At 34.7% G+C, this 144,179-nt stretch overlaps 4 protein-coding genes across 4 annotated transcripts; 2 read left to right on the plus strand and 2 right to left on the minus strand.

Moving 5' to 3' along the window:
• Positions 1-31,327: 31,327 nt before the first annotated feature.
• On the minus strand, positions 31,328-119,616 carry LOC148761577 (uncharacterized). Its single transcript, XM_088808645.1, has 9 exons — positions 119,531-119,616; positions 50,646-52,212; positions 38,212-38,613; positions 37,675-37,750; positions 36,808-36,951; positions 36,551-36,679; positions 35,921-35,998; positions 35,145-35,492; positions 31,328-31,485 (listed from the first exon to the last, which is right to left on the minus strand). The coding sequence occupies exons 2-9, from the start codon at positions 52,158-52,160 to the stop codon at positions 31,328-31,330; spliced, it is 2,850 nt and encodes a 949-aa protein (XP_088664771.1). The 5' UTR covers positions 52,161-52,212; positions 119,531-119,616.
• LOC148761578 (uncharacterized) lies at positions 105,976-106,890 on the minus strand. The gene is made up of 2 exons (XM_088808646.1): positions 106,492-106,890; positions 105,976-106,374 (listed from the first exon to the last, which is right to left on the minus strand). The coding sequence occupies exons 1-2, from the start codon at positions 106,888-106,890 to the stop codon at positions 105,976-105,978; spliced, it is 798 nt and encodes a 265-aa protein (XP_088664772.1).
• Positions 119,617-125,549: 5,933 nt separating the features above from the next.
• On the plus strand, positions 125,550-126,015 carry LOC148761579 (zinc finger BED domain-containing protein RICESLEEPER 2-like). Its single transcript, XM_088808647.1, has 2 exons — positions 125,550-125,608; positions 125,715-126,015. Exons 1-2 carry the CDS (start codon positions 125,550-125,552, stop codon positions 126,013-126,015), a joined length of 360 nt encoding a protein of 119 aa, XP_088664773.1.
• Positions 126,016-126,430: 415 nt separating this feature from the next.
• LOC148761580 (zinc finger BED domain-containing protein DAYSLEEPER-like) lies at positions 126,431-127,144 on the plus strand. Its single transcript, XM_088808648.1, has 2 exons — positions 126,431-126,932; positions 127,032-127,144. The coding sequence occupies exons 1-2, from the start codon at positions 126,431-126,433 to the stop codon at positions 127,142-127,144; spliced, it is 615 nt and encodes a 204-aa protein (XP_088664774.1).
• The last annotated feature ends 17,035 nt before the right edge of the window (positions 127,145-144,179 follow it).

A 144,179-nucleotide genomic window follows, 5' to 3' on the forward strand; every position in this document is an offset into this window, starting at 1 on the left:
CTCCTCCTAACCGGCAGCAAATACCCAAGCTTTAACTCTCACTGCACACACCTTTTTTTTGTATTGTTTTTGGTATTCATTGATATATTTTTTGGTTTTCCTTTGCTGCTAGGCTCTAAGGTTTTTTGTTGTCTGTTTTTTTTGGTTTCAATTTTGTTGCTCGGATCCCTCTCCCTTGGATGCTACAGTGCCCCCTCTCCTTTATACCCGATTCCCGGGTTCTGGAAGGGGCACGCTACATTGCCTTGTCCCTGGGCACCCGGGGGCAAGTTCCACTATCCTGCCAGACGCGAATTTTTCGCGTCTGGCAGGTGAGAGAGGTGCCTGGCAGGGTGCGCAGTCGTACCTCTCTCCTTTCTTTTTTCATCATTTTTTTATATATATTTTTAATTTTTTCTTGTTTATAATTTAGTGTCTACAGCTGCCCCTCTTTGAGCTTTTCGAAAATTCGAAATAGTGCAAAGACGTAGACACTGTATTTGACTAAATTCTTTAATTCTCTTACCAAATTTTTATTATATATATATATTTATTATTATTATTATTATATTTATATATATATATATTTTAAATAAATTCCTCAAAACTGAGGCCACAAGACTTTTAAAATGAACTCCTCAAAACTGAGGCAATGAGAATTTTTAAAAGTGAGCTCCTCAAAGCTGAGGCAACGAGACTTTAAAAATGAACTCCTCAAAACTGAGGCGACGAGACTTTAAAAATGAACTCCTCAAAAATGAGGCAACGAGACTTTAAAAATGAACCCCTCAAAACTGAGGCACCGAAACTTTAAAATGAACTCCCCAAAACTGAGGCAACGAAACTTTTTTCATTTTTTTGAAATGGTGAAAAATAACCAATTCCTCATCTGAAATTTATATGATTTTAAAGATGAATTTCCCTCTTTTTCAATTGTTTTAAAATTTTGAACATGTCAATTCATCTTCATCAGTTTCCCTTTTTGGTGTTTTTAGAGCCTTTTCTTTGATCAATGGGAGATGAATCGATCACATTTCCGATCTCTCGTCTTCCTCAATTCATTGCTCATAACTGTTTTTCTTCTTCTATCATATGCATGGTCCAATCACTCTTCACATTTTTACTGTGCTCCATTCTATTGCTAATTCCATTCCTTTCTTTCTCTTCTTAGACTCCATTTCATTCCCTGTCAATTACGATCCTTTTTTCAAAATATTGCAAACATTTCTTGCTTTATCATGCTCTTTATTAAGTATCATTCTAATTTTATGACAAATGCAATGCAATGTACTCATATCTCCTCTTTTGGCAGAATGGAAATGAGGGCATTGTTGGGAGCGAAAGGCTATTTTTCATTAGAAAAAAGTGAAGTTTCTACAATCAAGTATAATGACAAGGAACAAGGGAAAATGGATTAATACAAAAGGGATACAGTCATTTCTTAATGACTGTTTCGATAGATATTAACAGTAGTCTCAAAATTTTATCCCGAAATAGGCACATTTCTTTTTCGCGTCTGGCAGGTGAGAGAGGTGCCTGGCAGGGTGCGCAGTCGTACCTCTCTCCTTTCTTTTTTCATCATTTTTTTTTATATATATTTTTAATTTTTTCTTGTTTATAATTTAGTGTCTACAGCTGCCCCTCTTTGAGCTTTTCGAAAATTCGAAATAGTGCAAAGACGTAGACACTGTATTTGACTAAATTCTTTAATTCTCTTACCAAATTTTTATTATATATATATTTATTATTATTATTATTATATTTATATATATATATATATATTTTAAATAAATTCCTCAAAACTGAGGCCACAAGACTTTTAAAATGAACTCCTCAAAACTGAGGCAATGAGAATTTTTAAAAGTGAGCTCCTCAAAGCTGAGGCAACGAGACTTTAAAAATGAACTCCTCAAAACTGAGGCGACGAGACTTTAAAAATGAACTCCTCAAAAATGAGGCAACGAGACTTTAAAAATGAACCCCTCAAAACTGAGGCACCGAAACTTTAAAATGAACTCCCCAAAACTGAGGCAACGAAACTTTTTTCATTTTTTTGAAATGGTGAAAAATAACCAATTCCTCATCTGAAATTTATATGATTTTAAAGATGAATTTCCCTCTTTTTCAATTGTTTTAAAATTTTGAACATGTCAATTCATCTTCATCAGTTTCCCTTTTTGGTGTTTTTAGAGCCTTTTCTTTGATCAATGGGAGATGAATCGATCACATTTCCGATCTCTCGTCTTCCTCAATTCATTGCTCATAACTGTTTTCTTCTTCTATCATATGCATGGTCCAATCACTCTTCACATTTTTACTGTGCTCCATTCTATTGCTAATTCCATTCATTTCTTTCTCTTCTTAGACTCCATTTCATTCCCTGTCAATTACGATCCTTTTTTCAAAATATTGCAAACATTTCTTGCTTTATCATGCTCTTTATTAAGTATCATTCTAATTTTATGACAAATGCAATGCAATGTACTCATATCTCCTCTTTTGGCAGAATGGAAATGAGGGCATTGTTGGGAGCGAAAGGCTATTTTTCATTAGAAAAAAGTGAAGTTTCTACAATCAAGTATAATGACAAGGAACAAGGGAAAATTGATTAATACAAAAGGGATACAGTCATTTCTTAATGACTGTTTCGATAGATATTAACAGTAGTCTCAAAATTTTATCCCGAAATAGGCACATTTGTCAGCTCCCTTGTCTTTTGCATGAACATCTCGGATCATGATCTTCACCCTTTCTGTGTTAAGCTTTTGTATTATTTGGACCTTTTTCATGTCTAGACCGCCCTTTCGGGTTTTCACCCTAAACACATCTCCCAAATTTAAGCTGCCTTTTCAGGTTTTCAGCTTGAAAATTTTCTTTTTTTTTTTTTATGCAAAATATTTCTTGACAGCATCGGCATTCACCGGGTTGGAAAACTCCCTTCCATCCATCTCCGCCAAAATTAGTGCTCCTCCTGAAAAAGCTTTCTTCACCACAAATGGTCCTTCCCAATTCGGTGTCCATTTCCCGCGAGGATCATGCTGGTTCGGGAGAATTCTTTTCAATACTAATTCTCCTTCTCGGAACTGTCGAGAGTGTGCCTTTCTGTCATATGCCCTCATCATTCTCTTTTGATATAACTGCCCATGGCAAAGTGCCGTCAACCTTTTTTCTTCTATGAGATTCAATTGCTCATAACGAGCATTAACCCATTCGGCTTCTTCCAACTGTACTTCTTTAAGGACCCGAAGGGAAGGAATTTCCACTTCAATTGGCAAAACTGCTTCCATCCCATACACCAAAGAGAACGGTGTAGCTCCCGTGGAAGTTCGGACTGTTGTGCGATAAGCATGCAAAGCAAAAGGTAACTTCTCATGCCAAGCTTCGTATATATCTGTCATCTTTTCAATTATCCTTTTGATGTTCTTGTTGGCTGCTTCCACTGCTCCATTCATCTTTGGGCGATAAGGTGTTGAATTGTGATGCTTGATCTTGAACTTGGCACAAACCTCTTTCATCATCGAACCATTGAGGTTACTAGCGTTATCCGTGATGATCCTTTCTGGGAGACCATAGCGGCATATTATTTCCTTTTGGATGAACTTACATACCACTTTCTGGGTCACATTGGCATAAGATGCTGCTTCTACCCACTTAGTGAAGTAGTCAATTGCCATCAGAATAAACCGATGCCCATTTGATGCCTTCGGGGTTATCAACCCAGTCACATCCATGCCCCACATTGAGAATGGCCATGGTGATGCCAATACATGCAGTGAATTAGCAGGGGTGTGGATTCTGTCCGCATATATCTGACACTTGTGACACTTTCGAGCGAAGTCTATACAATCCTTTTCCAACGTGAGCCAGTAATACCCTGCCCTCATGACCTGTCTCGCCAACTTATGTCCACTTGCATGTGTTCCACAAACTCCTTCGTGAACTTCCTCGACTATTCTCTAAGCTTCGATTGAATCCACGCATCTCAAAAGCGTTTGATCCCTACTTCTCTTGTATAAGATGTTCCCATCCAAGAAGAAATTCATTGCCAACCTTCTAATGGTTTTCTTACCATTTTCTGAGCTTTGATCCGGGTACTGCTGAAATTTGAGATAATGCACAATATCATGGTACCACGGTTTCCCATCTATTTCCTCTTCTACACTAGAGCAGTGTGCGGGGCACTCTCAAAGATTAATCATGATGGATTGGATCTTGACATTGGTACCAACTTTGAACATTGCCGCCAGCGTGGCTAATGCATCGGCCATTTGGTTCTCCTCTCGGGGCAAATGATTGAAGCAAATTTTATCAAAATTTTCAATTAGCTTTGATACATACTTGTGATACCGAACTAACTTTGAGTCATGTGTCTCCCATTCTCCTCGCAACTGATAAATAACCAAAGCAGAATCCCCATACACTTCCAAAATGTGAATTTTTCTCTCGATTGCTGCTTGAAGGCCCATGACACAAGCTTCATATTCAGCTACATTATTGGTGCAATAGAAGTTGAGTTTAGCTATAACGGGATAATGATCTCCTTCTGGTGACACTAACACGACTCCTATGCCATGCCCCAAGGCATTCGAAGCTCCGTCGAAAAACATCTTCCAATTCTCTTTCTTTGATTCCTCCCCACTTGTTTGACATATTGACATCAAGTCCTCATCTGGAAACTCAAACTCCATTGGTTCATAATCCTCTTTCACCCTTTCTGCAAGAAAATCTGCGATTGCACTTCCTTTGATAGCTTTTTGGGACACATATACAATATCATATTCAGACAATAACACTTGCCATCTTGCCACTCTACCTGATAAGGAAGGTTTCTCGAAGATGTATTTAATCGGATCCAACTTCGCAATGAGCCAAATGGTATGATATAGCATGTACTGCCTGAGTCGATGCGCCGTCCATGCTAAAGCACAACACATTTTTTCCAACGAGGAATACTTGGACTCGTATTCAGTGAACTTTTTACTCAAGTAGTAAACTGCCCTTTCTTTCTTACCAGTTTCATCATGTTGTCATAACACACATCCCATGGATCCTTCATTTACCGTTAAGTATAAGAGGAGGGGTCTCCCAACCATAGGTGGTATCAATATTGGCGGACTCAACAAATATTCTTTAACCTTGTTAAAAGCAACTTGGCACTCCTCATTCCACACCCCCGGATCATGTTTGCGAAGGAGTTTGAAGATCGGGTCACATTTGAGTGTGAGTTGTGATATAAATCGGGCTATATAATTTAATCTCCCCAAAAATCCTCTAACTTCTTTTTGCGTCTTGGGAGGGGGCAAATCACGGATTGCTTGAACCTTATCTGGGTCAACTTCTATTCCTCTTTCACTGACGATGAAACCCAATAGCTTTCCTGAAGTGACTCCAAAAGTGCACTTTGTCGGATTTAATCTGAGCTGAAATTTCCGTAACCTCTTAAATAATCTTTCAAGATTAGTCGCATGGTCCTCTGTTTTGCGAGCTTTTACAATCATATCATCCACATACACCTCAACCTCTTTGTGCATCATATCATGGAAGAGAGTCACCATAGCTCGTTGATAAGTTGCCCCGGCATTCTTCAAACCAAATGGCATTACCTTATAACAAAAGGTCCCCCACATAGTTATGAAGGTAGTTTTCTCTCTATCCTCTGGTGCCATCTTAATTTGGTTATACCCTGAAAAGCCATCCATAAAGGAAAACATGGAATGGCGAGCAGTATTGTCAACAAGGGTGTCAATGTGGGGAAGAGGAAAATTATCTTTTGGGCTAGCTCTATTCAAGTCTCGATAATCCACACGCATTCTCACCTTCCCGTCTTTCTTAGGAACTGGGACAATATTTGCAACCCATTCAGGGTACTTAGCTACTTCCAAGAATCCTGCATCGAACTGCTTTTTCACCTCTTCTTTAATTTTCAACAACATTTCAGGTTTCATTCTTCTCAACTTTTGCTTAATCGGTTTGCATTCAGGTTTCAAAGGCAGTTTATGGGCTACAATGTCTGTATTGAGTCCTGGCATATCTTGATAAGACCATGCGAACACATCTACATATTCATGAAGTAGCTTTATTAGTTTTTCTTTTTCCATTGACACCAATGTCATACCAATTCTAACTTCTTTCTTATTTTCTTCATTTCCCAAATTAATCGTTTCAAGTGTCTCTTGATGTGGGACAATTTGTCTCCCCTCCTGTTCTACTAGTCTTAACAAGTCCGGAGTTAAATCATAATCCTCCACGTTTTCTGTATTGTCAAGTTCACTGACACTTGTACCTTTTTCAAAATCAACTTCAAAACCACTGTCATTATCATCTTCGCATTCATTATTTGGAATCCTGGAAGGTAAAGGGAATTGAAATATGTAGAGCTATTATATAGGTAAATAGTTAAAATAAAGGGATGAAATGACACTAATGGAAATGATTAATTATGAGAAGAGATATGAGAAATGCACTACGCATGTCAATTTCTTAAAATGATAAATGATAAAAAGCCCGATACATAAAATTCCAATGCTTTTGGGCATAAGCATGGATGTTTAGTTTGCATTACTTTGAAATTGAATCACAAGTGACTGGTAAACTCATGGTGGTCCAGTTGCTCAGCTTTAGATTCGGTGGCCCAAGGTATGTAGTAGGAATCTCATCCACATTTCCTGACTGTTCTTCACCTTCCTCCGTTGCACATATTGATAAATCAGAAAAGGTTCTTCCTAAAGCTGACATTGATTCTCGGTTCCCAACGGTGAGTGATTCAGGAAAGATGCAACCTCCAGATCGGAATGTCTCGTAAAGATGAGGATATGTCATTCCTTGGATTTCCAACTCATGCCCCTTAAAGCGAGCCATCCTTTCCTTTCTTATTTCGGCTATCATTTCTTCTCTTTCCTTCTTAGTTGGCTTGTACCCCAAGCCAAACCTTTCTTCATTTTTGGTAGTACATATGGGACTTCTAATGCCTTGTAGTTCTTTTTCCAATCCTGCCCCCGCTCGGTATCCTTTTCCTAATATCTGACTGACAACCATCTTGGTGGTTTTGGAAAGCCTCGGAATAGGCGGTGTGGTTCCTTCTCCCACATACGTGGTGTTAACGAACTCGAAGGATCGAAAGGAACATTCAGGCACTTCTGTTGCTTCCACGTAAGGCGCATCTGCTGGCTTGCTTATGAGTAAGTCCTCTTCCCCGTTAACACAGACAATCTTCCCTTTCACGATGAACTTGACCTTCTGATGAAGAGATGAAGGTATGGCCCCAGCCATGTGTATCCAAGGTCTTCCCAACAAATAATTGTATGAAGGAGCAATATCCATAACCTGGAATTCAATGGCAAAGGTACATGGGCCAATTTCTACCGGTATCTCAATGTCCCCTACTACTTCTCTCCTTGTTCCATCGAAAGCTCTCACGATCATCTGACTCTTTCGCATGTAGGACATGTTGATGGGTAAACGGGCCAAGGTCCTCATGGGCATCACATTTAAGGACGATCTGTTGTCAAGTAGTACCTTTGCGACGGTACAACCTTTACACTTGGTAGTAATATGCAAGGCTTTGTAATTTCATCTACCTCCAGAAGGGATTTCTTCATCGCTAAAGGATATTATGTTACCCACCGAAATGTTCCCAACGATGTTGTCCAAATTTTCAACTGAGATATCATGATCCACATATGCTTGGTTCAGAATCTTCATCAGAAAGTTCCTATGTGGTTCTGAGCTGAGGAGCAAAGATAGTAGTGAAATACGAGCAGGCAACCGGTTCAATTGCTCGACTACATTGTACTCACTATGTTTGATGAACTTGAGGAACTCGGCAGCTTCTTTTTCTGTCACCGATCTTTTTGAGTCATCTGTCGATTTCGAAGGTTGTTCTTTTTCTTCTCTAGGACTTTGCTCTTTTTCCCTTCCCTTCTCATTCTTGAGATTCTCATATGCTTCCGGTGAATAGTAGCGTCTGCTACGGGTAATCCCTCCAACACCAGTTATATTCGCAGCATCATCTTGAGATTCAGCTATCCATTTCTTCGCTTCTGAAACTTGTACACTGCAGTTGTAATTCCATGGGACAACTTTGTTGTCTTTGTAGGGGAAGGGTTTAGGGACTTCGATGATCATCTTGGCATGGTTTTTGTCCTCCACAAACTCTCCTTTTGGTTCGTAGAAAATGGTTAAAGGTTTTATCTTCATTGGGTGAGTGGATTCCTTGGATATTATGTTTACTGTTGACTCTGAAGCTTCCGTATAAAACTCGATCTTTGATTCGTCCATCATTCTTTGCACTTCCTTCCGGAAAGAACTACAATCCTGGATTGAATGTCCCACACATCCTTTGTGATACAAGCAACATAGTCTTTGGATATCTCGTGAGTCATTCACATTAGGACATTCAGGCCACACCTCGAGCATATCGGCTTTTACCAAGGCTTCAAATACTTTCTCCATGGAGGTTTCCACTTCCCGAATGTTCCTTTTGACATACACCTCCCTTTCGATTGCATTTACCCCTGCCCCAGCATGATTTGGCAGGGGGTTGTTGTTAACATTCTGTTCTGGCTTTTTTTCAAAGTTCAGGATTCCTGCCTTGATCAACCCTTGCACCTTATGCTTGAATGCCGTGCAATTCTCGATCGAGTGACTTTCTATTCCATAATGATAATCACAGTGGGCGGAAGTGTCATACCATCTCGGGAACGGAGGTTTTAATGGCTCTATGTATAAGGGTGCTACTAGATGGTTTGCAACTAACTGAGTGAAAAGTTCAGCATAAGGGATCGGGATTGGGTCAAATTGCACTTTCTCTTGCTTGTTTCGCCATCCTCTTGATTCACCGGTAGTATGGTTGTTTGAAGGTGTTGTTTGTTGTGTGGTTGAAGCTGTAGCAAGTGTGGAAGTAGGTGGGTGAATATTTGTGGGGTAAAGTGTCCGCTGGATGGGATTATATGGGTACGAGTTAGGGAAGGCATTTGGCATAGGCGGGTATGGGTATGGGCTTTGTGAAGTGTTGTTCACAGCTGGGTAATAGGGGTATGGTAGGTATGGCTGGTAAGGGTTGTATATTCCTCCTTGGTGTTGTCCTGAAGTGATGGCTTGGGCTTCTCCCTCTTTCCTCTTGAAAGTTCCCCCTTTCCTTGTGTTTGCCATATCACCTCATTCTATCTTCCCTTGCTTAATGGCAGTTTCTATCATTTCTCCTGAAATCACCATATCAGCGAAGTTCTTTGTGGCACTACCAACCAATCGTTCATAGTAAGGGGCTCGCAAGGTGTTAACAAACATTACAGTGGTTTCTTTCTCAGTCAATGGTGGCTGAACTTGAGAGGCCACATTCCTCCATCTTTGAGCGTATTCTTTGAAGCTTTCAGTGGTTTTCTTCTCCATGTTTTGTAAAGAAAGGCGATCCGGAGCCATATCTGTAACGTGCTTGTACTGAGCTACAAACGCCCGAGCAAGGTCTTTCCAAGTGTGGATTCGATTGCGGTCCAGTTGGACGTACCATTTTGCTGCAGCACCAGTAAGGCTATCTTGGAAACAATGTATCAAGAGTTTGTCATCATGAGCATTTGCGGCCATCCTTCTACAATACATGGTGATATGTGTGACCGGACACTTGGTTCCATCATACTTCTCAAAGTCTGAAACTTTGAATTTTGGGGGTATAACTACATCTGGAACCAGACAAAGCTCAATTGCATCCATAGAACAATACATTCCCATTCCTTCTACCATGCGCAGTCTTTCCTCAAAAAGGTCAAATTTTTTATGGGTATCGGGATTATCTTTCGATTCAACGGATCCACATTTGAGCTTCTCTTGTTCCTTTGGATCATCCAGATCAGGTACAAAGATGGGATCTGAAGGACTTGCCCCTCCAATTGGCCTTTGTTGAGCATAAGTCGGTGGTGGTCCTATTGGCATCCCAAAAAATGGATATTGACCCACGGATGGCATGGGAATAGAAGCATTCCTTGCAGGTGGAGGTGTAAATCCTGGTGGATACATGGGGTCTGTATTGGTTTCTGTCTGTTGAATGTCTTCTGGTGTACCAGAACTCCCTGCCGCTTTCTTTCCTTTTATCTGTAGATATTAACTCCAAAATTTTTTATAACTGACCCATGATTTCTTCTTGCTTCTTCTCAATCTTATCCATCCTCTCTGAATGCTCGTCCCCCATGATCTTAGAACGGGCTCTTGTATTGTATCTGTGGAGAATTTGTTTTTCTGGAATTTTGTTCTATTAGTTCAAGGAATAAGTTAGAATTTTATGTTGAGTGCATTATTATTTATTACTTTTATCTGAATCATGCATTATGATGCAAATGAAATGTATTTGAATAGGAAAAATATTGGCCATCCAACATTTACCATAAGAAAATCCGCATCCATAAAACTTAAATATCCAATTACATCATTGTCTAAAACCATACATAACTATCAAAAAGAAAAACCGACTTTGTCATATTGGTCCCTAACCATCTTGAGGTGATTGATCAACCGCTCACTCAATTCATCCTTGGGAAGGATCTCTCCCCTGAGTTCTTCGGTCTTGTCTGCCATTACTCGAGCTCTAAATGCCACTTCTCTCATCTGTTTCAGTATCCATTGCATTTCAGCTTCTTTCCTTTGAAGGCTTTGTGTGCATGAATTGTTTCTTTCCCTCATTTGGAAATATTCTTGCCTTATTGCTTCATATTGTGCCTTATAGCCCTCCATGGCAGTTTCCAACATGTCGCAGTCATTTTTCAACTCTTGGATGGTTTGTCCTTGACTTCGTACCTCGTGCTGCAAAGCATTGTTGGCACTTTGGAGTTCTTGTATTCTGGCTAACAGAGAAGAATTTGCCACGCTCACTTCCTCAAACTTGCTTTGCCACTCATGCCGCTCTTTCAAAGCCACCCGTACCTTTCTTGCAGTCTCTTTCTTCACTTCTTCTAGCTCATCCTCATGTCTTCGCTTCATATTCATCATCTCCTTTTCAAGTCTTTTTCTCGTTAACTCACTCTCCAGTAGGACGTCTTGAGGTTCTGGGTTTACGGGATGTTTGGATGGATTCTTCGGGGGATGTATGACATTTTTCACCCTTTGGTCATGCCAAGTATGATATCCTGTGGTGACTTCATCGGTAACCCTTCCCTGATCTACTCGGCAAGTTTTCTTCCAGTCTTGAGCAATTTCCTCAATTCTCTTTAGCGTTTCTGGCTCTCCATATGTAAACTCTAACTGGTCGAGCTGGTGAGTCATGGGCACGAATTGCTCAGATCCGAACTGTCTCCGCACCATTATTGGGGCATAGCTGATGGCTCCCCAAGGTCCCATCAGTGGTACCCACGGCTTATCCCCACATTTATACATTACTTGCATTCGTGGCATCCATGGAGCTCTCCAAGTCACTTCAATGCTCATTAACCTCCGGAGCCTTGCGACCCACTCTTCTTTCCTTTTGTAGTAGGGTCATTCACTTTCGCATAACTCAAGGATAAGACAACTCGCAGACAGATAAAGCTTTCGAAATTTGCTCTCTTTGCATTCGAAGTGGCTTTTGATCCATATGGTTAGGAGTTGAGCACATCCGATGAATCGTCCTTTACCTTTGCGTTGACAGAAATTCAAGGATCTGAAGGTTTCAGCTAAGATGGATGGGGCCGGGTTGATGCTCCTTGTCACCTGATCAAAGAAGTCTATGACTGACACCTCCACATGACCTAGAACCTTCGGGAAGACCACTAAGCCGTAAATTGCCATCGCAAAAGCCAAGAGACCTTGTTCATCCTCCATGTGTTTTTAATATATCCGTTCAAGAAACTCCACGGAAGGCATTCTGTGTCTCATTTCTTCTTCAAATGCTGATCCACTTCTACCGTAGTCATTCCTAACAACTTGGCCAACTTTCGTCGGTGTCCCGTCTTCTGGGCCCTCCAATAGATCTTGTCAGGTTGCATATGGTCTATCCAGAGCAGAGAGGAGTACTCTTCTATGGTAGGGGTCATGTCCACCTTGTTAAAGACAAAGCAACGATATGAGGGATCCCAAAACTGGACAATGGCTCGGAGCATCTGGTCATCGATTGGTACATATAGGAGCCATGCAATGTGTCCATACTTGTTCTGAAAGTTGTCTCGGTGAGCACGTCTCCATTGTTTCCAAATTCCTACCATTTTTGTAAAGTCATTCTGCTGAAGATCCAAGTGAACTCTCTCGGGTAAAATTGAGATATGTCCTTGGGTCAAACAGTCTCCTTTTTCTTGTTGAATCTGCCTCATCTGTAACTCTATCTCATAGTCATTTCTGTATATGTTGAGCGGGCCTGCTGATGACGATGCCATGGATATAACTGGGATCTCTTAGGTTGAATGTTGTGTAGCCAATATTTCTCCTATATGCAATTACGATGTATGTAAATGAACATGTAACATGCGCATGACAAGCAAAATAAACTTAAGTTAGTATGGTAAAAAGAAATAATGGAATGTTAAAAATAATGAGAGAATAACAAGCGATATCATGGGTATTATTGTCTAGTCCACGATACTTTATTATCTCGGGGCATAATTTAAAATAGAGGGAGTGGAAGAAATTCCTTCATGTGTACCTACTTATAAGGTATATTCTCACGGGTATGGCCCTTTCTAAGGTTAAGCTGCTCTCGGTACTCTATATGTTGAGCGGGGTTTATAAACAGAGCTAAGGTTCCCAAATCGTTCCTCACTGTCGTCCACACGGACTAGTAAGGCACCCCGGTCCTCACCCATTACAGGCTTCAAACGGACTAGGTTCGATTTGAGTGGGAGTCTTCACTAGCCCGTGCGGAGGTTATCACCTCACGAGAGCATAGCTACTAAACCCCCTCCTAAAAAGGACATAACCCGGGTGGAGGGTTTATGCATGAATGTAAAATGTGCTGTGTGTGTGAAGGAAATCATGAGTTCAAAGTAACAATCTCACATCCCTTTACCCTAAATCCCCACAAGTATTAAAAGCAATAAAGTAATAAATGCGAAATAAACTAATGTACCAAACAAAATATGCAGTACAAATCATTAATATTAAGGAAACAGTGGATTATTTAAAGCCTTGGATAACCTATTATTTTTTTAATGGCTCGACTCTCGGCGTCCCCAGTGGAGTCGCCAGCTGTCGTAACGTGCGGGTCCGGGAACCCGACCGCTAGACGTGAATGTGAAAACTCACTAAAAATTAAACTAGGAGTCGCCACCAATCTTTTTTACTAGGTGCGATTGGCCACCTATTGACTCGATTCTAATCGATGAAAACTTAAATTAATTTTAAGCCCACCGAAAAGAACCTTAAACTGGTCTACAATTTCCTGGATCTAGGTTCGGGAGTACGGTTACGCCCGGGGAAGGATTAGCACCCCTCAGACGCCCGTTCTATGAACGGTACCATTTTTAGATTATCCTATTGAGCTTTAATTTTTAATTTCACTAGATTTCCTTAATTATTATTTTTTATTTTATCTCCTATTTAACCTAAAATGGAATGCAAATGGGTGGCGAGATGAAATGCATGGCGTGAGATAAAAATGCCGGACAAATAACCTTTTATCGAGGATATTTTCCGAATCCGCCCATCATACTGGTGGGACTCGGGATATTCTCTCACCTAGGGAATTATCCGAGAAACTCGCCTTCGCAAATTCGACGAATAATTCCCGTCATCGGGGTCATCGTACGCTTTCTTTTTTAAAATAATATTTTTGTGCATAATGAACCTAATTCGGGCAAAAGCCTTTTATTAAAGATGGTTATCGAGCCCTCCCATCATACTGGTGGGGACTCGAGGACATCTTTTTCACCTAAGGAACTTTTTGAGAGATACCCGCCTTCGCAGGATCCCCGAAAAATCCCATCATCGGGGCTTAAACTCGAAAACAGAAATATTTATATGCAATGATATATATGATGCAATACATATATGCTATGCTAATGCAATTATTTATATTTTTTGTTATTATTAATTATTTTTATTATATATTTTATTATCATGTTTCCTATTCTTATTTCTTATCATTATTATTTTTTTTATCTTTATCTTTACGTTTTTTTGTTCTAAGTTCTTATGTTTTCCATTTATACTTAGACAAATTGCTTATAATTCTATATTATTTTAGTGAACAAAAATTATATATTTTTTTATTATACTATTTTTTTATTCTATATATATATTTATATTTTTTATAATCATATATTTTTCATAAGCACTCTTTTATTCCTACCTGATGCCTAAGATCTCACTTCATATATATATATTATTATTATTATTATTATTTTTTTATCTTTATCTTCACATTTTTTTATAGTTTATGCCACTTAATACTCAATGCTTAATTTTAAATTAGTTATTTCTTATTGTTATTTATTTATTTATTTATTTAATGTCATGTATATTGTATTTTCACAAATTAATTATTTATTATATGTTTGAATTGTTATTACTTTATCATTATTTTATTACTTATTATTTATTTTTATCAAGTAATTTTATCAAGTAATTTTTTTTGTATAATCAAGCTCTTTATCTATTAAGGATTTCAGAATCTTGAAATCGAGGCCCTCCCATCGTACTGGTGGAGCCTTGATTTGGATTCCGAGCCTAGGGAACATAAACTCGGGATTACTACTTCTCGTATCTCGATCGATTATCCCATCATCGGCATATTATACTTATAGTTAATATTATAGTATTTTGTATTTATTTTATTATTTATTATATTTTTTTGAAGAGTTAATTAATTTTTTTTTTAAGATTGATTCCCATATCTATTTTATTATAATTATTTTGATACTTAACATAATATATTTGTTTATATTTATTTATATTTATTTTTTTATCTCTATTCACTAAATATATATTTTAATGTACATAAATATTTCCCATGCTCTTTTCTATATTTTATTTAAGAATACCTCACTAATAGCCTAATAATTTCCAATTTCACTTACTTATTCTATATGTAACTCTTTAGCTTACTATTTATTTCATTCATTTATATATATTTCATTTAGCAATCTACTTTTTGTTTTGCATATTTACTTCCCTCACCCTTATTAAACATTCTCCTACATTTAAATTTTTTATTAGCTATATGTATATATTTTTATTTTTATATTGTATTTTTATATATAGATTTATGTCTCTCTATGTGTATTATCTTCTTTGACCTAAAAATAGTATCTAAAAAATTTTAGAACCTTATGCTAAAGTAAACCAATCCTAATCCTAAAAAAAAAAAAACATTCTCCAGAAATTTCTAGGGCACTGTATTAAAATATTTTCGGATTAATCTTATGAGGCTTAAATTAAATATTATAGATTAAATCCAAACAAATCAAACCATAATAACTTAAGCAATTAAATCATTATGAATCAATTAGGCAAAGGAATGAAATTTTCCTTACCTGATCACGCTAAATTAGTTCAAGACAATTAGGCTAACCACAACTGGCACTAAACACACCATTTGGCTCTGCACAGCACCCTCTGGAGCACCAAACGACGCCGTTCGGCTTAGGGGAGATGGACTTCCTTCTCTTATTTTTCTCTCCTCACTTTTCACCTTTCTTTCTTCTCTCTATGCCGGCGGTACTTTCCCCTTTTTCTCTAAAAATGCCGCCTTTCTCTTCTCTTCTCAAATCATCCCCACCGGCAGCGACCCCAGCTCCCTCCCACACTGTCGCTCGGCCTGTTTCCTTCCTCTCTCTACTGCCGCAGCAAATAGTCCAAGCTTTATCCCTCCTAACCGACAGCAAATAAACCAAGCTTACCCACTCTCACCGACGGCAAATACCCAAGCTTTTACTCCTCCTAACCGGCGGCAAATACCCAAGCTTTAACTCTCACTGCACACACCTTTTTTTTGTATTGTTTTTGGTAGTCATTGATATATTTTTTGGTTTTCCTTTGCTGCTAGGCTCTGAGGTTTTTTGTTGTCTGTTTTTTTTTGTTTCAATTTTGTTGCTCGGATCCCTCTCCCTTGGATGCTACAGTGCCCCCTCTCCTTTATACCCGATTCTCGGGTTCTGGAGGGGGCACGCTCCATTGCCTTGTCCCTGGGCACCAGGGGGCAAGTTCCACTATCCTGCCAGACGCGAATTTTTCGCGTCTGGCAGGTGAGAGAGGTGCCTGGCAGGGTGCGTCCGCACCCTGCCAGTCGTACCTCTCTCCTTTCTTTTTTCATCATTTTTTTTATATATATTTTTAATTTTTTCTTGTTTAGAATTTAGTGTCTACACTAATGTAATCACATTACATTACACTCTACAATGTCTTTAAGAACATTTTTACCCATCATCTTATTAACAATTATTACTATTATTATACATCATTTTTTGGGCAAAAATATGAAGCAGGATGCCTAATCAATCACGCAAATATTATTAAATGAAATATTTTGTGCTTTATTCAATGGTTTACAATGAAATTCAAATTATTAAGGAGTACAATGAATTTGATGATCCAACAAATGGGCTAAGTATTGTAATTGGAATTTGATGATGCAACTATGCAATGGCATTTTCGAAAATAATGGAGACTGTAGTCAACTATAGAAAAAATATCTAATTTTTTCTAACACTTTCTCCTCACTTCCAGCAACTTCTTATTCTTCTTCCCGTCCTTCTTCCTCAATAAACGTTTTCCATATTGCATGGAAGCCATCCCTTGAAACATCCATAACTTTCTTAGAGTAACTTCAATTCTCATGCTTTTGTATACTTTTTCAAACCTCCATAACTAGCTTAAGGTCAATTCTTCCATATGGACATCTTGTGTATCTTACTTTTCATTCAAACTCTGTCAAACTCAAGTTGAAATAGTATTATTCAATGCAAATATTAATGGCAACTTCGAAACAATCCCTAACAACTGACGTCTGAAGGGCCACTATCTTTAGGTATGACACCGATAACATTATCAGAGTTTATAGTCCGCATTGGATAGCAGTTTCGTCTGTGCCCGAGTTATCTACAAATTGCACATGCCTTGGGTCAACGTCGTTGACCCGTCAACTGAGCAGATGATGTTTCCCCGTTTGTCGGTAGAGATGTAAACGGAGTCTGGTAATTTTGTCCATTATGACCATAGCTCTTACATTGTGAACATCTACGACGTCCGTTACCTTCCCCAGTTGATGAAATCCTTTTCCTCCTAGGTTTTCTCGCTTGACTTCGCTAACTTGGTGGCAAAACGATAATTTGTTGCACTTTATCGGGGATGTCCCACTCACTGGGATGCCCAACCGGGCGAATGGGAACCGCATATCCCTCCGCCTACAATCGAGTCTTGTAATAGTCCGAGCAGAATTCAATGGTTGCATGTTTGCACTTACAGCCAAGGCAATGAAATCACAGATGGTGAACAATGTAAAAATTCAATTCACCATGCACAATATAACAAAACATGATTGCTTATACCTTATTGCTATCATGGCATGCGTGCAGGGGAGTAGATCAAACTGAAACTCACCGCATGAACATCCTTGGTGGAGAGGTTTACGACTCTATCCTTACTCTCGCCTATAACTTGAAACTCCACCCGATCGATTGCTTGTACGAAAAAGTGACATGCTTCATTGAACCGTCTGTTCAATAGATCAGTAGCCCAAGGGCTAAGGGGCGTGGTCAAATTCAATGCCTTATTGTGGTGGTCATGGAACCAACGTTGAAACATGCATCAAATGCACTCGATTAAGACCGTTATTGGCATTTTCCTTGCATGCCTCAAGCAGGAGTTAATACACTTCGCAGTGTTGGATGTCATTAGCTTGTATCGCCTTACTGGTGACCGTGCAAATGCCCATCTCTCAGGGCCTAATCTCATAAGGCTGTCATAAGTAGGTTTGCAAAGTTGTTTCAACTGATTCATATGTCTGTCAAAATCGGTGACTTTATAGCAGTTGGCGACCATGGTGAAAATCGCTGCAACATCTTTGCGCTTGAACCTGTTTTTAACATTTTTCCCTAAGTGGTAATTGCATAGACCGTGATGAGCGTCTTTGTACACTTTCTCAACTGCATTCTTAATGTCAAGATGCTAATCATAAATGAACATTGCATTTTCAAGACAACCAATCGCGCGACGTAATTGGTTAAGAAACCACGACCAAGACTCTTCATCTTCGACGTGGCCAATGCCAAATGCAAGTGGATATATCTGCTCATTCGCATCTTTGCATATCCCCACAAACAGAATACCCTTGAATCTGCCTTTCAGATGTGTGGCATCGATAGTGACTACAAGCCGCATTACAGTACTGAACCCCCGAATACATGATCCGAACGCCCAAAAATAATATTTGAATCGTTGTTCCCCATCAGTAGTGACACACGTCACAGTACTGGGATTTTCACATTCTAACATATGGATATACGAGGGGAGGAGTTGAAATGACTCTTCCGACGGATCAAACACAAGACTCTCCGCATACTTCTTCGCTTGCCAGGCCTTACCATATAGGCATTGCAATCCCCACTTGCGATTAATCTCTTCCATTATTTCCTTTGGTCTCAATGGGGTTACACAATTTCCTTGCACCCTACTGGAGATAAGCTCACCAATTACCCTTGCGCTGGCAGTTCGGTACCCATATTACAAACCATCTACAGTACATGTGTGTACCTTATGCAACGTCCAAACTTGCCAATATTCTCCCTTAGGTAACTTCGTTGCACGTAAAGCAAACTTGCATGTCTTATCCTTACAACCAACCTCAAAACGAGCGTGACATGACTTTTGAACTCTAAACTCAAAATGCTCTTTTAGTGCCAACATGCTCAAAGCTCGTTTCAATTCAACCTTCGATAGAAACATTTTTTCGTGATATAATTGGTCGTCCATTGATCTAGATTCCTCACTCGTAACTATTTGGAAGGATATCATATCTAGCTCGAGAATAATCCATTGACAAGATACCCTTGTATTTAACCTATTTTCATCAGTGTCATCAAGCGAACGAATGTCGTTCTCAAGTGCGATGGCGTTCTCGTAAATAAGGTCACCCTCAACGTCTTCTAATTCAACAGTTCTACAATGGTCGTCCAACTCAACCTCTTCTAACACAATAGTTGTGGTATGACCTCTATTGCCATATGAATAATTGCAATCAGGAATGTCAGTTTGCTCAACCCTGTCATCCTCTGAACGGTCTTTATGTCCACCAACGTAATCATCTTCACAATCATAACGCAACTCATGGTTCTGATCTGCCGTGTCATCCTCTTCAACATCATTTTCAATTTGATCAGATGCATCGTCATCATTCACAACCATCACAGTGTCGTTTGCTAATGACAATGGACCCAATGCATTTCTGAGCGACAATTGTGTTTGTTGCAAAGTACCGAGTATTTCGTTCGATGCACATTCCGATCGAAATTGTGTGGTATGTCAGAATAATTAACATTTTGTTCTCATTGATTACTATGTTGGATACTGTGCTCGTGTGGAATATTGATTGCATTTCCTGCCTTAATTGTCACAAACACAACAACTGCCCTCTTATCTCGCAGAATACTCGCTACATCTTCATTATCCCTGATAACTGCACACGAAACCCCTACGACATGGCTGGGCGATGCATGTAGCTCGATTTCATTATTATGTGAGTTGACCCCAACAATCTCTTCAACCAGCTTTACTAGTCCCGAAAATGACAAATCACTCCCAACACCCCTCATTCATGTCTCACCACCCTTGTAAGTGTCATCGACCCAATGACCACCGTATATAATCATAAGCTTCATATTTGGTAGGTCGCTGAAATTTAACAAAAAATAAGTGTCACAATTAGTTAATTTATCAAAAACAACCCCTCAATGCATGATACCACTTATGCAATACCTAAGCCACATTTGGCCGGTCGCAGAAATTTAACAGAAATCAAGTGTCGCAATGTCTAATACACATTAATGCAATGCCTAATAACTAGTGAACAAACGCCCCTAAACATGAGGCAAATTGCACAAGTCACGCGCCACCACTCTTACAATAGATAACAATAGGTCACGTAATATATAAAAATCAGTAACGTAATCCTAAAAATCTACTGAACAAAAGCCTCTAAACAACACATGAATTGCACAAGTCACGTGCCACCACTCGCGCTACAACAAGTAACGCAATATATAAAAATCAGTCATACAAGCCTAAAAAACTACTGAACAAGAGCCTCAAAGCAACATATGATTTGCACAAGTCAATCACGCACCGTTAGGCTCTCAACACCTAAGAATAAGTCACCCAATGTATAATAAGTCTCTAAACAAGAGGTGAATTACACTAGTCACGCATCACTAGTCTCGCAATACCTAATATCCACTCACATTATGCCAACTTAAACAGTCACATACTGGCCCAACGTCATGCAATACATAACAACACGTCACCATAGGTACTCTATTCCATATACATACAAACTACTCACGCAATGTCTTAACAGGAGATATGAATAGCACAATTCATGCACCGCGTATAACCCACTCTCCCAATACTTAATAATAGGTCACCTAATGCCTAACATCCACGAAGTTATTCAGCATAATATAACTTAAACGAAGAAAATAACTCAACAAAATGTGTACTCAATGAAAATAAAAATTGCTATAAATTTTATTCAACTTTTATTAAAAAGACCCCCCGAAAATACAAGGAGATGATACAAAAAAAAATAAACCGTAGTTCATTTCTTCATAAGTTTATCTACTTTAAACTCTATCTCGACGAGAATCTTTTCGTTGCTCAAGATGGCAACCTCCAGGTCAAAAGTCCTTTGCATCAGGTTGTCGATGAGGACTTGAATCTCTTGCTAGAATATGTGCAACTGGTCCCTCACACTCAAGAATATGTGCAACTGGTCCCTCACACTTAAAGGCACCTCCTCTTCTTCGGAGGCTGCCTCTTTCCCCTTCTCGACTCTTAGATCTTTGGAGGTCATTTTTCAATTATCTGAGATTGATTAAGATAATTGAATTTGATTCAAATGGTTAATGATTCCCTTTATTTATAGGCATGAAAGCTGACTCTTCGTTTTCTACAGCCATATCAGTGCAATGAAAGGGGGCTGAATTGGTTATTAAGTACCTGTTCGGCCTACCTTTTCATCTTATCTACCTCTTAAAAGCAAAAGCTAGTCCAAACATCATTTTCCAAGAAATTCTTAATAAAAAACAGCTTAAAGGTTTTCTCTCTTTTTCACTAATCAACAAGGATTTTAATGTTACCTATTTTTTTTTTTTTTTAATTTAGGCATAATGATCGACCAATCAAAATCTAATACTATTACTACTATACAAGTCTGAAATTATATATAAACTTCAAAAATTACATTAAAGCTTATTAGGTTATTGAAGATAATCAGTAGAGAATCACCTTCAGCATTAGGTAGCTAAAGTCACACAATGCCTACAAATAGGTCACACAATACTCAACAAATATTCAGTCACATAATATTAAGTCACGTAACGCTTGTCACGCAACGCTAACAAATATTCAGTGTTGTAATGCCTATAAAGAACTCACGCAATGCTCAACAAATATTCAGTCAGGTAATATTCAGTCACGTATTAACTGTCACGCAACACTCAACATATATTCAGTCACGTAATGCCTATAAAAAACTCACGCAATGCTTAACAAATATTCAGGCACCTAATGCCAAATAAACAGGTTACAATTCCTAATATCCAGTCATACACCCTAATATCCAGTGACTCAATATCTAAAAAATATTCACGCATCACCTATAAACTGATTGATTTCGCTACCCCCATCCAGATTTAAGTTTTCAAACTCATATAATTTACCCATCAACTTTTTTGTTCTATGAATAACCCTAAATAAATGCAAGAACCCATAACAAATACCTTGATATCATCTCTGCACTTTGGGATTGTGAGAAAGTTAGCTGCCGATATAGACCTCGATGGTGTTGGAGAGCTGGACGGAGAGATAGCTAAATCTAAATCGAGATTTAATTTTGAAATTTTAAACTGAATGACATGAGAGCAGAAAGAAATAAACTAAAACGCGCCTTCATTTGAATTAATTGGATTAAAAGATATTTTTATCAAATCGTGTAAAAAATTAATTAAAAATAACTAAAATTATAAAAATGATTATTTTTGAAGTCACTTTATTTTGAAAGTTATTTTTCATAATTTTTTCATTTAATAATACCCTCGACTTTTAGGTGCTATCAGGCAACATTTTGTTCCACTTGAAAGATTTGACTTTGAGGCTTTTGTAGCTATTTTCCATATTAATAAAATGTAAAGCAAACAAGACGTTTCTTACACGTTTGATGTGCAATTTGACTACGACGGCTATGCCTTATGCATTAAATCCGATTAGCCTTTGTTTTGGCTAATTTCATTGTTTCTATTATATCCATGTACCCTTCAATAACTTGATCTAAAACTAAATATTTAATTGAAACTTTTTTTAAAAAAAATTAGGAAAATGAGATTTTTTTATTAAAATAGTTAGAGATCATTAAATAAATATTATTATTAATTGATTGGGAACAAAGAACTAGTTGACAATAAATATCATCGTGAAAATTAAAAAGTGATAAAAAAATAAAATTTATTAACCACATAATTAAGAAATTGTGAGAATATGTCATATTATTAATGATTTTACTTTTACATAATTTCAATGAAAAATGAGATAAATTATTGATAATTAACAAGAATATGAGAAATGAGATAAAATAAATATTTATTAGACATGAGAAGATAGATAAATATTGTATTGATTATCTTAATTTTTATATATTTTTAATATAAATTAATTATATTATTATAAAATTATGATATCTATTAAAATTTGATACCTAAAGCAAGGGCTTTGCTCGCCTTACCCTACAGCTGGCCCTAATTATATCCCTTCCATTTAAAATTAGATGTTTTGTTTTTAACCATGGTAATTTCGTGGTTGAACTATGAATGTACAACGGCATATATTGAACTAAAATGGCTACAAGGAACTGAAACTAGCTACAAGAAGTAAAAGCAAATAAAAATAGACCCAACCCCAATCTTGGGATCAGGACGGAACTAAACAATTTTTATGGGGCCAAAGACAAAAAAAAAAAATAAAGGTTAAATTTTTTTTAAATTAATATATTAAACTTAATCATTAACAATAAAAGGATTTAAAATAAATAATAATTTTATATAATATTTAAAGCAAAAGAAACAAAAAAACTTATAATATTCTTTTCAGAAAGTTTTTGTTCGATGATGACAATGTCTAAATAATTAAATTATTTGTAAGAAATCCATCATCCATTTTATTTTGAAATCTTGTCTTTCTCAATATAAATAATTAAAAAATTAATGCAATCAATATCAAATATTTTTATTTTATTTTTATTTAAACTTAAAATCCTAAATATTAAACTATAATACGTAAAATATAAATAGTTAAAAATATACGACATACAGAATTGATAATTTCTTTTCATATAATCAGGATTGTTTAAAAATTAAATACTAAAGAAAATTTCTTTTCAACAAAACATAAAATGTAAAACACATTAAAAAGATCTACTCAAAATTATTTCTTCTTTTATAATTAAGATTAATAAAAAAAAGATATATTAGTGAAATTTTAAGCAACAAATACAACTTTAGAAGTTATTTTTGAAAATTACATAATAATTTTTTAATTTTTAAAGACTTAAATCATTGAAAATAAAAACTACATAATAAAAAAAAAACACGATAAGTAGAAGATAGAACCTACATAACAAAAAAAATATGATTGACAGTTCGTAGAATTTTCAAAAAGAAAATCTATAGAAATTTAAAACATATAAGTAAATAAAATAAAAATAAATAAATAAATAAATAATAATAATAATATAAATAAAAAAATTAAAAAAGTTTTATCTCTTTATAATTTTACAATGTAAAGACAAAAAAGAAAAGAAGGAAAAACAAGAAAAAGAGGGAAAAAAATGTGGAGAAACTTAAAGAGTTAAGGACAAATTTAAAAGTTAAGAGTAAATTAATTGAATGGAGTTTGTAAAATTATTTTATTATTTATATTTATATTAACTATTTAATAAAAAATTATTTTAAAAAATTGCCTATGGAAGTCGGTCTACGCTGATTTCAAACTCGTAGTAGTAGACTAGGAGCCTTTGTGAGTACTGATGCCCGGTATCAAATCAAAGGAACATGGTTGCGCGTCGGCTGGCTGATGAAACAAATAATCAGTCTAAGATTCCTTTTGGAAGTTGAAAAACTAGGATCCAACACTCCTTTCACTCCCTCTGTCTAAAACTCCTTTTGGAAGTTTGAGAAACTAGAATCCAACACTCCTTTCATTCCCTTTTCTATTTTTATTTCTATTCTCTTTCGAGTCAATAATTGCTCCTTGTCACTAGGTAGTAAGCACTCGTTCCAAGGAGAACAGAAAAGTTTCCCGAGACCCAAACAAAGAGGACATTCTATGATAGAGCAATACTGGAATCTGATTTTGACACGAAATGTTAAGCCATTATATGAAGAGGAAACCAAAAAAAATAAAGCAACCTTAATAGTCATTCTTTTGAGCACAATTAGAATCAAGTTCACCTAAGGGGTCAAATAAAAGGACAGCTACAATGCCATTTCTATTTCTGAAGACACCCCCACAGCCTACTAGGCCAGGTTTATTCCTAACAGAACCAGTGATATTACGACTGACGTCCATCTCCCTTGCAAAACTAAATCATAGTTAGGATTGAAGACGGTATTACCCCGTTAAAACCTCACCCTTCAAAAATCCAGCACCGTAGCTCCCATGAAACTTGGCATAATGATAACATTTGAACACTGTCCTCATCAAAAAAAATCAAATTAAGTTTTTATTCGAATATATGATTAATTGATTAATGTATAATTTTAGAAAATTTAAATTTTATTTTTCTTAATTATAAAAAAAGAATAAACAAAACTACAACCCGCACACAATAAGTTTTCATTGTCAACTAATGTACCCCTTACTTTTAAAAGCTAGAATTTTAAAATCTAGGAGATCTTGACCTAGAATTTACCCTTGTTGTCAAGTACCCAAATCATCAACGGGTCTTGCTTTTTGCCGTATTATTAGGCAATGATCTTTAGACATTCCAAAAAGTTCCAATTATATAGAGATGAAGCCAAAGCCCTTGCTTTAGCCTTAATTTTTCATAATTTCAATTTTTCATAGACTTCATAATTTTATAATAATATAATTAATTATATTAAAAATATGTAAAAATTAAAATAATTAATAAAATATCTACATATTCTCCTCCCTTTTAAATTAAGTGTTTAACAAATATAAATTTTCCCTTGCTTCCCTAATCTCTATTAATTATCGACTATTTATTTTATTTTTTATTAAAAATATATAAAAATTAAAATAATTAATAAAATAATATATTATCTTACTTTCTTAATCTCAATTTTTTATTCCTTTATAATTCTTTACAATTTTTTATTCTTTTATAATTTTCACATTGTTATTAATTCTTAACTATTTTTTGTATTTTCAATCAATATATTTAATAAAATTTTACACCTTAAAAAATTATAACAATAGAAAAAAACTTCATTTGAATATTTAATTTTAAACTTTTAAAATTATTGGGTCATCCTGTTCCAAACTTGTTTAATAAGATTATATAATAAGTTTGAAAAAAAAAAACGGCACAGATCAATAATTATTAATTGATTGGAATTAACGTTAGATATTTTTTGTTTGTATATGTGATCTTAGAAGCGGTAGACACCAATTTCACCTAAAATATTAAAATGATAAAAGAATTGAAAATAAAAAAGCCAGATGGGCGGGACATAGCCAAACGCGAAAAATCCGTATCTAGCAGCTCGACAAGGTGCTGGGGGGCCCCAGGTGGCCCCAGCTCTTGACAAGGTGCTAGTGGACGTGCACCCTTCCCAAATCGAGGAGACAGGTGTCCAATAGCCATGGCCAAAGAATCCTAACTTTACTATCCTAGCAACCGGCACAAGACCAAAATCCAAAAATACCACAATCTAAAAGAAAAAGCCCTAAAAACCAAAAAAGAAAATGGCAAAAGAGGAGGGTTTCTTTTCTGTTCATCGTGGGGTTTAGGGACTTAGGGAATTGACGGTTTCTTTGGGGACTAAAGGAGAGAAAAGAGAAGGGGGATTTTGAGAACCAAGAAAGGAAGTGTTTTTTCCTCTAGGCCGGCGGTGGTGACAGTAGAAGGGGTAAAGGAATGAGCCGAAGGTTTAGAGAGACGTGAGAGGGAGCCGCCAATTAGAGAGAGAAAAGCAGAAGGGGAAAGGAAGGGAAAAGAGGCAAAAAAAAAAAATGGTTGCTAAAACGGTGCCGTTTCATACTGTCGAAATGTGAAGGCCGCGTAAAAACGGCGTCGTTTGGAGATAGCCAAAGCCTAGTAACGCCCTATCTTTTGTTTGTTGGGTCTGGATTGAGTTTATTGGGCTTATCCATTTATTTACTTAAAAATTTGTTGCTTGGAATAGATTATTAATTCAAGTAGGATAAAAAAATATTATGCAAAATTTACATGGGTTTTAGAGTAGGAATATGAAAGCAAAATAATAATAAATAGAAAGTTGTCAAGAAAAAGATAGATAAATATTTAGTTATAAAAGAATAGGTTTAATTAGGTAAAATATACATATAGGGAGAAAATGAATGTCTAAACCTAAATAGTAATAACAATAAATTTTCAAAAAAGAAAATATATAGGAAATAAGTAAATATTCAGCAGTAAAAAAATAGATCCAAGTAAGTAAAATAATTTATAGTTATAAAATAATTAATGTAGCTAAAGTAGAGAAAAAGTAGGAAATGTAAATATATATATAGTCATTAGGAAAATAAGCTAGGTAGGAAGTATAAATAACAAAATGTGTAGTTAAGTAAGCAAGAAAAACAAAAATATGTTTGGTAAAAAAAAATAGGTTATGTTAATAAGTAAAAATAGGATAAAAAAAAAGAAAAAGTATTTATTTATAAAAAATAGATTAGTGTGTGTATATATATAATGATGGTAACAATAGAATGGAATATTTGGTTAAAAGTGGATATAGGTAAAAGTGAACATTTTATAGAAAAATAGACAAATACTTGAATTCAAAAAAATACTTGGGTAGAGAGAATAATAATAATGATAAAAAATTATTTAGGATATAAACACATACAAAAAATGAAATATTAAAATAGAGTTTCAAAGAGGAAAATTGAAAAAGATATAATTGAAATTCATGCGTATACCAAATAATAGCATTGTATCATTTAAATATCATAGCATATAGACGTATCATGTGTGAGTCTAAGTCTCAATGATAAGACTTTTCGAGGGAACTTGCAAAGGTGAGTTCTTTTGAAGAATTCTCTAAGTAAAAGGACACCTTTGAGTCCCACTAGTATGATGGAAGAGTTCAAAAAATATCATTAATAAAAATTTTTTTACTCATATTAAGGTCTGTATTCATGAAAATAATGTTTTACTTGCAAATGACTACTTTAATAATGAGATTTACTTGTTAAACTTGTGAAAACGAGTTTCAAACTATTTTTCTAGGCGAGAGGGTATTCTTGGATTCACTAATATAATAGACAGATTCGAGAAATATCCTCAATAAAAAATTTTCATTTAGTATTTATCTAGGTTTTATGTCATTCATTTCATAATTGTATTATTTGCATATCACCCTCATAAAACTGAATAAAGTATTTTAATTTATTAATAAAATAAAAAAATAAAATAAACAAATAATAATTAGAGAAACATAAATGTAGACATTTGTTTTAATTTCTTAATTTTTAATTTTGATATTTATTTTAATTTGACTATTATTGTCATAGCTTTCTTTGTCACTTGCTGTCATTTTTAATTTAATTTTATTTTATTTCATAATTGCATTTATTTGTTTTGTGGGCTGATATTATGCCTAAGAATTTCCCAAAGTCTTCCATAATTTTGGACTTCGTTGAGAATTACATTAAGGGTTTCCCAGAAGGCACTAAAGTCAGAATTTCAGATCAAACAAACTAAACAAGATTAAAAAACAATAATGAAGGATTAAACACCGCACTCCAAAATGTTCTGAAGACAAGAAAAACAAAAATAAATAAAATAAAAAATTAGAAAGGCCAATTGGCAGAAGCCAAAAATTATACAATGCAAGAGCTTTGCCCAGTACATGAAATCGAACCTGACAGAGGTAAAGACTGGTTGCCTGAGATGATATTTTCAACTTCTATATAAAAAAATTATATTTTCAAAGAAAAAGGGGAGAAAAAATCTTAAAAAATTTCCTTAGCAGCGACCGTCAAAAAACCCTAGCCAAAGAAAACCTTGTAGAAAACCTGAGCCGAATTTCAAAATAGAAAAATCTTAGAAATTTCTCAAAAATCAAACCCTAGCCTGAGCCGAAAAACCCTAAAAATAACTACAAAAACCTATTATTTGCTTTCTACCAGCCAGCAATATACACAATCACTTAAAGAAAAAAAAAGAAAAAAACGAAACAAAAAGAAAAGAGAACCACGAAACAGAAGGGGGGAAATTAAAAAAGGAAAGGAATGTGTTTGAATATTTTTGGGTTTCATGGTTTTCGTTGAGAGAAGGGAAGGTGAACGGCGGTGAAAGAAAGGGAAGAGTGAACGGCAGTGGAAGAAAAGGTAGGGTGAAGGTTTAGAGAGAAAGCGAAGTAGGGGCTGTGAGTGTAGAGAAAAGGGAGAACCGGCGGCTAAACCCCTTTCCATTCTACTTCTCTCACTCCTTTAATGTGTTCCATTACTTTAATGTCTTACTTCTCTCACTCCTTGAAGGAAGATTTTAATGTGTTATATTACTTTGGGAACCAACAAATGTTTACTCCCAGAGCTTAGGCATTACCCAAACCTTGCAGTTGTGCAGGCAAACATAAGTGAAGGGTCATCAACTGAATTTGCATTAAACAAAATTTGTTAGTCGTTTCTGTTTTTCTTTTGGAGACTAGAATGTCAATGAGACCTATGTTGCCCCGATAATGTGTTTCATGGATCATCAATTTATGCTCAGCTAGTCCATCATAAATTTCGGCTCAGCTAATTCAATTGCGACGTAATCAAATTTGACAAAATTCATGCAGGTATGAGCCACTATCCTATCTACTTGGCAAGGAATACTTTCATCATTCCTATGGCCCAATATACGCTCTTTCAGCTGATGTTGTTGCAAGCTTGGTTGCTCTGAGAAACAATAGGTACTCTTAATGATTTCAGATCTACTCCCAATATTATCTGTTACACCATTTCTGTCTATTTTTATTATTTCTTGTTCCATCCTTGCCTGTATTTGGATTGAAGACTTTCACTTGCAGACAATGTATGTTTGTTTCCTAAACACCCAAGTCCAACCCTTATTTTGAACTGAGCATGCTTAGCTTGAAATGTTCCTCAAATGTTTGAACCCTTGTTTTGAATTATTTTGTCATGTCTGGCCTTGTTTCTCAAGACATCTAATATAAACTGAACATTATGTATACTAATCCAGCTTTATATCTTTTTGCCTCCTCCTTTTGTTGTGATTAAGGAGGTTGGAGATTTCTTTTAATGGAAATTGTAATTGTTTGAAAATAAAAGTGGGATTGTATGAGGAATGCATATTCTGGAGCACACTTTGCAAGAGGTTCTTATCCTTGACAGCTCCTTTTGGAACATTAGATGAAGTAATGTTACTAATGATACTTTAGCTTCAGATCTCTAATTTATTATGTTGTTTTGCCACTTTGTATGAGTTGCAGTTTTCGGATGTTTAGTAATGAGGATGTTACGATTGGTGCATGGATGCTTGCAATGAATGTAAACCATGAGGATAACCGAGCATTGTGTGAGCCAGACTGTACGCCATCATCTATTGCTGTCTGGGATATCCCCAAATGTTCAGGTTGGTGTCCATTTGAAGCTTACAAACTTGTGCACCAATAATCATTCTAAGCTCCAAGAGTTATTTATTTTTATGGACTTTAGAACAGAAAAAAAAAAAAAAAGAGAAAAAAGACGGTTGGTGTAGAAGCTGTTCTCTTTAAAATTTGCTTCTTGATCCTTGGTGCGGTACATGATTCCTGAAGATTTGCTTACTGAAATACAGAAGGGTTATATATTTCCCACACTTGTTTTACTGTGTTTCTATCAGTCATATGCTGTGTTCTAACGTTACTCTGGCAATGCAGGATTGCGTAATCCAGAGACGAAACTATTGGAACTCCATCAGAAGGATGCCTGCTCGAATAGTCCAACTTTGCCATCCGATGATGATTAGCTTTCTTAGCCTTGAACTTACACGGTTTTTGTCCAACTTGAAAGTGTTTCAGGGAATTGCTGGCTCTGCCAAATTCATCTTGCTGCCACCAGACATATCTAATCTTCTCTCTCCTTGTTCAATAATCCCAAGCCATTTTTGTCGTCCATAATTTTTTTTTTGTGTGTAACATATAAATCTTTTTTAACTGAAGATGTAATTTGCCAAGAGATTTTTACATTACCATTCCTTAATTTTTTACCATTATTAAAAATTGAAACCAAAACTCACTAACCTGCTTTCATTGCCTATTGTAAAATGTACTCTGCTACAAATATATCGGTCCTCAGATTTTGCTATGATTTGCTAAATCCAATTATCATCCAAAGATGAATTATACATTCTTGTAATAAGATGATAATTCACGAGACTTAAACAAAAGGAAGAGTTACAAAAAGAGAGTTTGGAATTTAACACATTTATAATATTAAGTACGAAGGGATTGGATGGTGACGATTAAGTGTAATGGAAAGTATGGATCAAAAGATTAATGCAAGGGCTTTAAAGCTAAGAAAACAGATGGTTTAACAATGAACTATGAAAATTAAATGAACATGTGTAGAAGAGATAGTAACGAAAGTCATAGTAAGAGTTCATGAAATTTATGACAACCACATAGAATACTAGTAATCTAAAGAAGCAAAAGGAGGTACAAATACAGCATCACAACAACAATAAAAGCATCTCAAAGTGTGCTATTGCTGAGAAAAAACCAATACACGATCATAACAACAATAAAAGCATATCCAAATTGAGTTGTACATAAAATGACTAGATCTTCCCTGTCCAAGCAGCGTTACCTAAAAGCACGATCTTTCTTTGCGCTGCAATTGTGTATCTTGGAGCACTGTTGGCAGCATTTTCTTCAACTCGGAAGATAATTTTATCACCAGGCTTGAGGCTTTTAGCACGAACATGCTTATGCTAATCTCCTTGGAAAACAGGTTTAGGATAATCTTTACCTTCTCTTCTAATATAATATCCGAAATTCTCTCATAGGTTACCGGATACATCATGAACCGGATAGAACGTCGTCCATCCTCCTTCGTAATGTGGCAGATGCTCCATGAAGTCAGTAGGAATTGCCATTTGCATCTTAACATCAACCCCTGTGAGATATTTCCCAAAGTATTCCACAGCTGACAAGAACACTATAGAACAAACTCACTTTAGCTGGATAAGAATGATTTACTTCAGTTGGACTTAACGCCCTCTTACCCTCCTACCTATTTATAATTTGTAGCGAAAATCTTGTTGATGATTGTGGTTTTTGATAGTCGAAGATGGAGATGGTATCATCAGCCTTAAACGAGGTTTGATATGAAAGCATGCAACCCTGCGTCCAACTCTTTGACAAATGTGTTATTTTCATCGTAAGTCACAACTGCTACAAGCAGGGGCGGAGCCTCCTTATGGAATGGGGGGGGCATGTTTAAAATTTTTTTTACATACTAAACAAATTTTTTTAAATTTTTTATAAATTTTTTAATGACCCTTTTCAAAATAATTTTTTATTTAATAATTAATAAAAATAAAAAATAATAAAATAATTTCATATGCTTGACTTGGTTTTAATTTTTTTAATTTATATTATTATATTATATTTATTTATTTATTTATATTCTATTTATTCATGTATTCTAAATCTTTATAGATTTTCTTGCACAAATTTATACGAACCATTAATCATATTTTTTCTTTCTTTTTTATTATTTTATATGTCGATTTTGTCTTCTACTTGTCATGTTCATCTTTTTTTTATTACGTGAATTTTATTTTTTATGATTTTAATATTTAAAAATTAATTATTAGTTAATTTTCAAATATAAGTTGCAGTGTTACACTGTTGCTTAGAGTTTTATCAATATATTACATTAGTTATTCAGAATAATCAATGTATTTTAGCATGTATGTTGTAAACTTTAAGTAATAATGATATATATACATATTGATATAATGAAATAATTGTATTTCTTTCAATAAAATTTTATTTATTATATTTATTTTTAATGGCTCTCAAATAATTTTTTATTTAATAATTAATTTTATTTTTCAAACTGTTTGATAAAATTAGAATCATTATAGTTAGCATATTTCTAGTTAAGCCCAATAAATAAATTCTAAACTAATATGTTAAGCCTATCAAATTTACAAAAAAAACGAAAGTAAATTTATTAATCCAAACTCACTAAGTTTTAATATAATTCTAAGCTTATCATAACATATTATATTTTAACAGTCCAACTTAATAGCCTCTTATAATATATTATATCTTAATAGTTCAATCCAATAATCCAATATATTAATTAGCAATTTAAGAGGTAAATAGAAAATAAGAGGAGAGTTAAGACATACAAAGTAAAGAGGCAATTCATTTAAGTTTAATTTTTTTTTCTTCCTCTCTTGCCCTAAAGAGTGAAAAAGATTCTTTTTATAGTACATTCAGTCATATATATATATAAATAATACCATCATTACTACTAATGTGCAATTTTTTATATGTTCAATGTCTTTTAAATATTATTTAATTTTTTAAGTGAGTGATAATTGAATTATATATAAGTTCTTCTTAATTGATTAATGCCTCCTTTTATTTAGCCTCCTTTTGAAAATCCTTTAGCTCCGCCCTGGTTACAAGTTACTAGCAACTGTATATACCATTTATAAGTAGAATTGAGATTTTTTTTCATTGTTGAATAAAATATTGTTAAAAAGAGAATCTCGAAGGTGAAGAATCGCATTTCTAGAAAGGCTTTTGACCTTTTGCATTTAAATATTGAAGAAGTTTCATTTTGCTTTATTGTTGGCCATAATCTTAAGACATTTCAAAGAAGTTCCAAATATATGCTATACTTTATTAGAAATGAGCTAAATTCAACAGCTAAGTGTCCATAAAAATATTTAACATCTTCTATCTCTATTTTATTACGTTATTTAAAATTAATAAAAAGATAAATAATACTTGCACTTGAATTAATTATAAGAGAATAGCTCTTACAACAATTATTTATTCTCAACAATAAGAGAAAAAAATTCATTGAAAAATTTCTCATTATGTTTGTACCATGTTAGGCTTTGAAAGGGTGAAACCAAAGCATACGACTTAACCCTTCCTCTTTGAATTCTTCATTGTTAATAGAAAAGCAAATAAATTCATAACAATGTGCCAAAACAAGATCATTATAACTTGAAAACTAAATTTAAAATCTTATACTAATTGGATTAAACTTGGTTCCGCGAAAGGTGTGAAAGATACATTGAGATAGAGAGGGCCCCCATATTGACCATATAATTTGTTATTGGTCATGCTCATGCTCATGTTCATGCATGTGACATTATACATAATATATATATATATAAATATATATATATATATATATATATATTTATATATGACCCCATATTAGTCATGCTTTCCAAAGTCCATAAGAGCGGCGGCAAAAATAACACAACCCAATCCATAAAATGCTTAAAAACAAGATCTTCCAAGATCCATTTGATGGACGTTAAAGCTATGAACCTCGGTGGAAATTCAACCTTAAATGCACATTTGAGTATTTGATTTATTAGTTATTACATGATTTATTATCTAAAAAATAAAATTCGAATTCCCTTTTTATAATTAACAAAAAAAAAAAAAAAAACCCAACCCTAAATGCTTAACATTAACATTTACATCAATGGTAACACTTGCAGAAATTACTATCATTGCATTACTTAATTCTCAACAAGTGATTAAGGACACTCGTTAATGGAATCTCTAAAGTAGTACTTGAAAAAAATAATCATAATTACATACCTACACCTTTTTTACCATATCAATGTAAATCCAATTATCACCAAAAAGAAATGAGTTAGGAAGCAAATCATAAGCCACCAAAACAAATTTGTCTCACATTTTTAGGTTTCATTGTCTATTTCAAAATTTAAGGGACTTGCATTAAATTTCAATTAAACTAAAAGAGGTCTAGGTATTTTACCTTTTTTATTAAATTTTTTAATCTTAACTTTTTTCAATTTTTTTTAAAATTTTTAAATTTTTAATTTTTATAAACTTTTATTTCAAATTAATTAAAGGCTTATGGGCACGAAAAGGTCCATTTGGTCAATGGCCCTTGCCTTTGGGTTTCCAATGCCCAAAGAATGTCTATCAATATATAAGGTTAAATAAAAAATAAAAATAAATAGAAATTGAAAAGGGAGTCCGGACTAAAAAAAGGTGTCCTCTTAATTTTGTTATGCATGTATATAATATTGATGTATAATTAAGGAGATTATTATTTACTTATCAAGTAAGACTTATGTGTTTTTTAAAATGTATTATCTTATAAATTTAATGAATTATTAATTTATTACATTATTCTCAAATCGATATTAATCAAAAATATTATTTAATTGAAATTATTAATTTATCGAGTACTAATTTATAAAAGTTATACTGTTTTTATATTTGTTTTCAAGTGTTCTTAGTCAACTAGTCCAATATTATAAAATTTTTCCAAATGGAAGCTTATTGTTCAAGGAAACCAATGTAGCATTACAATTCAAAGCAGCTTTGCCCATTTTGGCCTATGATTTTATATAAAAAATTCTTTTGGAACACTCTCTAATGTGGGTATTAGTAAAACATTTCTATATCGGATTATAAAAGTTAAAAAAAAGAGAACAAATTATTAATTATTTATTGACTGGAAGCAAAACAGAGGTACAAACATATACATAATTAATAACACAAGAACAACAACAACAAGAAGGCAACCTGAACATACACATAAAAGTAACTAGAATTCTGGCCCCCAGATAACTTTACCAAAAAGTTTGTGTAGTGGCTTTTGTGCAGCAATTGTATAACGTGGAACACGGGTAGTATCTCGTTCCATTCTAAAGATGATTCCATCACCCGCCATGAGTCCCTTAGTAAGGACAAACTTACGCCAATCTCCCTGGAAAACCGGCTTGGGATGGCTTTCTTTACCTCTGATGTAATATCCGAAATTCTCCCACACCCTGCCAGATACATCCACCACTGGAAAATAGTGTGTATACCCTCCTCTATGAGGTGGTAGATGCTTGACAAAGTCACTCGGAATTGCCATCTGTTTTTTAGCATCCACCTCGCCGAGTACCTCGCTAAAGGATGCCGTAGCTGAGAACAACACTAGTAAGAGATGCAGCTAGCTTACTTAGCTGAATACAACAGATTGCTCTTGCTTCTCTATGCATGCCCCCTGCCCATTGTGTAGACTCCAAATGTTATAATTTCAAGCGAAACTAATCTTATGTTCTTATCCGTGATTGAACTTTTATTGATGTATTACAAAAAATTGAACATTAGACTTGAAAGAAAACATGCAAGAAGTTTGAGGTGACAATGCCGCGCACGGCCAATACTATATATAGAGGACAATCCAGTTGTTGTGATGTTAAGTTGTTAACTGTGTCATTTCATAGTGTACCAACTTGCCATTAAAAAAATTCAAGATATGAAAATTGTTCGATTCAATAGGATGAATGAATGAATGTGTCCAATAAAGAGTTTTTGACCATGTAAAATATGGTGTTTTCTTTTTCGCCCTTTTCCCAAACTTGGACCCATCGCGATCACACTTTGGTCCACCACTGACACCGTTGTCTTGCAAGAAGGAACATGATGGTCGCACCATACTAGAAGACCATTGACCATTCAGAAAGTATGTTCACAAATCGCAGGTTGATACTGATCAGCAAGGATTGGGTCTCATAATCATACGAAAATAATTTTATGCTCTCTTTATGCTCTTCTTTAATCTTTTCCACGAAATCATTGCCACTGTCTCCTAATCATATACTATCATGCTTTCCAAAGTCCATAAGAGCGGCGGTTTGACCTGATTTATGGAGCAATCGGTAGAAATGAGCGAGCCATGCAGTTCAATTCTCTTAACACAAACTCCAAGTCCAACGACATTGCCATGTGCCAAGCAATTACTTACTATACATGCAACAAAAATTACTATTATTGCATTACTTAATTCTTAACAATTGTGATTAAGGACACTCGTTAATGGAACCTCTAAAGTAGTATTTGAAAAAACATAATCAGAATTACGTAACTACACCTTTTTTACCATATCATTGTGAACCCAGTTGTCACCTAAAAATGAACTAGGAAGCGAATCATAACCCGCCAAAACAAATTTGTCTTCAATCTCTTCCCTCTCTTCCTTTGGCTTTTACCGGACGCAATGCAAGGATCAGGCTGATCAACAGGCATTTCGACCTCCAAAATCGGATCCATAGCTGCAACACTTGTACAGATGATCGTGAAGGTGGTGAACAATGCAAATACAATCGAGAAGCTGAAACCTACGACGTTTAGTACAATGTAATAATATCCCGACGTTTAGGCGTCGTCAGGCGACATTTTGTTCCACTTGAAAGATTTGAACTTTGAGGCTTTTGTAGCTATTTTCATATTAATAAAATGCATGCACCTGGTTTGAGTGAAAAAACAAATGTCGAAACGTCATCAGCCTCATTGCTTTGGTCCCTTTTTGCCTCATACTTCTTAGTCAGCCAACATAAAAGTCCAGCCGAAACATTGACTGTACGCCTTTTCATCGCAAGATTGCCATGGGCTAGAAGAAAAAACAAGCAAACAAGAAGTTTCTTCCACGTTTGATGTGTAATTTGATGCATTACGAATTAAATCCGATTAGCTTTTGTTTTGGCTAATGAATGTGGCATACAATTTCAACAATAATGAATGTGAAATACAATTTTACTTTGAAAAAAGAAAAGAAAAAAGTCATTTAAATAAAGTGGAATATAAGTCCATTATAATTAGATTTTAGTAGACATCAGATCATGGATGGGTTTTTTAGCTCTGGTTGGCTTGAAATTAAAATATTATTTTTTAAAATTTTGTAAACAGATAGATAGTTATGAATAGATAGAATTAGACAATGTTTGTCTGAAACAGATACAACTGTATTTGTTAGAAAACTATCTCAATACCCTCACTAAAAAAAAAAAAAAAAACACAGAAACAACAAAAAAACACTCTTTCTTTTCTTTTTAATATTCTTCAAATTTTCTTCTATGTCATTTTATTGCAAAACATCTTATAAAAGTATAGATAATCTTACCATACATCATTAAATGCTAAATGGATTGACTTCGTCAGTATAGAATACAGTCAATCACTACTTTATTATATCTTTAAAATTTATTGATTATAATCTTTTTACATACAATCAAAGAAAACGAATAAAACTTTAAGGATAATGGCACTATTACACACACCATTTTGGTGTTTTCCAATTCGATATTGTATCAGCAAATAAGCAAACATGCAATACCTAAAATGGTAGGGAAAAACCAAGCTGGAGCTTCGATTTCTATTTCCTCTTCGTCCCCACCCAAACCAACATTCTCCTGAATTTGAAAATGCAATATAATACCCAATGTAACGCTAAAGTAAGCATTACACAAATAACGCCGAATACTCTTACATCAATCGCTCCTCCTTGTTTCGCTTTATCATAATTGCCATCATTATGCTTGTAGACACTAGATTAAAAATACAATGAACAAAAAATGATGGAAAGAAAGGGAGAGAGGTACGACTGGCAGGGTGCGGACGCACCCTGCCAGGCACCTCTCTCACCTGCCAGACGCGAAAAATTCGCGTCTGGCAAGTTAGTGGAACTTGCCCCTGGGTGCCCAGGGACAAGGCAATAGGGCGTGCCCCCTCCAGAACCCGAGAATCGAGTATAAAGGAGAGGGGGCACTGTAGCATTTGGGGGAGGGGGAACCTGCAACGAAAATTCCAGCAAGCCACACCAAAAAATACACAAAAAAATCGGAGATCCGGTAGGCAAAAGCAGCAAAGCAACCTGCAAGCAAAAAACCACCAGATTCCCGGGGGCAGCAACATCAGCAACCGCATCTGCCATGGCTAGAGACGAAGCAGTGAACAGCACCAAAAGTCCTAAGCCGCAGACGTGAGGGAGGGAGAATCTGCAGACTGACGCAAGGGGAAGACGCACTGAACGGAGAAACAGAGAGAGAGGAGCGGCAGCTGGCGCAAGGGAGAGAAGACCGTCGCGCCACCAGATCCGCCACCGGTTGGGGGAGAGTCGACTTGTCCCACGCCGCAAGGAGAAGTTCACCGGCGGAGAAGGAACCAGACCATCGACGCCGCCCGATCTGTCGCCGGAAGGAAGAGCCGATCCAGGACAGCTGCGACGCCACCGGTTGGGGAAGCCGGCCGTAAGAGTTCGCCGGCGTGAGATTGCCTGCAGGTTGACAGCCAAGGGGAGCTCGTCGGCGTGAGGAGGGGAGATCCGACGGAGGAAAATTGTAGTGAGAAGTCAGAGAGTTTATAGGTAGAGAGAGAAAGTGGAAGGGAGAAATGGGAAGAAAAGGAAGAATAGGGGGGTTTTATAGTTAGTGCTTAAAGCTAAACGGTGTCGTTTTGGGGAATACGTTTGGGCAGCTCAAGGATATTCAAAACGACTGCGTTTTGGCTAAGGAAGGTTGAATACTTGGGGCATGCTCACGGGCTTTCTGCCGGACTGATGCGTATTGGGCTAAGTCGGGCTTGAATCTTGGGTAAGTTTTAAATATTGGGCTTTTGTTGGTGTTAGTTATGATGATTTTCTTAATGTAGTCTTTTGTTAGTAAAATAATGGGGACATAGTATAATAATATGATAATATAAATTAAAAATATAAAAATAATAATGAGTAAAAAATGTCGTGACGTGCGGGTCCGGGAACCCGTCCGCCAGACGCGGGGCGAAAATTAAAATCGCAAGGTGTGGGAGTCGCCACCAATCTTTTTTATCTAGGTGTGATTGGTCACCTATTAACCCGGTTCTTAATCGACGAAGTCCTAAATTAATTTTAGGTCCGTCGAAAGAACGAGAACTGGTCCACGTTTTTTAAAGATGGGTTCGGGAGTGCGGTTACGCACGGAGAAGGGTTAGCACCTCCGTGACGCCCGTTCTACGAACGGTACCATTTAATCTTAAGTTATCTTAATATTGCCTTTTCTTAGTTTAATCCCTCTTTTATTAATTAAATTTTTATTGAATTGTCAGACTGAGTTTTTCACTTGGTCTTACGTATGCATATGATGCAAGCGTATAATGATGTCGTGACTTGTTTATTTTAAATGATGGAGTCGGTAATCTTTTATTGGAAAATTATTCGAAGACTATCCCAACGCTTTGGTGAAGTCTCGAAATTCTCCTCACCTAGAGATATCCCCGGAAGAACTCGTCTCTACGAGCTCCTCGGGGAAATCCCATCATCGGGATTCCCACGCCATTTGCAAAATATGAATGGCATGCAATGACAGTATAAAATGATGGTATCTATATGCACGCGTTTATTGATTGTTTAAAAATTTTGGTTATTTATTTATTATTTTTTATTTATTATTATTTATTTATTATTTTTGTATATACTTTTTTGGTTATTTAAATCCATGTTTGTTGTTGGTCAATTTTTACTTGTTTACAAAGCTTATCTAAATAATTAATTAATTAATTTTTAAATGATTAATTTAACTTTGTTTAGTAATATTTATTTGAATTAACAAAATCTTTCTACATATATTATTTTCTAATAATGACTATTTGACTTAATGGGTTTTGAAATTTAGAGTTCAGATTTATCCCGACGCTTCGGTGAAAATCCGTCTCGAATTTCGTACCCGAAAAACATCCGCCCGAAAGAGGCAACTCTTTGCCCCTTTTTGGTGGTAATACTCAAATATTTATTATATTATTTATTACATTTATTTATTTATTTTTCATTTTATTATCATCATTATTTTTTATTTTATTTTATATATTTTTATTTTTTTATTTTTCCATTTTTTTATCTAAAATATAATATAATATATATATGTATATTGAATTATTATTATTATTATTTATTTTATTTTATTTTTATTTTTTAATATTAAATATAAATATTTGTTCCTAAAAATGATAAATGCATTTAAATTAAAATGGGCTAGACCCAAGTAAAAAAAGAAGTTATACCTTGTTGGGCTGCAATCGGCCCGACCCGACGGCCCGTGGGAGCCCAAATCCAGCACCCGGCCTGTTTCTGGAAGCCCGCAAGGAGAAGTCCAAAACGCACCGTTTTGATGCCTGCGAAGCCGCTCAAAACGACGCCGTTTCGCCTGGTCCTTCCAGCTTCTGCTTGCTCTCCGAAACGACGCCGTTTTGCCCCCCTAAACCTAGGTATTTAACCCCCTTTTCTCTCTTTCTCTCCTCACTTTCAACCCTCACTTTCTCTCTCTAGCGGCGGCACCCTCCATTCTCTCTCTAAAAATTTTTCTTCTCTCTTCCGGCGCCGGCGTCCTCCCCTCTCCTCTCGGATTTCTCTCTCCTAGCCGGCGAATCACTTCGCCTTCCGTTGCCGGCGTCACGCTCTTCTCTCTGCCGGCGGTTCCTTCTTTTTCTCTCTCTCGCTTTCTCTTCTCAGATCTCACCCCTCTTTCTTTTTTGTTGTTGTTTTCTTTTCTTTTTCTCCTTGTGGCTAACCGTTGTTTCTCTCTCTTTTGCAGGGTTTTTAAAGAGCCGGGTTGTCCAATTTTTTGGACAACCCGGCGAGGGGGGTTCTGCCACCCCCTGGAGTTGGTGGTCAGAGCCCCCCACTTCACGCGTAGTGGGTGGGGGATGGGAAGGCGACGGGTACGCCCAGCCATCCCGATTTTTTTTATTTTATTTTTTTTATTTTTTTATTTATTTTATTTATTTTATTTATTTATTTTATTATTATTTTTATTATATATTTTTTTTATTTATGTGTCTACAGTTGCCCCTCTTTGCACATTCTTGAGAATCAAGGATAGTGCAAAGACGTAGACACCACATTTGGCTTATCTCGAAGCCAGTTGGTTTAATCAAATCGATCTAGAATCGACTTATCTCAAAATAAGTTCGATTTTAAACAAAAACGAAATTTCTAGACTTGATCTGGGCTTGACCCATGTTAGGACAAATTCAATTAAAATTCTTAGACTTAATCTTGGCTCGACCTATCTCACAACAGGTTCGATTTGAACAAAATTAAAATTCCTAGACTTAATCTAGGCTTGTCCTATCTCACAACAGGTTTGATTTAAACAATTGAAGTTCCTAGACTTAATCTAGGCTCGACCTATCTCACAACAGGTTCGATTTAAACAAAATTGAAATTCCTAGACTTAATCTAGGCTCGACCTATCTCACAACAGGTTCGATTCAAACAAAATTAAAATTCCTAGACTTAATCTAGGCTCGACCTATCTCACAACAGGTTCGATTTAAAAAATTGAAGTTCCTAGAATTAATCTTGGCTCGACCTATCTCACAACAGGTTCGATTTAAAGAAAATTAAAATTCCTAGACTTAATCTAGGCTCGACCTATCTCACAACAGGTTCGATTTAAAAATTCCTTTAATGCTAACTTAATTGGAATAACATGAAATGAAAAGACTCAAATCCTTCCGTTGAAGTTTTACAATCTCAACCCTTTAGGTCGAGTGACTTTCTACCTTTGACGCTTGGAACATGAATTAATTTTGATTCTTGTCGAGTGCATGGCTAGGCATGTATGCATGATTGACATGATTGAATGCTTTTCATGTTTACGATTCATTAAGGTTCCAAGACCTTCCTCTTGCTTCATCCGATTTTTCACTGCAACTTTCGATCTTCTTTGCCTGTTTTCTTTCCTCCTGTAGAATTCAGGTAACTCCAAATTTTCCTTTAAGTACCCTCTCTCTTGACATCTGGCTCTGCCTTTGGTTCAGGGCTCTGTCATTCTTTTTCATCCTTAAGTCTTTTGCTGAACAATGGGTGTAATTTCTTTGTTTAATTAGTTTATTTCTTTTACCAATCATCATTCATTTCTATGACAATCACTATGTGAATCATGGGATGGTAAATAACGAAAGAGTTGAAATAAAGAGGCGAAGAAAAACTTCATATATGAGGAATCAAATAGTTCAAGGTAAACAGAATTTACAGGGCAGACATTAGATCTTTTAAATAATGAACACCCAGACCACTAAGAGCAAACAATCTGATACTCGACTTCAAGAATTGTCCTTGACTGATGCTTTGATCAAATCTGTAGGTTGCAGATTCCTTAGCTTCCCCTTCTTTGTGAAATTGTGGAGCTCCATCCATGGTGTGTTTAGGCTGACATCCCCAAATTCCATTCTATCTTCTTGTTTTTCGGCCTCAAGCCGCCCTTTTTCGGGTTTTCGGCATGAGCCTCCTCCCTTAGGTTCGAGCCGCCCTTTTCGGGTTTTCAAAACGAACCCCTTCCGTTTTTTTTTTTTTTTTTTTTTTTTTTTTTTTTTTTAGGCATAGTACTTCTTCACCGCATCCGCATTTATTGGATTAGGCAGATCTCCCCCATCCATGTTAGCCAAAATCAAAGCTCCTCCTGAAAAAGCCTTCTTTACCACGTATGGCCCTTCCCAATTCGGCATCCATTTTCCCCGAAAATCAGTTTGATTAGGGAGTATTCTCTTGAGAACCAACTCTCTTTCTCGGAACTGCCTGGGATGAACTTTTTTCTCGTATGCTCGCATCATCCTTCGTTGGTACATCTGACCATGACAAAGAGCCGCCAGCCTTTTCTCCTCAATCAGATTCAACTGTTCGTAGCGGGAGCGGACCCACTCAGCATCTTCCAATTCCGCTTCCATCAACACCCTCAATGATGGAATTTCTACTTCAACAGGTAGGACTGCTTCTGCACCGTATACTAATGAGTACGGAGTTGCCCCGGTGGAGGTACGCACAGAAGTTCGATATGCATGTAGGGCAAACGGAAGTTTCTCATGCCAGTCTTTATAAACTTCAGTCATCTTTTCGACAATCTTCTTGATGTTTTTGTTGGCTGCCTCTACCGCTCCGTTCATCTTCGGACGGTAAGTTGTCGAGTTATGATGCTTGATCTTGAATTTAGTGCAAACATCCTTCACCATCGCACCATTCAAATTGCTTGCATTATCCGTAATGATCCTTTCTGGAAGCCCATACCGACATATGATCTCCTTTTGGATGAACTTGCACACCACTTTTTGTGTCACATTGGCATAGGAAGCTGCTTCTACCCATTTCGTGAAATAATCGATGGCCACCAATATGAATCGATGTCCATTAGAAGCTTTTGGCGTAATAAGTCCAATCACATCCATTCCCCACATTGAAAATGGCCAAGGTGCTGTGAAAACATGCAATGGGGCTGGTGGAGCATGGATCCTATCAGCGTATACTTGACACTTGTGGCATTTTCGAGCAAAGTTTATGCAGTCTGATTCCAATGTCAACCAATAATAACCAGCTCTCATAATTTGTCTAGCCAACATATGTCCATTAGCATGAGCTCCACAAGTTCCTTCGTGGACTTCTTTCATTATTTTGTTGGCTTCCGCAACATCCACACATCTCAAGAGTACTTGATCTCGACTCCTTTTGTAGAGCACTTCTCCGCTAAGGAAGAAACCCATTGCTAACCTTCTAAGAGTTCGCTTGTCATTATCCGTGACATTCTCAGGGTATGTCTGGTGCTTGATGTATTGCATGATATCATGATGCCACGGCTTACCATCAACCTCTTCTTCAACATTCAAGCAGTGTGCGGAGACTTCATGGACTTTTAAATCAAAAGGGCGTACATCGGCCGCCTCTTTTATTTTGAACATCGCTGCGAGGGTGGCTAAAGCATCAGCGATCTGATTCTCTTCTCGAGGCAAATGGTTGAAGCTGATTTCTTTGAATTGTTTGCTTAATTCTGTAACCAGCTTTTTATATGGAACTAGTTTTGGATCTCTAGTTTCCCATTCACCTTTCATTTGACATATCACTAAAGCCGAATCTCCGTAAACATCTATCGCATCAGCCTTTATATCAATTGCTGCTTGTAATCCCAGTACCAACGCCTCATACTCCGCCATATTGTTAGTACAATTGAAATTCAATCTCGCCGTGGCTGGATAGTACTTCCCATTTGGAGAAATCAACACTGCTCCAATTCCGTGCCCCAAAGCATTGGATGCCCCATCAAAATACACCTTCCATGGATTAAGTTCATTGGGACCAACCTTTTCTATATGCAAGACGGCCATCAAATCTTCATCTGGAAAGTCGAAACTTACAGATTCATAATCCTCATTAGCTCGATCTGCAAGGAAATCGGCGATGGCGCTTCCTTTGATTGATTTTTGGGACACATACATAATGTCATACTCAGACAATAGTACTTGCCATCGAGCTATTCTTCCGGACAGGCAGGGTTTTTCAAAAATATACTTGATGGGATCTAATTTCGCCACCAACCATGTTGTGTGATACAACATATACTGCCGGAGCCTCTGAGCGGTCCACGCTAGTGCACAACACATCTTTTCGAGCGCAGAATATTTGGACTCATACTCCATGAATTTCTTGCTCAAGTAATATACGGCTCTTTCTTTCTTCCCAGTTTCATCATGTTGTCCCAATACACATCCCATAGAATCCTTGTTCACAGTCAAATACAGAATGAGAGGTTTTTCGACCGTCGGTGGCATCAACACCGGTGGATTTGTGAGATATTCTTTGATTTTATCAAAGGCTATTTGACATTCTTCATTCCACTCTCCTGGGTCTCGTTTTCGAAGCAGCTTGAAGATTGGATCACATTTGCAGGTGAGCTGGGATATAAATCGAGCAATGTAATTCAGCCTCCCTAAAAATCCTCTCACTTCTTTTTGCGTTTTGGGAGGTGGTAGCTCTTGAATAGCTCGTATTTTATCCGGGTCCACTTCGATTCCTTTTTCACTGACTATGAACCCCAACAATTTCCCAGAGGTTACACCGAAAGTGCATTTTGCCGGATTCAACTTGAGCTGGAACTTCCGCAATCTCTCGAACAGTTTCTTGAGGTTGACAGTATGATCCCTTTCTGTATGAGATTTTGCAATCATGTCATCCACGTATACCTCTATCTCTTTATGCATCATATCGTGGAACAAAGCTACCATTGCTCTTTGGTAAGTGGCGCCTGCATTCTTCAATCCAAATGGCATTACTTTGTAACAAAACGTTCCCCACATGGTCACGAACGTTGTTTTTTCCATATCTTCAGGTGCCATCTTAATCTGATTGTAACCAGAAAAGCCATCCATGAATGAGAACAAAGCATGTTTTGCAGTGTTGTCCACAAGAGTATCAATATGTGGCAAAGGGAAGCTATCCTTCGGACTCGCTCTGTTCAAATCCCTATACTCGACGCACATTCGAACTTTTCCATCCTTCTTAGGAACTGGAACTATATTAGCCACCCATTCAGGGTACTTGGCCACCTCCAAAAATCCAGCATCGAATTGCCTTTTTACTTCCTCTTTAATCTTCAGCAACATCTCTGGCTTCATCCTTCTCAACTTCTGTTTAATAGGCTTGCAATCTGGTTCCAAAGGTAACTTGTGAACAACCATGTCAGTATTAAGACCTGACATGTCCTGATATGACCAAGCAAACACGTCCACATATTCATGGAGCAATTCTTCCAGCTTTTGCCGTTCATCGGATGACAGCGAGGTGCCAATCTTAACCTCTTTCTTCTCTTCCCCACTTCCGAGGTCAATCATTTCCGTGAGTTCCTGATGAGGTAAAATCTCCTTTTCTTCCTGTTCCAACATTCTCGACAAATCAGGGGGTAAGCTGTAGTCATCCACCTCCTCTTCATTTTTCAATTCATCAATGTTCGGAATTATCTCAAAATCGATATTCAAATCGTTGTCTAGATTGTCTTCGTGTTCATTATTTAAAGACCTGCAAACAGGTAAAGTTGGACGGGTGTATGGGCAAGTATTTATTGGCTAAAAGAATAGATGAAAGGAAATATGCAAAAAGATTGATGAATTATGAAACACGTTATGCATTGTCATTTATTCAAATGATGAAGGTAACAGAAAGCCCTACTTAAACAGGAAATTAATCTTAACACCATTGGGCATAGGCATTTAGATAAATTGTTCATTACATTTTGGAAGACTTAAAGATGATGGGCAGTTCCGTGGCTGTCCAATTGCTTAGCTCCTCTCTTGGCAGTACTGGATACACCATAGGGATCTTCCCATCAGGTTCTTCATCTCTGATCATATGAATTGATAGCTCACCAAACATCCGTGGAACCTGATTGACCATTGATGGCGCTTCGGGATGGATGAAACCCGCAGAGCGAAAAGTCTCGTATAGGTGTGGGATTGTCCGTTCCCCGAATTCTTCTTCCTTTCCCTCCAGTTGAGCCATCCTTTTAATCTTCTTTTGAGCTGTCAGCTTCCTTTTCTCTTCTTTGGTAGGCTTATACCCCAAACCAAACCTTTCTTCGTTCTTCATTGGAGTCAGAGGACGGTTAATTCCTTGTAAATTCTTTCCTAACCCCAAACCAGCACGGCATCCTTTACCCACAGTCTGCTTAACTCCCATTTTAGTGGCTACTGACAAACGAGGGGTCGGTATCACTCTTCTTTCCCCCACATAAGTAGCATTAACAAATTCAAAAGATCTGAAAGAGCACTCTGGGACTTCTTCTGTTGCCTCTACATAGGGAGCAGATGATGGTTGAATAGCCAGTATGTCTTCTTCCGCACATACACTTATCAGTTGGCCTTCAGCTATGAACTTAACCTTTTGGTGAAGGGAAGATGGTATGGCTCTGGCCATATGAATCCAAGGACGCCCTAACAAGCAATTGTATGACGGGGCAATGTCCATGACTTGAAATTGGACCTCAAAAATGCAAGGGCCGATTTTTATCGGTAGTTCAATGTCTCCTACCACCTCCCTTGTGGTCCCGTCGAAAGCCCTCACAACCATGCGGCTGGTTCTCATATACGACACATCTACTGGCAACTTGGTTAAAGTAGAGCGAGGCATGACATTTAAAGCTGAACCATTATCGACCAAGACCCTAGGTACGGCATGGTCCTTGCATTTGATGGTGATGTGCAGCGCTTTGTTACCTCCTCGACCACCCGATGGTATTTCTTCATCATTAAAGGCAATGAAGTTTCCCACTGTAATGTTCCCCACGATGTGGTCTAACTTTTCCACTGATATATCTTGTGCCACATAAGCTTGGTTCAAGACTTTGAGCAGTGCGTTCCTGTGTGCTTCCGAATTCAACAGTAAAGACAACAACGAGATGCGAGCGGGCATCTTGGTTAATTGTTCTACCACACTGTATTCACTGTGTTTGATAAACTTGAGAAATTCACCCGCTTCTTTCTCGGTGACAGGATTTTTGACCTCACTGTTCGGGGCAACTACGGATTCGTCAACTTGGTCCTTGGCAACGGTATCTGCTTTCTTTAGGCCTCCCTCTCCCTGTGATGGTTTCCCTTTTCCAACTCTTTCTGCTACCTCAGGGGAATAACATCGCCCGCTTCGCGTTATACCCCCCACACCAGTTAGGTCTTCAAAAGATGCTTGGGGGGCGGATGAAGCTGTGCCCAAAATATTGCACTCATAATTCCATGGGACAGCCTTATCGCTCTTGTAAGGGAATGGGCTGGGGACTTCGATGGTGATACCATTTCGGATCATAGTTGGGGACGTATCATTCATCGGGCTTCTGTTTTCTTCATAGAAGATGGTGAGAGGTTTAGGTTTGTTTGCCCCGAATGAACTTGATGCCACTTCAGCTGGGGTGTCTCCGTTTATGGTTCCGACCAAATTCTCTTCAGCTCCTTCATAAAACTCAATTACCGATGAGTCCATCAATTCTTGCAACTTACGGCGAAAGCCATCACAATTTTGAATGGAATGCCCAATTGCCCCCATATGAAATTTGCAAGAATAAGCGAGATCATGCCCCAATTCCTTTGTGTCGATGGGTTCTGGAGTGATGACATTTATTTTGGACAACGCCTCAAACACTTTATCCATCGGCGTTTGAATCTCATCAATACCCTTTTTCACCCTTCGAATCATCCCTTCATGTATGGCATTCACAGTCGGTCTTCCATGATTAGGTAACGGGTTCCCATCAACACTCGAGCTGTCTTTTTTGGCAAAATTTAAAAGCCCTGCCTTAATGAGCGCTTGGACCTTGTGTTTTAAAGCAGTGCAATTCTCGGTGGAGTGCCCTTGAATTCCAAAATGGTAATCACAATGTGCATTCGGGTCATACCATTTCGGGAAAGGTGGTCGAAGTGGTTCTAAAGGGGTTCGAGCAAGGAGTCGATTTTCTATGAGTTGTGGCAACAATGTAGTGTAAGGGACTGGAATAGGATCAAACTTTGGTTTTTCTAGGGTAGTTCTAGGTCCTCTTTGACCATTGCCAGGATTATTGGTTGAAGCTACCGGTCTTGGTGGTGGAGTTTGTGGAAGAACATTGGTTTGAAATGTTGGTTGCGGGACGGGTTGGTACACATATGGGTTTTGTGTGACGTTGCCTATGTGCGGATAGAAGGGTTGGTATGGAGGGTACGGGTAATATGGGTTAAAGTTGTGGGCTTGTTGGCTGTCGTGAGCGACTGCTTGCACATCCCCTTCTTTCTTCTTGGGCGTACTCCCTTTCTTTGAGCTGGCAACTTCATGCCCTTCAATTTTTCCGCTTTTGATAGCTCCTTCTATTATTTCTCCCGATAAGACCAGATCTGCAAAGTTTTTCGTGGCATTACCGATCAAGCGCTCATAGAACGGAGCTCGGAGGGTATTTATGAACAAAACAGTCATCTCCTTATCAGTGAGAGGTGGCTGAACTTGCGCTGCTGTATCTCTCCACCTTTGGGCATATTCCTTGAAGCTCTCGCTTTGCTTTTTCTCCATAGTTTGTAATGACAAACGATCAGGGGCTAATTCAGCCACATGCTTGTATTGGGCTATGAAGGCTCTTGCTAAGTCTTTCCAAGTCTTAATACGGTTTCGATCTAGCTGTACGTACCACCGAGCAGCTGACCCAGTCAAGCTGTCTTGGAAAAAATGGATCAGTAACTTATCATCGTGAGACTGTGCCGCCATCTTCCGACAATACATAGTAATATGTGCCATGGGACATTTTGTTCCGTCGTATTTCTCAAATTCCGGAACCTTGAACTTGGCAGGGATCAATACATCCGGCACTAAGCATAGCTCGGTTGCGTCCATGGTACCAAACCTATCAACTCCCTCAATAGCACGAAGACGTTCTTCCAGCAGATCATACTTTTTCTGGTCTTTTTCATTTTTCCCTGTTTGTGACGAGTCCTTTCTTAGTTTTTCTTGCTCTTTTGAATCGTCTAAATCTGGGACATTTATTGGTTCAGCAGGATTTATCCTAGAATATGGCCCAAATTGCCCATGAATCAGTTGATGGCCTAGCGGGGGTGGTGCATTGTAATAGACGGGTGGGATCACTTGAGGGTGGACCCTTTGAGAGGTTTGGGCATGTGGTGGAGTGAACCCTGGGGGATAGGGTGGATCTTCCCTTTGGTTTCCACTGTCTTGTGCTGGTGGGTTTTCTGACGGAGCTGGCTCTTCGATCGCTCTTTTTCCTTTACTGAGACTCATCATCAATTCCATCATCTTTGCTAACTGTTCTCTCATTTCTTCCTGAGCTCTTTCCATTCTGTCCATTCGCTCTCTTTGTTCTTCTTCCATGATCCTTGCTCGTTGACGCGTATTGTGAACACGTTGATCACTTGGCTTAGGTGGTCGAGCTATTTTGGAACCTTATTATTGATCATAAACATGAATTAGATGCGTATTTGATGCATGAGTGAACCCATTATCTTTATTTTTAAATGAAAATACTTATTGCCATGAAATGATGATTTATGCATGTATGAATGATTATGTACTAAAAGTATTCATCACATGACACCCAACAACAAAAGTCATCCATTGCATAAGATATTTGTCTTAGATTACAACTCAAAGGCCATCTAGAAATATTCGCCAATCTTATTATAATGGCTATACACCTCATCTAAATACTTGATCAACTGTTGCTCATGTTTTCCAACTGGAAAGATCTGGCTTCTTAATATGTCCGTCTTCCAAGCCATGCTTCTCGCCTTGTAAGCCACCTCCCTCATTTGCCAAACCAAGTAATCCATCTGGTTGTACTTCTCTGTATAAGCTTGTCTGTAAGATTCACCCCATTCTTGGATTCTGGTGCTCTGTTGCTTGAGGCGCTCATATTCCTGTTGGTAAGTCGTCATGACCCCTTCGAGCTCTTCATACTCCTGTCTTAGTAATTGGATTGACTCTTGTTGGAATCGCACTTGTCTTCTTAACCCATCATTGTGCGTTTGAAGTTCATTGTCTCGATTTTCTCTTACCTGTATTTCCCTTTGAAGTTCACTAGTTGTGGCAGAAAACTTATCATTCAGGCTCTCATACTTCCCTTCCATTTTTCGGACTTTCTTTCTTTGCTCACTTACTTCTCTTTTCATTTTCTCACACTCTTTTTGGAGGTCTTCATACCGTTGCTTCCAACTGGCATTTTCAGCTTCGGACTTCTTTCGAGCCAACTCACTTTCGAGCAAAGCGTCTCGTGGTTCCGGATCAACTGGGCCACGTAGTGCATCTTCTTTCGGATATACCACATCCTTAACTCGTTGGTCATGCCATATCTGATATCCGGTAGTCACTTCATCGGTGTACCTCCCTTGATCAACTCGGCTAGTTTTCTTCCAAGCTTGCGCAATTTCCTCGATCCTTTTCAGAAAACCCGGCTCTCCATAAGCAAACTCTAAAGTATTAAGTCGGTGTGTCATCGGTACAAACTGTTCTGACCCAAATTGTCTTCTCACCATAATTGGGGCGTAACTGATGGCTCCCCATGGCCCCATTAACGATACCCAAGGTTCGTTTCCACATTTGTACAAGACTGGGTGATGCGGCATCCACGGAGCTCTCCATGTCACTTCCACACTCATGAGTTCCCGAAATCTAGAGATCCATTGCTCCTTAGTCCTGTTTTCTGGCCATTCACTCTCACAAAATTCTCTGATAGGGGCGGTTTGCGGATGAAATGGCTTTCTGAACTTATCGACCTTGCATTCAAAGTGACTCACTATCCAGATGGAAAGAAGCTGTGCGCATCCCACAAATCGTCCCTCACCTTTTCTTCGACAGTAATTCAGTGATCTGAGAGTTTCCGCTAGAATAGAAGGCGAAGGATTGGCCTTGTTGACGACTTGCTCGAAGAAGTCTATAATTCCGACTTCTATATGTCCCAAAACTTTGGGGAAGATCACTAGCCCATAAATTGCCAAGGCCATCACAAGCTGTCCTTGCTCGGTGTCCCGTTGCTTCATGATATAACTACGTAGAAAACTCCACGGGATACATTCATTGTCCCCTTTTTTCCTTAGGTTCTGATCAACTTCCGCCGAAGTAATACCCATCATCTTGGCTAACTTTCGCCTGTGTCCGGTCTTCTGCCCTCTCCAATATATCTTGTCCGGATTATCGAGATCGATTTGCAGGAGAGCCGAGTATTCTTCGATCGTGGGGACCATATCCACCTTATTGAACACGAAGCATCTATACGACGGATCCCAAAATTGCACAATGGCCTTCAACAACTGTTCATCTACCTGGACCTTAAGGAGTCGAGCGATGTGACCATATTTCCTATCGAAATTTGCTCGAGTGGTAGCCCCCCACTTATCCCATATGTTGAGCAAATCGGTGAAGTCGTTCTGTTTGAGATCAAGGTGGACCCTATCAGGTAGTGATGAGAAGTGATCCTTTGACAAGCAATCTCCTTCACTTTGTTGGGTACTCGCCATATGCTGAGTCACTTGATAAATTCCATCGTAACTGGAGGATGGCCATGACGACTCCATGTATGCAATTGGATCTACTCTGTTAATGGTTGTCAGGTGACAAATACTTTTCCTATTATGATGCAAATATGCATATGACAAAAAATTCAAGTTAGCACTACAAACAAAAATTCCAAAAGATGAATGAAAGTAATTAGTAACCTGATACCTTTATTATTCGCGGAGAAGAATTTAGAACAAGGGGATTATGAAAATTCCTTCATGTGTACCTAGTCAAAAGGTATATTCTCACGGGTGAAGCTCTACCCAAGCAAAGGCGACTCTCGGTATTCTATATGCTGAGTTTGGGTTAAAAATGGAGCTAAAGGTTCTCAAATCGCTCTTCACTGTCGTCCACACGGACTAGTAAGGCACCCCGGTCCTCACCCATTACAGGCTTCAAACGGACTAGGTTCGATTTGAGTGGGAGTCTTCACTAGCCCATGCGGAGGTTATCACCTCACGAGAGCGTAGCTACTTAACTCCCTCCTAATTAAGGATAAAGCCCGGGTGGAAGGCTTATGTATGAATGCAAGATGTGTAGTGTGTGAGAAGGAATATACCGACCTTGGACCAATAATTTCACATTCCCCTTATCCTAAATTTCCCGCAATTATTAAAATAGTGAAGTAATAATAACAAACAAATAAATAAATGCACTAGACAAAAATATGCAAAATTAATGCTAGGAAAAACAACAAATTATTTAAGGCTTAAGATAACTTATGATTAATTAATGGCTTGACTCTCGAGTTCCCCAGTGGAGTCGCCATCTGTAATGACGTGCGGGTCCGGGAACCCGTCCGTCAGACGCGGGGCGAAAATTAAAATCGCAAGGTGTGGGAGTCGCCACCAATCTTTTTTATCTAGGTGTGATTGGTCACCTATTAACCCGGTTCTTAATCGACGAAGTCCTAAATTAATTTTAGGTCCGTCGAAAGAACGAGAACTGGTCCACGTTTTTTAAAGATGGGTTCGGGAGTGCGGTTACGCACGGAGAAGGGTTAGCACCTCCGTGACGCCCGTTCTACGAACGGTACCATTTAATCTTAAGTTATCTTAATATTGCCTTTTCTTAGTTTAATCCCTCTTTTATTAATTAAATTTTTATTGAATTGTCAGACTGAGTTTTTCACTTGGTCTTACGTATGCATATGATGCAAGCGTATAATGATGTCGTGACTTGTTTATTTTAAATGATGGAGTCGGTAATCTTTTATTGGAAAATTATTCGAAGACTATCCCAACGCTTTGGTGAAGTCTCGAAATTCTCCTCACCTAGAGATATCCCCGGAAGAACTCGTCTCTACGAGCTCCTCGGGGAAATCCCATCATCGGGATTCCCACGCCATTTGCAAAATATGAATGGCATGCAATGACAGTATAAAATGATGGTATCTATATGCACGCGTTTATTGATTGTTTAAAAATTTTGGTTATTTATTTATTATTTTTTATTTATTATTATTTATTTATTATTTTTGTATATACTTTTTTGGTTATTTAAATCCATGTTTGTTGTTGGTCAATTTTTACTTGTTTACAAAGCTTATCTAAATAATTAATTAATTAATTTTTAAATGATTAATTTAACTTTGTTTAGTAATATTTATTTGAATTAACAAAATCTTTCTACATATATTATTTTCTAATAATGACTATTTGACTTAATGGGTTTTGAAATTTAGAGTTCAGATTTATCCCGACGCTTCGGTGAAAATCCGTCTCGAATTTCGTACCCGAAAAACATCCGCCCGAAAGAGGCAACTCTTTGCCCCTTTTTGGTGGTAATACTCAAATATTTATTATATTATTTATTACATTTATTTATTTATTTTTCATTTTATTATCATCATTATTTTTTATTTTATTTTATATATTTTTATTTTTTTATTTTTCCATTTTTTTATCTAAAATATAATATAATATATATATGTATATTGAATTATTATTATTATTATTTATTTTATTTTATTTTTATTTTTTAATATTAAATATAAATATTTGTTCCTAAAAATGATAAATGCATTTAAATTAAAATGGGCTAGACCCAAGTAAAAAAAGAAGTTATACCTTGTTGGGCTGCAATCGGCCCGACCCGACGGCCCGTGGGAGCCCAAATCCAGCACCCGGCCTGTTTCTGGAAGCCCGCAAGGAGAAGTCCAAAACGCACCGTTTTGATGCCTGCGAAGCCGCTCAAAACGACGCCGTTTCGCCTGGTCCTTCCAGCTTCTGCTTGCTCTCCGAAACGACGCCGTTTTGCCCCCCTAAACCTAGGTATTTAACCCCCTTTTCTCTCTTTCTCTCCTCACTTTCAACCCTCACTTTCTCTCTCTAGCGGCGGCACCCTCCCTTCTCTCTCTAAAAATTTTTCTTCTCTCTTCCGGCGCCGGCGTCCTCCCCTCTCCTCTCGGATTTCTCTCTCCTAGCCGGCGAATCACTTCGCCTTCCGTTGCCGGCGTCACGCTCTTCTCTCTGCCGGCGGTTCCTTCTTTTTCTCTCTCTCGCTTTCTCTTCTCAGATCTCACCCCTCTTTCTTTTTTGTTGTTGTTTTCTTTTCTTTTTCTCCTTGTGGCTAACCGTTGTTTCTCTCTCTTTTGCAGGGTTTTTAAAGAGCCGGGTTGTCCAATTTTTTGGACAACCCGGCGAGGGGGGTTCTGCCACCCCCTGGAGTTGGTGGTCAGAGCCCCCCACTTCACGCGTAGTGGGTGGGGGATGGGAAGGCGACGGGATGGCTGGGCGTACGCCCAGCCATCCCAATTTTTTTTTTTTTTTTTTTTTATTTATTTTATTTATTTTATTTATTATTATTTTTATTATATTTTTTTTTATTTATGTGTCTACAAAAAAAAATTAGAATCATTAAAATAAAAAAAATATGTATAAAAAAATAGGTAAATAACAAAACAACAATAATGAAATATAAATATAAACGAATGAAACGAATGGTAGGCTAAAAGATTAAATTAAGAAATTAAAAATTATTAGATTAAGCATTAAAATAATAAAATAGGTATGAGAATCAATATTAGAAAGTTAACCCTTTTAAAAAATATATACATATATATAATTAATAAAAACAATTGGCCGATGATGGGATAATCGATCGAGATGCGAGAAGTCGCAATCCCGAGTTTATGTTCCCTAGGCTCGGGATCCGAATCAAGGCTCCACCAGTATGATGGGAGGACCTCGATTTCAAGATTCCGAAATCCTTAGTAAATAAAGAGTTTGATTATACAAAAAAAATTACTTGATAAAATTACTTGATAAAAATAAATAATAAGTAATAAATAATAATAAAGTAATAACAATTCAAATATGATAAATAATTAATTTACGAAAATATAGTATACATGACATTAAATAAATAAATAAATAAATAAATAATAAAAATAACTAATCTAAAATTAAGTATTGAGTATTAAGTGGCATAAACTATAAAAAATGTGAAGATAAAGATAAAAAAAATAAAATAATAATAGTATACATATGAAGTAAGATCTTAGGCATTAGGTTTGAATAAAAGATTGCTTATGAAAATATGTAAATAATAAAAATATAAAAAAATATATATAAAAATAAAAAATAGTATAATAAAAATATATAATTTTTGCTTACTAAAATAATATAGAATTATAAGCAATTTGTCTAAGTATAAATGAAAAACATAAGAACTTAGAACAAAAAATGTAAAAATAAAGATAAAAAAATAGTAATAATAAGAAATAAGAATAGGAAATATGATAATAAAATATATAATAAAATAAAAAATAATTAATAATAACAAAAAGTATAGATAATTGCATTAGCATAGCATATATGTATTGCATCATACATATCATTGCATATAAATATTTCTGTTTTCGAGTTTAAGCCCCGATGATGGGATCTTTCGGGGATCCTGCGAAGGCGGGTATTTCTCGAAAAGTTCCTTAGGTGAATAGATGTTCTTGGGTCCCACCAGTATGATGGGAGGGCTCGAGAACCATCTTTAATAAAAGGCTTTTGCCCGGATTAGGTTCATTATGCACAAAATATTATTTTAAAAAGAAAATGTACGATGACCCCGAGGATGGGAATTATTCGTCGAATTTGCGAAGGCAAGTTTCTCGGATAATTCTCTAGGTGAGAGAATATCCCAAGTCCCACCAGTATGATGGGCGGATTCGGAAAATATCCTCGATAAAAGGTTATTTGTCCGGCATTTTTATCTCACACCATGCATTTCATCTCGCCACCCATTTGCATTCCATTTTAGGTTAAATAGGAGATAAAGTAAAAAATAATAATTAAGGAAATCTAGTGAAATTAAAATTAAAGCCCAATAGGATAATCTAAAAATGGTACCGTTCATGGAACGGGCGTCCGAGGGGTGTTAATCCTTCCCCGGGCGTAACCGTACTCCCGAACCTAGATCCAGAAAATTGTAGACCGGTTTAAAGTTCTTTTCGGTGGGCTTAAAATTAATTTAAGTTTTCATCGATTAGAATCGAGTCAATAGGTGGCCAATCGCACCTAGTAAAAAAAAAGATTGGTGGCGACTCCTAGTTTAATTTTTTAGTGAGTTTTCACAGTTCATCGTATAGCGGTCGGGTTCCCGGACCCGCACGTTACGACAGCTGGCGACTCCGCTGGGGACTAGAGAGTCGAGCCATAAAAAATAATAATAATAGGTTATCCAAGGCTTTAAATAATTCACTGTTTTCTTAACATTAATGATTTGTACTGCATACTTTGTTTGGTACATTAGTTTATTTCGCATTTATTACTTTATTGCTTCTAATACTTGTGGGGATTTATGGTAGAGGGATGTGAGATTGTTACTTTGAACTCATGGTTTCCTTCACACACACAGCACATTTTACATTCATGCATAAACCCTCCACCCGGGTTATGTCCTTTTTAGGAGGGAGTTTAGTAGCTACGCTCTCGTGAGGTGATAACCTCCGCACGGGCTAGTGAAGACTCCCACTCAAATCGAACCTAGTCCGTTTGAAGCCTGTAATGGGTGAGGACCGGGGTGCCTTACTAGTCCGTGTGGACGACAGTGAGGAACGATTTGGGAACCTTAGCTCTGTTTATAAACCCCGCTCAGCATATAGAGTACCGAGAGCAGCTTAACCTTAGAAAGAGCCATACCCGTGAGAATATACCTTATAAATAGGTACACATGAAGGAATTTCTTCTACTCCCTCTATTTTAAATTATGCCCCGAGATAATAAAGTATCGTGGAGTAGACAATAAAACCCATGATATTGCTTGGTATTCTCTCATTATTTTTAACATTCCATTATTTCTTTTTACCATACTAACTTAAGTTTATTTTGCTTGTCATGCGCATGTTACATGTTCATTCGCATACATCGTAATTGCATATAGGAGAAATATTGGCTACACAACATTCAACCTAAGAGATCCCAGTTATATCCATGGCATCGTCATCAGCAGGCCCGCTCAACATATACAGAAATGACTATGAGATAGAGTTACAGATGAGGCAGATTCAACAGGAAAAAGGAGACTGTTTGACCCAAGGACATATCTCAATTTTACCCGAGAGAGTTCACTTGGATCTTCAGCAGAATGACTTTACAGAGATGGTAGGAATTTGGGAACAATGGAGACGTGCTCACCGAGACAATTTTCAGAACAAGTATGGACACATTGCATGGCTCCTATATGTACCAGTCGATGACCAGATGCTCCGAGCCATTATCCAGTTTTGGGATCCCTCATATCGTTGCTTTGTCTTTAACAAGGTGGACATGACCCCTACCATAGAAGAATACTCCTCTCTGCTCCGGATAGACCATATGCAGCCTGACAAGATCTATTGGAGGGCCCAGAAGACGGGACACCGACGAAAGTTGGCCAAGTTATTAGGAATGACTACGGTGGAAGTGGATCAGCATTTGAAGAAGAAAGGAGACACAGAATGCCTTCCGTGGAGTTTCTTGAACGGATATATTAAAAAACACATGGAGGATGAACAAGGTCTCTTGGCTTTTGCGATGGCGATTTACGGCTTAGTGGTCTTCCCGAAGGTTCTAGGTCATGTGGAGGTGTCAGTCATAGACTTCTTTGATCAGGTGACAAGGAGCATCAACCCGGCCCCGTCCATCTTAGCTGAAACCTTCAGATCCTTGAATTTCTGTCGACGCAAAAGTGAGGGACGATTCATCGGATGTGCTCAACTCCTAACCATATGGATCAAAAGCCATTTCGAATGCAAAGAGAGCAAATTTCGAAAGCTTTATCTGTCTGCGAGTTGTCCTATCCTTGAGTTCTGCGAAAGTGAATGGCCCGACTACAAAAGGAAAGAAGAGTGGGTCACAAGGCTTCGGAGGTTAATGAGCATTGAAGTGACTTGGAGAGCTCCATGGATGCCACGAATGCAAGTAATGTATAAATGTGGGGATAAGCCGTGGGTACCACTGATGGGACCTTGGGGAGCCATCAGCTATGCCCCAATAATGGTGCGGAGACAGTTCGGATCTGAGCAATTCGTACCCATGACTCACCAGCTCGACCAGTTAGAGTTTACATATGGAGAGCTAGAAACGCTAAAGAGAATTGAGGAAATTGCTCAAGACTGGAAAAAAACTTGCCGAGTAGATCAGGGAAGGGTTACTGATGAAGTCACCACAGGATATCATACTTGGCATGACCAAAGGGTGAAAAATGTCATACATCCCCCGAAGAACCCATCCAAACATCTCGTAAACCCAGAACCTCAAGACGTCCTGTTGGAGAGTGAGTTAACGAGGAAAAGACTTGAAAAGGAGATGATGAATATGAAGCGTAGGCATGAGGATGAGCTAGAAGAAGTGAAGAAAGAAACTGCAAGAAAGGTACGGGTGGCTTTGAAAGAGCGGGATGAGTGGCAAAGCAAGTTTGAGGAAGTGAGCGTGGCAAATTCTTCTCTGTTAGCCCGAATACAAGAACTCCAAAGTGCCAACAACGCTTTGCAGCACGAGGTACAAAGGAAAGAACAAACCATCCAAGAGTTGAAAAATGACTGCGACATGTTGGAAACTGCCATGGAGGGCTATAAGGCACAGTATGAAGCAGTAAGGCAAGAATATTTCCAAATGAGGGAAAGAAACAATTCATGCGCACAAAGCCTTCAAAGGAAAGAAGCCGAAATGCAATGGATACTGAGGCAGATGAGAGAAGTGGCATTTAGAGCTCGAGTAATGGCAGACAAGACTGAAGAACTCAGGCGGGAGATCCTTCCCAAGGATGAATTGAGTGAGCGGTTGATCAGTCACCTCAAGATGGTTAGGGACCAATATGACAAAGTCGGTTTTTCTTTTTGATAGTTATGTATGGTTTTAGACAATGATGTAATCGGATATTTAAGTTTTATGGATGCGGATTTTCTTATGGTAAATGTTGGATGGCCAATATTCTTCCTATTCAAATACATTTCATTTGCATCATAATGCATGATTCAGATAAAAATAATAAATAATAATGCACTCAATATAAAATTCTAACTTATTCCTTGAACTAATAGAACAAAATTCCAGAAAAACAAATTCTCCACAGATACAATACAAGAGCCCGTTCTAAGATCATGGGGGACGAGCATTCAGAGAGGATGGATAAGATTGAGAAGAAGCAAGAAGAAATCATGGGTCAGTTATCAAAAATTTTGGAGTTAATATCTACAGATAAAGGAAAGAAAATGGCGGGGAGTTCTGGTACACCAGAAGCCGTTCAACAGACAGAAACCAATACAGACCCCGTGTATCCACCAGGATTTACACCTCCACCTGCAAGGAATGCTTCTATTCCCATGCCATCCATGGGTCAATATCCATTTTTTGGGATGCCAATAGGACCACCACCGACTTATGCTCAACAAAGGCCAATTGGAGGGGCAAGTCCTTCAGATCCCATCTCTGTGCCTGATTTGGATGATCCAAAGGAACAAGAGAAGCTCAAATGTGGATCCGTTGAATCGAAAGATAATCCCGATACTCATAAAAAATTTGACCTTTTTGAGGAAAGACTGCGCATGGTAGAAGGAATGTGAATGTATTGTTCTATGGATGCAATTGAGCTTTGTCTGGTTCCAGATGTGGTTATACCCCCAAAGTTCAAAGTTCCAGACTTTGAGAAGTATGATGGAACCAAGTGCCCGGTCACACATATCACCATGTATTGTAGAAGGATGGCCGCATATGCTCATGATGACAAACTCTTGATACATTGCTTCCAAGATAGCCTTACTGGTGCTGCAGCAAAATGGTACGTCCAACTGGACCGCAATCGAATCCACACGTGGAAAGACCTTGCTCGGGCGTTTGTAGCTCAGTATAAGCACGTTACAGATATGGCTCCGGATCGCCTTTCTTTACAAAACATGGAGAAGAAAACCACTGAAAGCTTCAAAGAATACGCGCAAAGATGGAGGAATGTGGCCTCTCAAGTTCAGCCACCATTGACTGAGAAAGAAACCACTGTAATGTTTGTTAACACCTTGCGAGCCCCTTACTATGAACGATTGGTTGGTAGTGCCACAAAGAACTTTGCTGATATGGTGATTTCGGGAGAAATGATAGAAACTGCCATTAAGCAAGGGAAGATAGAAGGAGGTGATATGGCAAACACAAGGAAAGGGGGAACTTTCAAAAGGAAAGAAGGAGAAGCCCAAGCCGTTACTTCAGGACAACACCAAGGAGGAACATACAACCCTTACCAGCCATACCTACCATACCCCTATTACCCAGCTGTGCACAACACTTCACAAAGCCCATACCCATACCCGCCTATGCCAAATGCCTTCCCTAACCCGTACCCATATAATCCCATCCAACGGACACCTTACCCGCCTGCTTCCACACCTGTTACAGCTTCAACCACACAACAAATAACACCTTCAAACAACCATACTACCGGTGAATCAAGAGGATGGCGAAACAAGCAAGAGAAAGTGCAGTTTGACCCTATCCCAATCCCTTATGCTGAACTCTTCACTCAGTTGGTTGCAAACCATCTAGTAGCTCCCTTATACATAGAGCCATTAAAACCTCCGTTCCCAAGATGGTATGACACGTCCGCCCATTGTGATTATCATTACGGAATCGAAGGTCACTCGATTGAGAATTGCACGGCATTTAAGCATAAGGTGCAAGGGTTGATCAAGGCAGGAATCCTGAACTTTGAAAAAAAGCCAGAACAGAATGTTAACAACAACCCACTGCCAAATCATGCTGGGGCAGGGGTAAATGCAATCGAAAGGGAGGTATATGTTAAAAGGAACATTCGGGAAGTGGAAACCTCCATGGAGAAAGTATTTGAAGCCTTGGTAAAAGCCGATATGCTCGAGGTGTGGCCTGAATGTCCTAATGTGAATGACTCACGAGATATCCAAAGACTATGTTGCTTGTACCACAAAGGATGTGTGGGACATTCAATCTAGGGTTGTAGTTCGTTCCGGAAGGAAGTGCAAAGAATGATGGACGAATCAAAGATCGAGTTCTATACGGAAGCTTCAGAGTCAGCAGTAAACATGATATCCAAGGAGTCTACTCACCCAATGAAGATAAAACCTTTGACCATTTTCTACGAACCAAAAGGAGAGCTTGTGGAGGACAAAAACCATGCCAAGATGGTCATCGAAGTCCCTAAACCCTTCCCCTACAAAGACAACAAAGCTGTCCCATGGAACTACAACTGCAATGTACAAGTTTCGGAAGCGAAGAAATGGATAGCTGAACCTCAAGATGATGCTGCCAATATAACTGGTGTTGGAGGGATTACCCGCAGCGGACGCTGCTATTCACCGGAAGCATTCGAGAATATCAAGGATGAGAAGGGAGAGGAAAAAGAGCAAAGTCCTAGAGAAGAAAAGGTACAACCTCCGGAATCGACAGATGGCTCAAAAAGATCGGTGACAGAAAAAGAAGCTGCCGAATTCCTCAAGTTCACCAAACATAGTGAGTACAATGTAGTTGAGCAATTGAACCGGATGCCCGCTCGTATTTCACTACTATCTTTGCTCCTCAGCTCAGAACCACATAGGAACTCTCTGATGAAGATTCTGAACCAAGCATATGTGGATCATGATATCTCAGTTGAAAATTTGGACTACATTGTTGGGAACATTTCGGTGGGTAACATAATATCCTTTAGCGATGAAGAAATCCCTTCTGGAGGAAGAGGAAATTACAAAGCCTTGCACATCACTACCAAGTGTAAAGGTTGTACCGTCGCAAAGGTACTGCTTGACAACGGATCGTCCTTAAATGTGATGCCCATGAGGACCTTGGCCCGTTTACCCATCAACATGTCCTACATGCGAAAGAGTCAGATGATCGTAAGAGCTTTCGATGGAACAAGGAGAGAAGTAGTAGGGGACATTGAGATACCAGTAGAAATTGGCCCATGTACCTTTACCATTGAATTTCAGGTTATGGATATTGCTCCTTCATACAATTATTTGTTGGGAAGACCTTGGATACACATGGCTGGGGCCATACCTTCATCTCTTCATCAGAAGGTCAAGTTCATAGTGGAAGGGAAGATTGTCTGTGTTAACGGGGAAGAGGACTTACTCATAAGCAAGCCAGCAGATACGCCTTACGTGGAAGCGGCGGAAGAAGTGCCTGAATGTTCCTTTCGATCCTTCGAGTTCGTTAACACCACGTATGTGGGAGAAGGAACCACACCGCCTATTCCGAGGCTTTCCAAAACCACCAAGATGGTTGTCAGTCAGATATTAGGAAAAGGATACCGAGCAGGGGCAGGATTGGGAAAAGAACTGCAAGGTATTAGAAGTCCCATACGCACTACCAAAAATGAAGAAAGGTTTGGCCTGGGGTACAAGCCAACTAAGAAGGAAAGAGAAGAAATGATGGCCGAAAGAAGAAAAGAAAGGTTGGCTCGCTTTAAGGGGCATGAGTTGGAAATCCGAGGAATGACATATCCTCATCTTTACAAGACATTCCGATCTGGAGGTTGCATCTTTCCTGAATCACTCACCGTTAAGAACCAAGAATCAGTGACAGCTCTAGGAGGGACTTTTTCTGATTTGTCAATATGTGCAACGGAGGAAGGTGAAGAACAGCCAAGAAATGCGGATGAGATTCCTACTACATACCTTGGGCCACCGAATCTAAAGCTGAGCAACTGGACCACCATGAGTTTACCAGTCACTTGTGATTCAATTTCAAAGTAATGCAAGCTAAACATCCATGCTTATGCCCAAAAGCATTGGAATTTTATGTATCGGGCTTTTTATCATTTATCATTTTAATAAATTGACATGCGTAGTGCATTTCTCATATCTCCTCTCATAATTAATCATTTCCATTAGTGTCATTTCATCCTTTTATTTTAACTATTTACCTATACAATAGCTCTACATATTTCAATTCCCTTTACCTTCCAGGATTCCAAATAATGAATGCAAAGATGATAATGACAGTGGTTTTGAAGTTGATTTTGAAAAAGGTACAAGTGTCAGTGAACTTGACAGTACAGAAAACGTGGGGGATTATGATTTAACTCCGGACTTGTTAAGGCTAGTAGAACAGGAGGGGAGACAAATTGTCCCACATCAAGAGATACTTGAAACAATTAATTTGGGAGATGAAGAAAATAAGAAAGAAGTTAGAATTGGTGTGACGTTGGTGTCAATGGAAAAAGAAAAACTAATAAAGCTACTTCATGAATATGTAGATGTGTTTGCATGGTCTTATCAAGATATGCCAGGACTCAACACAGACATTGTAGCCCATAAACTGCCTTTGAAACCTGAATGCAAACCGATTAAGCAAAAGTTGAGAAGAATGAAACCTGAAATGTTGTTGAAAATTAAAGAAGAAGTGAAAAAGCAGTTCGATGCAGGATTCTTGGAAGTAGCTAAGTACCCTGAATGGGTTGCAAATATTGTCCCAGTTCCTAAGAAAGACGGGAAGGTGAGAATGTGTGTGGATTATCGAGACTTGAATAGAGCTAGCCCAAAAGATAATTTTCCTCTTCCCCACATTGACACCCTTGTTGACAATACTGCCCGCCACTCCATGTTTTCCTTTATGGATGGCTTTTCAGGGTATAACCAAATTAAGATGGCACCAGAGGATAGAGAGAAAACTACCTTCATAACTATGTGGGGGATCTTTTGTTATAAGGTAATGCCATTTGGTTTGAAGAATGCCGGGGCAACTTATCAACGAGCTATGGTGACTCTCTTCCATGATATGATGCACAAAGAGGTTGAGGTGTATGTGGATGATATGATTGTAAAAGCTCGCAAAACAGAGGACCATGCGACTAATCTTGAAAGATTATTTAAGAGGTTACGGAAGTTCCAGCTCAGATTAAATCCAACAAAGTGCACTTTTGGAGTCACTTCAGGAAAGCTACTGGGTTTCATCGTCAGTGAAAGAGGAATAGAAGTTGACCCAGATAAGGTTCAAGCAATCCGTGATTTGCCCCCTCCCAAGACGCAAAAAGAAGTTAGAGGATTTTTGGGGAGATTAAATTATATAGCCCGGTTCATATCACAACTCACACTCAAATGTGACCCGATCTTCAAACTCCTTCGCAAACACAATCCGGGGGCGTGGAATGAGGAGTGCCAAGTTGCTTTTAACAAAGTTAAAGAATATTTGTTGAGTCCGCCAGTATTGGCACCACCTGTGGTCGGGAGACCCCTCCTCTTATACTTAACGGTAAATGAAGGATCCATGGGATGTGTGTTAGGGCAACATGATGAAACTGGTAAGAAAGAAAGGGCAGTTTACTACTTGAGCAAGAAGTTCACTGAATATGAGTCCAAGTATTCCTCGTTGGAAAAGATGTGTTGTGCTTTAGCATGGACGGCGCATCGACTCAGGCAGTACATGCTATATCATACCACTTGGCTCATTGCAAAATTGGACCCGATTAAATATATCTTCGAGAAACCTTCCTTATCAGGTAGAGTAGCAAGATGGCAAGTGTTATTGTCTGAATATGATATTGTATATGTGTCCCAGAAAGCTATCAAAGGAAGTGCAATCGCAGATTTTCTTGCAGAAAGGGTGGAAGAGGATTATGAACCAATGGAGTTTGAGTTTCCAGATGAGGACTTGATGTCAATATGTCAAACAAGTGGGGAGGAATCAGAGAAAGAGAATTGGAAGATGTTTTTCGACGGAGCTTCGAATGCCTTGGGGCATGGCATAGGGGTCGTGTTAGTATCACCAGAAGGAGATCATTATCCCGTTATAGCTAAACTCAACTTCTATTGCACCAATAATGTAGCTGAATATGAAGCTTGTGTCATGGGCATTCAAGCAGCAATCGAGAGGAAAATTCACATTTTGGAAGTGTATGGGGACTCTGCTTTGGTTATTTATCAATTGCGAGGAGAATGGGAGACACGTGACTCAAAGTTAGTTCGGTATCACAAGTATGTATCAAAGCTGATTGAAAATTTTGATGAAATTTGCTTCAATCATTTGCCCCGAGAGGAGAACCAAATGGCCGATGCATTAGCCACGCTGGCGGCAATGTTCAAAGTTGGTACCAATGTCAAGATCCAACCCATCATGATTAATCTTCGAGAGTATCCCGCGCACTGCTCTAGTGTAGAAGAAGAAATAGACGGGAAACCGTGGTACCACGATATTGTGCATTATCTCAAATTTCAGCAGTACCCGGATCAAAGCTCAGAAAATGATAAGAAGACCATTAGAAGGTTGGCAATGAATTTCTTCTTGGATGGGAACATCTTATACAAAAGAAGTAGGGATCAAACGCTTTTGAGGTGCGTGGATTCAACCGAAGCTCGGAGAATAGTCGAAGAAGTTCACGAAGGAGTTTGTGGAGCACATGCAAGTGGACATAAGTTGGCGAGACAGGTCATGAGGGCAGGGTATTACTGGCTCACGTTGGAAAAGGATTGTATAGACTTCGCCCGAAAGTGTCACAAGTGTCAGATATATGCGGACAGAATCCACACCCCTGCTAATTCACTGCATGTATTGGCATCACCATGGCCATTCTCAATGTGGGGCATGGATGTGATTGGGTTGATAACCCCGAAGGCATCGAATGGGCATCGATTTATTCTGGTGGCAATTGACTACTTCACTAAGTGGGTAGAAGCATCATCTTATGCCAATGTGACCCAGAAAGTGGTATGTAAATTCGTCCAAAAAGAAATAATATGCCGCTATGGTCTCCCAGAAAGGATCATCACGGATAACGCTAGTAACCTCAATGGTTCGATGATGAAAGAGGTTTGTGCCAAGTTCAAGATCAAGCATCACAATTCAACACCTTATCGCCCAAAGATGAATGGAGCAGTGGAAGCAGCTAACAAGAACATCAAAAGGATAATTGAGAAGATGACAGATATATACAAAGATTGGCATGAGAAGTTACCTTTTGCTTTGCATGCTTATCGCACAACAGTCCGAACTTCTACGGGAACTACACCGTTTTCTTTGGTATATGGGATGGAAGCAGTTTTGCCAATTGAAGTGGAAATTCCTTCCCTTCGGGTCCTTAAAGAAGTACAGTTGGAAGAAGCCGAATGGATTAATGCTCGGTATGAGCAATTGAATCTCATAGAAGAAAAAAGGTTGACAGCACTTTGCCATGGGCAGTTATATCAAAAGAGAATGATGAGGGCATATGACAAGAAGGCACACTCTCGACAGTTCCGAGAAGGAGAATTAGTATTAAAAAAAATTCTCCCGAACCAGCATGATCTTCGCGGGAAATGGACACCGAATTGGGAAGGACCATTTGTGGTGAAGAAAGCTTTTTCAGGAGGAGCACTAATTTTGGCGGAGATGGACGGAAGGGAGTTTTCCAACCCGGTAAATGCCGATGCTGTCAAGAAATATTTTGCATAAAAAAAAAAAAAAAAAAGAGAAGAAGAAAGAAGAAAAAGAAAATTTTCAAGTTGAAAACCTGAAAAGGCGGCTTGAATCTGGGAGATGTGTTTAGGGCGAAAACCCGAAAATGCGGTCTAGACACGAAAGAGGTCCAAGTACTACAAAAGCTTAACACAGAAAGGGTGAAGATCATGATTCGAGATGTTCATACAAAAGACAAGGGAGCTGACAAATGTGCCTATTTCGGGATAAAATTTTGAGACTACTGTTAATATCTATCGAAACAGTCATTAAGAAAGGACTGTATCCCCTTTGTATTAATCAATTTTCCCCTGTTCCTTGTCATTATACTTGATTGTAGAAACTTCACTTTTTTCTAATGAAAAGTAGCCTTTTGCTCCCAACAATGCCCTCATTTCCATTCTGCCAAAAGAGGAGATATGAGTACATTGCATTGCATTTGTCATAAAATTGGAATGATACTTAATAAAGAGCATGATAAAGTAAGAAATGTTTGCAATATTTTGAAAAAGGATTGTAATTGACAGGGAATGAAATGGAGTCTAAGAAGAGAAAGAAAAGAATGGAATTAGCAATAGAATGGAGCACAGTAAAAATGTGAAGAGTAATTGGACCATGCATATGATAGAAGAAGAAAACAGTTATGAGCAATGAATTGAGGAAGACGAGAGATCAGAAATGTGATCGATTCATCCCCCATTGATCAAAGAAAAGGCTCTAAAAACACCAAAAAAGGGAAACTAATGAAGATAATTTGACATGTTCAAAATTTTAAAACAATTGAAAAATAGGGAAATTTATCTCTAAAATCATAGGAATTTCAGATGAGGAATTGGTTATTTTTCACCATTTCGGAAAAATGAAAAAGTTTCATTGCCTCAGTTTTGAGGAGTTCATATAAAAGTTTCGTTGCCTCAGTTTTGAGGAGTTCATATTAAGGTTTCAGTGCCTCAGTTTGGAGAGGTTCATTTTAAAAGTTTCGTTGCCTCATTTTTGAGGAGTTCATTTTTAAAGTCTCGTCGCCTCAGTTTTGGGGAGTTCATTTTTAAAGTTTCGTTGCCTCAGCTTTGAGGAGCTCACTTTTAAAAATTTTCATTGCCTCAGTTTTGAGGAGTTCATCTTAAAAGTCTTGTGACCTCAGTTTTAAGGAATTTATTAAAATATATATATATATATATGAATATAAATATAATAATGATAAAAATAAATATATATATAATAAAATTTGATAAGAGAATTAAAGAATTTAGTCAAATACAGTGTCTACGTCTTTGCATTATTTCGAATTTTCGAAAAGCTCAAAGAGGGGCAGCTGTAGACACTAGATTAAAAATACAATGAACAAAAAATGATGGAAAGAAAGGGAGAGAGGTACGACTGGCAGGGTGCGGACGCACCCTGCCAGGCACCTCTCTCACCTGCCAGACGCGAAAAATTCGCGTCTGGCAGGTTAGTGGAACTTGCCCCTGGGTGCCCAGGGACAAGGCAATAGGGCGTGCCCCCTCCAGAACCCGAGAATCGAGTATAAAGGAGAGGGGGCACTGTAGCATTTGGGGGAGGGGGAACCTGCAACGAAAATTCCAGCAAGCCACACCAAAAAATACACAAAAAAATCGGAGATCCGACAGGCAAAAGCAGCAAAGCAACCTGCAAGCAAAAAACCACCAGATTCCCGGGGGCAGCAACATCAGCAACCGCATCTGCCATGGCTAGAGACGAAGCAGTGAACAGCACCAAAAGTCCTAAGCCGCAGACGTGAGGGAGGGAGAATCTGCAGACTGACGCAAGGGGAAGACGCACTGAACGGAGAAACAGAGAGAGAGGAGCGGCGGCTGGCGCAAGGGAGAGAAGACCGTCGCGCCACCAGATCCGCCACCGGTTGGGGGAGAGTCGACTTGTCCCACGCCGCAAGGAGAAGTTCGCCGGCGGAGAAGGAACCAGACCATCGACGCCGCCCGATCTGTCGCCGGAAGGAAGAGCCGATCCAAGACAGCTGCGACGCCACCGGTTGGGGAAGCCGGCCGTAAGAGTTCGCCGGCGTGAGATTGCCTGCAGGTTGACAGCCAAGGGGAGCTCGCCGGCGTGAGGAGGGGAGATCCGACGGAGGAAAATTGTAGTGAGAAGTCAGAGAGTTTATAGGTAGAGAGAGAAAGTGGAAGGGAGAAATGGGAAGAAAAGGAAGAATAGGGGGGTTTTATAGTTAGTGCTTAAAGCTAAACGGTGTCGTTTTGGGGAATACGTTTGGGCAGCTCAAGGATATTCAAAACGACTGCGTTTTGGCTAAGGAAGGTTGAATACTTGGGGCATGCTCACGGGCTTTCTGCCGGACTGATGCGTATTGGGCTAAGTCGGGCTTGAATCTTGGGTAAGTTTTAAATATTGGGCTTTTGTTGGTGTTAGTTATGATGATTTTCTTAATGTAGTCTTTTGTTAGTAAAATAATGGGGACATAGTATAATAATATGATAATATAAATTAAAAATATAAAAATAATAATGAGTAAAAAAAAATTAGAATCATTAAAATAAAAAAAATATGTATAAAAAAATAGGTAAATAACAAAACAACAATAATGAAATATAAATATAAACGAATGAAACGAATGGTAGGCTAAAAGATTAAATTAAGAAATTAAAAATTATTAGATTAAGCATTAAAATAATAAAATAGGTATGAGAATCAATATTAGAAAGTTAACCCTTTTAAAAAATATATACATATATATAATTAATAAAAACAATTGGCCGATGATGGGATAATCGATCGAGATGCGAGAAGTCGCAATCCCGAGTTTATGTTCCCTAGGCTCGGGATCCGAATCAAGGCTCCACCAGTATGATGGGAGGGCCTCGATTTCAAGATTCCGAAATCCTTAGTAAATAAAGAGTTTGATTATACAAAAAAAATTACTTGATAAAATTACTTGATAAAAATAAATAATAAGTAATAAATAATAATAAAGTAATAACAATTCAAACATATGATAAATAATTAATTTACGAAAATATAGTATACATGACATTAAATAAATAAATAAATAAATAAATAATAAAAATAACTAATCTAAAATTAAGTATTGAGTATTAAGTGGCATAAACTATAAAAAATGTGAAGATAAAGATAAAAAAAATAAAATAATAATAGTATACATATGAAGTAAGATCTTAGGCATTAGGTTTGAATAAAAGATTGCTTATGAAAATATGTAAATAATAAAAATATAAAAAAATATATATAAAAATAAAAAATAGTATAATAAAAATATATAATTTTTGCTTACTAAAATAATATAGAATTATAAGCAATTTGTCTAAGTATAAATGAAAAACATAAGAACTTAGAACAAAAAATGTAAAAATAAAGATAAAAAAATAGTAATAATAAGAAATAAGAATAGGAAATATGATAATAAAATATATAATAAAATAAAAAATAATTAATAATAACAAAAAGTATAGATAATTGCATTAGCATAGCATATATGTATTGCATCATACATATCATTGCATATAAATATTTCTGTTTTCGAGTTTAAGCCCCGATGATGGGATCTTTCGGGGATCCTGCGAAGGCGGGTATTTCTCGAAAAGTTCCTTAGGTGAATAGATGTTCTTGGGTCCCACCAGTATGATGGGAGGGCTCGAGAACCATCTTTAATAAAAGGCTTTTGCCCGGATTAGGTTCATTATGCACAAAATATTATTTTAAAAAGAAAATGTACGATGACCCCGAGGATGGGAATTATTCGTCGAATTTGCGAAGGCAAGTTTCTCGGATAATTCTCTAGGTGAGAGAATATCCCAAGTCCCACCAGTATGATGGGCGGATTCGGAAAATATCCTCGATAAAAGGTTATTTGTCCGGCATTTTTATCTCACGCCATGCATTTCATCTCGCCACCCATTTGCATTCCATTTTAGGTTAAATAGGAGATAAAGTAAAAAATAATAATTAAGGAAATCTAGTGAAATTAAAATTAAAGCCCAATAGGATAATCTAAAAATGGTACCGTTCATGGAACGGGCGTCCGAGGGGTGTTAATCCTTCCCCGGACGTAACCGTACTCCCGAACCTAGATCCAGAAAATTGTAGACCGGTTTAAAGTTCTTTTCGGTGGGCTTAAAATTAATTTAAGTTTTCATCGATTAGAATCGAGTCAATAGGTGGCCAATCGCACCTAGTAAAAAAAAAGATTGGTGGCGACTCCTAGTTTAATTTTTTAGTGAGTTTTCACAGTTCATCGTATAGCGGTCGGGTTCCCGGACCCGCACGTTACGACAATGCTCATATTCCATTCTCCATGGATCACCTATTATTTCCACCCAAACCAAACGAGCAACAAGGAACTGAAACAGCAAGACCGAACCAGAGTCTTGGGATAAATTCTTTTCATTCGATCAAGAGATAAGCATCAGAGGTACTTTTGCTGACCTTACCCTGAGAAAATATTAATTGAAATTTATTATAAAAGTGCCTGTGGAAGTCTGAGTATACTGATTTGAAATACTCCCTTGAGTTCGAATAACATAATTAATATATATATATATGTATATATAATCATCATTTAGTACTAGGCGCAGTAGGAGGCGAGGAGTCTTTGTGAGTCAATGATCACCGCCATCAAATTACAGGAAAATAGTGGGAAGGCGGGCTGGCTGATGAAACAAATAATCTGTCCAAGATTCTTTTTGGTAGTGAAAAACTCACTGCCTTTTCTATTTATATTTCTATTCTCTTTCTCTTCAATAATTGCTCCTTTTGACGAGGTAAGCAGTCATTTAGATTGAGATAATTTGGTAGTTTCATTTTTTTTGAAAAAAAATTTGGTAGTTTCATTTTATTATCAAAAGATTATTAAATTTATTGGGCCGGAAAAAATGTTAGTAGTAGATTGATATATGAACTTTCAAACAAATCTAGGATTAAAATTTGTTGTTATCATTTTCTCTTTTTTAATTAATTTTCATTTATCTTTCTACTCATATCAATTAAATTTTAGTTGTAAATTAATTTTAATATACATTAATCAATTTAAATGACGTCATGGACATTTCCACTCTTTTCTAATAGTGGAGAGGATATTTACTCAAATTTAATTAAATAAATAGTGATTGAGGTAGAAATACTTTCTTTCAAATTAAAGTGAATTTCTATGATCATGTACAATTTTTTTTTTTTTAAAAGTGAATTCTTAATTTCTTATTAGATATGAGATATGAGATGTTAAAGCATAAAACACTTATAGATTCAAACATTAAAAATTTCTTTTGCTTATACTTAAGCAGCTTCATAATTAAAAATTTTATACATTTGCACATTTGAACATTTGAATTTTTGACTCAATGATTGGTATATGAATTCGTTAAACAGAATTTGAATTTTTTTTTTTTGAAATAAAAAATTAGATTTAAAATTGTAAAAATAATGTGCTCATAGCTTGCAACACTTGACCATTTTTGTGAAAGGAAGGAAGGCCTTTTTCTTAAAAAAAGAAGAAACTTTTTCTAACATCAACATGCTATTACAAGGAGAAAAGAAAGTTTTCTTAAGACCCAAATAAAGAGGACCTAGGAATTACATGTAACCCATTCTTTAGAAGTGGGCTAACTAGAGTGAGCGAGGTTTGGAGCAGGTACACGATCCTTGAAGATTTGCTTACTAAAGTACAGATGGGTTATACTTCCCACAATTCTTCTAGTATGTTTCTATCAGTCATAATGTGCGGTGTACATTGGACCGTCACAACACTCATGTGGACACTGTATTCATGGATGTACAAGATTGTTGGTGATACAGACCTGATAGAGAGTTCCTCAAAATGCACATAAATCTGGTACTAGCTAAGGTCATCTCCCCTTGAACAACAGTCTGTTTAATGGTCTTTTAGCGAATTCAATATGAACCTCAAGAACAACTCTTGACAGAAACTAGTGCAGTGTCAACTTAATTACACACTACTTTGACTATATATTTATTTGGTTCAAGATCAATGGAATTTCTGGAGCCTTTAAGTTGCAACTATGGTTTTGTTTCAAGTATTTTGTGAAAGCAGGATGGCTTCCAAATCTCCTGATATATGATGTGTTCTAACATTACTCTTGCTATGCAGGACTATGTAATCCAGAGACGAAGCTGTTGGAACTCCATCAGAAGGTTGCTGCTCGAATTAATAGTCCAACTTTGCCATCCGATGATGATTAGCTTTCTTAGCCTTATGGTGTCATTACTTTTGAGCACAATTAGAAACAAGTTCACCTAAGGGGTCAAATAAAAGCAACCTTAATAGTCGTTACTTTTGAGCACAATTAGAATCAAGTTCACCTAAGGGGTCAAATAAAAGAACAACTACAATGCCATTTCTATCTCTGAAGACACCTCCACAGCCTACTGGGCCAGGTTTATTCCCAACAGAACCATTGATATTACTACTGACATCCATCTCCCTTGCAAAACTAAATCATAGTTAGGATTGAAGACGATACTACCGCATTAAAACCTCACCCTTCAAAAGTCCAGCACCGTAGCTCCCATGAAACTTGGCATAATGATAACATTTGAATGCTATCCTCCTCAATAAAACCACACTAAGTTTATATCTAAGTATTTGGCTTATTGATTGATCTATAATCCTCTATATAAAGAATAAGGTTCGAATCTTCTTTTTTTTAATTATAAATAAAAAAAACACACTAAAGACCCAACAAATTTTCATTGTCAACAAATATACCCCTAGCTTTTAAAAAGCTAGAATTTTAAAAATCTAGGAGATCTTGACCTAGAATTTGCCCTTGTTGGTAAGTTCCCAAATCAACGGGTCTTTCTTTTTTCCGTATTATTAGGCAATGATCTTTAGACATTCCAAAAAGTTCCAATAGAGACAAAGCCAAAACCCTTGCTTTAGCCTCAAATTTTCATAATTTCAATTTTTCATAGATCTCATAATTTTATAATAATATAATTAATTGTATTGAAAATATATAAAAATTAAGATAATTGATAAAATATCTACATATTTTCTTTCTAACAAATATGAATTTTCTCTCACTTCCCTTATCCTATTGATTATCAATTATTTATCTTATTTTTCATTAAAAATATATAAAAATAAAAATAATTAATAAAAGTCATATTCTCTCACTTCTCTAATCTCAATTTTTTATCCCTTCATAATTCTTCTCAATTTTTTTTTGAAAAGCAATTCTTCTCAATTTTTTATCCCTTTATAATTCTCACATTGCTATTAATTCTTAACTAATTTTCATATTTTCAATCAACTAAAAGTAATATGTATTTAATAAAATTTTACATCTCAAAAAATTAAAATAGTAAATTAAAATTTGTTTTCTTCATTTCAATAAAAAAGATCTCATTTGAATATTTAGTTTAAGCTTTTGAAGTTATTGAATCACTCTGTTTCAAATTTGTTTAATTAGGCCTCACTCCCACCCTCGCACCAACTAATATATATACTAACTGAAAAATTAAAAAAAAATTAAACCCCATATTTTTAATTACCCAAACCCACATATACCTCTCATAAATAAGAACTATATATTTGTTCAAGCAGCTATTTGATCAATTAGCTTAATCATCATGATTATGTGAGATTATCCATATTTTTGCTTATATGTGCTCCCTCCTAGTCAACTATTCCAACATTATTAAAATTTCCAAATCGAATCTTTTTGTTCGAAGAAACCAATACAACCCGTAGCATGCATTACAATTCAAAGCTGCTTTGCCCCTTTTCGGTCTATGAGTTTATATAAAAAATTCTTTTGGAACATTCTCTAACCTGGGTATTCATAAAATACTTTTATATATATCAGATTATATAAGTTTGAAAAAAAACAGCACAGATCAATAATTATTTATTGATTGAAATTAAAGTTGATCTTTTTTATTTGTATATGTGATCTTGAGTAGTGGTGTAAGGAATGGGGCCTCCTAGGCTTGTCCCCCTAAAAGTTTTTAAATTTTATAATATATTTTTATTTTTTTAGAATTTCATAATTTACTCTTATAATAATTTTTTTGTTTGATATATGAGATGTCCCACAACAATTAGTTAATAATTAATTTTGATATTTTTAAGAACTAAAATAAAACATGTTATTTTCAAAATATAAAACATATTACAATAGAATTATTTTCAAATCTGGTTCCCAAAGACTCACCTTCTATTTATCTCTAAAATACAAAATTCTGATAAAAAATTTTAACTCCGTCATTGACCTTGAGTAACATATGTACAATAGATGATAATGCTCTCTTTGTCTCATGAATCTTATTTTGTTCATGATTGGAACTCCAAATATTTAAATGGAACTCCAAATATTTAAATGGAACTGTTGAATATCACACCTGGCCCGTCACATCCTCCTTTTTCTTTTCTTTTTTTGGAACAAACAAGTCACTCCTTTTTTATTTTTAATGAAATTGACCTTTCACAAGTTTCCATGAAATGCAAGTTGTGGGCGATGGAGGATAAATCAGTGCTTATTCCATCAAGTTGATAGATATGCATAAAATAAGCATAAATGCAGTAAATCAGTGAATTAAGAAAATGAAGATGTAGAAGAAGGGATACAGAAAGCATAAAATAAGTAGAAATAAAAGTTAATGAAATTTATCACTAATACAACGGTAATTTAAAGAAGCAGAACAGAGGATACAACCATATACTTAATTAGCCACACAAGAAGAAGAAAGCACACCCAAACATAAACATCAAGTAACTAGAATTCGTCCCCGAAAATAACCGTACCAAAGAGTTTGTATATCTTCTTTTGTGCAGCAATTGTATAACGTGGAACACCCGTAGCATCTCTTTCCATTCGAAAGATGATTTGATCACCCGCGATGAGTCCCTTAGCAAGGACAAATTTACGCCAATCTCCCTGGAAAGCCGGCTTGGGATGGCCTTTAGGTCTAATGTAATATCCGATCTTCCATACCTTTCCAGAGACATCCACCACTGGTAAATACTGTGTAGACCCTCCTCTAATAAGTGGTAGATGCCTGACAAAGTCACTAGGAATTGCCATCTGCTGTGTAGCATCGCTCTCGCCGAGTACCTTGCTGAAGGATGCCATAGCTGAACACAGCACTAGCAAGAGATTCAGCACAGTTTGCTCAAACACAACAATGTGCTCTTGCTTCTCTAGACAGCCTCCACATTATATAGAATGAAAAAGCATGCAAGAAGCTTGGCATAGAGAATGGAAGTGAAAAACGTAGCGTGCCGCACACGGCCAACACTTTTAGGACATAATCGAGTTGATGTGATATTAGCTGTGTCACTTTCATCGTGCCAACCTTCTCTGACTAGCTAGCTTCTCCTTATTGTGAGTTCCATGGACTCACTCTTCTATGACATATAAAAGTTTTCCAAATGAATTATATATATTACAGAAGGTATATTTATGGCAGCTTAGTTTTTGGTTCTGTTTTTTGTAGTATTGTTCAAATTTTGTCTGTGTATATATGCCACACTTTGATTGGCTCCATCGCTACCCTTAAACACTCCAGATAATTTGTCTGCATTTTTAAACATCATATAATTAACTCTTCCTAGTCAAATAGTCCACCAGCTTTTATTTAATTTAATTTTTAAATATATTTAGGAGGCTATAATTGGTCTGGCTTTTATTATTCGGGGTTTTGATTTCGATGGGAATCTTTTTTACTAGATATTCAAATTAGCTCTTGAACTATATCAAGAAAATCAATTTAGCTCTTGAACTATATCAAGAAAATCAATTTAGCCCTTATCTTTTTATTACATTTAAACAAACCCTTGAAGTTTTATTTTGAATCAAATAAGCTTCTCTAATTATTTAATGGTAGATTAACTTTCATTCGTCAATGGAATAGTTAATAATTTTTTATACCACATCATCTACCACATGACATATTAACGTGTCATTTTGATAACATCAATATCATGTGATAGATGTCATGACATCAAAATTACTGATTCAGAATTGGGTTTTTTCTCTTTTCAAATGTCCAAAAATTATTAATTAGGCATTTGAAACAAAAAATTAAAAAAAATCAGTTTCAAATTGATTTCCATTTTCGTAATTGAAGTCATCCTTCCTAACAAAAAAAAAAAACCCTAATCCAATTTTTCTAGTTTGATTGGAACTATTGTTGCTTGACTACAAGTTGGTGTAGAGAAATCCAAAATTATCCAAAAATGATTTTGAGAAGAGGAAGAGTAAGGTAGGACACATAAGGTTTATAAAACTAAAACAAGCAAAGACATTAACTAGTTTTCGTTAGTCTACCGTTAATGTAAGGGGTTTATTGGACTCAAAATAAAAATTTAAAAGCTTTTTTGAACACAGGATAAAGGCTAAATTGACTTTCTTAGTATAGTTCGGGAGTTTATTTGTATATTTAGAGTTTTTTTTTTTTGTAAGGTCATTGTGATAGGAATCTTAAATAGATGTAACTTTTAATCAATTATTTTTTCTTTTTTAATTAATTTTAATCAATTTTTCTACTCGTGTCAATTAACTTTTAATCATAAATTAATTTCAATATCCGTAAATCACTTTAAAATTGACTTCTTAATCCCGGGTAGGGTACACAATCCCTAAACATTTGCTTACTGAAACACAAATGGGTTATATTTCCAACAATTCTTTTAGTATGTTTCTATCAGTCATAATGGGGGTGTACATTGGATCCTTAAAACGCATATAAATCAAGCTTTAGCTTAAGTCATCTCCCCTAAAACAACAGTTTGTCTAATACTATATATTCAGGATTATATAGAATGAAAAAGCATGCAAGAAGTTTGAAATAAAGAATGGAAGTGAAAAGTGTAGCGCGCCGCACACGGCCAACGCTTTTAGGACATAATCGAATACAGAAGTTGATGTGATGTTAGTTGTGTCATTTTCATCCTACCAAGCTTCTCTGATTAGCTTTTCGTTATTGTGCGTTCTATGTGCTAACTCTTCTATCACATAAAGCTTTTCCAAATGAATTATATATATTCGAGAAGGTATATTTATGGCAGCTTAGTCTTTTGATTCTGTTTTTGGATACCGACACCAAGTCGTATGAAGGATGCCTGCACAAATAGTCCAACTTTGACATCCGATCCCACGATGGTTAGCTTTCTTAGCCTTAAACTTAACACGGATTTTGTCCAACTTGAAAAGATGTTTCAGAGAATTGCTTGCTTTCCTAAGTTGATCTTGCTGCCACCACACACATCTAAACTTCCCTCTCCTTGTTCAATTATCCCAAGCCATTTTTGTGGTCCACAATTATTTTTTGTGTGTAACATAAAAATCTTTTTTCACCGACAATGTAGTTTGCCAAGAGAATTTTACATTACCAATCGTTTTTACCATTATTAAAGATTAAAACAAAAAACAGGACCTCTTCAATGTGCTGGACTAGTGTGAAAGGGAATCAGCATGTGAATGTTTTGTTTGGACGCTCTTCCAAGATACTGCAGTGGGTGGTTTTTTCACGTTTGGGATGCTTTTTCCTGAGATCGGGCTTTTTTGGGTTCTGTGGCTTTTTGGATTTCACCTCCATTTGCTGGGATGATTGTGTCTGGATAACCCTTTGGGGGCTGATTGTGATCCAGGTTTTTTTTAGAGATTTATGCTTTTGGATTTCTTTAATTGTTCAGAGTACGGATAAATTTTATACTGGACAGTTTGCTGCCTGCTTTGTTCTTAGGTTTAGGAGGTTATGCTTGTATCTGAAAGGGCGCAGGGAGAGTTTTTTATGTGAATTGTCTTTGAGGTTTACTGGTGAGCCATAGGGAGGCCAAGAATCCCATCCATTTTGCATAGATTTTTGGGTACAGGGCATGGAGTGTTTGTCAAACCCTGCTTTGTAAAATAATTATGATGTTATTCACATGCTCGATAGAATGTTTGTATATTGAGAAAGCCCGAGAAATCGACAAAAGATGGTATTGCCCCTAGAGGAGTTGTGAAGTTGATTTATACCTCAAGCTAGTTCAAATGAAAAATTTAAAAGGGATTTGAGAGTTCTGAAACCCCAAAATCTACTTGGAATGGTGATTCGGAGTTCGAGGATCAATTTGGAATCAATCAGGAAATTTGACCGGTTATGGGGCAAAATGGTCATTTTGCAATTTGAGGACAAAATGGGAATTTTTTTTTAAAAAAAGATTTTCTTAGACCCATTTGGCATATTTGAGTATGATATGAGTATTGAAGTACAATTGGAAGATTTAGCAGTGAAAATATATGAATTTTCGATATTTTTGGAGTATAGGGGTAAAATGGTAATTTTGCCATCCGAGGACGAAATTGAATTTTTCGAGAGAATTTAGATCAAATTTGGTTAAATGGAGCATGATATGAGTATAAGGAGTGAAAATTATGCATTTTGGTAATTTTTCAATTTTTGGGGTAAAAATGTAATTTTTCACTTTTACGGAGGCAAAAGTGTAATTTTTTAAAAATTTGGCCACCAAAACTTTGGAAAAGTCTAGAAATTTCATGGAAGACATGGATAAGTGAAGAGGATTGAGTGGTAGAAAAAAAAAGTCAAAAAGATGACTAGAAAAAAATAAAATAATAAAATATTCAAAAGGTAAATAAAATAATAATATTTTATTAAACTTATTAAAAGGCTTGAAAATTCCAGAATTCTTCATTGGGAGGGTCAGCCAAAACCAGCAGGAGAGAGAGAGAAATAAGAACAAACCCTAGAGTGAGAAAATTCAAAGAAAAAGTGTGATTTTTCAAGGAATCAAGTGTTTAAAGGTATGATTTTTCAAGCTTAGCTTAAGATTTATCATTTTCATGCATTTCTCCTTATTTTCTATGGTTAAATTATGTGTTTTGATGATGGATTCAAATCTGATCATATGGGTTTAGAGAGAGAAAGTTGTTAGATTAATTTGATTTTGAACTATGTTAGTGTTTAGTGTTAGTTTAGCATGTTTATGAGTAAAACAACAAGAAAAATATTTATTTTCTCCATGAATTTCTTTAGGCCGAATCTAGCCAATGGTGTGTGAGGATGAGGTTGACTTTATTTTAAGAGAATTAGATGGAAAAATGATGAATTATGAGGTTGGAAATTAAATGGGAATTTTTGGTGCAAAAAAAATTAAAATTTTACCCACTAGGGGTAAAAGCGTAATTTGTGGTCCAAACTGATAAATTGGACCACATTCACAGTCATTGAGGTATTGTGGATATAATTGGATAATTGAAATTGAAATGGATGGAATTGGAGTTGAATTGGAGATTTTAGAAATTTATACCGTGTATAGGCGAGTTAGGTCGGACACATGATTAAGCGATTGTCCAAACATTTCACACTCTATCTAGTGCATACGCATGGATAAGAGCCTGAAATAATATATATTGATTTGACACAAATTATTGAATTTTTGTGTCATGTATTGTGGATAGGTGGTGAGCTATCTGATACGGGTAAAAGACTACACCCGAGAACCGAGAATAGGAGTATATCTACTCCTAGTACAGTGAGTAAACTTACTATCATCTTAATTATCTAGAGTAGATTTATTTAATTGTGTGATTTTATGGACAAATGGTTTAATTGGAAAATTATTGTGTTTTATGGGAAAATAGGATTTTATAAAATAATTTTATAAAATTTTTAAAAATTTAATAATAATTTCAAAAATAGAGTAATTGGAGACCTATACTATGATTGTGTTGTTTATTCATGATTTTACATTAAATAGCTTATGATAAATATGGGTATGACTGGTTATTTTTATGATTTAAAGAATATGTGAACTGTTTTGATTTGTCTTGAATGTGTTAAGTGAGCCATGTCATACTATTGTGATTTTATTAGTTGGTGGATTATAAAGTGGGCACTGCAGTGACGAGGGTTCCGTGGGTCAGCCTAATTAGAGGGGCACGGTTCTCAATTATTGAGCTTACCTCGATTGGAGAGGCGCGTAGGATAACTCCCAAGGTAGGATTTGAGTACACTTCACGCTGGCCACCACGTGAAATTGGGACTCAGCCAACGTCAAGGAACGGCTGTGTTGTCAGAAGTGAAATGTATTTGTGTGTGTAACAATAAACAGCCTTGGCGGTCTCGGTAAGATGCCTTCGCAGGGTATCCCCGAGAATGGATTTTTGGCAAGGGCCAAGTTTTTGAAAAGTGCATAAGCCATAAGCCATGTTGAGTAATTGAATGAAATCCAATTATTTATATGGGTTAGGATGAATTATTTTAATTGTCTCCTATTACTCGGCTTTAGATTATTTTGATGATGTCTGTCTACTCACTGAGATTTTATAATCTCACCCCTTCTTCTTATACATTTTTCAGGCTCAGAATAGGCAGTAGATTGTCAATTGCATCGAGAAGTAAATTTCAGAGTTGCATCCTAGAAAGCAAGGTTATAGACTTAAACCTTCTCAGTTATTTGGGGGCCCACGTGTCATTGTAATTTAAATTGCATACTCCAGTTTTTTTTATATTACAGTATGTATAAATTTATTTTGTTTTTATGTGCAGAAAATTAATTTTTGATGTTTCAAAAATATACATATATATTGTTTTACATTAAAATAGATTATTTTAATTAATATTTTTATTTTATTTTATTATTCAAAAAAAAAGAAGAAAGAGAGAGGAATGGAAAAACTTGTACAAAAGCCTTGTGAGGTCTCAAAAGGCATTCGGGGGAAGAATGTCTGTCGAGGCTTCGCGACAGTTGTCACGGGCTCGATGGGAGTTCCAGGTCGTGACAGTGTTGATTCAGGGAGGTTACCTAAGTGAAGAGTAACAAAGTTGAATTGCTTGTTTCTTTTCACAGAGATAAATCAGTTTGGTTTCCTCTGATCTGAATATATTACTAACTTTCAGAAAAAATAAAAAACAAAAACTCACTTACCTAGTTCCATTGCCTATCGTAAAATGCACTCTACTACAAATATATCGGTTCTCAAATTTTGCTATTGGTTAATGTGTTTTTTGCTACTTGCCAGCATGTATCTATCTCCCTTGTAAAATGCTAAATCCAATTATCATCTAGACATAAATATATATTCTTGTAACAAGATTACATATAATGGACGAGACAGAAACAAAAAGAAAGGTATGGAATTTGACACACTTATAATATTGATTTACATGTCTAAAATTTGCAATTACAATTGGATATTGATTGTAAAGAAAAAGTTATGACTGGAAATGGTAAGTGTAACGAAAAATATTGATCAAAAGATTATTGAAAAGGATTGGATGGTGATTGGATTTTGATTGTAAAGAAAGAATTTGTCACGATCCGGAACTCCCATCGGGCCCGTGATAATCGCCGCGACGTCCCGATAGGCATTCATTACCCCGAATGTCGATCGGAATCCCGCAAAGCTGAGCATCAACTTCCGCATCTCTCCGGTGAGCGACAGTTATTAAATATTACATTTCAAGAAATCATAAATTGTTTCTAAATCAAAATAATAAAATATTATTTTTTGGCTCACGGGGGCATTTTCGTCATTTTTCTTTGAACATACCAAAACCCGCTAAAAACATGGTGTAAAAGCTAAATATGTTTATACATATTTTAAATCAAATAACTAAAGTATAAAATTACTTTTACAATGACACGTGGGCCCCCAACTAACCAATAAGATGTGAGTCTGTGAACCTATAATTTTGACAATGCAACGTTAACTGAAGTCCTTGATGTAATCGGCTATCGACCGGCTATCCCGAACCTGAAATGTGAGGAATTGAGGGTGGTGAGATTATAAAATCTCAGTGAGTAAACAGACACCATCTAAACTATCTAAAGGCGAGTAAATGGAGACAATTTAAAAATAATTAACTTCAGCAAATTTTTCATATCACGAATATTCATTTCAACCAAATAATCAATATGGCTCGTGAATTACTCAAAACTTGGCTCATGCCAAATCCTGTACTCAATGACACCTGGACTAGGGGTATCCAATCGAGTCCGCCAAAGTTGTTAAAAATTCATATTTCGCATAAATCATATTTTTATTTTGAAACATAGCCGTTCCTTGGCGTTGGCTGAGTCTCATTCTCACGCGGTGGTTCACGTGAAGTGCACTCAAAAAGCCCACCTTAGGAGATACCCTACGCGCTTCTACGACCAAGGTGAGAATATAAAGGAGTTTACCGTGCCCCTCTAATAGGCTAGCCCACGGAACCCCCCACCACTGCAAGAGCTAATCTTTTATCTACCACCTGATTTATAAAATCTTTTTTTGCATGACATGGCAATTTATCGCAACCTAGCCTTTCAAGGCTAAATACATAGTACAAATAATTCTAACACCAAAATCAGTTTAGCCATTTATGCTCATTTATTGTCATAAGTCATTCAATTTAAAACCATAAATTTACAATACAAACAGGCAGTCTCTAATTACTCTATTTTCAAAACCAGTATTCGATTTTTCAAAAAAATTATAAAATCATTTTATAAAATCACAATTTCTCTTAAAACATAGCAATTTACCATTTAAACTCATTTTTCATAAAATCACACAATTGTATAAAACTACTCTAGATAATTAAGACGATAATAAGTTTACTCACAGTTTTCGAAAACTAAATTCGGGTACTCTAACTATTACTCATCGAGTGCGATTTCTTTGCCCTTGCTAGAGGATTCGTCACCTTGACAAATTGCACAATTAAGAGGTTTACTACTTTGGTACTAAACCAAAATAAACTAATTTATACTACTAATGCATGATATGAAGTGCAAAATGTCTAAATTTTGCCTAAACGAGATGTTAGCCTATTTCGGTCTTTTACCCGATAAATCGATATATGTGTTCGTTTAAACTCCAAATTGATTTTTTTCAATTTCTATACCTCAACTGCACCCAAATTGACTTAATGTTCCTCAGTGTGGTGCAAATTATCAGTCCCGATAGCAAATTACGAAAATACCCCTAGTGGGTAAAAATTCGTATTTTTGCTTCGAAAATTCCCATTATTTTTCTAAGCTCATAATTCATCATTATTCATCATAATTCCTCAAATAAACATCAAGATCAGCAGTCAATATTCTCCTAGAAAATTCAGCATAATGGGTTTCAATGGGAGAAAATTATTTCTCTAGCTTATTTTTGCTATATTTCAATATAATCTAACTAAAATCACTTAATTCAATTAAAATCAACCAAAACTCAAGCTCAAAACTCATCCATGGAGGTTTAGCCGGCATGGGTGTCCATACCCACTTTCTAATTTTTCATGAAAATGAGAAAAAAATGCATGGGTAGTGAAAATCACAAGGAAAATCAATGAAATTTACCTTTTTAATGCTTAATTTCTTGATCTCTCTTGATTTTCCCCAAATTTTTCAGCTAGGGTTCTTATTTCTTTTCCCAATTTTTCTCTCCTGGTTTGGACATCTGAAGAAGATGAGAATTCTGGAATTTTGACATTTTTAAAGGCTAAAATAATATAATATTATTTTATTTATTTTTTTTGTTTTATTAATTCCTTAAATTCTAGCCATCCATTTATTTCCCAATTTTCACCATACACTTGTCCCACATATCCATAGCTTAGATAAAATTCTCAGACTTATCCAAAGTCTTGGTGGAGTAATTTTTGAAATTTACACTTTTACCCCCGTAAAAGTCAAAAATTACATTTTTGCCCCAAAAACTAAAAAATTGCCCATAGACATATTTTTCATCCCTTATACTCATACCATTCTCCAATTTGTCAAATGTGGTCTAAATTCTCTCAAAATCTCAAATTTTGTTCGCGGGTGGAAAAATTACGATTTTACCCCTACACTCCAAAAATCACCGGAATTAAACTTTGTCAGTGCCAAACCCTCAAATTAAACTCCAATAAGTTTCATATAATCAATCTTATTCAAACGAGATTAAAAATTTCCATATTCGTCCTCAGGTGGCAAATTACCATTTTGCCCTTAGAATACATAAAGTCCGGATTAACTCCACATCGGACCTCAAACTCTGAATCCTCATTTTAAATCAACCCATGGGTTTTAGTTTTCTCAAATTCATCCTCGATTTTCTGTTTAAACTAGTTCAAGACTTATTTGACTGAACCGTACCATTAGGAGTAATACAGTCATTTAACTTGTTTTTTGGGGCAATTCAATATACAAACATGTTATCCAAAACATGTGAATGATATATCACAGATAATTTAAGGTCGGGTGTTACAGTCCTACCCCCCTTAAAATAAAAATTTTGACCTCAAAATTTCATTTATCAATCTCAAAGAACTAATGGGGGTATTATCTTTTCATCATATCTTAAGTTTAAATCTTGAACCACCAAGAACCATTTTTCACTTGAGCTGATCATAATATGAATCCCTACACATGTGTATATGCCTCATAATCCCATTAGTACTTCAAAAATTTATCTTGACTTGATCATTACATCATATGCAATACCACAATTCTTAAAAGTCATCATTTTTCCTTGATTATCCGTCATACTTCTACATTACCTTGTATCTTTCTTGCATTACGATATTGATTTGTCACTTAAGACTCAAACTCATTTGAATCATGTATGCCTCAAGCATTTTCGAATTCCAATTTCCATAATGTATTAGGAAAATTTCATTATCTAACTTCATTTTCAAGGTTAACTTCTATCATCCTTTGTTCTACTCTTTCATATAAATTGAACATAATTTTTTCTTAACTAATTTACAAATTGTACCTGAAATTGTAAAACTTGAAACTAGATTCCCCTCAAGTACTTTTCAATATTAATATGAATATCACTTTCAGCTTACAGCGTCCTTTTTATAACTACATAACTTAGTGTTTGCTTTCACGAAATCCAGGGCAGAACTTCTCTTGATTATTTTCTTGGGAATATCTACCTTAGACTTATGTCTCACAACAGATGATTACTTAACTCGTGACTTAGCCATTTGACTCCTCAGCAAGTTTCAAAATCCCACATCTTATACTCATCTCGTATAATATATAATTCTTCCTCAAAGGTATTTAAATATTCTTGAAACACCTAATCAATTATTTGCTCTTTCATACTCCAAGTATATAATTTCCATAAAGGTATATCCAACTACTCATATTTCAATTTATCTCCAAGAGTTTCTAGCATGTCACCTAGTTTACTTGTGTTGTTACTAATCCTTTCCTTTCAACAAAGTTAAGACTAGATCAGTATATTCTTATAACAATATTCTATATCAACTCATTTGCTATATCATTATTGAAATCTTTATTTACATTTTTCCTCACTTGGTATTGACATCTTTTATCAGTATCTCATACATTCATCTAACCTTTCGCTCGCTTCCTCATTAGTCTTTAACAAGACTTAATCTCTTATCTTCCTTATTTCTTAAGATTTGACTTCAGTCATCATATTATTCATCTTAACACTCCCCATGTTAATTTATTTTTATATAACCATCTCAAAAACTCTCTAACTTTTCTTTCTCTTACATGCCAATATACAAGGCAATAAAGAAACTTTACAATTTCCCTCATCATCTTTATCTTAATACCTCCCCAATGCACTTAAGATTCCAAACAACAAAGCTTAGCATGAAAACCAATGACCATTCCTCAACTCGTAAGTTTCATCTTCATGCCACTCTCAATTTGCTCATGCTTGCTAGCCATTAGGGTTTCTTAACGCGACAGCGTTTGATAGTCAGTACTATGGCGTTGCAACTATTTGAATTTACTTTATCCAAGCAATTCTTCTACCTTTAAAGCTACTACCTCAATTATTTACAATCGTGTGGTTTCCCTCTGAGTCTATACCACAATTAGCAATAATAACTTTCTATCACAAGTACGCGATCAGAACATTGATTTAATGTCTTTATTTTGCCACTAACATTCATATATCTTTACCATAACATTTAGTACGAGTTTGCTTAAGCAAAGATCTCCAAATTTATTCATAGCTACATGTATCTTAGATTGCACATCATTTATCATCAGTCAATAAATCTCACTTTAGAATACTCTTTCCATATTGTATAGTAACTTCACCATATAGTATCACGACACTCTGTTCCTCCATTCTACTATCATGTATACTCCACAAAATTTAATTAGAAGATTCACGTACCTTAACTAATGCTAATTCCATTTAATCATATCTTAAATATTCCAAACTTGTAAATTACAACTCCAAGTGTATGTCCATATATTGATAATCCTTATATATTTCATGAAAACTACAACTTACAAACTAGCTTTCTATCATATGCACACTATTAGAACATTAACTTCAACATGTTTAATTCTCCTTTGGTGATATGTTAAGATTATTCCTGGATACATTTTCATATTAACATTGATATGCCTTTACCATAGCATTTAGTGCAAATTTGATAAAGAAATTGTCTCCAAATAACCCTTAAATACATAATTATCAAATTGTATACTACTAAACATCAAGATCTTGACTTAATTCATCAATAATCAATCACATTTATTAAGTGAATAATTTACTTAGTTATTACACCTTGCCTTTGCAATCATAAGATCAAAGTTGTCCTAAACTTAGGATGCAGAAGTTCTCTCTCTTAGAGTATATCCAAACATCAACATTTTCTAAATTTCTTACTATGGGGAGATCACCTTTAAGACTGATCATTCGTATCATAGACCACACTTTGAACCGAATACACTTTTAAATTGATCTTTCAAGTAATTCGTATATCAATCTCAATTATAGAACTTTATATGGCACTTAGACTAGATTCGACATTTCCAAGTCATTTAACCTCAAGCTGCCAATTCCACATCTAGTCCTTTAATCCCTTGGCTCCTCCTTACTATGCATAACAAAGTTCAAGCTCATCCTTAGAGCAAATTTGTTTACTAACTTCTTACTTCATGACCACACATCAATTATAGTAATCATTAGTACTCACTCTCGAGTTAGTTCACGTGCTTATATCCATGAATTATAATAGATTCAATCAATTTTTAAAATCTCACAATTGCTTAATTGAAAACAACACCACTTTTATATGGGCATAACACGCTCAATTAACATAGTGTTCTTATCTTCATGCACATATGTATGAATTTACTCTTACCTCAATGCTTAATTTGTACACTCCACTAAATGAATAAATTATCATGGCCTATTTGTCCAATTCCAAATTTCTCCATCCATAATTGAAGGGATATATCATTTCATTAATCTTTCATTAGGAGCATTCGTTTTAAGATCTCTCCAACACTGGCTCGTGGCACGGGTGGCAACTTAAACCCGAACAACGGCCCTACTTATGACCTTTGCATGACATTAACAAGGAAGTGAATTATCGGGATCAGGAGTTCTTATAGATCCCATAAGATCTATAAGAAAAAACAAAACAAGTCTAAACAACTCCAAATTCTATATGCAGATGCACGTATTCTATTCTACCTAACCTAACTTAACTTAACTTAACTTGGACCACGCAGTGTCAGTGTGGATTTCTTAAAACAACTTTAAAACCAAAAACTTTAAAATTCAAAGCTTTAAAATCAAAATCTCTTATCTTTAAATCATGCTCTGATACCACTTTAATTGTCACGACCCGAAAATTCCATCGGGCCCGTGACAACCGCCACGACGTCCCGATAGGCACTCATTACCCCGAATGTCGATCGGAACCCCACAAGGCTTAGCATCAGCTTTCGCATCTCCCTGGTGAGCGACAGTTATTAAATATTGCATTTCAAGAAATCATAAATCGTTTCTAAATCAAAATAATAAAATATTATTTTCTGGCTCACGGGGGCATTTTCGTCATTTTTCTTTGAAAATACCAAAACCCTCCAAAAACATGGTGTAAAAGCTAAATATGTTCATACATATTTTAAATCAAATAACTAAAGTATAAAATTACTTTTACAATGACACGTGGGCCCCCAACTAACCAATAAGATGCGAGTCTGTGAACCTATAATTTTGACAATGCAAGGCTAACTGAAGTCCTTGATGCAATCGGCTGTCTACCGGCTATCCCGAACCTGACATGTGGGGAATTGAGGGTGGTGAGATTATAAAATCCCAGTGAGTAAACAGACACCATCTAAACTATCTAAAGGTGAGTAAATGGAGACAATTAAAAAATAATTAACTTCAGCAAATTTTTCACATCACGAATATTCATTTCAACCAAATAATCAATATGGCTCGTGAATTACTCAAAACTTGGCTCATGCCAAATCCTGTACTTGGTGACACCTGGACCAAGGGTATCCAACCGAGTCCGCCAAGGCTGTTAAAAATTCATATTTCGTATAAATTATATTTTTATTTTGAAACATAGTCGTTCCTTGACGTTGGCTGAGTCTCACTCTTACGCGGTGGTTCATGTGAAGTGCACTCAAAAAGCCCACCTCAGGAGATACTCTACGCTCCTCTACGACCAAGGTGATAATATAAAGGAGTTTACCGTGCCCCTCTAATAGGCTGGCCCACGGAACCCCCCACCACTGCAGTAGCTAATCTTTTATCTACCACCTGATTTATAAAATCTTTTTCTGCATGATATGACAATTTATCGCAACCTTGCCTCTCAAGGCTAAATACACAGTACAAATAATTCTAACACCAAAATCAGTTTAACCATTCATGCTCATTTATTGTCATAAGCCATTCAATTTAAAACCATAAATTTACAATACAAGTAGGCAGTCTCCAATTACTCTATTTTCAAAACCAGTATTCGATTTTTCAAAAAATTTATAAAATCATTTTATAAAATCACAATTTCTCTTAAAACATAACAATTTACCATTTAAATCCATTTTCCATAAAATCAAACAATTGTATAAAACTACTCTAAATAATTTAGACGATAATAAGTTTACTCACAGTTTCCGAAGACTAAATTCGGGTACTCCAACTATTACTCCTCGAGTGCGATTTCTTTGCCCTTACTAGAGGATTCGCCACCTTGACAAATTGCACAATTAAGAGGTTTACTATTTTGGTACTAAACCAAAATAAACTAATTTATACTACTAATGCATGATATGAAGTGCAAAATGTCTAAATTTTGCCTAAACGAGATGTTAGAATATTTCGGTTTTTTACCCGATAAATCGATATACGTGTCCGTTTAAACTCCAAATTGATTTTTTTCAATTTCTATACCTCAACTGCACCCAAATTGACTTAATGTTCCTCAGTATGGTGCAAATTATCAGTCCCGATAGTAAATTACGAAAATACCCCTAGTGGGTAAAAATTCGTATTTGTGCTTCGAAAATTCTCATTATTTTTCTAAGCTCATAATTCATCATAATTCCTCAAATAAACATCAAGATCAGCAGTCAATATTCCCCTAGAATCAGCATAATGGGTTTCAATGGGAGAAAATTATTTCTCTAGCTTATTTTTGCTATATTTCAATATAACCTAACTAAAATCACTTAATTCAATTAAAATCAACCAAAACTCAAGCTCAAAACTCATCCATGGAGGTTTGGCCAGCATGGGTGTCCATACCCACTTTCTAATTTTTCATGAAAATGAGAAAAAAATGCATGGGTAATGAAAATCACAAGAAAAATCAATGAAATTTACCTTTTTAATGCTTGATTTCTTGATCTCTCTTGATTTTCCCTAAATTTTTCAGCTAGGGTTCTTATTTCTTTTCCCCCTTTTTCTCTCCTGGTTTGGACATCTGAAGAAGATGAGAATTCTGGAATTTTGACATTTTTAAAGGCTAAAATAATATAATATTATTTTATTCATTTTTTTTTGTTTTATTAATTCCTTAAATTCTAGCCATCCATTTATTTCCAAATTTTCACCATACACTTGTCCCACATATCTATAGCTTAGATAAAATTCTCAGACTTATCCAAAGTCTTGGTGGAGTAAATTTTGAAATTTACATTGTTTCCCCCGTAAAAGTCAAAAATTACATTTTTACCCCAAAAACTGAAAAATTGCCCATAGACATATTTTTCATCCCTTATACTCATACCATTCTCCAATTTGTCAAATGTGATCTAAATTCTCTCAAAATCTCAAATTTTGTTCGTGAGTGGAAAAATTACGATTTTACCCTTACACTCCAGAAATCACCGAAATTAAACTTTGTCACTGCCAAACCCTCAAATTAAACTCCAATAAGTTTAATATAATCAATCTTAATCAAACGGGATTAAAAATTTTCATATTCGTCCTCAGGTGGCAAATTACCATTTTACCCCTAGAATACATAAAGTCCGGATTAACTCCACATCGGACCTCAAACTCTGAATACTCAGTTTAAATCAACCCATGGGTTTTAGTTTTCTCAAATTCATCCTCGATTCTCTGTTTAAACTAGTTCAAGACTTATTTGACTGAATCGTACAATTAAAGGTAATACAACCATTTAACTTGTTTTCTGGGGCAATTCAATATACAAACATGCTATCCAAAGCATGTGAATAATATATCACAGATAATTTAGGGTTGGGTGTTATAGAATTAATTATAATGAAAAAGATTAATGGAAGGGATTGAACAATGAAGATAAGTGTAACGGAAAGTATTGATCAAAAGATTAATGAAAGGAATTTGAAGTTAAGAAAATAGATGGTTAAAACAATGAATCATGAAAATTAAATAAACATATGTAGAGGAAGAAAATACGCTCAATTAAGCATAAATTAAGAGATAGTAATGAAAGTTAACTTAATAAGAGTACATGAAATTTATGACAACCAAATACAATATCAGTAACCTAAAGAAGCAAAAGGAGGTACAAATACACCATCCCAACAACAATAAAAGCATCTCGAAGTGTGCCATTGCTGAGAAGAAACCAATAAACGATCACAACAACAAAAAATGCATATTCAAATTGACTTGTACTTAAAATGACTAGATCTCTCCAGTCCAAGTTTCATTACCAAAAAGAAAGATCTTTCTTTGTGCTGCAATTGTGTATCTTGGAGCACCGTTGGCATTATTCTCTTCAACTCGAAAGATAATTTTATCACCAGGCTTGAGGTTATTAGCACGAACATACTTACGCCAATCTCCTTGAAAAACAGGTCTAGAATAATCTTCACCTTCTCTTCTAATATAATATCCAAAATTCTCCCATAAGTTTCCAGATACATCATAAACCGGTAAGAATATCGTCCGTCCTCCTTCATAATATGGCAGATGTCTCATGAAGTCAGTAGGAATTGCCATTTGCTTCTTAACATCAACCTCTGTGAGGTATTTCTCGAAGTGTGCCATAGCTGAAAAGAACACTAGAATGAACTCACTTTAGCTGAATGATTAAGAATGATTTGCTCCTCTTGGACTAACACCCCCACCCCCTCCCACCTATTTATAAGCATCAAATCGTACGATCCATTGTTGTTACGAGATTCTTGTCGATGATTATGGTTTTAGATAGTCGGCATGGACGTTTTTATCACCAACCTTAAAATGAGGTTTGAAATGACGCATGGAACGTCCCCTGCACGCCCAACACTTTGAGAAATGTCATTTTCCATCGTACGACAACTGCTATCTTGCATGCATCAAAAAGTTTCAGATATATACCAATAAGTAGAATTGAGAGTTTTTCATTTGTTGAATAAAATATTGTTAAAGAGAATCTCTAAGGTGAAGAATCCCACTTCTAGAAAGGCTTTTGACCTTTTGCATTGAAATATTGAAGAAGCTTCATTTTGCTTTATTATTAAGCCATAATCTCGAGACATCACTACTTTATTAGATTCAACCGCGCTAAGGGTCCATAAAAATATTTTACATTTTTTTATATTTTTTTTCTTTATTTAATTTTAAAATTTTATCTTTAATTTTTAAAAATTTTATAACTTTATCTTCTCAAATATCAAAATTTTTATTTTCACTCCTTCAAACTTAAAATTTTGACTCCGTCACCGACATTATTTATAATCAATAAAAAGATAAATAACAAATTCACTCAAATTAATTATAAAAGAATATCTCTTACAATGGTTATAAATTTATCCTAAACAATTAAGGGAAAAAATTCATTGAAAATTTTCTCAAGATTTTTGTAAAAGGTTTGGCCTTGGAAGGGTGAAACCTAAGCATTCTAATGGTTCCTCTTTCAGTTTTTCATTGTTAATAGAAAAGCAAACAAATTCATAATATATTAATGTGCCAAAAAAAGATCATTATAACCTGAAAACTAAATTTAAAAACAATAAAACTTGACAAAAGAAAATGATTAAATTACTATAATATTTCGATAAATTAAAACTTGTATCATAAAGATATATATGGTGTGACTCTTAAAATCAGTTAAGTTTTTAACTTATATTAGTGATTTGAAAGTTATGCTGACTTAGCTCAATATAACAACGTGCTCTTGCTTCTCAAGAGAGGCCCCATTATCTAGAATCAAAAGCATGCAAGAAGAATTGAAATAGAGACTGGAAGTGAAAAGGGTAGCGCGCCACACACGGCCAACACTTTTAGGACATTATCGAATATCCAAGTTGATTTGATGTTGTAGCTGTCATTTTCATCTACCAACCTTTCTTGCCATTGGAAAAGATATACCAGGGCAGTATCGACTTTTTAATTCGCTGAATGTATGAAAAGTGTTGGATTGAATAATTTGTGAGGGTGAATATGATGAATATGTCTAATAAAATTATTATAAAATTATGGTGTTTTCTTTTTTTTATTTTCTTAAAATTTGAAGTTATTGTGTCACAGTTTCAGCAGAAATCATTAATCTCACACCGGAGAGGATGTCACACTCCTAGTAAGAAGTCATGAATCTCACACAAGGAAAAATGTTATAAGTTCCAATGGAAGGCCTGCATTTCGCATCAATGGTATATTACAATGAAACTAAGTACTTTTTTAACTTAAGAAACGCCTTTTATGAAATAAAATCATGAAACTAATAGTGTAAAATGGATAATATTTTACAAATTAATGTGGACTAAGACACATTGCAAACACACATTGCAAACAAATTAGATATTAAGGCTTATAGATTATTGGGTTGAAAGTTGATTGTTTTAATTATTTGCTTTGTGGGTCAATGAATTGATCTATAACAAAACTAATAATAATAATAATAATAATAGTTTATAATGTGAGGCAATATAAAAATATATAGGTTTCTATATATATATAGATACATAAGTAATAAAATGTGTATTAATATATACAAAATTTAGTAATAATAATAGTAAATGATACTTTAATTTAGTTAATAGAAAATAACATGTTATTAGCATATTCGTAATTATAAAAAAAGGATATTTATGCTTTTTTAAAAAAATATAGCAACATAAAAAATATATTATTTGGGTTATACTGATTATAGAATTTTTACCCGATACATGAGAAGTCACAATCTCGAGTTAATTTTCTTATGTGAGAGATTTGACTAAAACTCTACTAATATAATGGGACAATTTTAGTTTTAAATCTCAATATTTCTTAATCCAAGCAATATCTTAAAATAGTAAATAACAATATGAGAAATTGTTATCTTAGAATAAAGACATAGAATATCCACGTCTAGAAAAAATAATAATATAGAATACTTATTGTTCTAAGAAATAATTAATAAGGTATACAATAGTACAAAATATATTATTTGAATTATATTGATGATAGAATATCTACCCGAGATGCAAGAAGTCACAATCCCAAGTTAATCTTCTTAGGTGAAGGATTTGATTAAAACTCCACTTGTATGATGGGAAGATATTAATCTTACTTCTCAATATTTTAATCCAAATATATGATTTTTAAATATTAATAAAATGAAAATCAATAATAATAACGATAATAGATATATGCCATAAAGGACAATTAATTTTGAAATTTATTTCATGTCACTATTACATTATTTATCTATCATTCATCCATTTATATATATTATATACACGAGTTGAGATCTCGATGATGGGACTTTTTGAGAGCCATGCAAAGGTGAGTTCTTTTGAAAAATTTCTAAGATGAAAGAATATTTCCGAGTCCTACCAGTATAATGGGAGGGCTTAAAGAATTTTTGTAATAAAAAGCCTATACTCATATTAGAGTCTACATTACATGAAAATGCTTTGACCCATAAATGATTATCTCGATGACGGGATTTGCTAGATAAGTTTGAGAAAGCGAGTTTTCTCGAGTAATTTCTTAGGTGAGAGAGTATCCTAGGTCCCATCAGTACGATGGGTGGATTCGAAAAATATTTTCAATAAAAGGTTTTCATTTGACATTAATCGAGATTTATATTATGCGTTTCACTTGCACACCATACCGAATAATAGACTTTAGGTCATAATTAAAATCAAAAAATAAAATAATTATTAATGATTAAGAAAATATAAAAATAAAATTAATAGTTAATTAAGGTTAAAATAGAATAACGTATGGTTAAATGGTACTGTTTGTAGAACAAGAGTCACAAGAGTGCTAATCCCTCCCTGTGCATAACCATACTCTTGAACTCAACTTTAAAAACTTACAGACGAAGTTCGTTGTTCTTTAAACAGGCCTAAAATCAATTTAAGACCTTTCAAATAGAACAAGTTTAATAATTGATCAATCGTAGTTTATAAGGAAAAAAGATTGGTGGCAATAAGTTATCCTAATCTTAATTAATCAAAGATGTTTTATTTCCTTAATCTTAAGTAGCATTATTTTATTCATTTCTTATTAATTACATGTTGTTTATTTATTGTCATTTATTGATTATTTGTTTTAATAAATGCAGGGTATCTAGGATAAATGCAAATGAGATGAGTAGTTAAAGGTTGGTACGTTCATTTACACAAATGAGACATTCGCATTAATGCATAAGCCTTCTACCCAAAGTTTATCCTTTGCCAAGAGGGAGTTAAGTATCTACGCTCTTGTGAGATGATATCCTCCACATGGACTAGTAAAATGCTCCCAATCATATTAAACCTCATCCGTTTGAAGCCTATAATGGGCGAGGACCAAGGTGCATTACTAGCCCATGTAGACGGTGTGGAACAATTTAAGAACCTTTTAGTTTCAAGCAAAATCGAACTTAGCATGTTAAAAATCATGAGTATTTTTCCTCTATTTAGAGCCATTTCGATCTACATCAAAGAGTGTATCGTTAAATAGGAACACATAAAAGAACACCTCTTACTCTATCTCAATCTCTCATGAAGCTATATTGAATCGTAGAGTGGGTAGCATTAAAAGACATGATAATAGCGACAATAATATGACCATCTTGCAAGCACAAGCCGTCCTTAAAAAATAATAAAAATAAATATGGGCATGACACATTATTTTTAAGATTTAATATATTAGCTAAGTTATATGTCTACTATTTATACTGACTTACTTTATTTTTGGATTATTTTTGCACCTATGTGCATTTGCATCATCATTTACATATAGGAAACGTATTCGCAGCTCAATAACCATCAACAAAGAAGGATTTGATTGCATCCATGAAGTTGTCATTGGTGAGAGATTGTAAGACAATGCGCAAGTTGATAGGCCTCATGGCTAATACACAGCAAAGTAAGGGAGATTGTTTAAAAGAGGGACATGTACTGATTTTGCCAGAAAAAGTGCTCTTCGACCTCAAGGAAAATGACTTCACGGACATCAACAATGTATGAATTATTGGAATGCCACAACCTGAAGTAGCTTCTCAAAGAGATATGATCACATAGCATGGCTTCTCAAAATGTATGTTGATGAACCACTACAAAAAGTTTTTATCTAATTTTGGGGTCTATTTTACTACTACTTTGTGCTTAATTAGGTAGACATTACCCACTATTGAAGAATACTTGACATTACTCCAAGTAGATTTTACTCACCAAGACAAGATATATTGGAGAGATCAGAAAATAAAACACCGTAATAGGCTATCTCGATTGCTGGATATCTTAATCCCGGAGGTGGACCAACAACTAGATTAGAAAATTATTGATAAGATGATGGATGTCGCACAAGTCTTGCAAGAATCTAAGATGATAGATGTCGTACGAGAATAGAAAATCATTAATAAGATGATAGATATCGCACGAGATTAGAAAATCATTCATTATTCAGAAAGTATATTCAATCTCATTGATTATTGTCAAATAAGTATAAAATTATTAGATAGACTCTTTTTTATTAAATCAATTGTAGCATGAGACTAAAAAATCATTGATAAGTTGATGGGCGTCGCACAAGATTAGAAAATCATTTATTATTTAGAAAAGTAAACTCAATTTCATTAATTATTGCTAAACAAGTATAAAATTAGTAGATAGATTCTTTTTATTACATCAATTGTAAGAGTAACAAATGAAGTAAAGACAATAATAATAATTTTACCACATTTATATTTATAAATTTTTGAAAAAATTGAAGAACAATGGCTATGGTTCAAGCAACAAAGAAGAAAGAATTGGGGAAGAAGAGAGAAGATAACAAAAAACAGAATAATAGGTGCAGCGCACCATTACATTAAAACATCAACTATTAAATAGTTGATTTTTAAAGCTCGATCTTCTCTTCTTTTATAAACCTTTCATTTTGTTTTTGCCACTACACAAAATAAAAATGCACGATTTACTTTGGTTTTTATTTTGTAAAATAAATATAACCTTCTTTATTGATTCAATCTTTGTAATTTCGGTCATGATTGCAAAAGATCACGAATTCTCATGTGTTTGGGGAAATTCGAGTTTCGCATTTGTTTTTATTTGATTATGAATAGAAAGATAGTTGGAGCTAGAATAAGGTTAATCGTCTGTAGTTGAGTTTCCATTTCGTTCTTTCTTCTTCGATTCCAAAGAATATGCTATATTTGAAGCAGCCAAGCTCCATTTTATGCAAAGGAGGACTAATTGTGGTTTGGCAATAATAAGGTAATTTCATAATAAGTTTTGGAGATTTTCTCTCAACGAAAACAAATAATTTAAGCAAAAAAACAATAGTTTACATAGTTATCAATATTATATAATATTAATCGTTTACATATGTATTAATAAAATTATGAAAGGAAGTGACAAATGTAATGAAAAATATTAATCAAAATATTTTTTTTTGAAAAGTAGATTTTATTATCCTTACAACTAGTATGCAATAATAGTCTCGAGCTGAAGTTGCTAGAGACTCCCATTGGCATGAAGACCGATTTTGTAAAAGAAAAACTATACAAAAGGAAAGGGACTAGATAGTGATTGGATTTTGATTGGAAAGAAAGAATTATGAATGGAAATGATAAGTATAATGAAAACTATTGATCAAAAGATTGATGGAGGGATTGAACAGTGAAGATAAATGTAATGAAAAGTATTAATGGAATGGATTTGAAGCTAAGAAAATAGATGGTTAAAACATTGAACCATGAAAATTAGATGAATACCTGTAAAGGAGGAAAATACAATCAATTAAGCATAAAATAAATGATAGTAATGGAAGTTATATTACATGAAATTTATGACAACCAAATACTATAATACTAATCATCTAAAGAAGCAAAAGGAGATATAAATACACAATCACAATAGCAATAAAAGCATCTCAAAGTTGCCATTACTGAGAAGAAAGCAATACAAGGTCACAACAATACTAAAAGCTTATCCAAATTGACTTTTATGTAAAGCGACTAGATCTCCCCAGTCCAAGCAACGTTATCTAAAAGCATGATCTTTTTTTGTGCTGCAATTGTGTATATTGGAGCACCGTTGGCAGCATTGGCAGAGCTAGAACATTTGCCAGAGGGAGACCAAACAGAAAGAGATATTAACCAGTTAAAGAGAACTTTATATATAATTCAATTATCACTCATATAAAAGATCAAATAAAATTCAAAAAATATTGAATATATAAAAAAAATACACATTAATAGTAATGATGGTGTGATTTATATATATGACTAAATAAAACTATAAAGGAGTCTCTCTCACTCTTTGCACGTAAGAGTGGAAGAAAAAATAATTTTTTAAACTCAAATAAATTACCTTTTTACTCTGTGTGTTCTAACTCTCTTCTTATTTTCTATTTACCTTTTAAATTGTTAATTAACATATTAGGTTATTCGATTAAATTATTGAGATGTAATAAGTTATAATAAGCTATTAGGTTGGATTGTTAAGATATAATATGTTATGATAAGCATATATTTGTATTAAACCTTAATGGATTTGGATTAGTAGACTCACTTTTATTTTTTAGAAAAATTTGATAGGTTTAACATATTAGTTTAGAATTTATTTGTTGGGCTTAACTAGTAATATGCTAACCATAATGACTCTGATTTTATCAAACAGTTTGAATAACAAAACTAATTATTAAAAAAAAATTATTTTGAGAGTCATAAAATATGTATATAATAAATAAAATTGTATTGAAAGAAATACAATTATTTCATTCTATCAATTGTATGTATATTATTATTATTTAAAGTTTACAACATAAATGAAAAAATGAATTGGTTATTCTAAATAAAAAATGATATATTGATGAAATTCTAAGTAACAGTGTAACACTACAACTGATATTTGAGAATTATATAATAATTTATTTATTTTTAAAGATTAAAATTATAGAAAATAAAATCCACATAATAGAAAAAGGAAAAATATGACAAATAGAAGATAGAATCCACATATGACATAATAAAAGAAAAGAAAAATAATAGGATTGATGGTTCGTAGAAATTTGTGAAAAAAAAATCTATAGAGATTTAGAAGATACGAGTAATGGAATAGAAATAAATAAATATAAATGATAATTATATAAATTGAAAGAAAAAATTAAAAAAACTTTAAATTGAGTCAAGTATATGAAATTATTTTGTTATTATTTATTTGCATTAATTATTAATGAAAAAATTATTAGGGGACCATTAAGAGAATTTATATCGTATATAAAATTTTTTTTAAATTTTAGGGGGGCCATCTATAAGGATGCTCCGCCCCTGGTTGCCAGCATTTTCTTCAACTTGAAAGATAATTTTATCACCCGGCTTGACGCTTTTAGCACTAACATACTTACACCAACCTCCTTGAAAAACAAGTTTAGGATAATCTTCGCTTTCTCTTCTAATATAATATCCAAAGTATCATGGGCCAGAAAAGGTATAGTCCGTCCTCCTTCATACTGGGGCAGATGCTCCATGAAGTCAGTAGGAATTGCCATTTGCTTCTTAACATCAACCTCTGTGATATTTCTCAAAGAATGCCATAGCTAAAAAAGAACACTAGAGTGAACTCACTTTAGCTGAATAATTAAGAATGATTTGCCACTCTAGGGCAAATACCCCCACCCTGTCCCACCTATTTATAGTGTTATACGATCCATCGTTGTCGCAAGAATCTTATTGATGATTATGCTTTTAGATAGTCCAACTCTTTGAGAAATGTCATTTCATATCGTACGACACAACTTCTATAGTTACAAAGCATGTGTTCGTTTGCATGCACCATAAAGTTTGAGATATATACCAACAGCGCAGAATTGAAAGGGAATACGTCCAACGAAGGCTTTTGAACTTTTGCATTCAATATTATATAAGTTTCATTTTGTTTTATTATTAGGCCATAATCTTTAGACATTTCAAAAAACTTCCAATTATCTATGTCCCATGTCGAAATTCATCTACACTTCATTAGAAATGAGCTTAAACTCAACAGTTAAGATTCCTTAAAAGTATTTAATATTTTTTACTTTTATTTATTTGATTACGTTATCTTATAATTAATAAAAAGATAAATAATACATTCACTCGAATTAATTATAAAAGAATATATCTTACAACAACAATTAATTATCGGGAAAATTTGGTTGAAAATTTTCTCATTATTTCTGTATTATGTTAGGCTTTGAAAGGGTGAAACCTAAGCATACCGAAAAAAGAATGAACAATGAAGAGGTAACACTTCCTATTTTAGTTTTGAATTTTAATAGAAAAGCAAACAATTACGTAATAATGTGCCCAAAAAATATCATTATAGCTTGAAAACTTAATTATACTAATTGTATTAAACTTAGTTTGAACGCAAAAAGTGTGAGAGATACATAGAGATGGAGAGGGCCCCCATACTGACCATATAATTGGTTATAGGTCCTGCATGTGACCTTATACATTATATAAACACATTTAGCTTTCATTTTCACCTTTTTTATAAACAAAGGCGAGAAGCAACTTGCAAGGTTAAATGGGAACTTTGTTTTTATTGCATTTCAACAGTATCTCACCACATATTTACTTTTTGTCTTGAAATATAAAGTTTGAAATGGGGCATGATGCCAAATCCAACTCTTCTAGAACAAATGAATATTCCCTGAGCTACATCCATCATTTTCACAAACTTTTGGAGCACCAACTTGATGGCTTAACCACTCTCTTTAAAGATTTAGCGATACCCAAAAGAATCGTTAATATCCCAAACTTATTTAATTAGTTTGCTGTACAATTATATATATATACTAAATATACAAACCATATTTTTAATTGCCCAAACCCACATATAGCTCTCATATATAGGTACTATTTGTTCAAGCAGCAATTTATCAATTACCTTAATGATCGTGTGATCTTATCCATATATTTGCTTTCATGTGTTCCTAGTCAACAAGTCCAATATTATAAGCATTTACCAAATGGAAGCGTACGTTCAAGTAAATTAATGCAACCTGTAGCATATTATTCAAAGCTGCTTTGACCCTTTTTGGCGTATGATTTAATATAAAAAATTCTTTTGGAACATTCTCTAATCTAGGTAGGTATTGGTAAAATACTTTTTTATATCAGATTATATAAGTCTGAAAAAGCAGTATAGATCATTAATTATTCATGATTAGAATTATCTTTTTTACTTGTGTACGTGATTTTAAGTTGTATACGTATCATAAATAATAACTCTCTATTATTTCATAAGTCTTATTTTGTTTATGTTGCGATCCAAACTCCAGACATTTAACGTGAAACTGTTGAATATCACACATCACATGTCACATCTCTTTTATTTTTTTATTTTTTGGGGGTGCATTTTTAATGAAATTGAGCGTTTACATGTTTCTATGAAGTGCAAATTATGCGCACCATGGAGCATAAATCAATGCTTATTTTATCAACTTGATAAATATGCATAAAATAAGCATAAAAGCAGTAAATAATTAATGAATTAATGAAAATGAAGATGCGGATGCAGAAGAAAGAAAACAGAAAGCATAAAATAAGTAGCAATAAAAGTTACATTAACAGTACATGAAATTTATCACTAATACAATAGTAATTTAAAGAAGCACAAAAGAAGGTACAAACATATACTTAGTTAAAAACACAACAATAACAACAACAACAAGAAAGCAAATCCAAACATACACATAAAAGTAACTAGAACTCCGGCCCCCAAATAGCCTGACCAAAGAGTTTGTACACTCTCTTTTGTGCAGCAATTGTATAACGTGGAACACCGGCAGCATCTCGTTCCATTCGAAAGATGATTTGATCACCGGCGATGAGTCTCTTAGCAAGGACAAACTTATGCCAGTCTCCCTGGAAAACAGGCTTGGGATGGCTTTCTCCACCTCTGATGTAATATCCGAAATTCTCCCACACCTGTCCGGACACATCCACCACTGGAAAATAAAGTGTATACCCTCCTCTATGAGGTGGCAGATGCTGGACAAAGTCACTCGGGATGGCCATCTGTTTTTTAGCATCCACGTCTCCGAGTACCTTGCAAAAGGATGCCATAGCTGAGAACAACACTAGTAAGAGATGCAGCTAGCTCACTGAGCTGAATACAACAATGAGTTCTTGCTTCTCTAGACATGCCCCCTGCCCATTATATATATAGACTCTGAAAAGTTATAACTTTCACACGAAATTATTCTTAGTGCTTATTTGACTTGTCTTTTTTTCAGCTTATTTATCTTTTAAAAGTAAAAATCAAGCCAAACATAAATTGTGAAAAACTTTTAAAAAATAGTTTTTTTTTACAGAATAAAATTTTAAAAAAAAAACCTCTAAGAAAAGCTCCTGTGAGGAGCTTTTTTTCTTCTTTTTTTAAAAATACTGGAAAATTTTTATTTTTATTTTAAAAATATCCTCAATTGTTAAAAATAATTACAATATTATCTTTTCAAAAAAAAAATACCCTCTACAATAATTTTAACCAAAATAATAACTTATAAAAAGAAATTTATCAAATAACTTTAACTTAACTTTAAAAGCTATTACTTTTCATAAAAGCTTTATAATAAATTTTAAGTTAAAAAAAAGTCAAACCAAACAGACTCTTATTCTTATCCGTGATTAAGCTTTTATTCAAGTGAGGAATTACAAAATTTTGAACATTAGACTTTAGGACAATATGTTGTTGTGATGTTAGCTGTGTCAATTCATGGTACAACTTGCCATTAAAAAAGTTCAGATACCATGGCAGGATCGAGCTTTTTTGATCCGGTGAATATACGAAAGGCGTTGGATTGAGTTGCAACCAATCTATTTTGAGTAGCAGGCTTGCTTTGGTCAAATGTACAACAAATTTCACTTTCACTACTGTTTATGCCACGAGGGTATCTCTGCATCCAAGTTTGCAACAAATTTAATTCTACCCATCATGGTCCCACGTTCGTCCACCAGTGCTGGGTGTTGGGCACCATTGTCTTGCACGAGCTCGCACGAGACTAGAAGATCGATCATTGACTATTCAGAAAGTATATTATTCACTAATCATATGAATCTTTTATGCTTCTTGCTATACTCTTCTTTTCTCTTTTCTACACGATCATTGTCATATCTCCTAATCATATACTACTATGCTTCGCAAAGTCCACAAATGCGGCTGCTTGCCCTGATTTATGGAGCGATTGGCAGAAACGAGCGAGCCATGCCGTTCAATCAGCTCAGACTCTTAACACAAAGACCAAGTCCAACGACATCGCCAAGTACCAAGCAATTACTTAATGCGCAACAAAAATTACTATCATTGCATTACTTAATTCTTAACAAGTGATTGAGGATACCCGTTAATAGAATTTTTTAAAAAAATCATAATTTACTACACCCCCGTTTTACCATATCATTATAAATGTGATTCACGTTTACAAACAGAGAAAACCCAATTATCACCGAAAGATGAGGAAGCAAATCATGCCATGTAAATGATTAAGGAAACTGAGTTAGGTACAACTTGATTACCCTACGATTTGGATTGGTCCAACTATGGCGCAATGATTATTAGAGATTGGTTTTTTATGAGAATATATAGTACATAATTAAATGAAAACGAATATTCTTTTATTAATAGTAAATGATCATGTAACTGTTTCTAAAATAACTAGAATACAATAATTAATTACCAACATCCTGATTAATTATATGATCAATAAAATGACAGAGAATTACTATTTAATTTGCTTTGGGGAGACTAAAATCAGGGCCAAGAAACAGCCGTTAAGATGTGGAAACAATGCCGAGCCTTGTATAATGCGCCCATTATTGGTGTTAAAGGTCTTGAATCTCTTGGCCTTCTTCCTTTCACTTTTACCGGAAGCAATGCGAGGACCAGGCTGATCAGCAGGCATTTCGACGTCCGAAATCGGATCCGTAGCGGCAACACTCGAACACATGATCATGAAATTGGTGAGCAACGCAAATTCAACAGCCATGACCACCAAAAAGCTGAAACCAAAGACGTGTTGCACGATGTAATAATACCCCGAAAGGTCATCGGTCTCATTGCTTTGGCCCTTCACAGCCCTGTCCGCCATATAATTTCTAGTCTGCCAAAATAAAATTCCAGCCAACACTGCAGATAAGCAACATGCAGTACCTATAATGGTAGGGAAAAACCAAGCTGGAGCTTCAATTTCTGTTTCCTCTTCCTCTTCATCACCACCCAAGCCAACTTTCTCCTCCATTTGAAAAAGCAATATAATACAGAATGTAACGATAAAGTAAAGAAGAAACACACAACATATATATGCAGTAGAATGTTGTTATCAAATGACACAGATAATGAAGAACCGAGTTCTGTTTTTGGTACAAGAAACAGGGGCAAACAGAGAGCTTCTACTTCGTGGTTCAGACTCATACATACTTTTCATTACTAGTCATTCAATATATACAATGAGTCATTAAAAGCATAAACAAGAGAGTACACTTGTTAAAACTATCTAAACGAGTTTTACATCAGATTGAGAGTCTCTCATGCAAAATAGCACGTAGTAGATATAACATCTGCATGTTAAACAGATAAGTAGCCACACGTCAAAAGGTCAACAAAAGCATAAAGTCAGCAAGCATTATACACAACACTCTCCCTTAATGCTTGCACGTCGCACCATTTACTTGTTCCACAATAATTGGAACCCTGATTTGCTCAAAGACCTTGTCATTATGTCTGGGAGCTGATCATCAGATAAACAATGAAGGATACTAATATCTCCATTCTTTTGTGCCTCTCTGAGAGCATGGTATTTGACACCAATGTGCTTTGTCCTGCCGCGAAAGACAGGATTCTTAGCAATGGCAATTGCTGACTTATTATCAACATAAAGTTTGGTTGCTCTCATTGCAAGATCTTAAGGATTTTCCTAATCCAGATGACTTGATTGGCTGCTGCGGCAGCTGAAATATATTCAACTTCTGCAAACGATTGTGCGACAATTTCTTGCTTCCGAGAGTTCCATGAAAAGGTGCTATTTCCCAAAGAGTGTAGCCAGATGTGCTTTTACAATCATCTACACAGCCGGCCGAATCACTATCAGAGAAGCCAATTAATTCAATTGATTTGAGCCTGTAAAGAGAAGACCAAAATCTGTTGTACCTTTTAAATACCTTAAGATCCTTTTGGCAGCAGTAAAATGGTCTCGACAAGGCTGCTGCATGAATCTTGAGAGGTAACTAACAGAGAACATTAGTTCGGGACGTGTAGCACATATAGACAACCTATGAGGCTTCTATACTCAGAAGGATCATTAATGAATGTCAAGAAATATTTGCTCCCACTTAGAGAACCTTCACTCAACTATCCTGCCACATCAGGATGCACCAAGTCTAACTTGTCTTTGGCTCTGTTGATACTTGTCGAGGGATAAGATTTCCTGGTCAATTTTCCAAATTGACAAGTCTTGCAAACTGATTCAACATCATCAAGCTTTGGCAGCTTCTCTAACACACCAGCTGAACTAATCTGTTTCAGAGAAGTATAGTTAAAATGAACCAACCTACGGTGCCACAAATGAGTCACATTCGAAGCAATTTTTGTAGCTTGTATGCACAAGTGATCCCAGTTAATTGGGAAACACTTGTTCTTCAAAGGAACTGTCATGAGATAGGCATCTGTAGGTTCATAAATGGTACAGCATTTATCTTTAAACAACAAAATATAATCATCATCAACCATCTGACCCACACTTAACAAATTCTGTGTTATTTCAGGTACTAAAAGAACATCAAAATCATAGCTGGCACCGGAGAGAGTTTGAATCACAACTAACCCTTTTCCTTTTGCTTGCAAATACACACCGTTCCCAATCTACACTCTTGAACGGTAATGATTGTCAAGTTCAATGAATAAAGCTTCATTCGGGGTCATGTGGTCAGAAGAACCACTGTTCAGGAACAATTGGTTAGCATCAATGGCATTTACATCATCAGATTGCACCATGAATAAGACTTCTTCTTCTGCTACATCTACTTTATCTACTGGTTTTTGTACTTTAGCTTGAATCTCAGCCTTATTCTTGCGTACCCTTTGAACATGTCCCAACTGGTTGCAACTTCTACACCTTACATTGGTTCTAAACCAACAACTGGCCTCGGCATGACCCTTTCTTTTACAATGAGAACAGAGTTGCCCTTTCCCTTCCTTCTGCTGGTTTCTATTCCCTGATTGAACCCCTTTCCCTTTCTCCTCTTGTTCATCTGAATCCTTCCTCATGCTTGACTCTCCCACCGTTTTCCTTTCATTCTCGAAAATTGGGCATTTTCAGTGATGCTGTCACTCCTCATAACTCTCCTTTGCTCTGCAGCTTGGAGAGCATAAGTAACATCAGAGAGCGATAATTTGGAGAGTTCCTTTGATCCTTCTAGAGAGGCTATTGTTGACTCAAACCTCTCTGGTAAGGATACAAGAGCCTTTTAAACGACTTGTCTCTCAGATAAATCTTCTACCAATGATCTACTCTGATTCACTACCCGCATGAGTTTGTTGATATAATCTTTAACTTTCTCTAAATCCTTCATTCTCAAAATCTCAAACTCCCCGGTTAAGTTCATAATTTGCATCTCTTTAGTTCTTTCTGAACCTTGAAATTGATCGTAAGTCTGTTCCAAGCATCCTTAGCTGTTCAACAACCCATTATTCTCACAAACATTGCATCTGTAATAGCTCCTTGGATGTATGACAATGCACGATGGCGTTTTGCAACTTCTTCATTGTACTGCTCGATTTGAGCAGCCGTTGCATTCTCTTTCAAGGCGGGAACATCATGTCCTGATTCAGCTGCTTCCCAAAGGTCATGACCTCGATGATAGAACTCCATCTTGACATACCAAATTGCATAATTCTCTTCATTAAACGCCATGGAGCTTGATGACTGAAGGTAGTGTTAGAAGTTAAAGTCATGGTGATAAACTAACTTGCAGTTGGTTTGTTGAGAAAGTGTTTTGGGTTCTTTCATTAATAAAGTCTCTTAAGCACTTAACATGGTTCTGATACCATGTTATCAAATGACACAGATAATGAAGAACCAAGTTCTGTTTTTGGTACAAGAAACAGGGGCAAACAGAGAGCTTCTATTTCATGGTTCAGACTCATACAATGCTTTTCATTACAAGTCATTCAATATATACAATGAGTCATTAAAAGCATAAACAAGAGAGTACGCTTGTTAAAACCAACTAAACTAGTGGTACATTAGATTGAGAGTCTGTCATGCAAAGTAGCACGTAGTAGATATAACATCTGCATGTCAAACAGATAAGTAGCCACACGTCAAAAGGTCAACAAAAGCATAAAGTCAGCAAGCATTACACAGAACAAAAATTACATGTTTCGGTCCTAGTTTCGCTTCATTATTATTGCCATCATTTTGCTCATTTTCCATTCTCGATGGAACACCTATTGTTTTCAACCAAACCAAGTGAGTAAAATGGGTCTGAGCCCAGCAAGCAGATAAAAATAGATAGAACCCCACTCTCCCGATGAATCGTTTTCGTTCGATAAGGTGACAAGTGTTGGAGGTATTCTTTGCTGACCTTACCCTGAAAAAATATAAATGGAAAAAGTTGAAATTCACTATAAACGTTGCATATATAAGCTATGTTGCTCTCACTTCTCGTCTTCAAACAATGCTTATGTGCTTGATCATTATGTCTTATACATACCCGACGAATATGAATATACAGAAATCTGAGTATACTGATTTCAAACACTCACCTAAGTTTGATATACCATTGATTAGAGTTCAGGAGTCTTAACAATTTAGTATTGAGCACAAGTACCTCGGCAGGGGTTGGGGGCGACGACTCTTTGTGAGTCATTTTGGTCACTGCTATCGGAAGAAGAAAGGTTGGGAGGCTGTTGAAACAAATAATCTGATCTCTAATGGTACTGAAAGACTGGAATCAACACTCCTTTCACTCTGTTTTCGATTTGTGTTCTATTCTTTGGCGGGCCAAAGCGCCTTTAATTTGACTAGGTAAGCACTTTCATTTAGATAGAGATTTGGTAGTTTAATTTTATTTATCAATAGATGATTAAATTTGTTGGGCAAATATCTTCTCTGCTTACTCTCAAACAATCTAGGATTAAAATTTGTCCATATTATTTTGTTTTGGTCTACCAAACAGATTCATTTTTAAATAATTTATTCATTTTAATTAATCACATTTTATTATTTATGATTAAATCCTATTCCATCCTAATTTTTTAAAGTTAATTATGCATTATCATAATTGTATTTTAACTAGCTTTAATAAATACATATTCTGGGAAAGTAATTTTTGGGAATCGGGATTTATATGTAATACTTTTTAATCTAATTTTTCCTTTTTTATTTGTTTTACTTTTGCAATTGTTTCTTATTCTAAACAAATATAGCTATATAAATTTCTTTTTTTTATTTGCAGATCTTTATTTTTAATTTTCTGATCTGATTTGATTTGATTTTCCTGGTTTTTTTATTATGAAGAAAAATTAAGCAACACTCAAACATTTAGTGTATTGGTTGGTGTATAATTCTCTACTTAAAAAATAAAATTCAAATCTCTCTTTTTTTCAATTATAAAAAAAATAAAAAATTAAGCAACAAGATTCTTTAGAGATTTTTCAATTTGTGGGCTTGAAGACAAACTATTTAACACTGAATTAGGTCACCAACCCATTTATCCTATTGGGCCATACCTTTAAGGCGTAACGAGAACCAAAATTAAAACCTAATAAAATAAAAATAAACAAAAATATGAAATTAAAATTAAAATTACTGATGAGAATAAATTCCAGACAAATATGGTATTTATAATATCTATTAAATTTTAGTTGTAAGTTAATTTAATAACACATTAATCACCTTAGAATAGCGTAGTAGACATCTCCACTCCTTTTATTAGTGGAGAGGATCCTTATCTAAGTTTAATTAAATAAATGGTGATTGAGATAGATATAAATTCTTTTGATTTAAAGTGAACTTCTGTCATATACAAAATTAAAAAAAAAAAGGTGAATTCTTAATTTTTTTTACCATATCATTATAGATGTGATTCACGTTTACAAACAGAAAGAACCCAATTATCACCAAAAGATGAGGAAGCAAATCATGCCATGTAAGTGATTAAGGAAGCTGAGTTAGGTCCAACTTGATTACTCTAGGATTTGGATTTTGGGTTTGTGCCTTTATCCAACAAAGGCAGATTGCAGCAATGATTTTTTTTTTTTTTTGAAAAGGAGATCAATTTATATTTTTATCAATCATGGCAAGCAAAATCCTATTACATAATATAATAATAAATCTCTAATATCTAAAGGAAGATTATTATAAACTACAAATCTTTCTTCAACAACGAAACTCTTGTTAGTCACATAATCAGCTACTCTTGCCTTCAACAATGAAACTCTTGTTAGCCATATAATCAACTACTCTGTTGCTTTCTCTGAAAACATGTCGTGTAACCACTTCCCGAAGAAGACTATGGATTGCATTGAAGAAGACAATGGATTGTTTGAACCAAGTCTGAATTAGGAAAGGGTGAGCTAATGGAGTACTAATAGCTTGGACTACTAAATTGTTGTCAACTTGTAGATCAATTTTTCTGTAACCCAAGTCCCATGCGAAACTTAGACTTTTGTAAACACCCCAAAGCTCTGCTTTTTAATTTGAGCATTTATCAAAATATTTATTCTAACCGAATGTGTATCCAATGCCCAGCTTTTATTAGAGATTGGTTGTTTATGAGAATATATAGTATGTTCAATGAAAATGAACTTGTGTAAATTGTAATCTTTCATTAATAGCAAATCATGTCACCTCTCCTAAAATAATTAGAGTAATTAATTACCGACATCTTGATTAATTTTATGATTAATAAAATGACAGAGAATTATTATTAAAAGATGATCAAATTTATAAGGAAAAATATCTTCTCTATTCTAAATTTAATTTAAATTTAGATTGAGATAAATTGGTACTTTAATTTGGGTAAGCTATGTGTCATCTTTCTAGCTTTTTTTAATTTTAGTCCAACATTCAATTTTATTTTTTATTGTTTTTGTTGGTTAAATTATGCAATTAGTTCCTGCAAGTTCGTAAAGTGGTGGATTTAGTTCTTATATAATAATTTGTAAAATTGAGTAACTATTTTTTTAAAAATTGACAATTTCAATTTAATTGTTAACAATGTTATTTTTTCTTTTGGTTATTTATGTTGACATGACATTTTCTTATTGATATCACATTAAATATGATAATTTGTTAATGATGATATGACATTTTCTTGTCTATTTCACTGTCAAGCCCGATGTTATAAAATACTTTCCATGTCATTCATATGATTGACAATATGCTTGCATACTTGGAAAGCCCCGAAAGAAAAATCGTTAAAAGACGACAATGTACCAAATGGTACAATTAAGTTAATTTAAGTCTCGAACTAGATCAAATAGAGAATTTAAAATGAAATTAAGAATATTAAAGTCCCAGAATGGTTTAATATGGTGATTTGGAGTTCGATGATTAATTTGGAGTGAAACCGGAATTTTCACTGTCTAGGGGCAAAATAGTCATTTGCCACCTAGGGACACAATGGAAATTTTTAGAAAAAAAAATTTTTTTGGCCCCATTTGACTTATTGGAGTATAATTTGAGGGTTTGGCAGTGAAAAAGTTTAATTCCAGTGATTTCTAGAGTGTAGGGGCAAAATCATAATTTTGCCACCCGCGGACAAAATTTGAGATTTTGAGAGAATTTAGATCAAATTTGACAAATTGGAGAATGGTATAAGGGATGAAAAATATGTCTATGGGCAATTTTTCAGTTTTTGGGGCAAAAATGTAATTTTTGACTTTTACGGGGGCAAAAGTGTAAATTTCAAAAGTTACTCCACCAAGACTTTGGATAAGTCTGAGAATTTTATCTAATCTATGGATATGTGGGACAAGTGTATGGTGAAAATTTGGAAACAAATGGATGGCTAGAATTTAAGGAATTAATAAAACATTAAAAAAAATAATATTATATTATTTTAGCCTTTAAAAAGGTAAAAATTCCGGAATTCTCATCTTCTTCAGCTGTCCAAACCAGGGGAGAAAAGGGGGAAAAAAACAAATAAGAACCCTACCTGAAAATTTGAGGAAAATCAAGAGAAATCAAGAAATCAAGCATTGAAAAGGTAAATTTCATTGATTTTCCTTGTGATTTTCACTACCCATATATTTTTTTCTCATTTCCATGCAAAATTAGAAAGTGGGTATGGACACCCATGCTGGCCAAACCTCCATGGATGAGTTTTGAGCTTGATTTTTGGTTGATTTTAATTGAATTAAGTGATTTTAGTTAAGTTATATTGAAATATAGCAAAAATAAGCTAGAGATATAATTTTCTCCCATTGAAACCCATTATGCTGAATTTTCTAGGGAAATATTGGCTGCTGATCTTGATGTTTATTTGAGGAATTATGATGAAAATGATGAATTATGAGCCTAGAAAAATAATGAGAATTTTCGGAGCAAAAATACAAATTTTTACCCACTAAGGGTATTTTCGTAATTTGCTATCGAGACTGATAATTTGCACCACACTGAGGGACATTAAGTCAATTTGGGTGCAATTGAGGTATAGAAACTGAAAAAAATTAATTTGGAGTTTAAACGGACGCGTATATCGATTTATCGGGTAAAAGACCGAAATAGGCTAACACCGCATTTAGGCAAAAATTTAGACATTTTTGCATTCCATATCAAGCATTAGTAGTCTAACTTAGTTTAATTTCAATTTAGTACCAATGTGGTGAATTTCTGGATTTTGTATTGTGTCAAGGTGGTGAGTCCTCCGATAAAGGCAAAGAAATTGCACCTGAGGACTAGTAGTCCGAGTATTTCAAAAATCCCCACTCTAGACACGGTGAGTAACCTTACCATCATTTTAATTATCTAAAGTATGTTTTTATTTGGTTTTGGTGAATTTTATGAAAATGAGTTCAAATGGTAAATTTTTATATTTTGTAAACAAAATGAGTTTAAATGAAAATATTTTATAAATTATCTTGAAACGAAATAACGATTTTGAAAATAGAGTAATTGGAGACCACTGATATGTTGTAAATTTAAAATTGAATTAATGGCTTATGTTATTATATTGGCATGACTGTCTGGGCTGTGTTTTTTATGAATTGTATGAATTACTTTATTTTACCCTTGCAGGCTGGGTAGTAATATATTAGCCCTGTCATGCTATCAAAATTTTATTGTATGGTGGGTTTGACCTGCTGCAGTGGGCTGGGTTCTGTGGACTAGCCTATTAGAGGGGCACGGAATCCTGTTATACTTTTACCTCGGTTGGAGAGGCGAGTAGGGTAACTCCCAAGGTATAACTTTTAGAGTTCACTTCACGCCAAACTACCACGTGAAGGGGAACTCGGCCAACGCCAAGGAAAGGCTATGTTTTCAAAATAAAAACATGACTTTCTAATAGCCTTGGCGGACTCAGTTGGGATAGCCCTCGGCCAAGGTATCCCAGATAACTGAGTATGATAATAATTTTTGGCATGAGCCAAGCTTTTTAAGAAATTCATAAGCCATACTGATTACTTGCTTTAAATAAATTGATTTCATTTGGTTGAAATAAGTTGAAAGATGATAAATTACAGTTTGATGAAATGTTTTAATAGTCTCCTTTTACTCGACTTTAGATATTTTGAGTGATGTTTGTTTACTCACTGGGATTTTATAATCTCATCACCCTCATTTTCACCCATTTCAGGCTCAGAATAGATTGTAGATAACTGATATCGGCGATGATTAAATATGACCCAGAACCTCCCTCAAGCCCATGACAATCGCCGCGACGTCTCGATTGATACTCATTATCCGAAATGCCAACCGGAACTCGCAAGGCTTACATATCAGTTTCTTTCCTTTCCTGTGAGAAATCGTTGTTAAATATCAAGTTTTTAGAGAATATACACTATTTTAGATCAAAAACAATCAAAATAAAATTTTCGTCACACAGGGGTATTTTGATCATTTTTTCTCAAAAATTTTGAAACTGGATAAAACGTAATATACAAGTACAAAACACATAATTCATATTCAAAATGAGTTTAAAAGTCTAAAATCTTCATTTAAAACGAAATTACGGTTATTTGAATATAATAAGAAAATAAAAGAAATATTAAGGGAAATATTCTATTTTCTTATAAAACAATATTTATAGAGTTATACGTGAATAATTTTTATAGCGTAAAAGATAAATAAATTTATACATACTGAAATACAGTAAGCCAAAATATTTAATTTAATTTACAATAACAAGAGGGCCCCCGAATAAACAAAAGTAAAGAAGACTGTGAACCTACGGTTTGGAAAATGCAGATCCAATGGTAGTCCTCGATGAGATCAATTATCTACAGTCTATACTGAACCTGAAATGGGTGGAAAGGAGGGTGGTGAGATTATAAAATCCCAATGAGTAAACAGACATTATCATAAATATCTAAAGGCGAGTAAAATGGAGGCAAATTTATACAACAAATTTCAACCCATTTCATAATATTTCCAATTTATTTCTTAAACCATAAAATATTTGTAATTTACCAAAACAGTTGTTAAGGCTTATGTCTTTGATTAAAACAAGGCTCAAGCCAAAACTAATCCTCGGGGATACCTTGGCCGAGGCATCTAACTGAGTCCGCCAAGGGTGTTAAAATATTTACACGTGAAACACATTTTTATTTTTAAAACTAGTCGTTCCTTAGCGTTGGCCAAGTTACACATTCACGTGGGGGTTCGACGTGAAGTGAGCTCTAATACTACCCGGGAGTTACCCTCCTCGCCTCTACAACCGGAGTAACTATATAACTGGGTTTACCGTGCCCCTCTAATAGGTAGTCCACGGAAACCCGTCATTGCAGTGACTAACCCACCAATTTTAATAAAATTTTGACAGTATAACGTGACTTTTATTTTTTTATCCAGCCTGCATAGTAAAAACAACTTACATAAATTTTCCAATGCACTCACAAAATATAGCCACATATACTTATTTCTCATAAGCCATTCCTAGGAAAATATATATTTTTCAAGTCAATTTACAGCCTCCAATTACTAAATTTCATAATTAATACAATATATTTTTATTTGTCACATTTATTCCTAAAACATCAAAAATCCCGTTTTAATCTTGTTTTCATTTCATAAAATACATAAAGGGCATTTAAAAATAAACTCTAGATAATTTACAATAATAATAAGTTTACTCACCGTTTGTACAAACTAAAAGCTTTCTAAGCGCCCCGATCACTACTCGTCGGGTACGACTTTTTTACCTTTTCCGGAAGGCTCTCCTCCTAGACACATTACAAAAATTTACACAATTCATCACATTGATGCTAAATCACTATATAATTAACTTAAATCCTATACTAATGCATGGTATGAAATGCAATAGCCTAAACTGATTTAAACGCGGTATTAACCTATTTTTGACACTTTGCCCGATAAATTGCTAACGTGCTCCATTTTAACTCTAAATCATCCCATTCTCTCTCCAACATTTCTAACCATTAAATATCAGCCAATAACCTTCTAAAAACAACAAAATCAGCTCACTCCCTTCCTTGGAAAATTCGGTCAAAAATGGGATATTAACTCGGTAAATTTTCTACTTTGTTTTTCTATCACATTTAATCATTTTTCATCATTTTCTCTTCATTTCTCTTAGAATAAATTTCAGATCATCATCATTGTACCTCATTACAGATTCAGCCAAGGGTGGGTATAGTGAAAATTTCATGCTTTCTTGCCCAATTTAATTTCTATACACATTTAATTAACTAAAACTACCAATTTAACTAAAAATCAAAACCTAAAAATTCCAAAATCTCTCCCCTAGAATTTCATCCAGCCCTTGATATCACTTTTTGATCTCTCTCCTCAAGCATGCTAAATGGAAATAAAGGCTTAGGAAAGGTAGAAATCAAGCTAAAGTCGAAAAATCTTACCGTTAGACGCGTAAACAGTCGAAAACCGCGAATTCTCCTTTGAATTTTCTTGTTTCTCTTTGGTTTTTCATTTTTTCTTCCTTTCCTCTCTATTTCCTCTCTTGTTCTTCCTTATGGCCGGCCAGCACTTAAAATGGGGTTTAAATGGGCTGCCTTTTCATTAAAATAATATTATATATATTTTTTTAAAATGCCACGTGTCACTTTCCCATTAACCCATTTTTAAAATTTCATCCATTTGTTTCCAAATTTTCACCATACACTTGTCCCATATATTCATAGCTTAGATAAAATTCTCAGACTTATCCAAAGTCTCGGTGGAGTAATTTTTGAAATTTACACTTTTACCCCCGTAAAAGTGAAAAATTACATTTTTGCCCAAAAAATTGAAAAATTGCCCGTAGACATATTTTTCATCCCTTATACTCATACCATTCTCCAATTTGTCAAATTTGATCTAAATTCTCTCAAAATCTCAAATTTTATCCTCGGGTGGTAAAATTACGATTTTTGCCCCTACACTCCAAAAATCACCAGAATTAAACTTTTTCACTTTCTATCATTAAATTATACTCCAAATAGTTAATCTTGGTCAAAAATTTCACTTCATGATCAAATTATTATCTTAGGTGGCAAAAGGATGATTTTTGCCCCTGAACATCAAAATTTTTTATTTTACCCCAAATGAACCCTCGAACTCCGAACAATCATTTTTAGTCATTCCTTGACTATAAAATATTAAATTTCATCTTACAATTCCTATTTGAACTAGTTCGAGGTTAAATCAACTCAAGTGTACCATTAGATACAATATCGAGTGTCGTCTATTCTTAAGTGCTTTTCCTAGCATAATAACATGCTACTCAGTGCATGTATGTCATGATATGTGTTTATAGGGTCAGGTTTTATAGTATGAAATATGTATTTAGCCTTGAAAGGCTGTGAATTACAACAATTGCTATATCATGTTATTGAATTTTATTGTGTGGTGGGTTTAGCTTGCTGCAGTGTCCGGATTTTGTGGACTAGCCTATTAGAGGGGCACGGAATCCGGATATATATATATGTACCTCAGTTGAAGAGGCGCGTAAGGCATCTCCTGAGGTATGGACGGAGTTCACGTCACGCCGAACCACCTCGTGATGATGAACTTCGCTAACGCTAAGGAATGGTTGTGTTTTTCAAACTAAAAATATGTTTTACGTGTATACGAAACTTTTTAACAGGCTTGGCGGGCTCGAGTGTACGCCTCTGATCAATGTGTCATCGAGTACTATTTGATGGCACGAGCCAAATATTTATGGAAGTCATAAGCCTTAATGAGAAATTAAATGAAATACAACCGTTTGCATGGGTTAGGATAAATTTTCAAATTGTGAAATACTTAAAAATGATGGGATATTTTAATTGTCCCTTTTTACTCGGCTTTAGCTTATTTAAATGATGTTTGTTTACTCACTGGGATTTTATAATCTCACCACCCTTCTTTCCACCCATTTCAGGCTCAGAGTAGGTTGTAGATAACTGATTCCATCGAGGCCTTCTATTGGACTTGCGTCCTCCGAACTGTAGGTTCACCGTTTTCCTTACTTCTAGTCATTCGTGGGCCCGCTGGATATTGTAAATTAAATTAAATTAATTTAAATGCATTGGTTTACTGTGTCACAATATGAATGAAATTATTTTACTTTTATGTTACAAAAAGTATTTACGTATAACTCTAAAATTACTGTTTATAAGAAAATAAAATATTTTATTATATATTTTGTTTTATCTTCTTATTATATTCAAATAATTATAATTTCATTTTAAATAAAGGTTTTAGATGCCTAAGCTTATTTTTAATTGTGAATTATGCGATTGGTACTTGTTTACTACATTTTTAACTGGTTTTAACATTTTCAGTGGAAAATGACCAAAATGCCCTTGTGAGACAAAAATTTTTATTTTATCAATTTTAAGTTGAAAATAGCTCAAAATCCTTTAAAACATAAAATTTGGCAACGGTTACTCACCGGGGGAAATGAGAAACTGATATTAAGCATTACGGGGTTCCGGTTGACATTCCGAGAGATGAGTGCCCATCGGGGCATCACGGCGGTTGTCACGGGCTCGAGGGGAGTTTCAGGTCATGACATCATCTCCCGACCTTATGAGCTCAGGTATGTAGCCATTATCACATAATTCAAATGATGCAACGCCCTCTGAAATTTCAAAGCTGTATCCAACATCAAAAAAATAGAATTCCATCTAGTGCTCACATTTAAATACAATAAACACTTGCTCTCAACTCCTGCACTAACAGCACACTCTTTAAACTTGACTAATCTAGTAGGGGATTGTCCAATATATCTCACTGCCCCTCTAACACGAGCAATTGAGGTATTCATATCCTTCAATCCATCAGAGACCATAAGATTCACAATATGAGCAATGCATCTCCCATGAAAAAATCTACCCCCTAAGATACTAGTTCCAGCAACATTATATTTTTTTTTCAAATGCCCTACTGCATGTCGTGACGTGCGGGTCCGGGAACCCGTCCGCCAGACGCGGGGCGAAAATTAAAATCGCAAGGTGTGGGAGTCGCCACCAATCTTTTTTATCTAGGTGTGATTGGTCACCTATTAACCCGATTCTTAATCGACGAAGTCCTAAATTAATTTTAGGTCCATTGAAAGAACGAGAACTGGTCCACGTTTTAGAGATGGGTTCGGGAGTGCGGTTACGCACGGAGAAGGGTTAGCACCTCCGTGACGCCGGTTCTACGAACGGTACCATTCAATCTTAAGTTATCTTAATATAGCCTTTTCTTAGTTTAATCCCTATTTCATTAATTAAATTTTTTATTGAATTGTCAGACTGAGTTATTCACTTGGTCTTACGTATGCATATGATGCAAGCGTAGAATGATGTCGTGACTTGTTTATTTTAAATGATGGAGTCGGTAATCTTTTATTGGAAAATTATTCGAAGACTATCCCAACGCTTTGGTAAAGTCTCGAAATTCTCCTCACCTAGAGATATCCCCGAAAGAACTCGTCTCTACGAGCTCCTCGGGGAAATCCCATCATCGGGATTTCCGCGCCATTTGCAAAATAAGAGTGGCATGCAATGACATTATAAAAGGATGGTATGTACATGTACGCGTTTATTGATTATTTAAAAATTTTGATTATTTGTTATTTATTATTTTTTATTTATATATATACTTTATTTTTTTGGTCTTCTATTTAAATCCATATTTGTTGTTGGTCAATTTTTTTTACTTGATTACAAAGCTTATCTAATAAATAATTAATTAATTTTTAAACGATTGGATTAACTTTATTTAGTAATATTTATTTAAATTAATTCGAATGTAACAAAATTTTCCTACATATATTATTTTTTAACCATGACTATTTGACTTAACGGGTATTGGAGTTTAGAGTTCGGACTTATCCCGACGCTTCGGTGAAAATCCGTCTCGAACTTTGCACCCAAAAAAAATTCACTTAAAAAAAAGCAACTCTTTGCCTTTCTTAAGTGAAATTTTTCCAATAATCATTTTATTTTTTCATTCATTTTTTATATATTTTTATATTCGTATCATGTATTTTTGTATGTATATTATATTTACAACTATCTAAATATATTTATAATATAACTATTTCTTTCTCTTTTTTTATTTTATTTTTCGCATTTACTTACTCTTGTTATCGTTATTATTATTATTTAATTATTTATTTGATTTCTTAAATATATTTTTTCTTATTTATTATTTTATAAATACATTTATAATTTTTGTAAAAACTATATTGAATGTTAATAAAATTAATACTAATAATATAATAACTCAAATAATATAAAATACAAAACTTACCTAATTTTGAGTCCGACGAAATCCAGGTGAATTCAAGAGCCCACACTTTTTTTCTTGTCTTGTTTCTTGGTCAACTTGCATTGTCTTCTTTTTTATTTTCCTTTTCTTTCTTTTTTCCTTTCTTTCCTTTCTTTCCTTTCTTTCTCTTTTTTCTTTTTCTCTTTCTTTTCTTCTCCCTCCCCGCGGGTCCCCCTTCTCTTTTTTCTTTTTCTTCTTCCTTCCTTTCTTTCTCTTTCTCCTTCTTCTCCCCGTTGGCTTCTTCTTTCTTTCTTTCTCCTTCTCTTTCTCTCCTTTCTCCCCGCGGGTCCCCCTTCTCTTTTTTCTTCTTCTTCTTTCTTCCTTTCTTTCTCCTTCTCCTTCTTCTCCCCGTTGGCCTCTTCTTTCTTTCTTTCTCCCTTGCCGACCTCTCACCTCTCTCTCTTCTTCTTCTTTTTTTCTTTTGCTTGCCTTTTTTTTTGTTTTTTTTTCCCCTGTGGCTAACTACTGGTGATTTTTGGTTTTTTCGTCTCCTCATCTTCTTTGCAGGTTGCAGGTGGATTTAAAGAGCCGGGTTGTCCAATTTTTTGGACAACCCGGCGAGGGGGGTTCTGGCACCCCCTGGAGTTGGTGGTCAGAGCCTCCCCCCCATCACGCGTAGTGGGTGGGGGATGGGAAGGCGAAAGGATGGCTGGGCGTACGCCCCACCATCCCCATTTTTTTTTTAATATTATTATTATTTTTTTATTTATTTAATTTAATTTAATTATTATTATATATTTTTTATTTAGGTGTCTACACTGCAACATCATTTGAACTAGCATTATCAATAGTGATAGAAAAAATCTTTTGGATCCCCCAATCCCCTAAACATTTACTAATTGCCTTACCCATGGCCTCACCTTTGTGACTAATGATCGGACAAACATTCAAAATTTTTTTATGCAACTTCCAATCATTATCAATAAAATGGGTAGTTAGACACATATAATTAATTCTTTGAATCGAAGTCCATATGTTAGTGGTGAGACACATTCTACTAGGACATGATCTTAACAATCTTCTCATTCGAGTTTTTTCATTAGTATAAACCTTATAGCAATCCTTAGCAATAGTCCATCGTGAAGGTATACGAAATCTAGGACATGCTTCGTTTATATGTCTCTTATATCCATCATTTTCCACAAACTTAAAAGGTAATTCATCTAAAATAATCATCTCAGCTAAACTCCTCCTAACTGCCTCTTGATCAAACTTTCAACTACCCAACCCATCCCCTTCCGAAGCAAAAACTAATTCCATCTGCCTTTTCTCCTCACTATCATGCACCAATTTCAACTTAGGACAAACTTTAATATGATTTTTTAAAGAAGATGTTCCATTCTTTTTTGTATCAGCATACAATTCTTTACCATAATGAGAACATTTAGCTTTCTTATTACCTTTCTTATCAACAAATTTGGTGAAGTGATCCCACACAACCGATGTAGATTGAGACGGCTCCCTTTGCTTCCGCACCTTGCTTACAACTTCACATGTTTGTTGGGGTCGGTAGAACTAGCAGTTACATGAGGTGTGGATATTGATGGTGTTGGTGTTGGTGTATCATTAATTGCGAAATTTGTTTCCTCATTAGTTGTCATCTACAAAAAAAAAATGTAATACCCAAATATTAATTTCAATATTTAATTCTAACATATTGCCAATCATTTTAATTAAAAATCCAAATAATAATTCTAAACATTAATTCTCAAATATAATTCTTAATGTTTAATTCTAACATATTACCAACCATTTTAATTAAAAATGAACCTAGATTATTTGTTTATTTGTTCATTTATTTTGCCAACCCTGTGAAACACATGCACTTCAACTACCAGTTGCCAGCATCATTTTAAGTTGAGAAATTTCAAGTTGAGAAATCATTTTAAGCTATTGGATTCGGACCTACCATTAAAGGAACAAGTTGAGAAATTTCAATCAAATGATGTGTCAGATTTTAATTCGTTCAATTACTTGTCAAAGAGAGTTTGTGTAGTGTACAGCAAGCAGCACTCAATGAAGCAAGAATCAAAACAGCAAGCTTAAAATATCAAAATGGAACAAAATTAATTTTTACAAGCAAAAAAACAATATATCATACTCATAATCTCTAACATATTTTCTCTCTAGCATGAATTTTAATAAAAATAATAATATTCATAATCTCTCAAACTTTCTCTCTCTGCTTATTTTCACAAAATAACTTAAAAAAAAAAACTATGGTTTACCTTGTAATGGCAGCAATTTTGACTGAGAAGCACTGGTAATAGCAACTGAGAAGCACCAATATGAGATGGCTGTTGGCTTAGGGTTCAGCTGAAGAGACGAAAAGGGAAAGGAGAAAATAAAGGGGTCGGGTTGTCGAGGGAAAGGGAGAAAATATGAGAGTTGCAGTCTGCAGAGATGGTTTAGGGTCTTTTGAGGGAAATTTTACGTTTTTACCCTTATGGGGGGCGAAAAATGGGTGTTTAATTAGGGTCATTTTTGTACTTTCACCCTCAATGAAAACCAAAGCCAATTACCAGTCGGTTATTCGGTCAGTTCGGGGGGGAATGAGTCCCCCCCAAGGGCTTAGTCGGTCGACCTACGAGGCCAATCGGAATGATCGAAGATTGAAATAGCAACCGTCGGTTACAAAAATCGACGACTGCGGTCGGTTGCTCAGTTGCAACCAACCGCTGCACACCCTTAGATTTCACTACTCGAATTGGGTTCGGGTATCACTTTTTGGTTACCCATTACTCGAACCCGATTATGTAATATTCGGATTCCGCGAGTACCTGCCCCGAACTCGATTATAATACCCATGTATATATTTTTTATTATTTAAATAACTGAATAAAATTGATACTGATTGGACTTGAACCCAGGTAAGGAAGGAAAGCACTCAAAGTCTATACCATCATGACAAACAATTTCTTTTGTTAAATGTTGACAAATATATTATAAATATGGTTAGTTAAATTAATAATGTCATCACATTAATATATATAAATAAAAAAATTATTAGATTATTAATTTTGTTTAAATAATATGAATATCATATCATATAACAAAGGAATATAATTACTATTATATACATTTTTAATAAAAATGTATATACTTTTTATTTTGTGTTAAGATTACAAAAATTATAACTTATAATATATATACTTAAAGAGAGTCTTTGAGTTTAGAATAGTTTTGGAATCTAACTATTTTTTTAATTTCATGTAATTAAAGACAAACTCATATAGTTAATTAAATTAATTCTTTAAATTATGATTATTAATTAACTTGAAATGTTTTTAAATATATATACATTATACATATTGAGTTCATTTATAAGAAATATAATTACTATATTATATATATATACTAATACTTTTGGTATATATATGCTTTAAATATAAATATATTTATTTTTTATTTTGTGTTAATATTATAAAAATTATAACTTATAAAATTATTAATTACAATATATATATATATATATACATACACTTTGTAGTATATAACTTGTAATGTTTTTTAACACATACACTTTATATTATATATTATGTTCATTTATAAAGAATATAATTACTATTATATAAATTAATTACTAAATAATATATATATATATATATATATATATACACCTTTGTTTATATAAATTTATAATATATAAACTTAATTATCTAAAAAGAAGTTGTGAGATTAGAATAGTTTTGAAACTTAGCTATTTTTTTTAAATTTCATGTAACTAAGGACAAATTCATATAATTAACTAAATTACTTAATAAAATTATGATTATTAATTAGATTGTAATATCTTTTAATATCTATACTTTATATACATTGGGTTCATTTATAAAGAATATAATTACTATTTTGTATATACACTATAATACTTTTAATATTTATACTTTAAATATAAATATATTTTTTTATTTTGTGTTAATATTATAAAAATTATAACTTATAAAATTATTAGTTGTAATATATATATATATATATATATATATATATATATACACTTTATAGTATATAACTTGTAATGTCTTTTGACACGTACACCTTATATTATATATTATGTTCATTTATAAAGAATATAATTACTATTGTATAAATTAATTACTAAATAATATATATAGCTTTGTTTATATAAATTTATAATATATAAACTTAATTATCTAAAAAAAAGTTGTGAGACTAGAATAGTTTTGAAACTTAACTATTTTTGTTAAATTTCATGCAACTAAGGACAAATTCATATAATTAATTAAATTAATTAATGAAATTATGATTATTAATTAAATTGTAATGTCTTTTAATATCTATACTTTATATAAATTGGATTCATTTATAAAAAAATATAATTACTATTTTGTATATACACTATAATACTTTTAATATATATTTATTTTTTATTTTACGTTAACATTATAAAAATTATAATTTATAAAATTATAAAATTCATATAGTAGAATTTGTTTTCTTGTGCTTATTAGAAAAAGACTATTAACTTACTTCACAATTTCCTAATCCAAATGTTTATGTAATTGATGTTCAAAAAAAAAAGAACAAGATTAAAAACCCTAGCCACTCCTTTTTTTTCTTTCTTTTTTCTCTTCTAGCCGCTCCTGCAGTCCTCGTTTAGTTGTTCTTCCCTAGATACCAGCCTACCACGCTTAGCGCCTTTTTCTTTCTTTTCTTCCTAGTGGCCCAGCCACAGCCACGCCTTGTCACCGATCGCCCCCCACTCCTTCAGTCCTTGATCTTCCCCAGCTACCAGCCTGCCATGCTCGGCTCTTTCTTTTTTCTTTTCTCCCTAGCGGCTCAGCCACAACCACTCCCTGTCGCCCCACGCTCCTCAGTCCTTGTTCTTCCCCAACCGAAACAAGAACTCTTTTCTTCATGTCAACCCCTTAACCGGTATGACTTTCTTCTTCAAGTAATCAACTATATTTTTGCTGTGGAGCGTAAGGATGTTTGTGCTATGGCCATTTGTAAACCATTTTGGGGATATGAATATGTAAAATTTTTTATTTTGTTCTAAATTTGTCAACCATTCCAAGAATAACTATAAGAAGGAAGTTGAAAAATGATTTTAATACATTTTGTTCTATGACTTGTCAAGAAAGAACAAATGGGATAACAGACTATAGCTTGTGATAATATTGGGACCGTAGATCTATTCAAGTGTTTCCCTGATTAGAGACATGGAATCAAAACCTAAAATATGCAATTAGCTATAACAACAAAAGCATGATAACATTGAATTCAGGATGTTGCAGGGCTATTTTTTTTTTTTTTCAAAATTGATTTAGACATTGATTTTGTTATTTTTATGTTTCTAGGTCTTTTGAAAAATGGATGCAGCTGACAAATGTGATGATAGTGTTAATTATAATTGCAATAAGACACTCTCTCAATCGTCAGCATATATATGTAGGGTCAAGTTCACAACAAGCACCTTAATTGAGCCTTCTAGAACTCCTGCTAGTGGTAGTCAACCTTTGATCTCGCCTGCTGGAAGTAAACCTCCATTGTGTAGTTCAAGTACCAAATGTCGTTGCAAATTAACTTCAGACGTTTTGAATCATTTTGAAAAGAAAAATATCGATGGGGAAGATGTGGCAATTTGTAATTATTGTAAAGCTATTCTTAAGGCCAATCGCAAGAATGGAAAAAACGCTTTGAAAAATCACATGAATACTTGTGCAAGGAGAAAAAATTCAAGCATTGAACAATGCTTTGAAAAGCAAAGGCAACTTGGCAAGCCATTTCAAGACATGAGTTGGCTTGTGCTATAATCTTGCATGAGTATCCGCTTTTTATTGTTTCTCATGTTGGTTTTAAAAAGTTTGTTGCTAGTCTTTAACCCTTGTTTAAGATGGTTTCTCGCAATACAATTAAAGAGGACATTCACAAAATTTATTGCTCAAAGAAATCCGAGCTGCAACAGGGGTTTGAGAAGTTAAAAAGTCGAATAACAATTATGACAGATATATGAACTTCAAATCAAAAGAAAGGTTACATGTCTATCACTGCTAATTATATTGATGAATCTTGGGAGATGCAAAGCTATATCTTGAGGTAAGCAATTTTTATTCTAATTCTTTAAATTGTATTATGTTATAGATTAATGGTTTTATGAAAAAAATTTAAGGGAATTCATTAATATTATTTTGTAAACATGTAGATTTGCATATGTCTCAGCACCTCACACGATAGATGTTTTTGCTCAAGAAATGATAAATGCTTTGACTGAATGGTATATAGAGGGCAAACTCTCTACTATCACTGTGGATAATTGTAACTCCAATGATGGTATGATTTTTATCCTAGTGAATAACTTGCGCTCTAAACTTTTGCTTGATGAAAAAATTCTTCACATGAGATGTTATGCACCTATATTGAATCTTGTTGCTAAAGATGGATTATCTGTGATAGAAAATGTTCCAGATAGTGTAGTATATTGGTCAGCTAGTCCATCTAGATAGGAAAAATTTGAAGAAGTGGCTCGTCAAGTTAAAGTGTCATATTTTAAAAAGTTGAGTCTAGATTGTAGAACTAGATGGAATTCAACTTAGGATTGCTATAGGATACAAAGATCTTTTCCCTAAGTTGAAACTTAGAGACAAAGGTTACTCTTGTGTGCCTAATGAGGAAGATTGGGGGAGAGCAAAAAATATTGTTAACAAGTTAGAAATATTTTATGATCTCACTAATTTGTTTTCAAGGACAAAGTATCCTACTGCAAATTATTTTTTTTTGTCAAAGTTTATAAACTTCGAATTGCAATTGTGAATTGGATGTGCTCTGATGATGTGATAATTAGTGCAATGACAAAAACAATATTGGAAGGATATTCATATTGTGCTAGCTGTGGCGAATATATAGGATACTAGGTATAAAATGAAGGTGGTTGAGTATTTTTTTCCTCAAATTTATAGTGGTGTTGCAAATTATGAGATTAAAGAAGTTAAGAAAACTTGTTATGATTTACTTCAAGAATATCATAATAGATCCACTACTCTAAAACCAGAGTCTTCTCAAAGTTCATCAGCAACAACATTTGATGAATCACCTGAACCAGATGAATGTATGTTGTATGAATTTCTTAATTCTTCTACTGATGGGCATGTGAAGTTAGAATTGGATCATTATTTGGAAGACAAAGTTTTGCCATTTACTAAAACTTTTGATGTTTTAAGTTGGTGGAAGACAAATGGGATAAAGTATCCCACTTTGCAAATGATTGCCAGAGATTTTCTTGCTATTCTTATTTCTAAAGTTGCATATGAGTCAGCCCTTAGCACTAGTGGGAGAGTGGTGACTGACCATCAAAGTAGGCTTAAACCATACACTTTGGAGGCATTGATGTGCACTCAAAATTGGTTGAGGAATGAAATGAAAGGTAAATAAACTCATTATATTTTTATTTCATTTGTTTTCTTTAAAAAATTATCTGTTATCCTAAGTGTTATATTTATTTTTATTTTTTTTATTTGTGTAGGATCACGTATAACAATTGAAGATCCAATTGCCACACTTGTTGACACTGACACGGAAGAAGATGATAAAATTGTTCATGAGCTTGCCTTATTGTCAATTTGTAATGTTGTTTAACTAGTTGTTTGAATATTTATTTTAGTTATTTAAGTTTATGTTGTTGTTGTTTGGATATATGTGTTTGCTTATTTAAGTTTATGTTATTTATTTGGATCTTTGTGTTTAGTTATTTAAGTTTATGTTATTTTTTGGATATTTATGTATAGCTATTTAAGTTTATATTGTTGTATGGATATTTGTTTTTAATTATTTAAGTCTACGTTTAAGATCTTTGTTTTTGGTTATTTAAATTTAGATTTTATTATTTTTTTTATTAATTTAATTAGTAGTTAATTTTATGAAATACGTAGAGAAATATTATTGTATATGTATACGGGTTCGGGTAATTGGATAGCTATGAAGAAGATTTTAATAATTTTTTAATCTAATCGGATTTTTAAACGGGTTATGGTAATTATAGGATAGTAAAAATGTAATAGAGTTAAGGTTATGGTAGTAATTTTTAAAATTATTTGGGTAATTAATAGGGTTAGGGTAATTGATTTTTTATAGAGTTAGGATTCAGGTATCTCGAAATTATAGGGTACTCTACCCATTGACAACCCTAATACCTCTGGATCCTACCAGTATGATAGGAGGGCTTAAAAAATATTTTTAATAAAAAGCCTTGACTTATATTAGAGTCTACATTATACGAAAATGTTTTGACCCATAAATGATTATCTTGATGATGGGATTTTCTTGATAAGTTTGACAAGGTGAGTTTTCCCTAGTAGTTTCTTAGGTGAGAGAGTATCCTAGGTCCCATCAGTATGATGGTTGGATTCGAAAAATATTTTCAATAAAAAGTTTTCATTTGACATTAATCGAGATTTATATTATGCATTTCACGTGCACACCATACTGAATAATAGACTTTAGGTCATAAATAAAATCAAAAAATAAAATAATAATTAATGATTAAGAAAATATAAAAATAAAATTAATAGTTAGTTAAGGTTAAAATAGAATAACGTATGATTAAATGGTACTGTTTGTGGAACAGGAGTCATGAGAGTGCTAATCTTTCCTTATGTGTAACCATACTCCCAAACTCAACTTTAAAAACCCGCAAACCAAGTCGTTATTTTTTAAATGGGCCTAAAATCAATATAAGACCTCGTCAAATAGAACAAGTTTAATAAGTGATCAAGAGCTTGGAATTCCAAGCTCACTGCATCACTTCAAAAGTTTGGTTTGAAACAGTCAACTTCAAACTACTCATTCTTCACCATGAAAACATACAATGGAGGTTTTATAGCTCTCTTAGTGTATGTTGATGATATTAATTGCAATCAATTCTATTTAGGCAAAATCTAATGTCAAGAAATTTCAAAAGTCATAATTCAAACTCAAGGACCTTGGTAAAGTAAAATACTTCCTAAGACTCAAGATTACTAGATCACCAGAAGGCATATCAATATGCCAATGAAAATATGCTTTGGACCTTCTAGAAGAGCAAGGATTACTTGGAACTGAGCTTGTGAGTACACCAATCAACTATAATCACAAATTGGCAAAGTCTAATGATGAAGATAAGTTAACAGATCCTACAAGTTACAGACAACTAGTTGGAAAATTACTATGCCTAACATTTAGCAAACTTGACATCACATATGCTATGCAAGTACTCTCACAGTTCATGGAAAAGCTTGGCATTCATCACCTTGCAGCAACTCACAGGGTCCTGAAGAACATCAAAAAGGCACTAGGTCAAGGAATATTAATGAAGTCAAAATGCAATTTAAGATTATCTGGATACTCAGATAATGATTGGGTAGGATGCCCTGACACTAGAAAATTAGTCACAGGTTACTACATCTTCATTGGTGATTCCTTGGTGAGCTGGAAGTCAAAGAAACAGTCTGTAGTGGCAAGAAGTCCAACAGAAGTAGAATACAGGTCAATGGCTGCAACTTCTTGTGAAATCATATGGCTAAGGTCTTTAATAGCTGATTTTGGGATTAACCATTCTGAAGCTGTAAACCTATACTCTGATAGTCAATCAGCAATACAAATCAGCAAAAATCTTGTGCTTCATGAGAGAATAAAACATATAGAGATAGACAGTCATTTCATCATAGAAAAGGTATTAGCTGGATTAATTAACCCCTTGCATATTTCAACATAGTCATAGCTATCAAACATCTTTACCAAAGCACTTCATCCGAGACAATTCTACAATCTATTGAACAAGATGAATGTTCATGACATTCACAATTCATCTTGAGGGGGAGTGTTAGATATTATTCTTGTGATGGTGATTCAAATAAGTGTTTGAAGAATGAAGAAACACAGATAAAATGAAGAATGTGAGTGTATCGACTTGTAAGAAGTAAGGGAGAAAAAGGATCAAAACTCACCGTTTAAATAAAGGGTGAAGCTCAATACACAGCATTTTGTTTTTTGTTTTAAAATTCAGTTAGGAAGTAATCATCAATTAATTAGTGTTTAACTTTACTCTTCCTTCACTAATTGTATACCTGTACATATAAATACCACCATGTAATACCTTGATTGAAAAATGAGAATATACAGAGACAAATTCTCAACCATATGTGCCGTCTCTTCCCTATCCTCCATTTTTTATGCTTTTGACACCATTTTTGTGGTCCACAATTATTTTTTGTGTGTAACATAAAAAATTTTTTTCACCGACAATGTAGTTTGCCAAGAGAATTTTACATTAGCAATCGTTTTTACGATTATTAAAGATTAAAACAAAAAAGAGGGCCTCTTCAATGTGCTGGACTAGTGTGATAGGGAATCAGCATGTGAATGTTTTGTTTGGACGCTCTTCCAAGATAATGCAGTGGGTGGTTTTTTCAGGTTTGGGATGCCTTTTCCTGAGATCGGGCTTTTTTGGGTTCTGTGGCTTTTTGGATTTCACCTCCATTTGCTGGGATGATTGTGTTTGGATGACCCTTTGGGGGCTGATTGTGATCCAGGTTTTTAATAGAGATTTATGCTTTTGGATTTTTTTAATTGTTCAGAGTATGGATATATTTTGTACTGGACAGTTTGCTGCCTGCTTTGTTCTTAGGTTTAGGAGGTTATGCTTGTATATTGAAAGGGTGCAGGGAGAGTTTTTTGTGTATATTGTCTTTGAGGGCTACTGGCGAGCCATAGGGAGGCCAGGAATCCCATCCATTTTGTATAGATTTTTGGTTACAGGGCATGGAGCGTTGATTCAGGAAGGTTACCTTCTAAGTGAAGAGTAACAAAGCTGAACTGCTTGCTTCTTTTCACAGAGATAAACCAGTTTGGTTTCCTCTGATCTGAATATATTACTAACTTTCAGAAAAATAAAAAACAAAAACTCACTTACCTGGTTACATTGCCTATCGTAAAATGTACTCTGCTACAAATATATCGGTTCTCAAATTTTGCTATTGGTTAATGTGTTTTTTGTTACTTGCCAGCATGTATCTATCTCCCTTGTAAAATGCTAAATCCAATTATCATCCAGACATGAATATATATTCTTGTAACAAGATTACATATAATGGACGAGAAAAAATCAAAAAGAAAGCTATGGAATTTGACACACTTATAATATTGATTTACATGTCTAAAATTTGCAATTACAATTGGATATTGATCTTAAAGAAAAAGTTATGACTGGAAATGGTAAGTGTAACGAAAAATATTGATCAAAAGATTATTGAAAAGGATTGGATGGTGATTGGATTTTGATTGTAAAGAAAGAATTAATTATAACGAAAAAGATTAATGGAAGGGATTGAACAATGAAGATAAGTGTAATGGAAGGGATTGAACAATGAAGATAAGTGTAATGGAACGTATTGATCAAAAGATTAATGAAAGGAATTTGAAGTTAAGAAAATAGATGGTTAAAACAATGAATCATGAAAATTAAATAAACATATGTAGAGGAAGAAAATACACTCAATTAAGCATAAATTAAGAGATAGTAATGAAAGTTAAATTAATAAGAGTAGATGAAATTTATGACAACCAAATACAATACTAGTAACCTAAAGAAGGAAAAGGAGGTACAAATACACCATCACAACAACAATAAAAGCATCTCCAAGTATGCCATTGCTGAGAAGAAACAAATAAACGATCACAACAACAATAAAAGCATATTCAAATTGACTTGTACTTAAAATGACTATATCTCCCCAGTCCAAGTTTCATTACCAAAAAGAAAGATCCTTCTTTGTGCCGCAATTGTGTATCTTGGAGCACCGTTGGCATCATTCTCTTCAACTCGAAAGATAATTTTATCACCAGGCTTGAGGTTATTAGCACGAACATACTTACGCCAATCTCCTTGAAATACAGGTCTAGCATAATCTTTGCCTTCTCTTCTAATATAATATCCGAAATTCTCCCATAAGTTTCCAGATACATCATAAACGGGTAAGAATATCGTCCGTCCTCCTTCATAATATGGCAGATGTCTCATGAAGTCAGTAGGAATTGCCATTTGCTTCTTAACATCAACCTCTGTGAGGTATTTCTCGAAGTGTGCCATAGCTGAAAAGAACACTAGAATGAACTCACTTTTGCTGAATGATTAAGAATGATTTGCTCCTCTTGGGCTAACACCCCCACCCCCTCCCACCTATTTATAAACTTCAAATCGTACGATCCATTGTTGTCGCGAGATTCTTGTCGATGATTATGGTTTTAGATGGTCGGCATGGACACTTTTATCACCAACCTTAAAATGAGGTTTGAAATGAAGCATGCAACGTCCCCTGCACGTCCAACTCTTTGAGAAATGTCATTTTCCATCGTACGACAACTGCTATTTCGCATGCATCAAAAAGTTTCAGATTCATACCAATAAGCAGAATTGAGAGTTTTTCATTTGTTGAATAAAATATTGTTAAAGAGAATCTCTGTAAGGTGAAGAATCCCACTGCTAGAAAGGCTTTTGACCTTTTGCATTCAAATATTGAAGAAGCTTCATTTTGCTTTATTATCAGGCCATTATCTAGAGACATTTCAAAAAGTTCCAATTATATATGGCATGTCGAAATTCAGCTATACTTTATTGGATTCAGCAGCTAAGGGCCCATAAAAATATTTAACATTTTTTATGTCCATTTTATTACACTATCTATAATCAATAAAAAGAAAAATAACAAATTCACTCAAATTAATTATTAAAAAAATCTCTTACAACAGTTATTAATTTATTCCCAACAATTAAGGGAAAAATTCATTGAAAATTTTCTCATTATTTTTGTACTAGTTTAGGCCGTGAAAGGGTGAAACCTAAGCATACCACTATGAAGAGGTAATGCTTCCTCTTTGAGTTTTTCATTGTTAACAGAAAAGCAAACAAATTCATAATATATTAATGTGCCAAAAAAAATATCATTCTAACTTGAAAACTAAATTTAAAAACAATAAACCTTGACAAAAGAAAATGATTAAATTACTATAATATTTCGATAAATTAAAACTTGTACCATAAAGATATATATGGTGTGACTGTTAGAAACATTAAAGATTTTAACTTATTTTAGTGATTTGAAAGTTGTGCTGACTTAGCTCAATATAACCACGTGTTCTTGCTTCTCAAGAGAGGCCCCATTATCTAGAATCAAAAGCATGCAAGAAGAATTGAAATAGAGACTGGAAGTGAAAAGGGTAGCGCGCCACACACGGCCAACACTTTTAGGACATAATCGAATATCCAAGTTGATTTGATGTTATAGCTGTCATTTTCATCTGCCAACCTGTCTTGCCATTGGAAAAGATATACCAGGGCAGGATCCAGTTTTTAATTCGTTGAATGTATGAAAAGTGTTGGATTGAATAATTTCGTGAGGGTGAATATGATGAATATGTCTAATAAAATTATTGTAAAATTATGGTGTTTTCTTTTTTTTTTATTTTTTTAAAATTTAAAGTTATCGTGTCACAATTTCAACAAAAATCATTAATCTTACATAGGAGAGGATGTCACACTCTCAGTAGGAAGTCATAAATCCAACATCAAGAGAGAATGTTATAAGTTTTAACAAAAATCACGAATTTCGCATCGATTATGTATTATAATAAAATTAAGTATTTATTTAATTTAAAAAATATTTTTTATGAGATAAAATCATGAGATCAACCGTGTAAAATAGATAATATTTTAGAAATTAGTATGGACCAAGACACATTGCAAACGCACTTTGATTCACCATTTGCCGCAAGACGGTGACACCCTGTTTTTGAATGAGTACCGATGGACAAGGACCGGAGCAAGCCTATGTGCAAAAGGAGAGCTTGTTGGACTTTGGGCCAAACTAAGCCCAAATTAGGTAAGGGTCATGACCCATAATATTAGATATTGAGGCTTATCAATTGTTGAGTTGAAAGTTCGTTGATTTAATTATTTGCTTTGTGGGTTAATAAATTGATATATCGTATAATAACTAACAAAAAATATAAAAAAAGTAATAATAAAAACAGTAGTTTATAATGTGAGGCAATATAAAAAAAATTATAAGTTTATATATATATAGATACATAAGTAATAAAATGCGTATTAATATATGCAAAATTTAGTAATAATAATAGTAAATGATACTTTAATTTAGTTAATAGAAAAAAACATATTATTAGCATAGAAATTGAATTATAGAATATTCGTAATTAGAAAAAAAAGATATTTATGTTTTTTTAAAAATATATAGCAACATAGGAAATATATTATTTGGGTTATACTTATGATAGAATTTCTACCCAGTACGTGAGAAGTCGCAATCTCGAGTTAATTTTCTTATGTGAGAGATTTGACTAAAACTCTACTAATATGATTGGAGGATTTTAGTTTTAAATCTCAATATTTCTTAATCCAAGTAATATCTTAAAATAGTAAATAAAAATATGAGAAATTGTTATGTTAGAATAAAGACATAGAATATCCACGTCTAGAAAAATAATAATATAGAATATTTATTGTTCTAAGAAATAATTAATAAGGTATACAATAAAGCAAAATATATTATTCGAGTTATAACGATGATGAAATATTTGCTTGAGATGCGAGAAGTCACAATCCCAGGTTAATCTTCTTAGGTGAGGGATTTGATTAAAACTCCACTTGTATGATGGGAAAATATTAATTTTAATTTTTAATATTTTGATCCAAATAAATGTTTTTTTAGATATTAATAAAATGAAAAGCAATAATAATAACAATAATAGATATATGCCATAAAGGATGATTAATTTTGAAATTTATTTCATGTCACTATTACATTATTTATCAGTCATTGCATCCATTTAGATATATTTTATACATGAGTTAAGGCCCCGATGATGGGACTTTTCGAGAAGCATGTGAAGATGAGTTTTTTTTTTTAAATTTCCTAGGTGGAAGATTACTTTCAAATCCTACTAATATGATAGGAGGGCTTAAAAGGTTTTCATTTGACAATAATCGAGATTTTATATTCAATAAAAAGATTACATCAGTATGATGGGTGGACTCGAAAAATATATTCAATAAAAGGTTTTCATTTGACAATAATCGAGATTTTATACCATGCATTTCACGTGCACACCATACTGAATAATAAATGTTAGGTTGTAAATAAAATCAAAAAATAAAATAATGATTAATGATTAAGAAAATATAAGAATAAAATTAATAGTTAATTAAGGTTAAAATAGAATGACGTTTGATTAAATGATACTGTTCGTGGAACAGAAGTCACGAGGTGCTTATCCTTTCTTGTTCGTAACCATACTCCCGAACTCAAATTTAAAAACTTGCAGACCAAGTCGTTGTTCTTTAAAATACCCTAAAATCAATTTAAGACCTCATCAAATAGAACAAGTTTAATAAGTGATCAATCGTAGCTTATAAGAAAAAAAGATTGGTGGCAACTCCCAAAACTTTCACATTGAAGCGGACAGGTTCTCAGACCTGCACGTAGCGATAGATTGGCAACTCCACTGAAGACTTCGAGAGTCAAGCCAATAAATAATCATAAGTTATCCTTATCCTTAATTAATCAAAGATGTTTTATTCCCTTAATCTTAAGTAGCATTATTTTATTTATTTTTCTATTAGTTACGTGTTGTTTATTTATTGTCCTTTATTGATTATTTGTTTTAATAAAAGCATGGTATCTAGGATAGAGGCACATGAGATGAGTGGTTAAAAGTTGGTACGTTCCTTTACACACATGACACATTCGCATTAATTCATGTGCCTTATACCTGAGATTTATCCTTTGTTAGGTGGGAGTGAAGTATCTATGTTCTCGTGAGATGATATCCTCCGCATGGGCTAGCAAAATACTCCTAATCATATTGAACCTCATCCTTTTGAAGCTTGTGATGGGCAAGGACCAAGGTGCATTACTAGTTCATGTGGACAATAGTATGGAACAATTTAAGAACTTTTTAGCTTCAAGTGAAACCAAACTTAGCATGTTAAAAATCATGAGTATCTTTCCTCTATTTAGAGCCATTTCGATCTACATCAAATAGTGTAACTTTAAATAGGAACACACAAAACTCTTCTTGCTCCATCTCAATCTCTCATGAAGCTATATTGAACAGTAGAGTAGATAGCGTTAAAAGAAGTGATAATACCTAAAATAATATGACCATCTAGCAGGCATGAGCCGTCCTTAAAAAATAATAAAAATAAATATGGGCATGACACATTATTTTTAAGATTTAATATATTAGCTAGTTATATGTCTACTATTTATACTGACTTGCTTTATTTTTGGCTTATTTTTGCATCCATGTGCATTTGCATCATCATTTGCATATAGGAAAGGTATTCGCAGCTCAATAGCCATCAATAAAGAAGAATCCAATTGCATCCATGAAGTTGTCATTGGTGAAGGATTGTAAGACAATGCACAAGTTGGCAAACCTCATGGCTAATACACAGCAAAGTGAGAGAGATTGTTTAAAAGAGGGACATGTACCGATTTTGCCAGAAAAGGTGCTTTTCGACCTCAAGTAAAATGACTTCACGGACATTAACAATGTATAGAATTATTGGAATGACGCAACCTAAAGTAGCTTCTCAAAGCAATATGGTCACATATCATGGCTTATCAGAATGTATGTTGATGAACCGCTACTAAAAGCTTTTATCCAATTTTTTATATGGCTACTTTGTGCTTAATTAGGTAGACATTACCCACTATTGAAGAATACTCGATATTACTCCAAGTAGATTTTACTCACCAAGACAAGATATATTGGAGAGGTCAAAAACCAAGACACCATAAAAAGCTATCTCAATTGCTAGATAGCTTAATCCCAAAGGTGGACCAAGCATGAAACTAGAAAATCATTGATAAGATGATGGATGTCACACAAGTCTTGCAAGAATCCAAGATGATGGATATTAGACTTTGGGCATCATTTTCTTGCAAGAATCCAAGATGATGGATGTTGTACAAGACTAGAAATCATTAATAAAATGATAGATATCGCACGAGATTAGAAAATCATTCATTATTCAGAAAAGTATATTCAATCTCATTGATTATTGTCAAACAAGTATAAAATTATTAGATATACTCTTTTTATTACATCTATTATAGTACGAAAATCATTGATAAGATGATGGGTGTCACACGAGATTAGAAAATCATTTATTATTCAAAAAAGTATATTCAATCTCATTGATTATTGCCAAACGAGTATAAAATTAGTAGATAGACTCTTTTTCTTACATCAATTGTAAGAGTAACAAATGAAGCAAAGACAATAATAATAATTTTACCACATTTATATTTGTGAATTTGTGAAAAAACTAAAGAACAATGGCTATGGTTCAAGTAACAAAGAAGAAAGAATTGGGGAAGACGAGAGAAGATAACAAATAATGGAATAATAGGTGCAGTGCACCATTTCATTAAAGCATCAGTTATTAAATAGTTAGTTTTTTAAGCTTGATGTTTTCTTCCTTTATAAATCTTTCATTTTGTTTCAGTTGCTATACAAAATAAAAACCCATGATTTATTTTAGTTTTTATGTCACGACCCGAAACTCCCCTCGAGCTCGTGACAACCGTCGCGGTGCCCCGATGGGCACTCATTTCCCTGAATGCCAACCGGAACCCCGCAAGGTTTAATATCAGTTTTTCGTTTTCCCCGGTGAGTAACTATTGCCAAATACTATGTTCTAAAGGATTTTGAGCTATTTCCAACTTAAAACTGATAAAATAAAAATTTTTATCTCACAGTGGCATTTTGGTCATTTTTCACTGAAAATTTCGAAACTATTAAAAATGTAGTAAGCAAGTACCAATCGCATAATTCACAATTAAAATAAGTTTAGGCATCTAAAACCTTTATTTAAAATGAAATTATAATTATTTGAATATAATAAGAAGATAAAACAAAATATTCAATAAAATATTTTATTTTCTTATAAACAGTAATTTTAGAGTTATACGTAAATACTTTTTGTAACGTAAAAGTAAAATAAATTCATTCATATTGTAACGTAGTAAACCAGAGTATTTAAATTAATTTAAATTTACAACATCAAGTGTGCCCACAAATAACTAGAATTAAGGAAAACTGTGAACCTACTGTGTGAAGGACGTTAATCCAATAGAAGCCATCGATGGAATCAGCTATCTACAGCTTACTCTGAGCCTGAAATGGGTGGAAAGGAGGATGGTTAGATTATAAAATCCTAGTGAGTAAACAAACACCATTTAAATTAGCTAAAGCCGAGTAAAATGAGACAATTAAAATATCCCATCACAATACGTATTTCACAATTTGAAAATTCATCCCAACCCATGCAAATGGTTGTATTTCATTTAATTTATCATTTAGGCTTATGATTTGCATAAACATTTTGCTCATGCCATCAAATAGTACTCGGTGACACCTTGATCAGAGGTGTACACTCGAGCCCGCCAAGGCTTTTAAAATTTCGTATACACGTAAACAAATTTTTAGTTTGAAAAACGCAGTCATTCCTTAACGTTAGCAGAGTTCATCATCACGAGGTGGTTCGGCGTGACGTGAACTCTAATCATACCTCAAGAGATACCCTACATGCCTCTCCGACCGAGGTAAGCACATATAAACGGGGTTACCGTGCCCCTCTCATAGGCTGGTCCACGGAACCCGCCTACTACAGTAAGCTAAACCCACCATACAATAAAATTCGATAACATGATATGGCAATTATTGTAATTCACGGCCTTTCAAGGCTAAATACACATTTCAGATATTTCAACACAATATCAATTCAGCCATTCATGCAAATATTGTCATAAGCCATTTATTCAAATCATAAATTTAATTCTTAACAAGTGGTCTCCAATTACTCTATTTTTCAAAATCATCATTCAATTTTAAAATAATTTATAAAATCTTTTCATGTAAACACATTTTGTTTACAAAACATAAAAATTTACCATTTGAACTCATTTTAATAAAATTCACCAAAACCAAATAAAACATACTTTAGATAATTAAATGATGGTAAGGTTACTCACCTCACAATAACGGGATTTCTACGTCACTATTGCTTCGTATACGCGTATAATTATACCTAATTGCCCATCACCTACTTCGTTCAACACGCTTTCCTAGCAACCATTTAAATTCAATACATTTAGTGAATCAATTCTACTTTTCTCTCTCTCATTCTATCATAAATCTACTCACCTAATTCACATCTTAATATATTTTTACTATAATTAATTGCATCATTCGTTCACGTAATTCTTTAAAGTATTAACACCGGTAACTTACTTACGGTATTAAGTGCCTATTTCAACCTTCTAAGCAACTTAAATTTACTTCATATCACCAATTAACCAATGTATAATTAAATAAAATAATTTAGCCTCCATATAGTCCAATTTCAAAATAAATTATGGTGAACAGTAAAGAAATTTTACCCAATTCAGCTAGATTAGCCCAAATCTCCACCTTCCTTTTCTTTTGGATTTTTCTTCTTTTATTGTTTTTGGACTCTTATTCATGGACTTCTCTCATTTCTTTTTAATTGGGTCATGCCCATTCTTCCTTTATTGGATCATGTCCAATTTTCCTTGCTTGTTAGGCCATGCCCATTTTCCTTGTTATTTTCTTTTCCTTTCTTTTCTTTTCTTTTATTTTCTTTTCTTTTCTTTCTTTCTTTCTCTTCCTTCTTCCTCCAGCCAACCAGCAGCCTTGTTGTCTTCCTTTTTCTTCTCTTCACATGCACAAACCGTCCACTCTCTTCCTTTCTCTCCCTCTCACCACCGGTCACACTTATTGTCTTTCAATCCAGAAAATTTCAGTAGCTAAAGTTGCTCTTTTTTGCTTCAAAATCAGCAGCTATGCTGCTCTGTTTTTCCTTAAACTTTCAGCAGCTAAGTTGCACCTTTCCTTCAAAAAAAATTTGCAGCCAAAACAACCACAATTAACCATCAAAACAACACCTCAAACCTTAAATTTTCTGCTACAAAATTCTGCACTTTTTAGCCTCCAAAATCAGCAGAAAAATGGCACTTTCCAACCTCCAAAACCAGCAGAAAAATAGCTCTTTCCAGCCTCAAAAATCAGCCCTTAAATGGCTCTCTTTCCCTTCTTGAATGGTAGCAAAAACAGCCCCTCAACTCAGCTCTCTTTTCCTTTTATTTTCCTTTCTCATGCACGATTTTCTTTTTGTTTTTCTTTCTCTCTGTTCTTTCTTCTTCCTTTGCTCTTTTATTTCTCCTTTACTCTCCCTCAACCGACCTCTCTCTTCTTCTTGGTCTTCTTCACTTAGTTTGGTCAATTACACACATATATATACATATATATATTATTTCTTTCTTGAATGTTCCACCACATTCCACTTTGTTCCAACTGGGAACATCACAATCTTTTTTTCTTTTCTTCCTTCACTTGTTGCTTAACATGGCTGGCCCCCCCTCCAATTCACCAAGAGTCTTTGACTCTTTTATTGACCACATGTGCAGCTGCCCATGTTGGTCCTATAATATTTTTTTTTATACGCATACTATTATTATTTTACTTTATGTTAATTTTATTTTTCTCATTAATTTCTGTTACATATCCTTTAACTTTTATATGTTAATTATATATATTTGTTGGGCTTAACTAGTAATATGCTAGCCATAATGACTCTAATTTTATCAAATAGTTTGAATAACAAAACTAATTATTAAAAAAAATTATTTTGAGTCATTAAAAATATATATAATAAACAAAATTGTATTCAAAGAAATACAATCATTTCATTCTATCAATTTGTATATATATCATTGTTGCTTAAAGTTTGCAACATATACGCTAAAATGCATTAGATATTCTGAATAAAAAAATAATATATTGATTAAATTCTACGTAATAGTGTAACACTACAACTTATATTTGAGAATTATATAATAATTTATTTATTTTTAAAGATTAAAATCATAGAAAATAAAATCCACATAATAGAAAAAAGAAAAACATGACAAGTAAAAGATAGAATCCACATATGACATAATAAAAAAGAAAAAAAAAAAGAATCTGATTAATGATTTGTAGAAATTTACGAAAGAAAATCTATTGAGATTTAAAACATATAAATAAATGGAATAGAAATAAACAAATACAAATAATAATTATATAAATTGAAAGAAAAAATTAAAAAAGCTTTAAAATTGAGTCAAGTATATGAAATTATTTTTTTATTATTTATTTGCATTAATTATTAACTAAAAAATTATTTTTAGGGGACCATTAAGAAAATTTATATAATACATAAAAAAATTTTAAAATTTTAGGGGGCCATGGCACCCTCATCCTATAAGGAGGCTCCGCCCCTGGTTGCCAGCATTTTCTTCAGCTCGAAAGATACTTTTATCACCCAACTTGAGGCTTTTAGCACGAACATATGTACTTACGCCAACATCCTTCGAAAACAAATTTAGGATGATCTTCGCTTTCTCTTCTAATATGATGTCCAAAGTATCATGGACCGGAAAGGGTACTGTCCGTCCTCCTTCATACCGCGGCAGATGCTCCATGAAGTCAGTAGGAATTGCCATTTGCTTCTTAACATTTGAGATATTTCTCAAAGTATGCCATAGCTAAAAAAGAACACTTGAATGAACTCACTTTAGATGAATAATTATGAATGATTTGCTCCTCTAGGGCGAATACCCCCACCCTGTTCCCACCTATTTAGAGTGTTATACGATCCATCGTTGTCGCAAGAATCTTATTGATGATTATGCTTTTAGACAGTCCAACTCTTTGAGAAATGTCATTTCATATCGTACGACACAACTGCTATAGTTACAAAGCATGTGTTCGTTTGCATGCAACATAAAGTTTGAGATATATACCAACAGTGCAGAATTGGAAGAGAATACGTCCAACGAAGGCTTTTGAACTTTTGCATTCAAATATTATATAAGTTTATTTTGTTTTATTATTAGGCCATAATCTTTAGACATTTCAAAAAAGGTTCCAATTATCTATATCCCATTTCGAAATTCATCTACACTTCAATAGAAATGAGCTTAAATTCAACAGCTAAGATTCCATAAAAGTATTTAACATTTTTTATTTTTACTTATTTGATTATGCTATCTTATAATTAATAAAAAGATAAATAATGCATTCACTCAAATTAATTATAAAAGAATATCTCTTACAATAACAATTGATTATCGGGAAAAATTGGTTGAAAATTTTCTCATTATTTCTGTATTATGTTAGGCTGTGAAAGGGTGAAACCTAAGCATACCGAAAAAAAAAGAACTATGAAGAGGTAACACTTCCTATTTTAGTTTTGAATTTTAATAGAAAAGCAAACAATTACGCAATAATGTGCCCAAAAAATATCATTATAACTTGAAAACTTAATTATACTAATTGTATTAAACTTAATTAGTTTGAACGCAAAAAGTGTGAGAGATACATAGAGGTGGAGAGGGCCCCCATCATATTGACCATATAATTGGTTATTGGTACTGCATGTGACCTTATACATGGTATAAACACATTTAGCTTTCATTTTCACCTTTTTTATAAACAAAGGCGAGAAGCAACTTGCAAGGTTAAAATGGGAACTTTGCTTTTATTGCATTTCAACAGTATCTCACCACATATTCACTTTTTGTCTCGAAATATAAAGTTTGTAATGGGGCATGATGCCAAATCCAACTCTTCTACAAGAAATAAATATTCCCTGAGCTACATCCATCATTTTCACAAATTTTTGGAGCACCTGCTTGATGGCTCAACTACTCTCTTCAAAGATTTAGCGATACCCAAAAGAATCGTTAATATCCCAAACTTATTTAATTAGGCCTCAATATATATATATATATATATATATATATATATATATTTGAAAAGCTTGTAAGAATTCATTAATAAAAACGGTTGTCATTGTACCATTTGAAATCTCCTGCAGAAGTGACAAAAGACTTCTGGTGATAATAAACCCGGTCAAAAAGCTAATTAGTTTGCTATATATATACACACCAAATGAAAAAAAAAAAACCATATTTTTAATTGCCCAAACCCACATATAGCTCTCATATATAGGTACTATTTGTTCAAGCAGCAATTTGTCAATTGCCTTAATGATCGTGTGATCTTATCCATATATTTGCTTTCATGTGTTCCTAGTCAACAAGTCCAATATTTTAAGCATTTTACAAATGGAAGCGTACGTTCAAGAAAACCAATGCAACCTGTAGCATATTATTCAAAGCTGCTTTGCCCCTTTTTGGCCTATGATTTAATATAAAAAATTCTTTTGGAACATTCTGTAATCTAGGTAGGTATTGGTAAAATACTTTTTTATATCAGATTATATAAGTTTGAAAAAGCAGTATAGATCATTAATTATTCATGATTAGAATTATCTTTTTTACTTGTGTACGTGATTTTGAGTTATATATGTATCATAAATAATAACTCTTTATTATTTCATAAGTCTTATTTTGTTTATGTTGTGATCCGAACTCCAGACATTTAAAGTGAAACTGTTGAATATCACACATCACATGTCACATCTCTTTTATTTTTTTATTTTTTGGGGGTGCATTTTTAATGAAATTGAGCGTTTACATGTTTCTATGAAGTGCAAATTATGCGCACCATGGAGCATAAATCAATGCTTATTTTATCAACTTGATAAATATGCATAAAATAAGCATAAAAGCAGTAAATAATTAATGAATTAATGAAAATGAAGATGCGGATGCAGAAGAAAGAAAACAGAAAGCATAAAATAAGTAGCAATAAAAGTTACATTAACAGTACATGAAATTTATCACTAATACAATAGTAATTTAAAGAAGCACAAAAGAAGGTACAAACATATACTTAGTTAAAAACACAACAATAACAACAAGAAGAAGAAAGCAAATCCAAACATACACATAAAAGTAACTAGAACTCCGGCCCCCAAATAGCCTGACCAAAGAGTTTGTACACTCTCTTTTGTGCAGCAATTGTATAACGTGGAACACCAGTAGCATCTCGTTCCATTCGAAAGATGATTTGATCACCGGCGATGAGTCCCTTAGCAAGGACAAACTTATGCCAGTCTCCCTGGAAAACTGGCTTGGGATGGCTTTCTCCACCTCTGATGTAATATCCGAAATTCTCCCACACCTGTCCGGACACATCCACCACTGGAAAATAAAGTGTATACCCTCCTGTATGAGATGGTAGATGCTGGACAAACTCACTCGGGATGGCCATCTGTTTTTTAGCATCGACGTCTCCGAGTACCTTGCGAAAGGATGCCATAGCTGAGAACAACACTAGTAAGAGATGCAGCTAGCTCACTTAGCTGAATACAACAATGAGTTCTTGCTTCTCTGGACATGCCCCCTGCCCATTATATAGACTCGAAAAGTTATAAATTTGACCTTCACTACAGTCTATGCCACGAGAGTATCTAGCATCCAAATTTGAGAGTCAAAATAACATGCTAGTGAAGAAATTAATAAAATCCCACTTTTCAAAAATAAAAGTGTTGGATTGAATAATCTTGAAAAGTTTCGTACGGTGAAATGATGGATATGTCCAATAAAGAGTTTTTGACCATGCAAAATATTTTTCTAAATTT

Source organism: Theobroma cacao, chromosome 7 (assembly GCF_053813885.1).
Source record: "Theobroma cacao isolate CCN51 chromosome 7, ASM5381388v1, whole genome shotgun sequence".
Taxonomy (NCBI): domain Eukaryota; kingdom Viridiplantae; phylum Streptophyta; class Magnoliopsida; order Malvales; family Malvaceae; genus Theobroma; species Theobroma cacao.

Excerpts from the sequence above, each read along its gene's own strand:
- LOC148761577 (XM_088808645.1), bottom strand. The coding sequence starts at position 52,160 with ATGGAGTCGTCATGGCCATCCTCCAGTTACGATGGAATTTATCAAGTG. Across the intron at positions 38,614-50,645 it reads AACTTCAAAGGGAAATACAG|GCAATCTCACGCCGGCGAAC; the intron begins GTAAGAGAAAAT and ends GTCAACCTGCAG. Across the intron at positions 37,751-38,211 it reads TGGTGGTTTTTTGCTTGCAG|GAGAATGTTGGTTTGGGTGG; the intron begins GTTGCTTTGCTG and ends TTTCAAATTCAG.
- LOC148761578 (XM_088808646.1), bottom strand. The coding sequence starts at position 106,890 with ATGAGGAAGGATTCAGATGAACAAGAGGAGAAAGGGAAAGGGGTTCAA. Across the intron at positions 106,375-106,491 it reads ACAATCATTACCGTTCAAGA|AATTTGTTAAGTGTGGGTCA; the intron begins GTGTAGATTGGG and ends GAAATAACACAG.
- LOC148761579 (XM_088808647.1), top strand. The coding sequence starts at position 125,550 with ATGTCTATCACTGCTAATTATATTGATGAATCTTGGGAGATGCAAAGC. Across the intron at positions 125,609-125,714 it reads ATGCAAAGCTATATCTTGAG|ATTTGCATATGTCTCAGCAC; the intron begins GTAAGCAATTTT and ends GTAAACATGTAG.
- LOC148761580 (XM_088808648.1), top strand. The coding sequence starts at position 126,431 with ATGAAGGTGGTTGAGTATTTTTTTCCTCAAATTTATAGTGGTGTTGCA. Across the intron at positions 126,933-127,031 it reads GTTGAGGAATGAAATGAAAG|GATCACGTATAACAATTGAA; the intron begins GTAAATAAACTC and ends TTATTTGTGTAG.